Source organism: Antennarius striatus, chromosome 16, assembly GCF_040054535.1.
Source record: "Antennarius striatus isolate MH-2024 chromosome 16, ASM4005453v1, whole genome shotgun sequence".
NCBI classification, from domain to species: Eukaryota; Metazoa; Chordata; class Actinopteri; order Lophiiformes; family Antennariidae; genus Antennarius; species Antennarius striatus.
The window spans coordinates 19,664,381-19,808,559 of NC_090791.1; the positions used below are offsets into that span (position 1 = coordinate 19,664,381).

Here is a 144,179-nt window from a genome sequence, read left to right on the forward strand (position 1 = left end):
TGTGGGGTCCCTGTGTTCGGTGTAATGGTCTTCAAGGTGTTGCTACTGACCCAAAAAGTTATAAAACATTTATAGCCTTTGTGTTACAAAGTCCATCACTCCTTTGTAAAGGGATCTTTTCAGTCCAAGATAGGGGTTAAAGATCTGCATGACCAGCCACTCAGAGAACTTCATGGTAATGGTGGTTGGAGCTATGGGCTGTAAGTCATTATGGCTGCATGGGTGAGGGGTCTTTGGGAATGGGATTGTGGATTTGAAGTTTGTGGGGACAACAGCTTGTTAAAGATATCCATGAGGACTTTGTTGTGTTCATTGTCACAGTCCCTTAAAATTAGGGATTCTTTAGGAGGTAGTGGCAGGTTAGCCTAGAAAGCTAGATTGAAGAGAGATTGTATTTATTTTTTATACTATAGTAATCCCAATAGAGAAATTATTCTTCCACTCTTGTATGGCACATATCTCTCTCTCTCAACCGCCAGGATGGTTACACAGTCGCCAACCACCAACCTGGAGCCACAGAATAACACTCAGCACACGTATAACAGCACAAAGGATGGACAGAGTGATTTGGTGGAGGCTGAGGTGGCCAGAGAGACAGCCGCCAGGATGGTAGAGTTTCAGCTAGAGGAGGAAGAGGATGATATTGTGATAGACAAGGAATTATTAAAGATAACACCTAAAACTCAAAAACACTGACACAATAAAGATAAAAGAAAAGAAAATTGCTGAAGGAACACCTGAGAGACCTACTGATACAAGTAGCTCTGAGAACAAAAATGACAACAATATTATTTGGAAAAGATAAAATTCCTGCAAGACACAAAAGGTTCAAGGGCCCAAGTGGAAGATTTCTTTCCTGACCTCAACATGTTTCTAGATAGCATCCATTGTTATTTAAAAAATCCAGAAAGAGGTGATCAGCCAGTTTTTACGAGCAAAGAGATTTTTAGATTGAAGAAACTAATGAGTAAAACACACAATTGTGGAGAATGATTAGTTGGTTTATGAATTTTGTCTGCTTCTTTAAATCTGTGTTTTAAGCACTTGTTGTTTTTTTAACTCTTTGTGAACATGCATGTTTTAAAACTGGGCACACTGAATGTGAATGGAACAGGGGACATGGAAACGAGCCTGTTTTTGGTTTGATAAATGTTGAAAGGTTAGATGTTTTCTCTGTTCAGAAAGCACATAGTACTGTTGAAAATCCTACCATTGTTTGTTTTTGAGATGTGATTTCCTTTTTGTGTGAATGTCTTTTGGATTTTATGTCAAGGTGAGTATCTTATAATCTGGGTTTTATGAATAAACGTGACTTTAAAAATCAAATCAGTCTTTCTCTCTCTCTCTTCCTTTCCCTCTCTCTCTCTCTCTCTCTCTCTCTCGCTCTCTCGCTCTCTCTCTCATATATATATATATATATATATATATATATATATATATAGCGCTACAGTCCTGATCATGAAAGACCCACAAAAGGGATCCACCCCATCCAACTGCCGATAACCTGTCTCTGTACAACATAGAAGCTCTTGTCAGGCATCATGGCAGCTAAGATGACTAGGTACATGGTTCAATATATGAGGGGGGCACAGAAAGGAATTGGTAGCAACACCAGGGGAACCAAGCATCAGCTACTGGTGGACAGAGCAGTCCAAAGAGACTGTAAGAACAGCCAGGCCGCTACTGTGAAAAACCAAGAGTAGCAACAAGAGAAGCAACTGAATTTGGTGCTTTCTTTCATCCTGGGAGGATTAACAATATAACTCAAAACATGATGGATGAGAGACAGCAAACACACCTCTACTAAGACTGGGAGACAGCGCCAGGCAAGTTATGCCACCATATATGCCTGGATTGTGGATGCTTTGGCTAAGGTATCTGCTTTGACTGTTGTCCGAGCTTTTGCGAAAGATGTCATCATTGCTAAACAACCACCCAGTGACGAGAACCTGGCATGTTTGATGGTGAAATTGCCCAACTGCTGAATTCATATAAAGAAAATGCAGAAAACTTTGATGGATTTGTGAGAAAGGAGTGTGTTTGTGGGAGTGTGTGTGTGTGTGTGTGTGTGTGTGTGTGTGTGTGTGTGTGTGTGTGTGTGTGTGTGTGTGTGTGTGTGTGTGTGTGTGTGTGTGTGTGTGTGTGTGTGTGTAGTATGTACAGATCAAGGGGTTAAGCCATTGAACTTTTTTAAATTGTTAAGAACAAGCCGTGTTTACTGTTAGTAAAAAAAATCTATACCGGTGCATCAATCTGCATTCATCTGTTGTGGAAAAACATGATTGACAATATCTCACAGCTGTTTTATACTGGATGAAAAGCTGCTCTTTTGCTTCATTAATCCCTTGCAGCCACCCGAGGGCAGCAGAACAGATGTGCTCATAAATTTGCAGTCTCTGATTGGAGATGTACTGTGCCAGAGTGCAATGTCATTATTCGAAGTATTTATGCTTCTATTTGAAAGCACTGCAAACATCAAACTACAGTGAAATACCCAAAAGACAACTGGACACACAAAGCTGGTTCAATATATTTGTTTCTATTCTATTGGACAAAGGCTGAAGACCAGCAGTAGCTAAGAGAGGGAGTGTCCCCGGGCCAGCCCAATTTCCCTACTGCCCAACCAATAGAAAGTAAAGAAAAAGGTGTTTTGTTTGTCCAGCTAATGAAAAATTAGTGTAGAATAAACCAATACTATTTCTGTCTTCTGATTGGATAGGCAGCTCATTTCCTGCCTACAAAATCACTCACTCTTATCATGTCTTATACATAGATAGTGTAATGACTATGCTCCGGGGAAAGGGAAGGAACACAAAAATAACCTGATGAATTAAGGGTGACATATATTTATTACAGGTCCTATATTGTGCTTTTTTTAATTCATGTCATTCAGATGCCAGATATCCAGCTACACTGTATTTGAAATTGCCCCAAACTGATCCATGGTTGTAAATATGTTTGACTGAATATTGATCAAATCACTTCTTTCCTGAAATGCTCCATGTTAATGTGCATGTCTCTGAGCTCCCTCTAGCAACACAACCCCCCTTGCGTTCATGTGCATTTTGTTTAAATGCGCCACGTGAACACAGACGCACTACCACATGCCGTAGTCTGGAACTTTTTAACTTTAAGTAACTTCGCTTCCTACGTATTTCACTCTTATTTTATCAGGTTTTTCATTCTTGTTTTCCATGATATAAGGGTTGATTTTTTGGCGCTAAATGTGGAGCTGCTTTCTCAGTCAACTGAATTTGACTCCGTGGCTGATTGTGTTAACACAATGGCTGATAGATCTGAGACCGGGGGAGAATTTATCGAGAAAAACACAAAGTGTTAGCACATGGGATAGAAATCAGTGGAGACAAGGAGACGAGAGATTAAAGATTAAAGCCGTCACGGACAGTGAGAGATCGCTTGCTAACAACACCAGGGAGCGAAGATAACGTAGTCTAAGGTACCGGAAAGGAAAGTCAAAAGTATATGGAACTGAAAAAAAGCGTGCTCTCTCTCTCTCTCTCTCTCTCTCTCTCTCTCTCTCTCTCTCTCTCTCTCTCTCTCTCTCTCTCTCTCTCTCTCTCTCTCTCTCTCTCTCTCTCTCTCTCTCTCTCTCTCTGTGTATGTATCCACCCTTTGTCTCTCAAAGTCTGGAAAGTCTTTGAGAGTCTGGAAATGAGTGATAATTCCACATCTTGTTTTTTGTGAATATCTGTTGCCTGTAAATAAAGGCTGAGACTGTTTGTTAATGAGCGGGATCGCCGCTTTGGATACATGTATCTCTCAAATCACTTACAAGAAATAAAGCTGTTTTCCTTCACCAAAAAACAGACAATTGTTCTGAATTAGCAGTTAATGTGGAACTGGAAATGTGTTCACTATAACACTAGGGATAGCCTTACATGCACACACGCGCACAAACACACACACACACACACACACACACACAAACAATTGAATCGGATCTAACTAGTTAGCCAAATGCTAGGTGACTTCAACAGTTTGTGAGGAAGTTTCAGTGTGTATCTCTGAGCCAGGTCATTACCACACACTGCTACTGTAGCCTGAACAACCTCTCCCTCGGGGATGACCACGCCTATATCCGGGTGGACAATCAAATATGACTCAGGATAGTTCTATCAATCACCCCAGAGGTAAGGTTCAGCGCTGTGATTAATCCAATAGTTTTTGATTCTGTCCAGCAATGAATCCAAAGGAATCCAAATACAGTGGTACCTCTACTTACGAATGTCTCTACTTACGAATTTTATTACTTACGAAATTTCTCAGCAGGAAAATATTGCCTCTACTTACAAAAGATACTGTGTAAAAACACAGTATCGGCAGATACTCGAATCTCCCACAGGTTCCTGAATGCAAAATTGTCATAGCTGCTCTACCATTGGCTATTACCTATTACGTATCTTCCTGGTATCCCATTGGCTAAGAGGGATGCCACTCCACCTCTCTGTAGAGCTAGATCGGTGCTGTGTCTTCCGCATTTGGCACTCGACCCGTGAGGTAGTCTGATAGTTTGCACAAATATAATAACTTTTTGAGTACGTATTCGCTATGGAGCCCAAGAAAGTGATGGAGAAAAGAGGAAAAGACGAAGAAAAGAGTTTTTTTGTCCATACAAACAAAGCAAGAGATCATAGAAAAGTATGAAAAAGGGATGCGTTTGGTTGATCTCGCCAAAGAATATGGCCAAAATGCATCTACCATCGCCACGTTTTTAAAACAAAAGGAAGTTTAAGGAGTTTAAGGCATTGTGTGGGTGGTTGGAGAAGTTCAAAAGGAGGACTGGAATTCACTCTGATTTTCGGAATGGTGAGGCAGGAGTGCATGAACCAAAGAGGGCAAAAAACAATGAGGACAGTATTTAAAAGGTAAATGACCATCATTTTTATTCTTTATTCTTTGTTTTTTACATTATGCACTGCTCTCATTTATTGTGTAATAATCTAATCGTATTACATGTTTTGATGTATTTTTATGCTTTATAAAACATTTATGTTGGAATTTTTGGGGGCATTTTAGGGCATTTGCATGGAAAACACGTCTCTACTTACGTAATTTTCTACTTACGTAATGTCTTCGGAAACCAATTAATTTCATAAGTATAGGTACCACTGTATCTGTTGATGCAGGAAGAGATTGTTTTCCAGATTCTAGGATTTGGTAGGGTTAGAGATTAGAGACCTGAAAAAAATTGCTTTTCATAGTAGGGACCACTTTAACCACCGGGGACATTAAAAACTGGTTAGCAAAGATAAATAAAATAAATAAACAAAAAAAAAAAACAAAAGCAGTGAGAGGTGGGTGCTATGAAACAAAACTCAATAAAACCCAATATGTCGCTATGAGTTACAAATGCCCGACATTGGCTAAGTCAAGACAAAAGGAAACCAATACTCTGACTTGAAAAACACAAAACGGCACCAGGAGCCAGGCCAGGAGTCCAAGCGACTGTGCCAATTGCAGGCCAATGAAGCAAACTGGGCTAATGTGAGTTGAAAATCTGTCACAAAGTACGGTGTGCCATTGGATTTAGTTTTTCCAGAAGACACGGAAAACTCCATTGACAGGATTTGTGCATAGCAAGCACATTTTAGAGGAGATACTCAGCTTTCATTAATTCATGCTTCGTGAGGTTTACAGAGTGAGCATGTTGTTCAATGGGCTGAGCATCATCAATGTCATACTGAATAACAGTCGTGCACAATGGAACATCACTAAAAAAAGACATGCACAGTAATTAGTTATGGTAGTGACCACATCGGACTGCTGCTTAGGCGAAATGTGTGATAACTGACCTGGCAAAACTTTCAACATCCCCGAGTTGAGCATCCACGGACTTGGATGTGTGAAAAAGTGTACTGTCACATCAGGCTGATTGTGGCATTCTCCCACAATAAGTTTACAACTGCAGAGCATCACAGGTGGCAGCACAGAAGTATTTTTGGGTGGTTTTTGGGACTCTCCGGACTGGTGCCACTTTAGTCTATTTATTCGACACCCAGTACGAATGGCATAAATGGTGTCACTGAGACACTCACAGATGTCATGCAGGAGAATTTGGCCAAGAGCATGAAAATGGGTAAAGTTGAAACTTCTTCTTCTACCTCCTACTTGTTGGGAAAAAGTGGAGTGGTCAACATGATGCTTCATGAGCTTTTGTGAGGACAGACACGGCATCGTGTGAATGCTCACCCACCTTACTTACATGGTTTAATGCATTACACTGAGGAGAAGAGGTAGCAGAGATAAACTTCTGCAGAGATTTCCACAGGTCATGGGGCGTGTGTTTAAAGACACAGAAAATTGGATCTTTTACCGAATCATTTTAAACCATCTTCAATGGGGAGTGCAACCACAGCTTCTTGAGTTTTCCCTTGAATTTTACTCTGAACCAAAAAAAGTCCATGTGGCCAGTGCAAACCATTAGCAATGTGCTCTACTGCACCAAAATAGGAATCCACTTCATTCTCATCAAATGCGGGCACCAAAACAGTATTTTTACCAATATGAAAAGCACCTGGTGGGGAAGTGCTGAAAGAGGGAGACAGACCAGCAGATATATGGGGCATATGAGTCAACCTTTGAGACTCATGGTCCAGCTGACGCCACCGCACGGCCTTCTCAGCCTCAATCTCAAGCCTTTTAATCCCCACCTGGTACTGTCTGGTTTTTTCCTTCTGCTGCAATTCCAGTTGAAGTAAACACGGCACACTTTTAACCTGGCCTCTTCTTTGGACCTGGTACTGCTAAGGGTAGTGGAGAATAGGTCTTAACAAGGTAGAGTGACCAATGGCTGTACCAGAGGTAACTCTATTTCACCATTCTCACCATGGGTTTTTCGTCATTCCTATTATCTGAGGTATACCTGGAAGTCTACCAGGTAAATTAACCCTTACAAAAAGTATCTACCAAACTGAGGGAGGGGGAAGCTACGAAGTTCTTTAAATTAAACTGCAACATGGCTAATAGCTGCGCAAACTCCCAAATCAATTATCTCAATTAGCAAAAAAAAAAAAAAAGTAAAATCCAAAATCCAAGCTACTTAATGAATTTCTCCCTGGGAATACTTTAACAGAAAAATAGTCTCAAACAAGCCACCATTTGTGTCATAAACCAGCTCAGGGGAAAAGAAAGAGCTCAGAGTAGAGCCGATGTTCCTCTACCTCAAGCGGAGACAGCTGTGGTGGCTCGAGCATCTGTTCTAGATACCTTCTGGGCACCTCCCTGGGAAGGTGTTCTGGGCATATGATACCTCGGGGAAAACCTAGGGCACACTGGAGGGACTAGCCTGGGAACACCTTGGGATCCCCCCAGAGGAGCTGAAAGAGGTTAGTTAGTTAGTTAGTTAGTTAGTTAGTTAGTTAGTTAGTTAGTTAGTTAGTTAGTTATTCATTTATTTCAGGCAAGGACAAACAAAACAAAAAACACCAAAAAACAACAACAAACAAAATAATTAAATAAGCAAATATTAACCAAAGATCATAACTCAACAATACAATTCTGCCTGAATGGGAGTGAGAAGAAGAAACTTATGTAATCCCACCCCAGTTCCTGATTCAGAGATCGACACACTGGGCTTCACTGCTACTTCAAAGATTCAAGGATAACCACACAATAATTGCATCATGATGGCGTCACCATGGGCAACAATGAAATTATCACATTGCAATTTCAATTCCACACAACAATGTAAGGAAGGCACGATATACCAACAATGGTAATGTACAATATACCAACATTGGTAATGGACAAATGCCAACAACAGTAACTAACAAATACCAACGATGATCAAGAAACACATGTTAACAAACAGAACAGCAGTTTGAGTTAACGACCCTCATCTCTATATTTTGACCAGAGACGGTGTTTATGTAACAGTTTGAATTGATTAGTACTTTGGCATTTCTTGTGTTGTGAGTCCAGATTGTTCCAGAGTTTCACTTCGCACAGACACACATAAAACGTTTACACGTGGTTTGAGCTCTCGGCAATTAAAAATATCCAAAACCTCTCAAGTTATGAGCCCTGACTGGAGTTATAAAAAATCATTAGAGGTTTGTGGGTAATAATAATAATAATAATAATAATAATAATAATAATAATAATAATAATAATAATAGACCTTTATTGTCCCACAGTGGGGAAATTTGTAATAATTTGTTGAATGCTTTATATAAAACTATTGATGTATTATATTGTACAAGATCATGACATTTCAGCAACTTTGACTGCATAAACAGGTTATGAGTATGTTCAAGAAAACTAACCTTGTGAATGATCCGCACTGCTCTTTTCTATAGTATGATCAGAGGATTAATTGTGTTTTGGTATTTCCCCAAACTTCAATACAATATGTAAGGTATGGGAGGACCAAGGTGCAGTATAAAGTATGGAGTGCATTTCCATCAAGGTATAGTTTTGCTTTATTTATAATTGAGAGGGTTTTGGAGATTTTTGTTTTTATGTGTCTGACCCCTGGGGGACACCACAAGCAATGCCAAGTACATCTGATGAATGTTGACCCATTTTTACGAACTGTTCAAACTATGAACTGTTCAAATTTTAACATAAACTGTTAAATAACTTTTTAACCAGTCCCCAGCTAACCCCCTAAATCCATATATTTCCATTTTATTTAGTAATATTACGTGATTAATAGTATCAAATGCTTATTTCAGATCAATGAAGAGACCAACTGCATACTTTTTCTGCTCCAGTGCATTAGTTATTTCTTCAATAGCTTCCCTTATTGCCATTGATGTAGTTCTTTTGGTTCAAAAACCATACTGACCTTCATTAATTATGTGATGATTCTCAAGAAACTTTTCAAGTCGAGTGTTGAAAATTTTCTCTAAAATTTTTGAAAATTGAGGCAAAGTAAGATTGGTCTGTAATTATTAAATGCATGTTTGTTTTCATTTTTGAAGAGTGGAATTACGTCAGCAATTTTCATTTTTGCTTGGAAAACAGCCAGTCTGGAATGACAAGTTACATATATAAGTTGAAGGTTTGACAATATTTAGTATAATTTTTTTAACCAATGACATGCTAATGTCATGACAGTCGGTGGAGGACTTACTTTTACACTTCTGCACGATCTTTGTCACTTCCTGCTCATTTATAGCTGAGAGGAAGAATGAAAAGGTGTTAGATTCAATAGTTGACTTTGCAATTCCACTATCAAGAATATCAGCAGCCAACTTAAGGCCAACATTCACAAAACATTTGTTGAACTTATTTACTACATTATTCATGTTATAATCTTCACCATTTTAATCAATAAAGTAATCAGGGTATGTCAACTTTGAGGATTTTTGTTTGATTAGGCTATTCAAAGCATTCCAAGTTCCTTTTATATTGTTTTTATTTTCATGCAGCTTTTTTTGATAGTATAATCGTTTGCTTGTTCTTATGATATTGGTTAATTTATTTTTGTACTTCTTATATCTTTGTTCCACTTCTTTTGTTTTTATTTTGTGAAAAGATTTGTAGGGATTGTTTTTCTTTTTACAGACATTCATTATTCCTTTGGTAATCCAAGGGCTTTTGTGATGTTTTTCCTTCATAACATATTCTTTCACAGGGCAGCGATTATTATACATGGAAGTGAAGATGTCTAAAAAAGTACAATAAGCACTGTCCACATTAGGGTCACTGCACACTGAAGTCCAATCCTGGAGCGCCAAACTATTGCTTAGGGCTTGGATCATTTCATCAGTTAATATTCATTTGGAAATTTTTGCCATAATGTATTTAGTGTTCTTGAAATTACCATTATACAAAGTAAAAACAGGTAAGTGGTCAGTTACGTCACATATAAATAGGCCACTAGTGATTTGATTTCCCATAATATTAGAAAAGATGTTATCAATGATTGTGGCACTATGTGACGTTATTCTGCTGGCTTTTGTTCTAGTTGGATACAGAGACAAGCTGTACATTGTGTCAGTGAAGTCAACAACTGTTTGGTGCTTGGTTGAGTTTAACAGATCAATGTTAAAATCACCTCAGATAAATATGTTTTTTGCTTGACAGTTGAAAACAGTTTACCAATCCAGTCTGTGAAAGTTTCTATATCTGAACCAGGTGCCCTGTATACACAACTCATGATGATATATGTGTTTTTATCATTTAGAATTTCCACTGTTAAACATTCAAATAATCCCTCCACAGTTATTGTCATATTAGTTAAACATTTGAATTTAACAGATTTGTGAATGTATAAGGCAACCCCCCCCCCCTCCTGTTTTACCTACTCTATATATCTTAATTCATAGCCATCAAGACAAAAATCAATACCTTTGTCATCATTGAACCAGGTTTCAGTTACTGCAATGATGCTAAATGGACGAGGGAAATGTTGCAAGTAATCTTTGATAGGCTCAAAATTCATGTACGTGCTTCGACTATTAAAATGGATTATTGACAGGCTCTCTACTGAATCTACAGTTTTCATAATGTTCTTGGATGAAATAATTGCAGTTTTTAACAATAGCAGAGAGGAAATGATTATCAGGGTCTATTTCAGTATCTGTGGTGGTGTGCTCTTGATACTCACACATTTCCAGTTCTATTTGTTGATGCTGTAGGATCTTCTGTAACATGTCCATGTCCATATTGGTGCTTGGTGTAGTCTGTGTTCTTGGTGTGTTTGGCATTGTGATGATGAGGAGTCACAAGCTCTATCAATATCGATACTGTTCAAGATCTTCTATGCTCTTTACCATCAAGACTTTGACTGCCTCCGGTGACCCATTTAGTTTGATGAAGATCTTACAGTTACGCAGGTTTGTTGAATCTTGCCTTTTTTTTTCAGTTGTCGTGCGATCCTTGCAATGTCAGCATTTGTCTTTGTCAAGTGCTCGTTTATGAATACATTTGTTCCTTTTAGTTTGTTCCACTGTTTCAGCAGTGCCATTTTCTTTTTCCGATTTGTAAACCTTACAATGAGTGCTGGTGGTCTCTTGTTCCCTACTGGTAGTGGGTGACACGCCTCGATGTGCTCCCGGTCCAACTCTATCCCCTTGCTCGTCCACTCGCCTCTCCAGATCCACAATTCGCTTCTCCTTCTCCGCGTTCTGGAGGCATAGTTTCACCTCCTCCAGGAGCCCCAGAAGCTGATCCTGCTGCGTTCTGACCGCAGTCACATCGCCGCACATTGAATTGAGAGAGAGTTTTATCTCCTCGAACTCCTCTGGTGTCTGGCTTTTCCTTGATGGGGGCATTCCGGTAGTTTGTTAACTAGAGCATCCAGTGGCAGGAGATACTCCAGTCTGTTTGTCAGGGGGTTTGCGTTCCCTGGCTCAGGTGCGCTAGCTTGCAGCACCGACCGAGACAAACAAAAGTCCACAGCGAAACACTCGGCAAAAACAGTCAGGCACAGTCAGGACTGTATGTATAAACAAACAAAATTATATTAAGAGTCCATTTACCACACAAAAAAATGTATTCCACGAGTAGCCACCTAAAGCTACAACACTTCCTTCACGACCTACAACACTTCCTTCACGACCTACAACACTTCCTTCACGACCTACAACACTTCCTTCATGACCTACAACACTTGCTTCACGAGCCACCTAAAGCTACAACACTTCCTTCATGACGAGGTGTCTAGGGAGAGGGAAGTACGAGCATTCATCCTGAGACTGTTACATCCACGACCCCGGTGCCAGATAAGCAATTGATGGACGGAAAAGAGGAGTCTGAGTTATGAATACCCAACACTGGCTAAATCAAGACAAAACAGCATCCTTGCACATTACGTTACAGCACTGAATAAATGCATAGGACAAGCCACAACAAGCTTTCCACACAAAGTCCAATTTGTAACCACACTTAGCTGAGAGGCAAGCTTCCACACACTGACAAACTGCCCATCACTGATGACTTGTAGAGGCTTTGAAGTGAGGCAGTCCTGGTGGAATGGAAGGGACTGGCAATGCAGAAAGGTAGGGTACTGTTCCAGGGTACTGTTTGCTCTGTTTCCTTAGCTGTGCAGTGAGGTCATCAAGTAACTGAAAACACCTGACCAGTTTTCCCAGGCCACTCCTCATCTTGTTGTCCTTGAAACCCTGATTTTATGTACAATGACATTTAAACTTAATTTATTAACCCTACCCACCAATTCACCAGGGTGTAGCACTTTTAGTAGCACACACTTGGGTTGTAGATGGAGCCTCTGCCACATTCCTGCCATTCCCTTCTAATCCCATGCTTTTTTATTTTACCGTGTTGGATACATTTTTGTTAACTTTTGGAGCCACCTGGTCTACATCTCCTTCAATTGTTGCAGCCTATGGTTGATTGTAACAGGCTCATAGGGAACAGAGGGAAATCACCTATATGGACCAGACAGATGGTGATTGACCTCAGGAGGAAAAGGTGTCCCTCACCATTCTAGGCGAGGCAGTGAATACAGGTGAAGAATATAAATACCTAGGAATGATCATCGACAGCCAAATCAACTGGAATTCCAACAGCTTGTCAATGTACAAGACAAAGAAGAACAGATTCTTCTGCCTGTGGAAACTCATCTCATTCAATGTTTGAAAAAAGATGTTTGGAGATACAGTAACCCCTTGTTACTCGTGGTTAATGTGTTTCAGGAACCACCGGCAACAAAAAAAATTACGCGGTATAGTGATATAACTATTTATTTTATTATTTACGGTAATTTAAACATGTATGAACCCTCCCCATGTTTATTCATTCATTTTCTGACCGCTTCATTTGCTTGTGCTGGTCACGGGGAGCTGGAGGCTACCCTAGATGTCATAGGGTGTGAGGCAGGGCAAACTTCGGGCACGACGCCAGTGCACATCGGAGCTACAAAGAGACATACAACCACGCACACACACACTCACTCCTATGGGCAATTTGGAACGGCCAATTAACCTGAAGAAGCTCATGTTTCTCGAGGGGGGAGGAAGCCGGAGAACCCGAAGAAAACCCATGCAGACATGGGGAAAACATGCAAACACCAGGACTCTCAGGCTGCTAAGTTTTTTCTTATACTGTAGACCTACACTGTTGGAGACTAAACATCCAGACTTACTGAGTAAGACCATACTGTTCCGCCCCTCATCCGCCCATCCGCTGTGGACCGCCCTCTGTGGACCTTCTCCTCCAAGCCCACCAGTACCACCCCTCATCTATCCATCGGCTGGGGTCCTGCTTCCTTTCTTCCTCCGTGCCGCCATACAGTCATCCATGCAGCTGTAATTGTGCCTTGAGTTACCAACTACTTCATGGGAAACATGTATTAAAGGCAACAATCCCAATCGTCTAACTATAACCATATTAACACTGACTCTATCTGGCCTATCTGTCACTCCCTCCCTGTTTCTCTTTCCCTTACCCTGTTCTTATCTTCCTTTTTTTCTTTTCCACCCACCGGTCAAGGCGGAGGGCCGCCCAAAAGAGTCTGGGTCCTGCCCGGAGTTTCTTCCTCATCGATGGAGTTTTCCCCGCCACTGTCGCTAATGCTCTGGAGGGTTCAGTTGGGTTTGTCTGTCTGTTAAAGCTCTTTGAAATGTGTGTTGCCATGATTAAGCACTATATGAATAAAACTTGATTGATTGATGGATTGATTGATTGACTCAAACCCGGACGTGCCTTGTTGTGCGGCGACAGCGCTACCCACTGTGCCACCGTCCTCCCCACATTTCAATTACCGTAAATTATAAAATAAATGTGGCCATTCCAAATTGCCCGTAGAGTGTGATTGTGAGCGTGCATGGTTGTCTGTCTTTGTGTGGCTCTGCAGAGAACTGCCGTTGCGCCCGGAGTTTGCCCCGTCTCATGCCCTACGACAGATGGGATAGGCTCCAACTCCCCATGACCCACTATGGCAGATAAAACTGTTTGGAAGATGAATTAATTAATTAATTAATGAATGGATGGATGGATGGATGGATGGATGGATGGATGGATGGATGGATGGATGGATGGATGGATGGATGGATGAATGGATGAATGAATGAATGAACCCACACCATACTGATTAGAACACCTTATATGTGCATTACCTTTTTAGACACTCATATAGACTGTTTAAAGCACTTTTGTGTTTCATGAAAGTGCGCTGTGTCAGCGCATAGAATGTGTGTACAGTATCACGTGACTACCTACTAATAATCTGCGATGTAGTGAAGCTGTGCATGTTGATGCACAAATGTGCGAGAGATTACTGTATTGCACAAATCTGGTGTCACCAGTATACTGCTCTTTGCTGTGTTATGCTGTGTAGCATTGGAATCAGGGACACACATAGAATCCATAAACTGATAAAGCTGGCTCCGTCTGTATGAGAGCTACTAAACATGAAGGAACAAAACTAAAACTACATATGCTGGTGTTAGCAGTGATTCCAGCAATTGGAAAGTCACAGGTCCAGGTTCTGGTATGCCATTGACAGATGGGGGACAACAGAAGGGTAGAGAGCAAACAATATGGAGAAGAGAAGCAATTAGTAACGTATTGATGGAATGTGAACAAACAAATGGAGAGGGATGAGCTCAGTGTCATGGGAGGTTCCCCTGGCAGTCTACGCAAATGACAGCATAGCTATTAGATGAATTAACTATAGGCTTTATTGAAAAGGAAGTTCTCCAGTCAACTCTTGAATGTGGAGAGGAAATCTTCCTCACAAGCTGAATCAGGGAGCTGATTCCACAATATAGGAGCCTAATAACTGAAAGGTCTGACCCCAGTCTGCTTGCAAAAAATGTTGGAACCCCTGGCAGACCAGCACTTTCTGACCACTGAGTTCTATTGAGACACTATGGCACAATGACCGTTTCAAGATATGGTGATGCCTGGCTGTTGAGCACTTTAAAAGAGAAAGATTTCAAATTGTATTCATGCTTTATCAAGGAGCCTATGCTGAGATCCCAGCACAGAGGAAATGTGATCAATCTGATTGCTGTTAGAACAGGAGTTGTGTATTGCATGTATCAGATGAAGATGTTTAATAAAGCTGCTGAGGCAACGTAACAGTAATAAATAACAGTAATCCAGCCTGAGTCTACTAATGAGGTGAATGTAGTACTGAGGCAACTGACATCAATGCAGTTGATAAACTTTCCCAATATAAGTACCTGTTCTGTTTTCAGGACTAGACTTGTTAAATTTATAGAAAATCCAGACATAAAATCAGATTATGGGCCGGGGGGTGGAACATTATAGCAGTCAAGACTGGATGGAATTATACCCAAGTTGGGTGTGACAAACTAAAAATATAACTTTCAAATGATGTGCTGTTTAATTAAGTTTTTGGGTTCGGGTTACAGTTACAGTTCTGAGTTCCAGATGAATTCAACCCCACGTCCTCTGCCAGTGTCTGGAGGAACATGATAGTTAGCATTTCTGGAAGGAGTGGATTCTTTCTCTCTGAATCTGGTTTTTCAGGCTAATCCACATGTCTAACCTCTGGGCTACATTACCTATTCTTTGAGTTGCCCCCAATTATCTTGACCAGTAGAGATAACGAGTGTCTCTACCAGTACATATCTTTTACCTAAGCATTACAAGAAATCATCTTTATTAAGTTTTACAATTTAATACAACCACAAACAATATAGGGATTAAGACCAACAATACTGCATACATGGCATAAACAAAATATCAAATAACAGCAATGGTTGGTTATTTTTGACATTGAGACCGCAACCAGTGCCAACCTTCTAACCCTGCCACCATGTATGCACAGTAATCCCTTGTTACTCGCGGTTAATGTGTTCCAGGACTACGTGCAAAAAATGAAATTCCATTATAAAAGACCGAATATTTATTTTATTTTATATGGTAATTTAATCATTTACGAACCAATAACGTGCGGTGAGGTTCACGGCGGTCAGGGATCGATGTTAAAGGTGGTTCTATAAGTCAAACAGAGTGGCGTATTTGCAATCAAATTAGCAGCCTGATATTAAAAACTGGTTGAATGCATTACGAGTGCACCACTCAGTTTGAACAGAGTGGGTTATTTCCTGATCTGGAGCAGCTATTTAAGCTCCCAAGTTTTTCTTCTTTTATTAATTAAATCTTGTTTTGATCTAATGGTAGTCCTATTTGAGGTGAGACTCGACTGATCGCTGCTGCTCTGTGTGTCACTGTCATACTGATATTAAACCACCTTCTATCTGTCTTACCTTTTCCCACAGTCTAATAGACTTTTTTTTAAAACTTGGAATCAAAGAAGTGCTTCTTTAATACACGGAAGTGCGCTGTGTTCCATGAGTCTCGGAACGCAGCACACACACGCATGCTGTCAGTCAATAGCATGCACGTACGGTATTACATGACCACCTACTAAAAATCCGCAGTGTAGTGAAACCGTGCATCTTACACAGCAACTAAGCGAGGGATTACTGTATTGTGATCGCTTTGCTTATACATACATGGTTACTGTACACGGGGTTGAAAAATATTAAATATCAAGCCGACATTTGTTCTAAAATGGTTAAGCCGCACTGCAGAATGACATTATAAATTGTTTAAACAATGCTAAATGTGTATTTTGTCATTTATGAAAACAAACTGCCTAATTGGTTCTCCTAAGTTCATTGGTTAAATTTAAACTTTTTGACGTTTGTGATCATCCCACCCTCAAAACATACTATAATAAAAGAATATCAGAGGCGACTATGTAGGAATATGATGGATTTCTCAACAGCTCAGTATTTACTTTTCTCTAAATTAATCATTGCTTATTAGGTCATGTTAATTGGTCTCAGAAATACTTCAACCTGAAAATGATGAATTTTTCAGCAAATGCTCCATGTTCACAATTGCAGAGGTAGCACTCATCAATAGCCAGCGTAAATTACAACGTCAACCTGAGTAATGTCCCAAACATCTTATTTCAACTAAACACAGGTCACACAGACTAATCAGGGGGCGATCAAGCTCCAAATATTCAGTCTCTACAGACCATCAGTTTCTATGCAAGTGGTCATTACTATATAATTGTGGATTAATTTGGATCCGTTTCTGATTTATGCATTTTATCAAGCCTTTTAAGTATTGGTGGTTCAGTGGTAGAATTCTCACCTGCCACGCGGGAGGCCCGGGTTAGATTCCCAGCCAATGCAGACATCCTTTTGACTCAATCGTGTCAGACTAGAAATAAGCTCAATACGTTGTATTCTGAAGAAATATGTTTGACGTGACCTGTACTAGTACTTCAACCTTTGACTTAGTTTTAGCGCTGTGATCACAATTTTAGACAACCTAACAATCGTATATACCCAAGAGAAACACTGGGTGTGTTTCAATATGCACACTTGAATGTACTGGTGCATCACGTGAAATGCTCCTTTAGAGAAATGGTGTGGTTTTGTGGTGCCATTACGTGATTGTCATCTCTTGCAGCAGAAACCGATGCCGTATGGTGGAACAGTTTGACTTCAGACTGGTGACTTGCATTACGGCTTGAGCATTTACATCGAAATTTACAATTGATGCGTCTTCCTTTGACCTGGGTGAACTCACCATGCAAGTTGCCAGGATGGCCGAGCGGTCTAAGGCGTTGAGTTCAGGTAGCAGTCTCCCCTGGAGGTGTGGGTTCAAATCCCACTTCTGACAACCAAAGCTAGTCAGAGACACATATTTTTGATGTTGTGACTATAGACAATGATGTCCCCAAGGTCTTTGCCACGTTACCATGATAAACAATATGGTTGAACTATTTGCCACTTCAGTCTTCCAATGAGAGCTGAACCTCTACCTGTCTTGATTCTACAAACATTCTGTGTGCCTGGGATGTATTTTGACCCCCAGTCTTGTGATTACAATGTTTTGCATTTAATCTAACTTTGACATAACCAACCACGTGTTTTTATCTTTTCCATGTCATTCACAAGATTTGCCGTTTTTTTATTCCTGTCATGACAGTGGGCTGCGCTACCTGCTAGGCTAGCTATCTCCTACTATGTTATCAGCTCATGCCCCATTTCTGCAATCATCATAAGACATTTTTCAATTTTGTTCCATTGGGTCCAAGGCTCTCACCATCAACAACGCAGCTATTGTGCTGTCAAACTTGTCATTGTTACTTTCCTATTGGTTATGTCACGTGTTCACAGTTGCAGAGGTAGCACTCACCAATAGCCAGCGTAAATTATAACGTCATTGTGAATAGAGTAGAGTAGAGAGAGTAGAGTAGAGAGAATAGAGTAGGACTTTATTCATCCCTTCAGGAGGGAAATTAGTTTCTTCGTCACATTACACACAGCACAGTACGTACACAGAAACAAAAGACACACAGAAAGTAATGCCAACACCAAATAGAAATAGTAATAAATAGTAACCCACCAGACAGAGAGAATAATAAATAACTAAATAACGGAATATACAAATACAAAGACCTAAATGGGCTTAAATCGGTTTAGGAATAAAGGGCATGAATAAATAAACCTGGATAGACATGGGCTGAGTAATATATTGTATTAGTGTGTATATTGTTTACAATGTTTGGTGCAGTCTCCATCATCCCTCTGCTCTCATGTGAACCCCATCTTTCTTCATCTCCCCCAGAGAAGAGTTGAGCAGTTTAGTGGCTTGGGGGTTGAAGGAGTTCTTCAGTCTATTTGTCCTGCATGTTGGGAGTTGCAGCCTCTGGCTAGTCAGGCTTCTCAGGCTTCTCTGGTTGTTGGTAACGGTGTGCAGAGGGTGGCTGACATCATCCATGATGTCCAGCAGTTTGTCCAATGTTCTCTTCTCCGCCACCATTGCCAGAGGGTCCAGCTTCATCCCGACTACTGAACTGGCCCGCCTGATAAGCTTTTCCAGCCTGGTGAGATCTGCTTTTGTCACACTCCCTCCCCAACACACCACAGCAAATGACAGGACGCTGGTGACCACAGCTGGTAGAACATCCACAGGAGCTTCCTGCAGACGTTGAATGCCCTCAGCAATCCTTAGAAAGTACATCCTGCTCTGTGCTTTCTGGTACAGCTGCCTCGTGTTGCTGGTCCAGTCCGGTCCACCTCCTCCGTTCCTATCAGAACTGGTCTAGGTTGGGGTCTGCCCCTCCTGAAGTCGATGACCAGCTCTTTAGTTTTGGAGGTGTTGAGCTGCAGACTGTTGCTGTGACACCAGTCAACAAAGTCCTTCACCACGCATCTATACTCCTCCTCATTGTACCTGATACAGCCCATGATGGCTGTGTCATCTGCGAACTTCTGGATGTGACACAGTTCTGTGTTGTAGCAGAAGTCCACCGTGTACAGGGAGAAGACAAGACAGTCTCCTGTGGCACACCGATGCAGCTGACCACAGTATCAGACGTTGCGTCCTTTAGCCTGATTAACTGTGGTCTGCTGGTGAGGTAGTCTTGATCCAAGCAACCAGGCCTGGGTCCACTCGCATTTTTAAGAGTTTGTCCGGTAGGATGCAGGGCTGGATGGCGTTGAAGGCACTTGAGAAATCCAGAAAAAGGATCCTCACAGTGCCGCTTTCCCTGTCCAGATGCGAGTGGGCTCGGAGTAGCATGTGGAGGATGGCATCCTCTACGCCGACCTTTTCCCGGTATGCAAACTGTAAGGAGTCCCCGGCATGTTTCACCTGAGGCCTGAGGAGATTGCCGGGGACTCCTTATAGTTTAATGTCCTTAATTTCCAAAACATCTTATTCCAAATAAACACAGAGTATTTTACAAAAAACTTTGGGTTCAGGACTAACAGGGAGCGATCAAACTTGAAAAATGTCATTACTAAGAAATTGTGGATTGATTTGGATCCATTTATGATTAGTGCATTTTATAAGGGGAATTAAGCATTGGAGGTTCAGTGGTAGAATTCTCGCCTGCCACGCGGGAGGCCTGGGTTTGATTCCCAGCCAATGCAGACATCCTTTTGACTCAATTGTGTCAGACTAGAAATAAGCTCAATGCGTTGTATTCTGAAGAAATATGTTTGACATGACCCGTACTAGTACTTCAAACTTTGAGTTAGGTTGTCTAGAATTGTGAACACAATGCCCAGTCTTATAAACCCAAGAGAAACACTGGGTGTGTTTTGACTTGGGTGACCTCACCAAGCAAGTTGCCAGGATGGCTGAGAGGTCTAAGGCGCTGCGTCAGGTAACCGTCTACCCTGGAGGCGTGGGTTCAAATCCCACTTCTGATAACCAAAGCTTTTCTTTGCTGGTCAGAGGTCAGAGACACACCCAGTGTTGTGTTGTTAAGCAGAAAAGCTGTCCATTTTCATCCACCTGAGTTTCAGTAAGCCATAGAGCCAACCACTGAGTGAACTTTCCTTGCATTTACATGAGGATAAGAAGAGAGGAGGATGAAGCCATGCACCCATCAAGAGAGGCCCAGGAGACTACAGACAACAGGAGTAGGGCTTTCGCTCTGCTTTTACAAAATATATTTGAGCTCTGGGAGAAGGCAAATGCTAAAAATTTGTGTGTCATGGTAAATTTGCCGTATGTGACAGGATCCTCTTCTAGATGTTGTTTTTGTATCGCTCTGCCAGATTACCACAGACTGTGCTAATGCTGGACTTGTTTTATTTTTTTGTACACATGTGTTTGTCATGTGAACCTTCTTCATACTTGAGTCATTTCCTGCCTTTGTTCATTTTCTCCGTTTACCAGTTATTTTTGTGTTGATAAGTGAACTTTTTTCACCGTGCTGTTTCAGTTCTTGGTCGGATCATCACATTCTGTACTGTTTGCTACCTTCTGCTACGTGAGTGTGAGAATTATAAGTTTATTATTTTTCCAGCTTTTTGACCCTGCCTGTTTCTGATAAAACTTTCTGCCTGTTGGATGTGGACTTACCTGCCTTTACCTGTCTGTCTGTGTCTGTCTGCCTGCCTGTCTATGACCCTTCCTGAACCAGGACTCTGTTTTGCCTACTGGACTGTGTGTGAATAAATCATTATCCTGATCTGCAATTGATTCCCTTTCTCAGTCATGAACGAATGTTTGAAATGGAAGTACTGCTATGATTAGTTTATGACACCGGCGTAACTGTGCAGTGTTCTAACTGGTTTGTAGTTTTGTAATAATCAATTATTTTTGAAAGCATACATTTTTTTGGAATGTGTACATTTGTGCATAACAGAATCATGAAAGCCTGGCCGAAAGCTTTTCCAGAAACATTTGTCATTCTTGCTGTCTTTTTAAAAAGTTCCTGTGTCTCTCTCATTTTGGTCATTATGGATTTGCAGTTTTTGTTCTTTGGGGTTTGTTTTTCTCCTACGTTGATTGACAGTATAGCTCTGTGACGATTATAAAGAGATGATGATGTGTGTCCGCCAGAGAGACATACTTTAACAGAGGAATCTGGCGGTTTTAATGTTTATACTTGTATGCTTCATTTTCACAGTGGTCAGAATGAGAGGGAATGTTTTGACATTTCCACATGTAACAAACTGATAGTTTAACACTCGATAAAAACAAAGGTAAGCACTAGCTTCGCAAAATCTTAACACATGTCAAAAGAACAAAGTTTGTTAAAACTTTTTTTTTCTTCTGAGATTGCTTAACTCCTAAAACTTGTCATGAAATTGTCCAAAGTCTGTCAGACTCAGTACATCTTCTTTCCTCTATTCCATGTTTTTTCCTGGTCTGCCTGGTCTGTTCATTCAACTCATTTTTGCCTCCTCCTTTCCTGATTACCCTCTGCCAATCATTTCATCACATCCATCTGGTCTCTACAGTGCTTCAGCCCTGGCTCTTTACCCAGTATTTATTGAATCGTCCATTAAGTAGTTACAAAGTTGACTTCAGCTCTGGTTTGTGACTGATTTTGTATTTTTTCCTGTTTCGATCCAATTCCTCATCTCTTCTGAGTCAGATCCATTCATCAGCTACCTGCTCCAGTCATTTCCTAGATTCCTGTCTGTCGCTGTAGATTTTTACAGCACCAGACTGTACCTTTCTGTATTGCTTTTTGAAAACTCAGTAAACTGCTCTGCTTCACCTCTTTTTGGATGAACATGCTGCACAAATAAAGCAAAACTTTTATTTTACCTTTTGCCATCAACTGTGTGTCTGGGTACTTTGTTGAGCTCATACTGAAAGAATTGACACACATCACGGTCATCAGACTCACTTCCAGCTTCAAGTTTGATCTGCTACTACTTCTGTAGTTTTGAACACAGATTCAAATATATAAAGTTTTCTTTTCTGGGTGAGTTGTCTATTTGTTTTTTGTTATTTTTTGTTTGTTTCTATTTTTTTAATTCCAATCCAAAGGCCAAAGTTTCCATGAATGCTCATGTTGATCATGGAATGTATAGAAAATTCATCAATGAGAGCAGAGTTATAGAGTCACAAGGATAGACTGAGACTGATTAAAGTAACCATGGCTTGATCCGTTTCTCCTCACATCTCCTTGACTAATTGGGGATGAAGTCAGACATCGATCTTCGAGATCTTCTTTACCTCTGCGCTTTTTCGTGTCTCCTATAATATCACCTACTTCACTTGATATGAACTACACATACAAGTTGGAGGTATCAAAATATTGATGATGAGTACTGCATGAAGTCACTTTATATATTTAAAGAGGAATCAATTCAAAGCAATGCCAGGTCAAAACTTGATGCTGGCAAAATATATTGCCTTATTTAAATAATCAGCTGCGGTTCTGACTACACTGCGGAACTTTTTTAGCATCAAATAGTGTCTTTCTCCACCTGTTCCTCCTTCCTCGGACACATCATCAACCCTATTTCTCTACCCACTCTTCACCACCCACATCTCCTTCATGAACTTGTTTCTGAGCATTGTTGATGACGTAGGAGCTTCAATAACTACAATAACTGTATAAAACATCCAATAGTAAATGTTTAATCTCTCTCTCCCATAACTTGTCCACAGATCGTTGTGCTTTGTTCTGTCCATTTTGGTGCCAGATACCCTTCTACATTCACAGACTTATGGCTCTGAGCCACAATATTTTGCATAAAACACAAGAAACATAAAAGACGGAGCAGAAGGCCCAGCAAGAAAAAGATAGCTTTTGTTGTGATTTGGTGCTTTATGAATAAATTTAATTAAAAAGGTGTTCTTGGGACAGCTCTGTCACTGAAGAAAAATGAGCACACTGCTGTGTGCAAATAGAGAAGAACCAAGACATAACTTCCATGGCAAGACAATAAATCCAACAGCAGCAAAACACATTGAGATGTGATGCCAGTGGTGTCATGTAGAAAGATGTTTGACGTGCCTGAAGGCCGACCACAAAAAAGTCCATATTCGACTAATCCACAAGCAATAGAAAAAAGATGCACAGCTGGAAAAGCGAAAATCCATCAAGCTCCCACTGCCACAATATCCTAAGCATAAAAGCCCTGTTAATGATGTAAAATGCAGTTAGAGTGGTAAAAAGGCCACATGCAAAGCTGGTCATTAGGGAGTATAGGAAAGAGAGTATTAAACTGTTGCAATAGATTATTCAGGATATACTAACCTGGAATTATCCTGTAAAATTCTATAGTTCAGACTGCTGTTATTTTATGTGGAACTGACTGCCTTGAAGGAATACGCATGAAAAGTACTTTCTGCCATCAGAGCAGATCCTCAAAGCATTTGCCAGAACAAAAATGTTCAGCAAAATCTGTGCCAAGATGGGTTCCTGGCAGAGTTCACTTACAAATGAGTACAGAGAATTCATTACTCTTTGGTGGTTCCGCAATAGCTGTTTTCCAGTTGGAATTTCCTCACAGCATGAGCATCTCATGTCATTGTTAGGTTTGGAGCTCGTAATGAATCCATGTGTAGACATTGACACTGAGGCAGGTACTGGATGCAAAAGGAGCTTAATAAAATAGTACTTAAACGAATGAACTACCATTGGGCAGAATGGTTGTTCAGAATGGAGACAGGTTGAGCAGGTGGGTTTGAGCCCCACGACTGGGGCAGGCAGGAACGACGAGCTGATTCCAGAGATCTAGGGAGCTATGCTGAACAGTGGGGTTGGATAAATGCAGAAATACGGGGCAGTCCAGAGCTGTAGACACTGCAGAGGAGAGACAAAGGATCAAAGTTGGTTGACTAAGGCCCCGTCCACACAATGACAGATTTTTTAAAAACGCAACGTTTTTGTTGCGTTTACGCCTTCCGTTCACACGACAACACAGATATCCGGAAAGAAAACGCAACTTTTCGAAAACGCTGGCTGAGGTGGATTTTTTTTAAAACGCTGGGTCTGCGTTGTCGTGTGGATGGCTATCCGCAACTTTTTAAAAACGCTGACGTCTTGCATGCGATGAAAACCTCTATGACGTCATATTTATGGGCCTGTGTGTTGTGACAACAAAACACGGAGGATTCCTGTTGGATAAAATTTGACTCAATACTGCCACCACATGGTTTGGCATGCTTATAGCCGTCTTTTCGAAAACGCACTGCTGGGTTAACGTGTGGACAGAGAATCATTTTCGATGCGTTTTTAAAAAGTTGCATTTTTTTAAAAATCCGTCATCGTGTGGACAGGGCCTTAGACTGACTGTCACAGAGTCTACAATACAGCAAGGAATGGAGGTTGAGGCGGGTTCTTATAGTTGAGATGCATGTCGATAGATTGCAGCTGCAGCCCAACTCCCGCACACCTGAGTGTACTCCTGAAATGAATGACATCCCTATGCCGTCGCTGTAGATCCTGGTGGTGTGGATCAGTGAGTCGATCTCTCATTCATTCCTGGTGGATAGCTTGACGTCATTCATATAGAGCAGGTGGCTGATTGTTGCCCCACTTCAACATCGGTATCCGTAGCCACTTTTTGTGATGATCTGATTGAGGGGGTTCAGGCCTATGCATAACAGCAGTAGTGATAGTGTGTCCCCATTGTTTATGCCACATTTCACAAGATAAGAGGAGGAAATTTGTATGATTTTGGCAGCAGAGGGGAGAGGAGTTCATATATACATGCATACATACATATTAACATGTATAACATATAATATACATATTAACTTATGATATAAATATCAACAATTTATAATTTCCAATTTAATTTTCAGGAGAGCAGTCCAAAAGACCTAGTCCTCCTGAGTAGATAGAGTCTGCTCTGACCCCTTTTGTACAGTGCATTGATGTTGTTGGATCAGTCCGCTTTATTGTTCAGGTGAACACCCAGGTACTTATAAGATGTCACCATCTTGATGTCCATTTCCTGGACGTTCACTGGTGTCACCGGGCAGAGTGCTCACCTGCAGAAATCCAAAACCAGCTCCTTAGTTTTCCCCGTATGGATGTGGAGGCAGTTCCGCTGGCACCAGTCCACAAAGTCCTGGGTCAGTTCTCTGTACTCCCTGTCATTCCCATCTTGATGAGGCCGACGATCGCAGAATCTTCAGAGAACTTCTGCAGGTGACAAGTGGGAGAGTTGTAGGAGAAGTCTGCAGTGTAGAGGGTGAAAAGAATGGGGCCAGAACTGTTCCCTGCGGGGCTCCAGTGCTGCAGACTACCGTGTTTGACACACAGTCCTGGGTCCTCACCAACTGTTGGCGGTTGGTTAAATAATCCATGATTCAGTCTGTGAGGTGATGATCCAGCCTGTCGTGCACTAGCATGTCCCTAGGCAGTGCCAGTTGGATTGTATTGAAAGCAATGGAGAAATCAAAGAACTTGATCCTCACAGGGCTCCTAGGTTTCTTCGTGCGAGAGAGAGCCTGTTGTTGGAGGAAGATGACAGCGTCGTCCACCCCAATGCAAAGCTGGTGAACACATTGGAGTGAATCCTGTGATGGGCTCACCAGGGGGTGGAGATGACAAAGGACCAGCTGTTCCAGGGTCTTCATCTGGTGGGATGTAAATGCCACCGGACTGTAGCTGTTGAGTTCCTTGGGTGTGGAGTCTTGGGCACAGCTGTGGGATGTTTCCCACAGCTGTGGAACCCTCCTCAGCTACAAACTCAGGTTGAACATGTGCCCAACGATCCCACTCAGGCGGTCTGCAGGATTCCAGGAGCCTGGAGCTGATGCCATTTCAGCTTGCAGCCGTCCGCGCCCTGATCCTCCAGAGATAGTTCCTCACCTGAGATTCAGTGTGGGACAGGTTGGAGCAGGAGGACTGTGTGCTGGGAGGTGTTGGTTGAGGGAGGGGTGAGGTTGGTGGGTTGAAGAGTTGAGCAGAAGGGGGCGACTACGTACTGAGAGTCATAGTGAGGGAGGAGGAGGGAATTAATTCTGCAACAGATGAAGTCTGTTGAAGAATTAGTTCAGGTTATCTGCCCACTTTTGCTCCCCAGCCGCCTGGTGGTTTAGTTCTTTAATGCCCAAGTTGGTCTTCAGACCTCTCCATAACAAACTGATGCTGTTCTGCTACAGCTGGCCCTCCATATTCCTCCTGTAGATGGTCTTCCCCTCTCTGATCGTCCTCCTTGGCTCCCTCTGGACAGCCTTCAACTTGTCTTTGTTTCTTGACTCAAAGGCCCTTTTCTTCTCTTTAAGAAGAGCCTTTATATTAGGGGTGATCCACGGTTTGTTGTTGGGATAGCACCGTGCAGTCCTGGTGGGTATGGAGTTATCCATACGGAAGTTGATGTAGTCAGTGATGGTATACATGAGACCGTTCATGTCCTACCCGTGAGAATCACAGAATTCCTCCCACTTTGTTCTGTCGAAACGGTCCTTCAAAGCCTCGTTGGACCATCTCCTCACCATGTGGGATACAGTTGCCTGTGTACAAGAGGTCTGTAGACAGGCAGGAGATGTACCGGAATGTGGTCCTATCTTCCCAGGGTAGGGAGGGGTGATGAGGTCTATGCCTCCCTGGTGTTGGCGTAGCACAAGTCCAGTATTTTATTGCCTCTGCTGCAGCATGTTACATATTGGGTGAAGGTGGGCAGAGTGGAGGATGGAGAGGCATGAATAAAATCCCCAGGGATCAGGATGAGGGCCTTTGGATGGGCTGTCTGTGGCCTGCTTGTGACAGAGTGGAGGACATCGCAGGCTGCATCCGTGTCAGCAGAGTTGTGAACATATGCAACTATTGCGATAACGTGTATGGTAGCAAGGTAGTATGGCTAACAGCATGTTGTCCCCACAGATACTAACAATTCGACAGAATAGTTTTTTGAGGTACGAGCCGTCACCCTGTCCTTGTTTTGTTTGACATAATAGAAAAAAATCTGAGATATGAGCTGTGCTTCGGGACTTTGGTGGATGGATGCAACATCAGTTAGAACCTCATCTTGTTCTCAAGTAAAGGAGTAGCTTGTGTGTTTTTGTGACTTCTGCATTTCTTTTCATAACTCACTTGGAACGATGCTTGGGTGGCGGTTTTTGTTTTTGAAGTTGGATGTGAGAAAATGACTGCTGTCCAGACAATTGGCTTTTTAAAGCAGGGCTCGAAATTAACTTTTTTTCTTGGTAGCACTGGTGCTCCCAAACTTAGAAGTTAGCAGCACCAGCAAAGACTTTAGGAGCACCAACCCAAAAGCAAGGCAGTGATGGAGCGATAGAGACTGCTCCGTCCATCTCCGTTCCGCGCCTCTCTCCCTCGCCCAGGAGAGCAGCCGCAGTTGCACTCTCATTGTTTCCTGGCAGGACCGCTGGACCGTGGTCTCACAAAAAAAAAAAGGCGCACTAGATTTTTTTCCCTACTCGCACCGGTGCTCCCAAATATATTTAATAGTCGCAATGATAAAAATTTGGGCACATATGCGATAAAATGGGCGCAATTTCGAGCCCTGTAAAGAGATGGTAAACTGGCAGATGAGGCACATGCACTTTGAAAATGTCATAGTGACAAAAGTCCTCCTCCCATTACATATGAAAGTGTTAATTTTTTATTTTCTTACTTGATGTAGCTCTGTCATTAATTTTTACACATTTGAATACATACATAAGACAAAAACAAGGCCTAAAAATTGTAGTTAACTTGTTAGCTAACTTCCTGTTGTTGACATTGCTGGCTTAGCATCAAGTCTGCGCATGCGTGGTGACCTAAATTACAGGAATTGTTAGATGTCATCTGATTGGCTGTCCGACACATCAATCAGGTGACGGGATGGCTAATAAGTTGACATCCATTTTAATGCCATACAATCTACCTAATTGCTAAATATGTAGTTAGCATCGCAGGCCGTAGCGCCAGTGGGTTTGCATGCACAGTGACCTAAATTCCTGACAATTATTTTTTTAGTGTCATGCAATCTACCTGACTACCTTTAGGATCTACCAGAGCTACTGTCGTATTCGATCGGTCAATCGCAATACACATATTACGCACCACTGGTCTGAAGTGTCCCACCTTCCCACAGTTAAAGCAGACATTTGAGTCTGCTTGTGACAGAGTGGAGGACACTCCTCGGGGTTTACTTGAATTCGACCTACGTGGGTTCAGAAGGAATAAAAGAAGATTTAAGAAGGAGTAGTTGGCAATGGGGGAGAGCACAGGCTGAACATGGAAAGTGATGATTCCTTTCATGCAGCCTCTGCCTTAAATGGGAATCGATATGACTGGATCAGACAACCCATTCAGAAATGCATCAAACAGAATCTCCTCATTCCAGTCATATAAGACTGCCAATGTGCTAAGCCCAATTGTATAATCAAAAAATAACTGTGAGTCTTGGAGAAGTGCCATCATCTCTCTCGATGCCTGTACACCATAAAATGAGCAGTCAAAAACTTTACATATCTCATTTAGGAAAGTCTTGTAGTTTGAGAAGCATGGGGCCTCTGAATCCCACAAGGTCATTCCCCACTCTCAGGCTGTTCCACTGAAGAGTGTGTTGACATAGGTGACGTGGGATGGTTATTTGGGAACAGCAAGAGATTGAAGCTCCAGAGAGAGACAGCATTGAGAGAGAAAATACCTGCCAGTACTAGGAATACTGTGATACGACTAAGGAGCAGGGAGCATTGGGTCTCTGAAAGAAGAGGAAGAAACTTTAGGAGCAGGACATGGCACCAAGGAAGTAGGTAGCTGTGGCTGAGAGGGGTTGTTTAGGTGTGGCTACATGTTGGCAGAAAGGGTATTTCATTTTACATTAATTAGTGTTGCAAAGTTATACGATTCACATGGTTTACTCCAAGCAACACACTCTGTCCCTCTACAGCAGTCCTCAGCCACTCTGTATCCGCTGTATCAGTGATTCCCAGGTTATTCTGTCAGGGCCTGAGAGGCTGGGAATGATTGTGGACCCAGAAGCACAGACTCAGATGCAGAATGATAGTTGAGAGGTTTTAATTGCACTTAAAAAAAACAAGGACAGTCAACCAGGAGACAGGATGTAAATGATAATTTTAATAAATTATTATTAAATATTAAATCAATCAAGTCAATCAATTTTTATTTATATAGCGCTTAATCATGGCAACAGACTTTTCAAAGCGCTTTAACAGACAGAAAAACCCAACTGAACCCTCCAGAGCATAAGCAAGGGAAAAACTCCCTTGATGAAGAAGTAACTCCGGGCAGGACCCAGACTCTTTTGGGTGGACATCCGCCTTGACCGGTTGGGTGGAAAATAAATCAAAGATAAGAACAGGGAAAGAGAAAGAGAGACAGAGGGAAATGAATTATTTTATTTATTTTATTTCATGTATTGATTTATGGACAACACGGTGGAGCAGTGGGTAGTGCTGTCGCCTCACAGCAAGACGGTTGTGGGTCTGCCCTGTTCCCCGGCTTAATCTCACCTCCAAACACATGTCAGGTGAATTTCAGTCTCAAATTGTATGTAGGTATGATCAATCAGTCAGCTATTATTTGTATAGCCCTTAATCACATCAGTATACATTTCAAAGAGCTTTTACAGGCAGAGAAACCCAACAGAATTCTCCAGACCAAGCTTAAGCGAAGGTGTGAGCGCGTGCATTCGTGATTGTTTGTCTTTCATGTGGTTCTCCGGTGCTGTGGTGTCACGCCTAAAGTATCCTCTGCCCCTCAACAACAACACCACTGGGATAGGATCTAGCAAACCCTGTGACCTGCAAAAGCAGAAATAGCGGTTGAGAAAATGATTGAATGACTGATTTAGTTACTTAAATGACAACTGCACCAGCTTTTTTAAACCTTTTTAGCACAAGCTGTGCAATTTGTGGACAAAAACATATGGGAATTGTGTTTGATTTATATTTTATCAAACAAATCCAGCTCATGCTGTTGCTTTGATTTGTTCAGACTTGCTTGCTTCATGCCTATTTTTCAAAATTAGTCAGCAAGACAGTGGTCTTGCTATATGGCTGGGTGTTACTATATGAGTCCAGAAAATGAGACACTTCGACAGCTAAACCATTAAAACACAGTGTTACACAAATAGACACAGATGATTGCACAAGGACACACACACAAACACAGACACACACACACAGACAAATCTTGACAAGCACGTAAGGGGCGGGACTCATTGACTGAGCCATGGACTTATCAGGAGATTGTTTGGTTGGGCCACTCGCATTAATGCTGAAGAAAATTGAAAAATGTAATCAATGATCAGACGGAATGCTTGGCGGCAATGATATCAGCATTACATAATCCAATAATCACTAAGTTGATGCATTCTCCATTCGTATTCGCCAGCCCTGCCTGTCGCTACAAAGTATGCTTCCCTCTTCTTTGCCCTGGCCAAGCGTGAAAAGCAGTGAGATTTTGTGGAAAATAGGGTACAGCTGCTGTTGTAAGGGGGCTAATGAGTGTTAGGATTTCTCAGCAAAATGCACAGAAACTGTTCCTCACCCTTCATTTAACAATGTTGTTATGACTGAGGTTACCAGAGAATGCAATTTTTTTCAGGAATAGTTTGCAGGATATATTGTGATCCATCTTAAACGATTTCCAAGTTTCATGAGCGAGTTGCAAGTCTTAAATGATTAATCACAAGAAAAATCAATGTACTGCTTCCTCAGACCTACTGGACTTCAGGCAAAAATGAGTAGAATTTATCAGTTGTGATTTGTAAACATAAAATTCAAAGGTGTCTCCTCTCAACAGCTGAATATCACAGTAGTCTCACACCATTAACTGCAGATGCCAGACGACAGCTCATTGTACTGCCTACAGCTCTCAAAGACTGATTGCCAGAAACATCCAGAGCACAACAAAACAATACTATACAGATAGAGGGTAGGGTCTCTGCAGACGCTGGCACTGCCCAACACCTCTAGTGGGTCATACAGTAAGTGATTATTGACAATTCTATTACCTCCAGCCGTGTACTTAGGTAGGGTTATGTGATTACCCATGTCACTTGTCTGTTTCAAAAATGTATTGATGGACTGTGATAAAATGATGAGAGGTAGGTTCAGTACCAAGCAAACGTTGATTAGATTTTTAAACATATTCAGATCTGGATGTGGCTTCAGGCATTTCCATGAATTAATAAAAAAAACTATTGATTGACATGAAAAACGACAGTTCATATTATCAATATTTAACAGTTTTACGATTTTATATTTATGATTGAGAGTGGGTGGCCCGGTGGTGAAGTGGTTAGTGCTATTGCCAGGGTTATAATTGTAACCAATATGGGTAGTATGATCATGTTTATAGTCGAACGTGAAGCGGCATGGATGAGGATCAGCACCCCCAAATCTGAGGCTATGGTTCTTAGCAGGAAACAGGTGGATTATCTTCTTGGAATAAGGGATGGCGTCCTTCCCCAAGTATCTCAGGGTCTTGTTAACACGTGAGGGAACATGAGTATGAGATTGGACGAAAAAATGGGGCAACAGGAGCAGTATTACCACACAGTAATCCATCTAGCTATAATTGTGCCTTGAATTTACCAACTACATGATGGGGAACATGTATTGAAGGCAACAACCCAGGAGTCGGTGAACACAGCCTGACTTTCCAGTCCCCACATCACTGCCTGCATCAAAATCTCCCAACTATAACCGCAAAGACACTGACTCTATCTGGCCTATCTGCCACTCTCTGTCTGTCTCTCTCTTTCTCTTACCCTGTCCGTATCTTCAATTTATTTCTTTTCCGCCCAACAGGTCAAGGCGGATGGTCGCTCAAGAGATTCTGGGACCTGCCTGGAGTTTCTTCCTCAATGAGGGAGTTTTTCCCTGCCACTGTCACTCATGCTTGCTCTAGAGGGTTCAGTTGTTTTTTTCTGTCTGTGTGCTTTGAAATGTCTGTTAAATAAAACTTGATTGATTGATTGATTGATTTACAGTTGCTTTATCGCACTGTTGCAACAAGGAGGGAGCACACGAGAGACAGCCCACCATCTAACATTTGACTTTTGTTCTTACCCTCAACTATGGTCATGAGTGATGGGTCATTACCAAAACAACAAGATCTTAGATAGAAAATGGGTTTTCACAGGCACGTAGCTGGTGTCTTCCAAGAGATAGGGTGACAACCACTGCTATTCGCGACAGTTGAAGTGGTTTGGGCATCTGGTGTGGATGCCACCTGGGTGCGTCGGTAGGGAGGTGTTCCTAGAATGTCCAGCTGGGAGGAGACCTCAGGGCAGACTGTCATGATTGTGTTTGTTGCTCTGGTCATGTTTCTCTGCTCTGCTTTCCCTCTCCCTCTCTGCAGTGCTGGAGCGTGGCACGCCACCTTTCCACCTTTCCCCTGTTGTTCATCGGCAGAAGATGTTCTATGTCATGCAATCTTTGTCTTGCCACGTTGCTGGCCTCGTCTCCTGCCACGTGTTTCCCGCTGCAAGTTTTTTGTTTCCAGCAATTCTCGTTCTTGGTCTTCACGAGTTTCTCCCTGAGTAAGGTGATTTTCCGATGTTACTTTGTTAGCTACAGTTATTTCTTAGAAGATGATTTTCTGTTGTTACTTTATTAGGTTAGCCTTTCTTTAGAAACTGATTTTCTGTTGCTACTTTGTGCTTAATAAACTGTTTGGTCTTGTAGTCTGCATCCAGGGTCCTGGCCTTGCTTTTGCCTCGTGGTGCACAACAGTAGACCTAGGACCAGGTAGAGGGGTTATATCTCAACACTGGCTTGGGAAAGTCTTGGGATCCGACAGTCAGAGCTGGTGGATTTGTCCAAGGATAGGAAATTTTGGGGTTCCCTGTTGAAGCTGCTTCCCCTCGCGACCTGACAGACTCATGGTTTCTGCTGCATGGACATCACTACAGTTAAAGTAATTAACATACTTCATTAATGATGTTTACTTCAACCCACATAACACCAGCTATTTATCAGAATGACCATTTACATGCAGAGTTGTAGATATCAGCTGAACACTGATATTTAACTAAACATTTTAACTGGTTGAGATTAGCATGCCCTAAATGTGCTTGGACTTCAGACCACACACTGGCAGGAATTTCTGTTGACTTTTGTGTTACTCATACATTTTGGTTTTGTTGCACCCTTATTAGTCCACAAAAACATTTTTATTGCTTTCAACATTTCATAATACTGATCATTTTGACAGCAGCAAATTATGGATAAGACTTTTTTGAAACAATTAACACTTTGAAATTGTAACATAGATTGTGCAAAGTGCCGAAATGTCTACAAGAAATAAACAAAAACAGTGCCTGTAGTAATTGAAAATCGGTGGAAGTATTCAGAATCTTCATCCTTCGCCAAGTCCAGTGGTGCAGTACTAATATTTTAATAATATTTTTCTTTTCAATGCCAGGAATGCTTCTGAATGATCATACCCATTGCTAATTATGATTAACTTATTAATTGTTTTGCCAGTAAGACTCCAGAATGTAACCTCAATGTTTAATGAAGAAAGCAATTTATGGAGCTACAGGCAGGGCTTCAGTTAGTATCCATCCTCTTCTTTCCAAAGCCCCACTCCTCTCTCATACTCTCAACCACTCTCCCTCTCTTTTATGAGCTGACTGCCCTGGCTGAAGCACAGTCTCCCACTGGGGACTGCAAGAAGCACTCTTGCTTATTCAGCATCTTCTCACTCATTCTTGCTTTCTGCCCCATCTCTTTTTCCATCCATGCCTCCAAGCCTTTATTCCCAATAGATTTTATAGGGGTGTGCAACATATATTCATAATTTGCCAACACAACCCTTTCCTTTTCTGATATATATACACATGTACAGTATATATAATAAATTTTATAACATATGTGTGTGTGTGTGTGTGTGTGTGTGTGTGTGTGTGTGTGTGTGTGTGTGTGTGTGTGTGTGTGTGTGTGTGTGTGTGTTTATATATACTAGTGGGAACCCGTGGAAATTCCACAATATCAATACTAGACGTTTCTTTTCTGTTTTTCTTCGCTGTCATAAGTAAACAAACCGTTGTGTCTGACAAAGCCATAATGGCTCCGTCTGTGTGGGACAGACGAACGCGAAGACGAAGGCCGCTTCGGCGTTACAGTCCAGCCGTCCGAATACACGCCAGCTTCATGAGTTTGGTCCTGATGAATAAAGCATCGAGGTTCCCCACACGACAACGTGAGGTCCATCACAATCATAGAATATAAACCGCTATGTTTGACGAAGCTAAAACGACTCTGTAAGCAGTCTGAAGAACATTATGAATGAACTCTTTATTTTTTTTCAGACTTGGCCCCTCATGGAATCCTTCTTTTGGGTTCCCCACAGGTTTTCTTGACTTGAACATTCTCCTTTATGTTGAATGTGGCATTTTCAAGGTTACCATTCCAGTGGCATATACAGAATTCTGTAATGTGGTACTAAGTATTATGAGAGGAGTTATGTTCACTTCTGCAAGTATCTCATCAGATAAGACTTTATCAGTGAGCTGAGGGCCATCTCCATAAAATGATCCTCTGTTCATATAATAGAGATGAGAGGAAATTGCCTTGTCTTAACCCACTTATCTGTATCTGGGTCACTGGTTTACGCTAGAGCCTATCCTGAATGGCATTTCCCGACCACATTTTCAATCATGGTTTTTATTTTCCATTGACATGTAAGCATTCAGTTAGTATTAAGATGCAATTCATTCAAAGTGCATTTTAAGATGACTAAGACCAGCACATCTGGAGACCTGATGGTGCCAGTTAATGGTGATAACAGAGGTCACATGTCAATCAGTATCAAGACTGACTTTTTCAGGTTCAGTCATGAGAGTGAGCAGGATGACGCAGCTGTAGAACATTCTGAAGGCGGTTGAGTTAATGTGATGATTTAAAGAAGACACATGCTGCAGATAGTTTCTGGTATGATTCTGGTTCTTCCTTCATATGAGTGATTACATGACTGATCTTCATGGAAGATTTGAAGATTTAGAGTATTAAAATTGTGCCTTTACATGTTCTGGAACAAACCAAAAACATTTGGGTTTCATTAGGAAGTGTATTCCACTCTTCCTTAGGAAAAAGAGCTGTGCTAGTTCACAAAGAATTGAAATGGATCATCATTCCCTTCCTTTCCGATGTGAAGTTTTAAGGACAATCTGAAAGTCTTTTGACTTGCCAGGTAAAAGTAAGAATCTCAAATTCATCTACCTTGACCTTAGTCATTGGTTAACCCAAGCTCTGTATTCTAGTTTTTAAATACTTTCTTCTCCATCCTGCTACATTACAAGTCATTACTGACAGTAATCCCTCATTGTTGCACAGTCCCAAAGAAACTTTCTTCCATGGCATCTCATGATAGCTCTTAAGGTTGATATATTCTCCTTTCTTGTGTCTAAATTCCCTCTCTGGTGACATTTTACCTCAAGAAAGTAGTGCATCCCTGGGATGCGCTTCAAAAAAAAATTTGTGCATCCATTCATGACATTTATGCATCTCAAAAGTAATTACAGAATATACAGTAGTAGCCTTATGCAAGGATTGAGTTTTGACAATAGTACAATGTAAAAACCAAACAGTTCATTTTAATGATTTTATTTATAACGAAATAATTGTTTAAGTAAAAAGAAAAAAAATGACACATTTTTACACAAAAGTTAAAGCCTGGTACATTGGTACCTCTACTAATAAAATTAATTGGTTCTCGAAGAAATTTTGTAAGTAGAAAATATCCTAAGTAGAGACATTTTCCATGCAAATGCCCTAATCCATTCCAAGCCCCCCAAAATTCTGATATAAATGTTTTATAAAGCATAAAAATGCATCAAAACATGTAACAAAAATGTTACAATTACATTATTACACAAAAATGAGAGTTTGCATTGCGTAAAGAATAAAGAATAAAAACGATGGTCATTTACCTTTTAACTGCTGCCCTCATTGTTTTTTGCCCTCTTTGGTTCATGCCCTTTTGCCTCACCATGAACAACAGAGTGAATTCCAGTCCTCCTTCTGAAATTCTCCAACCACCCACGCGATGCTTTAAACTCCTTAAACTTCCTTTTGTTTTAATAACGTGGTGATTGTAGATGCATTACGGCCATATTCTTTGGTGAGATCAACCAAACGCATCCCTTTTTCAGGCTTTTCTATGATCTCTTGCTTTGTTTGTACAGACAAAAAAACTCTTTTCTTTGTCTTTTCTGTTCCTCTTTTCTCCGTCACTTTCTTGGGGTCCATTCAGGAACCTGTGGGAGCTGCGAGTATCAGCCCATACTGTATTTTTACCTTTCGTTACTCAAAATTTCTTTCATAACTCGAGTCAGTATTTTCCTGTTGAGGCATTTCGTAAGTAGAAAATTTCATAGGTAGAGATATTCTTAAGTAGAGGTACCACTGTAGTTGTTAAAGATAACAGTTTTATAAATAAAGAAGGCTGTAATAGTTTTTTATTTCCACTTTTGCTTTTCACTGAATGGTTTTCTTTGCCTTTAATTCAGATATTCTCCTGTGGACAATGCACCAAGCTGAAAGAGCCTTCTCCTTTCACAGATTTTTGTAAGCTGCACCTCATTATTTTGTCTTGGGTGCTGACATTTAGCCATGTTTCACCCATGGAAACAATTGCTTCCATTGTGGTACAAATGTTGGGATGTTTGCTGGTTTTCCCTTGTCTTTTTCTGCATCTTTATGCGTACTATTCACATTAATGTCTGCCTCTTTTTCGTCATTATCTTTTGATTGTTTTTTAGTCAAGAAAGCACTCACTGTCACAACTCATCGCTCTCTCACTACAGCGTGTGAAATGGGCTGAACTCGTGTTGCCGTATGATCAGTTTTGATAAGGCTGAATCACGCAGGTGAGTCTCGTGATGAAAAACTCGTGCAAGATCAAAACATAATTATTAAAGATTAAGAATGTATGTGTGCTTATGTATGTACATATCTATGTATGTCTGTATGTATGTGTGATTGTCTGCATAGATATGTGTTCACGCATTACTCTTCTGGTTTCCACTTGGTCCACCACCCCTGACATGATCTGTTGCTATACCTATATAAATATTTTATTTCCCTATTGCTGTCTCTATGTTAGAGGTTGTTCACATAAAGCCAGAATCCAGATGCAAAGAACAATGAATGCAGATTTATTAACAAAACAAAGCATAGCTATAACTAATAAAAACCACCTTTTGGGTTAAATACAAAAATATGCAAAATAACAAGAGACTTCAACACAAAGGGCAAAGAGACAAATAAACATAAAACCATATCTTGAGGGGATTACTCACAAAAGTTTTAACTGACAATTCCAGACGTTAACTCTAACTGGTATTAAAGACAAAAACAAAAACACTAATTAAGAAATTCAAAACTTGAGACAGGATTATTCGAACAGGAAGCTGTGGGCGAGAACCAAAAGTAATCATCTGGCAACGAGTAAGAGTCGAGATTGGTTTAAATAGCCGGCTGAAGTCAATCCGCCACCGGTGTGTCTCGTGTCCCTGCTGAGGAGGAAAAGAAACAGAATCAAAAAACCTAAACCTCGGCAGGTCAGGACACGCTATCTAACAAATACAGCTAAAAGTCTGCATGTCACTTAACTGTCCTAGTTCATCTAATGGAACTGGGAGTTTTCAATAATTTTAATAACAAATCTGATAGATTGTTAATTTATAAATAGCCAAAACGATTTACTCCAATAAATTTAGCAAAATTTAAGAGAACCCACAAGATTTAGAGTCCCTGACTCAGAGTCCCTTTTGGAGTTTATTTTTTTCACCCATCCTAATAGATACTGACTGTTTTGGAGATCATCCTGTACTTGGAAGATTAGAGTATCGCATCTCTCACCATAATGTATCAAGATAAGACAGTTTAAACATATAAATAATGTTCTCTTTATCCAGATTATATGCCATAAATCAGGATAGTTTTATGCTATTCCATTCATTGAAGATGGATGAAATTTCGGTCACAGTGAGTAATCAACACGGTAAACAAATACACCTCTTGAACAATGATTAAAATTATGGGTTAAAATTTTTCTTGTACCTATATTCATATAGGTACAACACCAGTGACCGTATTCCTCTTTAAAAAGACAAATTATTGTTGGGGAATATATAGATCAACTTGAGTGCATGTAAACATTAAAGAAATGCCAATTTTTTTTTAAACCATTGTTTAACAAATGGCTGTAATAACCTAAAACATAGCAATTGAAATCAAATTAACAGCCTCGCTACAAAATTTGATAATACTACTACCTACTTATAACAGAATAAATGAATTGTCAGTGAATTTTGTTGGTTTGATTTGTTTTTTGTTTTTTCAATAATCACCAATGCTTTCAGCCTTAAACTTCTCAAATACCACAACTCTATTGCTGTTTGCATGCAAGGTCCTTCCTGCCTCCAGTGCTGCACCATAATCCCTCCATTTTGGGATTAAATGAGTACAGACCTGTGGCCCTGGCCTCTTTTTGTAGACTGGTGTTGAGCCACCTGATAGACAAAATAGTACTTCTGCTAACATCCGCAGTTTGCCTGCCTGGAAAACACGTCACTTGACATTGGTTTGCACTCCATGTTGGATTACCTTGACTCCTCAGGGATGTACGCAAGGATCCTGTTTGTGAAACTCAACTTGGCATTCAACAACATTGACTCTGAAATCCTTCAACAGAAGCTCACCCAGCTAAGAGTGCCCACCTGCAACTCTAAAATGCATCACCAGCTTCATGACCAACAGGGATGCTGACTTTCCCTTTGTCCAGGACCTCAACCAATTCAGCATCAGCAATTGGGCAGCTAACATTTCTGCAGATCTTCAAATGATTCCCCTCTTATCAAAGTTACAGAATGTGTCCAATAAAACCAGTCAACACAGGGCAGCTCCTTTCCTCAGGATGAACTGAGGAAAGGATGAACTTCTATAGTCATTGACTGCAACTTTATAACATAAAAATTTGAACTCTCATCAATTGACTTTCGTGCATTTTTCTTGAATTGTCCAACTACGGCCACAGTGTTGTATACCTTTTTTTTTTTTTTTTGTATCTTCATTCCAGGTTTTGGTAAATAAAAATTCCCATTACCTTGTACTTAAGCTGAAGTAAAATTCCCTGTTAATGTGCACAAAGTTATTATCTAAGGCTGATTCTGATTCTCTTCAAAGAATAACAACAACCCAGATGTGCAATACTCAAAGATGTTACTAAGACTTTTGACCTGTTCAATCAGTAAATCCTCATTGACATGTTCTACGCTACTGGCCTTTCAAGACATTCACTGTAATGTTCAACTCATTTCTCTGTCATAGACTCCTGTTGGGTAAGTCATTTTACGATGAACTGAGATTTGATTTTTCCCATGTAATCAATAATGGGTTGCTAATAGGTTTATTCTTTACATGAGACACCAATACATGAAGTGAATGACTTTAATTGTGTAGATCTCCTGTGTGGTTCTCAATTGTCTTTTGAAGCCCAATTTCAAATCAGCAGTAAAGAAAATAATTTGTCGTGTTCCATTTTCATATCATTTAATCTGTTTAAATGCTATGAAAATGGAACACCTCCCCGTTGACACTTCCTATTATCTCATACAGAGAGCTGAAGAAGAGATTTTAATTGGTTGCAATTGATTTTAAATGCATTTATTTGCTGGTTCAGTATAGGCCACCACACAGCATAAGACATTCCAAGTATACTTTTTCCTCACCCTTACCATTTCAAAACATGTGCATTACTATTAAAATGTAAGGCCTATTGTGACTGGAGCAACTTACCCAGTTTCCTGTGATCCATTACCTCCTGTCATTTATTTGTCATCTGTCTACAGTCATCTTCCAGCAACCTGCTCTTGCTTCTATTGAATTATGTGATTTTAAATATAGTGCAGACCAAAAGTTCGGATACACCCTATTCAATGCATTTTCTTTATTTTCATGACTATTTACATTGTAGTTTCTCACAAAAAGCATCTTCTTCTTCTTTGGGTTTTTGAAATCTTATATGTCGTTCTGTTAGTGTCTGGTGGAGGATACAGCTGATGGGGACCGCTGGTTCAAAATACTGTATTAAAACACAAAATAATCTCTTTTTGACAGAACACACTCAAGCAATGAAAATAGTAAATCAAAATAACAAAGTGCACACATAAACAAAACCTCTCTTAGTCCAGTCAGTTTGACACTGAATCGTTGGGGCCCGAATCCAGGTGTGGTTGTGGTATGATACACCAGGTTTACATCCTACTGCAAATGCAAGAATTGATGCTTCTCCCTCCTAGACGTTCTCGGGCTGACTCGCCATCTAGTTCACTGTGCTCTCCAGAATTGCCTCCATCTAATGGATATGTCCTTTTTCAACAGAGCAATAAGTGCTTCTCCGGTCCTGAACCCGGTCCCAATTTCACCCTCTACAAAAAATCTGACCTGCAGACAGGCCATACATACATAATATTACACATAATAAGGTTGACCAAGCCCTAAACAGGAACACACTTGTTTGGATTAATTATAATAATAACTATACACATTGTGATTACTTACAGTGCAATTAGTAGCCACCATGGCTGTTGCGATTCACGTGACCAGCACACCTACCATGGCTAACACGACCAACCTCACTAGCGCGGCTAGCGCGATTAGCATCACTAGCAAGATTAGCTTGGCTAGCATGACTTTCAATTCCCATCTAATCTGTTTGAACTCATATATATGCACATACATGTGTGCCGACAAGGAGTGGACCTCCTCCACTCGCCACTGAATGGCCGCAATGTTGCTGTCCTTTATTAAAAAGAACGTGGAATCCTCCTGGTGCTTTCTGTCTCACAACTTGACACGGTTCGTCAGCGTGCGCTCCAGACAAAAAGGTAGTGCCACGGCTGACGGCAAGGAGTAGGCCTGACCTCAGGTGGCCAGGGATGCCGGGAGTCTTACCTGATTAGTCAGAACTCATGTCACAACCCTCATCACCTGCCCACTGTGCTGCCAACCAAATCCCACTGCTTTCTAAAGATGGGGCTGCAATCACCTAGGACCACACAGCTCATCTGAACCGTCCTAAAAAGTGCCTGACTAAATTTTTAATCACCAAGATAACATCGATAATGTAACAACACATAGGGAATTTACAACAATAAGTTTTGTTTGTAAAGATTTTTAACTATGAGTAGAATATCTGTCTATTTCTTCTAAGTATTTTTTTTTATTCTGTGATTAATTTCCAGGGATCCACAAAAGAGGCGCCAAAGAAACTGCATGAGGCTCCAGAGCCGTGGGTTGCCGACCCCCGCCCCAGATGCCATTAGCTCACTTGAAGGCCAGGTGGGATCCTTTTCGTCCACAGCCACTGGCTCCCCTTCTCAGCAGCTTTAGAGAGGTCCTCGACTGCCTGTGAGCCTTCCCTCACACTATCATCTACCTGAGTAGCCTGAATATTGAGGTGGCTACAAACCCTCTGCAGCCTACCCCCACTGGGTGTACCATCGCTTTCAACCCTTGTTGTTGAGCATATGCAGCTAGGTCAGCATACCTCAGCTTCTTCCACTCATGGGCCTCCTCCACTGCACCCTCCCAGGGCACTGTGAGCTGTATGATGTAGAAGAGCTTAAGTGAGGGTGACCACAGAATAAGGTCCGGATGCAGGTTGGTGGATGCTTTCTCAGGTGGGAAGCAGAGTCTTTTGTCCAGGTTTGCTAGCAGCTTCCAGTCTCTTGCTCTGCCCAACAGTCAAGCATCAACTCTTGTGGTGGCATTGCTAGCCTGTCCCTCTCAGATGAATGGTGTTGGGTGCCAACAGAATGACGGGGGAGGAAGGGCATTCAAAGCTGTGCGTTGACCCTCCAGCACCCCTGCAAGACACCTTAGCACCTGGTTGTGCTGTCCTGGGTGGGGCTGGTCCTGCATCCCACCAAGATGTGCCTCATTGTTGCCAGACTTGGACATAGCGAGCATGTGGAGTCTTCTCCATACCACTGGCTCCGGTTTGCAGGAGAGCCCAACACATCATAGGCAGCTCTGCTGGTAAATCTCGCCCTGAATGTCTCCATTTCCCACAGATCTTTCCAGGAGATCTTTCTCTTCTCTACCCCTTCACAAACCATCCACTGCCCTTGATTTGCCTGCGCTCTAAATGGCTCTAAATCTAGTAGCATCATCTCCAGTCGGACCTTTGCACACTTATACTCCTCTAGTTCACTGCTCACACAGACAAGGTCTGAGTTATATCCTTGTTTCTATCTGGCACTGTGGAAGGATTTCGGCAGTTTGGGGTCATGGATCACTGTCAGATGCTTCGACTCAAGCCAGGTTTCGACTGCATCTTTTCTCCATCTTGGTTGTTTTCTTTATAGCCCCACAATGTGCTATGGGCATTGAAGTCCCTGATGCTGATGTGGAATTTCCTCTTGCACCTCTCTGGTAGTTCTGTGTGGGTGAATGTGCTTTGGCTTATACACTGATCAGACAGAGGGCAACTGTGATGGTTTCAATTTGCCCTTCAGTGGTGTGGGTGCAGACCTCTTGGATTGTGAACTTTAGTCTGCTGAATACAGCTGATCCGTACTGTCTGTGACGGATCTCCGTCACCAGCTTCATTCTAGGCAGGGCAGGTCGGTGTTGATCAGGGTCGATGTCGGTTTCCTGAACGCAGACTATGTCGAATCATTTCACAACTGTCGCTAGTAGGTCTGCCTTGCATCTGGAGAAGTCTTCAATGTTGATTGAAGCAATTGCTAGCGCAGGCCCCAGGTTGTATAATTGTCTCTGCAGCATCTTTGGCATCGTCATGCAATAGATTACTCAGGTAGGTATACAGATATTGGCCTATTGGTGGTGGTAACTAGATAGTGATATCAGATTGTACTACCACGGGGAGGTTTCTGTATCAGCAGCCCATTGAAGGAATCAAAACTTTAAATTAACACATGTGGAGTTATGTACTTAACAAGAAAAGTTCAAATAACTGAAAACATATTTTATATTTTAATCTATTTTCTTCAAAGTAGCCACCGTTTGCTCTCAATACTGCTTTGCGCACTCTTGGCATTCTCTCAATAGGCTTCAAGAAGTAGTCACCTGATATGACTTTCTAACAGTTCCCAGAGGTGTTTAGCACTTTGTCATCACTCTGCGGTCCAGCTCACCCCAAACCATCCCGATTAGCTTCATGTCCGGTGACTGAGGAGGCCACCCCTCTGCACACCTACAGGCCCCCTTGTGTGCTACAGGGGCCTGTACAAACTAACATCTATGCATGCGTTTGAAGTATTCACTAACTAGAGTGTGCTCTTAATTTCCCTTCGGAGATCAGACTACTATATAAAATTCAAAATTAAGTAAAACATGCTTTCAGTTATTTCACCTTTTTTGTTAAGAACGTAACTCCAAATGTGTTCATTCATAGTTTTGATGCCTTCAGTGAGAATCTACAACGTAAATAGTCATGAAACTAAAGAAGACACATTGAATGAGAAGGTGTGTCTAAACTTTTGGCCCTTACTTTAATTTTACAGGTACATGTATTCTGCATACATATTGTATGTACTAATTTCATTTATTTATTACATTTCATTTATTCATTTATTTTGTGATTTAGTTCTTCATGTGGCTGAAAGAGGGATCTGTTTTATCTGCCTGTAAGTTCATGTCTTTGTTTTCTATCTGGAAATGTTGCAGGCATGTCTGCATTCCTTTACTTCTCTTCCTTCTTTAAAGATCTTTTGATATTTTCCCATCTTTACCTCAGATGTCAGTGGGTAAGTGTCTATAAAGTGTTTTGGAATAACTTCATAATGGCATTTAATATTCCCACTGTTTAATCACAGCAGACTCTGCAAATTAGTCCCAGCAGCCTCACAGAGGTCATTGCAGGATGTATGAAGGACTCCAATGACTATTCTGTGCTGGATGCATCGTGCCTGTTCAAAATCCTTTTGATGACAAGTTAAAAATAGGCTATCTATATTTCTCCCCATTGTATCAAAAGGCTTTGTGATCCCGATAGAAGCCTATCTTGGTTCGGATTTGGATCACGGTGCGCTATTTGGCAACTCCTGGCCTACAAAAATAGACAATACCATGATTTTATACAGAACAGGCTTTGAATCTGACATTTTTGGCACATATCCTTTATCTTGGCTTGAATTATTGACATAGTTTGGATGTGATCATAGAGCATTTTACCCACCATCTCAATGAACAAGGCTGTCAGACTGTTCTCTTTTTATTTCCCTAATGCATTGCAGGGCACCAGAATGGAAATGTGCAATATCCCTGTCATTGCTCTGTGCCTCATACTGCACTGAAGTTTAACTCAGATTCAAAAGCAATACTTTTTACCTACAGTATGATGCATTAACAATAGCTGAACAAAATGCATAAATGTAATCATTATGAAGATTTACTTTTTTATGTATATCAGTTAATGAGTTAGAATGGTTATGGGCATAGTTGGTTTTAGGCTCCTTTGATATTACCCCCCCCCCCCCCCACACACACACACACACACACCTACACACACATACACACCTTTAAAATGGTACCGGCAGCCTAAATTCACTTAACAACTTTACTCTCAGGGCTTTACAGTCTGTACAGAGTAATAAACATCCGTTAAACATGCAAAAGATGTTAGAATTTCAGATCACAACAATCAGGAAAGTAACAATCAATGATCAAACTTTATCGAAGTTGAAGTGTCTACTTTAATCGTAGGTATTTAAACACACCACCAGTTCATTTCCATCTGCTGAATTTTGGTCTTTGCTTTGTCTGTTTTATTATAGAGATTGCCGTAACACTTTAAGTGCTACACAAATAATGAGTATGATAAAGATGAGTATGGAATGACACATCCTTTATGTGCAAGAATGATGTCATCACATTTCTCTGACATGTGAAGTCAAGGCAACACAAAAAATCTTTACACACGAATATCTTTCCTTAATGTGAGGGCCCACAAAGGTCCGACTCTAGAACCGCCCCTGGTTTTGAGTTGTGTGTGCAGCATGCTGCAGCTACACTGCTCTAGTGTCACAGATTTGTTTTTGGGTTTTTTTAATTTCATTTTACATATGCATAATATGTGTCTTCAGCTTATATTATTTTAACTCAATAAACAGGAAAGGGTACTGGAGGATTCAGTTTACGTTCCATTCTATATTCCCAGTTTATGTTCCATTCTATATGCATGCATATCTTCTGTGGTTTGGGCTATGTTAAGAATGCAAATGAAAAATAGTAAAAATCACATTAAGTATAATTAGTTGAGTAGAAAATGTGTGGATGGGATTTGACATCACAGAAAAAGTCATTTCTGAAAATCAATAGTGGCATTAGTAATCTGTACAAGTCCCAACCCATACTGATTGTTAAAAGGAGATTAAAATAAAATCAATGACAACTGCAAAATTAATGTTTAGGTTTACACGGTGAGACAAAAAACATGACACGAAGCAAAACAGCAGACATATCATATTTTATCTGACAGCCAGATGAGCAAGAGATCATGACTTTTCACAAGCAATGTTGATTCCACATTTTATAAAATTACTTGTCAGTGTTTACAATTCACACAATTCATGTGGAGTTTTGCATTAATATGAAACAAAAGCTGATCCATTATACCTAGTTACATCGCTTCATGCACTTGTGTAACAAAATAATTTACAAATTTCATGTGCTGTCACATTTTTTTCACATCAAAATTTTAAATGACAGTGCACCTCCTGAGCAGTGAGGAGGTGCCCTTGAGCAAGGCACCGTCCCCCCTACAAGCTGCTCATTGTGTTGCAGCAGGACGAAGCTGTCTGCCACTCTACCTCCCACTGTATATTGCATACCAACAGGCCCTGTGTGTGTGTGTGTGTGTGTGTGTGTGTGTGTGTGTGTGTGTGTGTGTGTGTGTGTGTGTGTGTGTGTGTGTGTGTGTGTGTGTGTGTGTGTGTGTATGTGTGTTTGTTTTTGTGTTTGTGTGTATTCAATCCTTTTTTTTTTTTTTTTTTTAGTTGCAAACTGTGAAGTGGCTAAACAGAAATCTAAGTGAAGTCCAACCTCTCACAGAGTAGCCTGAGTGTCAGGGAGCATGTATGATTTCGTCATTCAATTAAGGGTCCCAATATATATATTTTGTGGAGAAAAACAATGTTTGCAAATGGGAAAGAAATCAGTGGAGAAAATAGATGAGTATGGACAGGATATTAAGGTCTCCTAGACTTTGGGCACCATCCCTACATTGCCTCCGTCTACTAAACCTACGTTAACCCTACTATTTCATTCTTAAATTCTCCTCATTCTGGCATTCTCTATGTTTTTTTTTTTTTTTTTTTGTTTATTTGTTTTAATACAACTATAACAGAAAGCTATTCCCCCCTCAGGGATCAATGAGGTCAGTATCAATGAAGCTTTTTAATCATATTCATAAGCAACTGTAAATAAGATAAAATCATGCCAAGTGTGTAAGTTTGCGTGATCTCTATGATGCTGAGGATACATCGTATATGAACACAAACACACATAGGCAGGCTACACATACACAGAAACAGAACTAACTAGTTAGCCAAATAAAAGCTGACTTCAACAACTGAGGAACTTTCAGTGTCTAACTCTCAGCCAGGATGTTGCCACACATGAACTTCACCTCTGGGATGAACATACCCTAAGTGTTCTAAACGTTGGCCTTGTGATATGTCAATCATTCCTGTCAGTCGCTCTAGTTGTTACGACACAGCGGGCGCTGACCTTAAAGGTCCCATCCATCCTTCCATCTACAACCACTTATCTGTGGCCGGGTTGCAGGCTTTAAAGTCCCATATTTGGCTTTTTTAAATTCATGTCATTCAGCTGCTAGATGTCCAACTACACTGTATTTGAAATGTCTTACCCCAAACTGATCTGTGGTCGTCAATATCTTTGATTGAATATTGATTATATCACTTCTGCCCCAAAATGCTTTCGATTAATGGGCAAGCCTATGAGCTCCCTCTATCAACACTCCCCTCTGGTTCACGTGCATTTTGTTTACATGCGTCACGTGAACGCACACGCTACTGTCCGACCTATCAAAGTCTGGAACTTATTTAACTTTCAATAACTTTGCTACTACGTATTTCACTCTTATTTTTCTCATGTTTTTCACTTTTGTTTTCCATGATATAACTATTATTTTTTCTGCGCTTAGCGTAAAGCTGCTTTCTATGTCAGTTGAACAAGACTCATGGCTCGTTGTGTAAACACGATGGCTGATCAAACTGAGACTGACTGGTGAAGGATATGTGAAGAAAAACCACAGGGTTTGCAAATAATCAGTGGAGTAAACAGATGATTATGGACAGGAGGTAATTAAAGCTGTGGTTCCCGACAATCGTCACAGACAATGAGAGATTGCTGGCTAACAACACCGGGAGCTAAGCTAACGCAGTCTAATGAAACATGAGATGTTACCAAAGAGGTAAGACAAAATGTGGACATTTTTTTCTTCTATCCGTGCAGTATATTGAGCTGGTGGCTGTTGTGCGAAGTCCCTACTTTACCTCTCTCTGCTAACCTGTGTTGCATTGAGGAGGAGGTAAATGGAAGCTAGGACACTAAACACCGTACGCACTTGTATATACATTTTAATGCTGTTATCTATTGTCTATTTAATAAGATTTAATTTAGTTCTTCACTCTTAGTTCTTCACAATTTTCCTTATTCTCTCTCTCTGTGTGTGTGTGTGTGTGTGTGTGTGTGTGTGTGTGTGTGTGTGTGTGTGTGTGTGTGTGTGTGTGTGTGTGTGTGTGTCCATCTGCTATGAAAGTGATTATGTGTTTGCTATGAAATTGAGGATAGCCTTACGTGGACACAAACACACACACACGCACACACACACACACACACACACACACACACACACACACACACACACACACACACACACACTAGACTGAAGTGGAGCTAACTAGTTAGCATAAATACTAGCTGACTTCAACAGAGTGAGGAACTTTCAGTGTGTAGCTCTGAGCCAGGTCCTTGCCACAAACTACTACCTTAGCCTGAACACAACCTCCACCTCAGGGATGGTCACGCCCTTAAGAAGAAGAAGAAGTACACTATAATGATCCCCGTAGGGAAATTATTATGTTTTCACTCGTGGTTACTAATCATGCACATACTGTATACGTTTTTGTACAGGCCTCTGAAACAACCATGCACACACAGGGAGACCGAGTGACGGGCAGCCCCCCCGACTGAGCAGCTTGGGGAGGGGACGGTACCTTGCTCAAAGGCACCTCGGCAGTGCTCAGTAGGTGAGCTGGCACCTCCCACTGCCAGCTCACACTCCAAGAGTGAATGGTCAGGAGCGGAAATCAAACCGGCAATCTTAGATCATTGGACAAACTGCTCTTCCAACTGAGCTACTGCCGCCCATCCCGGAGTGGACATGTCAATCAAATATGGCTCAGGATATGTCAATCATTCCGTCAGTCCCGCTGGAGATGATTTCAGGTTCAGGGCTGTTATGAGAGGCACAAAAAATGCGCTGATGACCTCATCTCCCATCTCTGACAGTAGAGCACATTTTTTAATATTATCATCATCATTGCTTCAAGAGTCCTGTTTCAGATCTCAGTGAATCGTTTCATTGCTCGTGCAATCATTATTGATATGAGTCCTCATCTCCTCTTAATTGTTAGCATGTGCTAATTGTCCGGGCCTGGGACCGGCACAATAAGACACCGGCTTGTGCCCTCTTGCAGCTACATCAACGTTTAATTGACCGTAAATATATAAATAAATAGTTAATCGCTATACTGCAGAACTTCATTTTTGCGGGTGGTTCCTGGAGCGTATTAACCGCGAGTAACGAGGGATCACTATTCATCTCTGTATAGTTAACAAGGTCAATTATTTAATTTGGAAAGATTGCCTTATTTTAGCAAACAGAAAGCAAGTCAAGATACATGTAGAATAAAACATTCTTTTTTTTTGGTTTTAACTGCTACTCAATATTTTCTAACTTCACCATCTTTTTTTCCCCCCAGAGAACGATAGCTCAGACACGATCTGACAGACCTACTCAAACAGACAAATTTTGACTGTTTAATCAGGATTTCAGTAGCCGATCCATTCATCAGTTTGCTTCTCTGTCATCTGTGACCATTCATCAATAAATCCAAAAAGCTTAGAAGTGAGTGGTGGTGTGTTTTCAGAGTTCACAGAGCATAATGGTTGGCAAGCTGCTTCCACCAGTGTTTCTACCTTGTTCATTCCAGAAGCTGTATGTTCTTTATCTGTGATTCTTGGTCATCGATTTATATTAGTCACTGAGTGGTTCACATCCTCATTCACTGATATACTTTTTCATTTGATGAAGTCTTCCTGACCTGTGTCAGTCATTTTCTGTTCATTGATGGCAGGAAAAGGAATGCTGTTGTTTTCCTCGGGCAACAGATGTCCATGTAATATATATCCCCAAAAAAACAAGGTAGACTATATAAATGTGAAAAGACAATACAAAATCAATGCTTTGATGACCTATACATATTTTACTACAAAACCTTTTGTAGCTTTCAGATGTCACTGCAGCAGCAGGACAGAGGAAAGTTTTCAGTTGTGATATTCCTTAGATTAATGATTGCCCTCAGTGTAAATATAATCGTATCACTCAGTTGTTTTGAACCTCAGCTTGATAGGGACCTATTATGAAATACATGTTTTTTTTCTACATATACCTAGTGGTCCTCCCTAACCCTATTAACTCCTAAAATCTGGAAAATAAATTATTCCTGTATATATATATATATATATATATATATATATATATATATATATATATATATATATATATATATATATCGTGAAAAACATAAGAGCAAAAGCTTCCTGCATCAATACACATATGAAACAATGCAAAATCCACAGAAAACACTCCGATTCACCCTTGAATTCAAAATTTTATCCTGTAATACTTTCATAATGGTCGCAGCAATAAATTCTGAATTGTACTATTGAATATTTGGCTTTTCATATCATATTTGTAAGTTAGGCTGTGTGAGGAGCAGCTGGTCAGCTGACCTGAGAGATCTGCTGGGCGTGTACGGGTGAAGTAGCTCAGAGAGGTAGGGTGGGGCGAGGCCATTTATGGCTTTAAAAGCAAATAAAACAATTTTAAAATGAATCCTAAAATGTATGGGCAGCCATTACTCAGGCATCTTCTCACTATCTAAGATCCTGTTGAACAACCCATTCAGAAACTCTACTGCCACCTCTCCTAGACACTTGTCAATACACTTCAATGCCTATCCTTAATCACCCTAACCTGCTGCATGTCCTTCCCATCTCTGTCTCTGTCTTACCACTTGAATAGATCAGTCTCTCCCTCCTTACTGTCCAACCTAGCATACAAGTCATTATAAGTCCCTTGTTTGGCCTTGGCTACCTCTACTGCATACCTTACATTCTACGTTACGCTGCATCTCCCTGTACTCCTGTCTACTCTCCTCAGTCCTCTCAGTGTCCCACTTCTTCTTAGCTAACCTCTTTCTCTGTATACACTCCTGTACCTCCTCATTCCACCACCAAGTCTCCTTATCTACTTTCCTTCCAGATGACACACCAAGTACTCTCCTACCTGTCTCCCTGATCACATTAGCTGTAGTTCTCCAGTCATCTGGAAGCACCTCCTGACCACCCAGAGCCTGTCTTAACGCCTTCCTAAAAGCCATGCAACACTCTTCCTTTTTCAGCTTCCACCATTTTGTCCTCTGCTCTGTCTTTGCCCTCTTCATCTTCCTCACCACCAGAGTCATCCTACACACCACCATCCTATGCTGTTTGGCTACACTCTCGCCTACCACTACTTTGCAGTCACTGATGTCCTTCAGATTACACCATCTACACAAGATGTAGTCTAACTGTGTGCTCTTACCTCCACTGTCATAGGTCACCCTATGTTCCTGCCTCTTCTGGAAGAAAGTACTCACTATACCTATTTCCATCCTTTTTGCAAAGTCAATCACCATCTGTCCTTCTGCGTTCCTCTCCTGGATACCAAACCCATCACCTTCTCATCACCTCTGTTTCCTGCACCAACATGTCCATTGAAGTCTGCTCCAATGACAACTCTCTCACTTCTAGGTATGCTCTGCATTACTTCATCGAAGTCCAACCAGAATTTCTCCTTCTCCTCTAGCTCACATCCTACCTGTGGAGCATACCAACTAACAATGTTGAACATCACACCTTCTATTTCTAGCTTCAGACTCATCACTCTATTTGACTTTTTTTTTTCCTCCAGGACATTCCTAACAAACTCCTCCTTCAAGATAACTCCATTTCTCTTCCCATCTACACCATGATAGAACAACTTGAACCCTGCTCCTAAACTTCTAGCCTTGCTACCTTTCCACCTGGTCTCCTGGACACACAGTATGTCTACCTTCCTCCTCTGCATCATGTCAACCAACTCTCTACCTTTTCCTGTCATAGTTCCAACATTCAACGTCCGTACTCGCAGTCCTATACTCTTGGTGTTCCTCTTCTCACTCTTCCTACGAACACATTTTCCTCCTCTCCCTCTTTGACCAATAGTAGTCCAGTTTCCACCGGCCCCCTGTAGGTGAACAGCGCTGATGGCGGTTGTTGTTAACCCGGGCCTCGACACATCTGGTATGGCAGCCATAGGTTTGATTCGCATGTCTGAATTGGGAAAATGTTTACGTCGGATGCCCTTCCTGACACAATCCTCTGTATTTATCCGGGCTTGGGACCAGCACAATAAGACACTGGTTTGTGCCCTCTTGCAGCTACATTAACAACTGTTATAACAATATTATACCATAATAACTCTTACGACTGTATGAATGTTGCCCTATGGTGTTGACGATTGACGATGGCAAATATCATGCTGGGAAAAGCTGCTGAAGAAAAGTTATCCCAAGTTCCTTTTTCAAAATACACACTCAGAATCCTGAGTGATGACATCCTGGCTCAAGTAGTTTCAGATCTGATTTCAAGCCCAGAGTCATCTCCCAAGTTGACAAGATGACTGACATTTCCAATTGAAGTCAGCTTGTTGCATTCAGATAATACAATGATAAAGGAGAATTTTAAACCAAGGCAGTCGAGACTCATGGGGGCAGGGTGGGGTGGGGGAGTAATTGGAGCACTGTTGAGTTGCTTTTCCAATGTCCACATATGTAGATTCAAGCTGCAGGCACATTAGTCTCCACCACAAATTGGTAAATTTAATATCTGCAACTTTTTCCCGGAGTTTGCAGAGGCATGTGGCCTATTCACTGCCCCTTAATTGTGGCTGCAACATACCCTGCTACATAATTCCTGGCTGATTTCTCTGGAATCATTACCTGCTGCTTTTATGCAGCATTTTATTGCTCTCTTGTGTTTATTTTCACTTCTTTGCCTTAATTCATTTAAATTTTTCAATGTTGATTTTTTTATTCTTTACAGACCACTGTGTGGTCACATTACAGACCCTGGAGAAGTTCTGTGCCACTTGACCACCCTCCAGGAGTGTTTTAATTATTTTTCTTGGCTTATTCTTTTTTGTTTGTATTACAAAATAAATTGGTTTCTTTGCTTTTAGAGTAATTTCATCACCATGACATTTTAGTGTGTTTTGATTTTATCTTCACCACCAGGGTTTCAGTATTGTTTTTTCTGATAACTTGAGTAAATTTTCCTTTCTGTCCTTTGACAGTGATAGTTTTCTTGCACCCATCAGTTGCATTTGGTTTGCAGTGGCAGGGGTGATTTTTTTTTTTTTTTGTGGAAACTCATTTCATTTCCTACTGGTGTGGTAAGCCTCAGCCCTGTCAACATTCCCTCGCGTTTTCCTTGATGGAAATGTTAGTTTGTGCAAGTCCTTGCTGGGTGATATTTTAGGTGACATTATTTCTTCCGTTGTTAATTCTTCTTGAACAAATTATTTGAACCTGTGATGTTCTCTGGCCTTGTGGCGTCCTCTCTGAACCTGTGTCCTTGAGATAAATACAATGTTTGTATATACAGCATAGCTTATAGAATTATGATTCCATAAATTTAAGAATTTCCTGGGGGTGAAACTCCCATGCGTGATATTGTTGCTGGCATTGTCACAGCTCATTATCCCATCATCATGCCACGTAAAGTTGTCATCTTAGGTGGTTAACGTCAGAGAGCTGGACAGACCTTTCCTAAAAAACCATGAGAAAGAAGGAAAATGCTGAAGAAGTGACATTGAAGAAGCAGCGGAGGAAGCACTGACTGATGCTGTACTCCTCTGCGAATCAGAAAATCCTTATTTATGTCAAAGATTCTCAAATGTGGAGACTAATTAGCAAAACACATCATTTTAGTTTGCATTCTGATGATACAGAGTTCACAACTGTTCTCAATGTGTAAAATTCACACCAGCTGGCTACTGTCCAAAAGGCATTCAAGGTCAGCTGAGAATGTTGTGTTGGAAAGTTTACATAATGAATGAAGGTGTCCAGGCTGTGCCAGCCATGTGTGCAGTTACACAGGCTCGTAGGTGTTTGTGACATTGCATTGGTTTGAGAAAGGAAGAAGTGTCACAACAGAATATTCTAGTTTGAAATGGGGGGTGTAATTTGTATGTAAATCTCAGAAGTTTCACTTGTCTATTACATATGTTAGTGAACGGCTGTGTACCTAGTTTACTTAACAGCATCTGCTCAGACCACATTTGATCAGGCCTCTATCAGGTCAGGAATCAAGTGTCAGATCAGGGAGGACATACCATTGATTTGGAGATAATTGCAGTTAACAGGTCACTTCCAGTCCTGAACATTACAGCATGATGGTAAATAGAAAGTCACGTGACTTTGGTGAAAATGAACCCATTTTACAAACTTCTCATCAATCAATCAATCAATCAATCAATCTTTATCTATAAAGTGCTTAATCATGGCAACAGACATTTCAAAACACTTTAACAGACAAAAAAAACCCAACAGTACCCTCCAGAGTCAGCATAAGCGACAGCGGTGGGGGAAAACTCCCTCATTGAGGAAAAAACTCCGGCAGGATCCAGACCCTTTTGGGCGGCCATCTGTATTTACCAGTTGGGTGGAAGCTGGAAGCGAAATACAATGAAGATAAGGACAGGGTAAGAGACAATAGAGAGACAGAGAGAGAGAGTGCCAGATAGGCCAGATAGAGTCAGTGTCTTTATGGTTATAGTGAGGAAATTTCATGTAGGTGGTGATGTGGGGACGGGAAAGTCAGGTTGTGTTCAACGACTCCTGAGTTGTTGTTGTACATGTTCCTCATCATGTAGTTGGTTAATTCAAAGCACAATTACAGCTGTATGGATGACTTCATGATGGCATGGAGGAAGAAAGGAAGCAGGACCCCAGCGGATGGATAGATGAGGGGTGATACTGGTGGTAAAAGAGGAGCCAGGTCCAAAGGGGATGGAAGGATGGGGGGGGGACCTGAGAAAAACCTGTGAGAACATAGAGCACAGAAACATGAGGATAGAAGTTGAGTTAGCATAGGTGTGAATGGAGAGTAGGCAAGACAGGTTGGACAGGAGGACGAGTAAGAGAGAGGGTCAGAGAGAAGAAGGAGGAGAGAGGAGCTCAGTGTGTCTTGAAGTTGAGTCTCCAGTAGTGTAATTCTAACAAAAATAACTTAGCACCTAAGCCACCTTAACATTTTTGAAAAAGAAATGTTTTAAGTCTAGTCTTAAATAATGACAGGGTGTCTGACTCCCAAACTGAGGGAGGGGGGTGGTTCCACAACAGAGGGGCTTGATAGCTAAAAGCTTTAGCCCCTGTCCTACTTTGTAGTTTCTAGGAACCACCAGTAGGCCAGTATGTTGAGAGCATAATGCTCTAGATGGATTATATGGAACTAAATGTTACTTCAGATAGGTCGGTGCCTGGCCATGATGGGCTTTGTAAGTGAGGAGAAGTATTTTAAAATTTATCCTAGCTTTCGCAGGAAGCCAGTGCAGAAAAGCCAACATAGAAGAAACATGGTCTCTGGTCCTGGTCCTGGTCAGAACACGGAAAGCAGCATTCTGGATTAGTTGAAGTGTCTTCAGTGACTTTTTGGGGCAGCCTAAAAAAGTGAGTTACAGTAATTTAGTCTGGAACTGATGAAACCATATATTAATTTCTCCGCATCATTCCGTTTTAAAATATGTCTGATTTTAGCAATTATTTGGAGATGGAAAAAGGCTGTTCTAGAAACCTGTTTTATGTGTGAGTTAAACAACAGATCCTGATCAAAGATGACACCTAGGTTCCTCGCAGTGATTTTGGCTTCAAAAGTGATGCCATCCAAGGCAATTACTGGGCACTAGATCTCTAACAGTTTTTGGGCCAAGCACAATGACCTCAGTTTTACCAGAATTCAGGAGCAAAAAGTTATTGGTCATCCAATCTTTAATCTCTTCAATCTGTCTGGTTGGAAGACGTCCACTCTACCACTGAGCCAAAGGTAATTTGTCCCGTCCTTTGTGGCTTCCAACCATACATTGCCCAGACATCGGCGTTTCGATTCCCGATCCCACCGGACATTCGACATCCTCGGGGTGTGAGCTGACTGTGGGAGGTTTCAGCTCATCTCCCAGCCACTGCCGAGGCACCCTTGAGCAAGGCACCATCCCCTTACAAGTTGCTCAATTAGGACGCTACCAGAAGTGGCTGCCCTTCTCTCTGCCTAACCATGTGCTGTTGTGTGTTCACTAACTGCATGCTCGCAGGCCCCTTGTATGTTGTGTGTTTCAGGGGCCTTCACAAATACTGTATATCATGTATCTAACACAAAAAAGTCATGTATACAGAGTAAAAAGAGTAATTTCCCTGTTAACGGGATTAATAAAGTTGATCTTCTTTTCTTCTTCCAAAGGAGGCATGTATAACATAAACCATATCAGTCCCCGAACTGAATCTTGTGGAGCTCAATAGCTAACTGTAATGAACTTGGAAGAGTCATTATTACTATTAAACTGGAAATGATTAGTTAGATAGGACTTAAACCACATCAGACCTGATCTCTTAATACCAATTGTTTTCTCCGGTCATGCCAATAGAATATTGTGGTCAAGTGTGTCAAAAGCTGCACTAAGATCTAAGAGAACCTGACCGGAAATTCTCATATAAACTGTGGGATTCAAGGAAATCACGTAACTGATTAGCTACTGTTTTCTCCAAGATCTTAGGTAAGAATGGGAGATTGGATATGGGTCGATAATTATTTAGAACAGCAGGGTCCAGGTTAGGTTTTTTGAAAAGTGGCTTGATTTCAGCTACTTCAAAGAACAATCATACATATCCTGTTGATAATGACCGGTTAATTATTTTAAGGGAGTGGCTGCTAAGTAAGGGAAAGGTTTCTTTGATGAGCTTTGATGGAATTGGATCCAACAGACAAGAGGATGGTTTAGCTGAGGAGTCTATTTTAATCAGCTGACTGATCTGTATTGGAGAAAAGACATCCATAGAAACAAAAGGTTCAAGAGTCAGATGGGTGTTTTCCAGATCTAAGGGACCTAAAGAAGGACTAGAGGTGGTGGAGGACAGGACACCATTAATTTTGTCTCTGATGAGGAAAATCTTATCATTGAAGAAATTCATAAAATCCTTGCTGTGGAGACCAGATGGAATACTAGGCTCATATGCATTGTGGTTCTTTGTCAGTCTGGACACAGTACTGAACAACAATCTGTGATTGTTTTTATTGTCTTCTATTAAAGACGAATAATAGGCTGATGTAGCGGAACAAAGTGCCTTCCTGTTTTTATGTAAAATATCTTGCCACATAGAGTGGTGTTCTCTTTAGTAGAACGCCATTTTTTCTCAAGTTTTCTGGAATGCTGTTTTAATTGGTGGGTATGAGAATTAAATCAGGGAGCTCAAACTCCCTGTTTTTTAGTCTTACTTATTAGTGGAGCAATTAAATCTCAGGTTTTTTGCAGAGTCTGTTGTATTGTCAACAAACCCGTCAATTTGAGATGGACTAACATTAACTAAGCTAGGGAAATGCCCCGCTTTGTATTTCAACTGCGGGGCTAAATTAAGCATATTTGGGACTTCTTCCTTGAATTTCAAAAAAGCTTGATCTGATAAACATCTAATGTAAAAAAACTTTTGCAGGAAGGGGATTACACAAGAATATCAAAATGAAAGGGATTACACCCGAATATAAAAAGTTATCAGGCAGTGATCAGAGAGGAGAGGATTTAGTGGAAAGACTAGTAGCTCTTCAGTTTCAATCCCATGAATCAGGACTAAATCCAGAGTATGCTTAAACTGGTGAGTAGATTCCTGTACACACTGACTAAAGCCTATGGAGTCTAGTAACAACATGATTCCGCTACTGAGGCTAGCATTACTGACGTCCACGTGAATATTGAAATCACCAACACAATAATGACCTTAATGAACTTATCAGTTTTAAGAATTAAACTAGTTAAGATGTCGGCAAATTCCAAACACTGTATGGACCAGGAGAACGATAAATTATGACCAACAATAGAGGCTGGAGTAATTTCTGGATTAGGTTTGACACGGTTTCAAATGTATCAAAGATCATTTTCAGTTTAGCGCTCAGTTGTAGCGAAGAATTAAAAATAGATGCAATTCTTCTTCCTTTGCCTGAGACTCATTTAGGGAAAAATACTCATCCCCACTTAGCCAGGTTTCCGTTAAACGAAATACATCTATATGATAGTCTGGTATAATGTCATAGTGTCAATGATTAAATCAGCTTTTGAAGAAAGGGATCTAATATTCAGGAGACCACATTTTATTTTCTTGTACTCAGGAGCTGTTGGAGTCTTGGTTTCATTTTTATTAGGTTTTGATGTCCAGTTGCTTTCGTGTGGACTTGAAATGAATTCATTTTACATGAATTAACTTTAAACGGTCCGGGGACAGAGACAGTGTATACTGTGTACAGTAGGTGACAGTACAGTAGGAGACAGTATAGTGGATGACCGTTCTAGGAGCACAGAGATGTGTGTAAGACACTAGATCCCGGTCTTAACTCTGCATCAGGGTTTTGGTTTGGAAATAAATGTTGTCAGATTTTTGGACAGGAGAGCAGTGCCATTCCAAGTGGGATGTATGCTGTCTCTCCCAATGAGACTGGGTTTTCCCCAAAAAGTCCACCAATTATCAACAAAGTGGACACCAGGACACCACCTAGACAGCCAATGGTTGAGTGAAGACATACGGCTAAATGTGTCACTGGTCAGATTAGGAAGTTGACCAGAGAACACTAAGGAGTCCAACATTGTTTTAGCATAGCTGCAAACCGACTCAATGTTGACTTTAGTGACCTCCAATTGGCGTAACCAGGTGTCATTACCACTGACATGACTTACAATCTTACTACATTTATGGTTATTTTTAGACACCAATTGTAAAAATGATTCGATGTCGCCCGCTCTAGCACCAGGAATACATTTCACTATGTTTGCTCGTGTCATTAGCCTTACATTCTGCACCACAGAGCTACGAATTACCAGTGTTTCTTTCTCAGGGTGTGTCGCTGAGCAGGGAAAAATTGTTCGAGAAATGAAGTGGTTGCGGTGATTAATCTGAAGCTTTCACCTGCCACTATGTTTCCGTCGAATACTCCTGGTTTCCTGGATGCTCGGGAGCTGCTGAGGACGGCTAACCTGAGCTAGGGAGTGGCTAACTTGAGCTGGTGGGTCTGCTCTGGCTAAAGCTACCTGGCTAGGTGGCACAGCTAAATTTTTGGTCATGGAGTGGACCAAAGCCTCCAACTGGCTAAGCCTTGCTTCCACCAGTGCAAAAGCACTTCATGCAGATGCTTTTGTCGCTGAAGGAAGAGAGAGAAAATCTAAACATCGGACGGACTGAGCAACATAGAGAGGGAAAGGGTGGAGAGTGGAAAGAAAGGAAGCACATTATCGGCAGCTAAGGTAGCTCTAAACTACGGCAGATTAACCTAATAATAAACAACTCATAAGAGATTAACCAAAATACATGATAACTTTGGCTATCAAGAACAAACAACTAGCTTCCAGTTCTGAAAAGTTCTTACCATCTTCTGAGAGATGGGACCATGACAAAGATTTGTGACATCGCAAATACTCAGTATTCCAGAATCCCTTTTGCTACTTAAGTATGTTATGGAAGCTGAATCCTTCAGTGCATAGACTCTACAGTGACATAGGAGGCAGTTTCACCTCATAAATAATTAATATTTCTGGATTTCTTGATGAGGAAGAAGGAATTGGTGTCCTTGTGAAAAATGTACTGCTCTCAATATGTTCACTTTTGCTCAATAATCTCAACAAAACGAGATGACCCACCCCCCCATGTATGGGTGCAGTAATTATTGCATATTACTGTGTTTGCATGTGATATTCTGTGCATGTTCAGTTCTTTAGTGGAATGTTCTTGGAGGGAGATGAAGAGAAATCCAGCAGCACAACTTCAGCCTGTCCACATCTTCATCTCTCTAATCATTTGAAGAGTCTTTAATCAACACATTTCTCTGTTAGGCTTTAAAGCAGGAATAGGAGAAACACTGTGATCTTACAGTAGGATGACGATGTTGGATGTTAGATGGTGAACTAATGGTTGTGTTTCCTCCTTTTTTCACATTTCTTACAAACTGGTATCGGTCCACCAGGTTTGATCCTAGGTTTTTCTTCATTCCACAGCTATCCATCTGTCCATCCATTCGTTCGTCCGTCCGCCCATCCATCCATTACCTGTCTTATTTCTCTGTGTAGTATATATCAGTGATGCCGATTGCATTGACAGGCAGTGGAGGAGTAATGGGCATGCTCAGTTTATTTTGTTCATGTTGTTGTTAAAGAATTAATAAGAAAATATTTATGGTATAACAAACATCCTGTGTTATACTTTAGTCTACTGTGAATGCAGTAACTGTTAAAACCCTAACCTGGAGGTGATACTGTATGTACCCCGAGCTAAACGAGGCAGCAGATTTGTTTGTTTTTTTCCCCCTCAGCTAACGCCTGGGAATCTTCTAAAATATGTTCTTAAAGCTCAATCATTTAATATTTTCCTTCCTTCTTTTAGATCTTTCTCATTCACTCTTTCTAAGCAACATTTTCTAGCTCTCTGTTTCTTTTTCCTGCTCTAACTCATGCTGTCCACTTCTTTTCTTTAGTACATCAATATACCATTGTGTAGCAGCTGCCATTTTCTGACGCAAATTATCTTCCCAAATGGGGATGTGAGGCGCTCTGCCTCCCTGCCCAATCCTTTATTGATCGTTCAGTCTCATAAAAGCAGAATGAGCGAAGGCTGAAAGTAATGAAAGAAGGAGAGAGAGAGAGAGAGAGAGAGAGAGACAAAAGGAATGCCATCTGTGCTGACAAGGAGTTATTTTTCATGACTCAGGTTAACTTTTACTGAGTGTGTGGTAATGTGATTCAACAAACACTTGTTTGATATTGGCTTAGAGGTGACTGCTTTTTGGAAAATAGTTACTTCTACTTATAAATTTTAAAAGTAGGTCTTATTTTCATAATGCTGTTGTCATAAAAATTACGGAGCTTTATTTGTCATCATACAATGGTACAACAAAATTTCAGGGTTAGAATGGAAAATTTCTTCATTAATTCTAATAACCAACTACTGAATTATTTTCATTGATTTTTTATTTGAAAAAGTGGTCTGTTAAGGTGAGATATGACACTGAAAACTGAGTGCATCCATGTGTCTGTGTTGGAAGTAATGCTTGAAATTCCGGGAGGGGTTGTTTTTGTTGTTCTTTCATCTGTACACTATATATGTTATGAAGACATCAACACTACTGGCCATCCTCATTTTTCTTCTTGAAGTGTATGACATCATCTAAAGGCTGACAGTTTGTACATTAGAAAATTACATCAAACCTGTTCAGGATCTGAACCACACCTCAGGACAGACCCTAATGCAATAGCTGCTTGACATGATTACTGTTACAGGAATATTGTGTTTACATGAAAATTGTGGTAAAAGTTGTGTTATTATAATTTTAATAATGAGAATTAATGGTTGGGAACCACTAATCTAGGGGTAACGGGAGACAATGACATCTGAAGTGTTTTCTCGATGTCTGGTCGACTCCGTAGTTTGGTGTTGTTTACAGTCACTGCAGAAAATCCCGCTTCAGAAAAACAGGAGGTTTGACATGGAAGCAGGGTTTAGGATATATATATATATCCTATATATATATATATAGGATTAGTAATATATTAGTAATATTAGTAATATAATGTTATATATATATATATATATATATATATATATATATATATATATATATATAATTTGTGTGTGTGTGTGTACAGGACCCATAACACACACACTCACACACACACACACACCCCTTGGGATGAGGGGAGGTAGTGCAGCAGGCAGCTCCCAATAAGCGCCTCAATAAGCAGCTTATAAAGGGGACGGCGCCTTGCTCAAGGGCGCCTTGGCAGTGCTCGGCAGGTGAGCTGACACCTCCCACTGTCAGCTTACGCTCTGAGGTAGCTGAGTGGGAGCACGAATCGAACTACCGATCTTGTGATAATTGGACAACTTGCTCTACCAACTGAGCCACTGTTACCCAGGAACACATGGTCACATTTCCACCAAATACCAGGTCACGTCCCTGACAACAGGAAGCTGGTCAAATGTAAGACAGAGCAACTCCAAGGAAGAAAATCCCTGGGGTGAAATTATTGATCCAGAAACTGAGTAATGACAAAGTAAGGGAGTTAGAAGCAGAGGTAAAATTAAGCAGAAGAGCAGAGGGACTCAGTGTGTCATAAGAAGTCCCCCAGCAGTCCTGCTTATATAAGCACAAGTATTTGATAGCTGAAGGCTCTACCTCCCAGATTGCTTTTGGAAATTTCGGGAACTGCGAGTATGGCTGCATTTTTGCGAGTGTAGCATTCTGGTAGGGTGATATGGCACTAATATTTCCTTCAGATACAATGGTACCAGGCCATTTGCTGTTTTTGTTGTTTTATTTTGTTTTGTAATGGTTTATGCTTCTTTGATATTTTAATCTGTATGTTATTGGGTGCTCTGTTTGCTTGGTTTGTGTTGAATTGATTTGAATAAACATTGAGTTTGCAGTAGCAATCTGTTGGAGTTGTTCCCCCCGTTTTTCAAACATACGCTTTAATGGCCTTACTTTATCTGAGCACACTTATCACATTCATCAACATACCTGACAAGTATACACCCATGAATGTATATTGTAATATAGTGCATATGTTTTTGTACTCTCAGAATATGAGATTTGAAACACAAATGTAGTGTTATTCTTTTACATGTTATGTGAAACCATGCAGACCTGGAGAGTACGTACAAACATGGAAAGCCTCGAGTAGAATTTAACCCGGGGGGCTTTGTGCTGTGACTCAGCAGTGCTCCCACTGTGCCACCATGCTGCCCTTAAAATTTCAATAATTATTGCTCTTTTTCTCAATATTAAGCATGTTGCAAAGAAACTTCAAAGAAGCATCTGATTTCACACTATTTCTAATTTATTACACAAATTTTACAATACATAAATTACTAAAACAGCACTTTATCACTAAGAACACAACACAATCCCTTTATCAATCAATTTATCAACTTTTATTTATATAGTGCTTAATCACGTCTGAAGACATTTCAAAGCACTTTACAGATAGAAAGCCAATAATGCCCTCCCTCATGGAGGGACAAACTCGGGCAGGACTGAGGCTCTGGAGGGCGGTCATCCGCCTTGACCTGTTGATTGGGAAAGAGAAATGCACTGGGGAGAAAGATAGGTCAAGTAAAAGAGACAGAGGGAGACAGAGAGAGAGTGACAGATAGGCCAGTTTGAGTTTAATGTCCATAGTGCTCTGTCGCTGAATTGGGGGCGGGATTTCCAGGCCTTTGGATATCCTGTCTTCCATCCGCATTCTCCACCTGTGGAACAGAGGCACAAAGACAGCGGCAGCATCGTGCAGACAAAAAGCGTGATTTGACAGTAATAATAAATTTTGGGAGCATAAAAAGATAAGGAAAGAAGTGACAGAAGCTCCAGAGTATCTCCCTTTAACGGGAGAGACGTAGAAAAATACCCTCAGCATCCTAGGCCTATAGCAGCATATCTAGTGTAGTGTGTGTTATTCAGTTGTAGGCTCTATCAAAAAGGAGGGTTCTTAGTTTACCGTATTTTCCGCACTATAAGGCGCACCTAAAAGCCTAAAATGTTCTCATAAACCCGTAGTGCGCCTTATAATCCGGTGCGTCTTATATATGGATTAATATTCATATTAATATTGGTTAAAAAACATGATTGCTGAAAAAAAGCCGTCAGTCTGGCCGCCAGTCATGCCGCACTCCGCCACCAGAGGAGCCCCCTCACAAGGCACTCGGGCCCACGCCCCCTAACAACAGTAGTCAAGGGGCGTCACCGAAGTCCCGGCTCTGACTGAGCTGCTCTCAGACGGTAGAGCACCGTAGGAGCACCGGTGGTTACGTAGCAAAACATAAGGAACTTTTAACAATTCTATTAATAAAGTCTGACTGACTGACTGACCTCAGTATTTCTAACTATTTGGCGTCGGAAATAACCCACTTTAAACTGAATTGGTCTAAAAATGCCATTGTGCTGTCATCTGGAATCTAGTGACGGTCCATTCTATTAGTCTGTGGAAACACACGGAGAAACTGGCATAAAGGTTAATGAAAGACCCTCAAAGATGAACTTCCAGCCTTTTCTGAAATTTCAGGAGTCACTGCTGGACAAAGGTGCCAACGGGTGTGCTCCATTGATTTACAAATGTAGTTGATAGCTCTGGGGGGGCGGAAGGGCGCATTCAGGCTTGTGTATTCTGTCTGCAGCGACGTGCTGTGAGATTCACGGCGGTGAGACACCGACGTTAAAGTCAGTTCTAGGAGTAAAACAGCGTCATATTTGACAGTAAATTAGCAGCCTGACATTAAAAACTAGTTAAAAATTGTTTAGGACACACAGCAGCAAATAGCTGCACCTCACCTCCGACTGGACTACTGATCGATCGAAACAATAATTAATAAACGAAGACCAACGTCGGAGCTTCAATATCTGCTTCGAACTTCAGATCAGGAAATAATCCGCTCTGTTCGCACTGACTGCACTCGTAATGAATTTAACCAGTTCTTAATGTCAGGTTTTTTAACATGCGTGTTTCCTTCTTTCTAAGATGGCAAAGTGATCAAGTGATCAGGTTTCCTTGATGAGGCTCAGAATGGATTGCTGACATAACAACAGGGGCCATTCAGAGGTAGTCAGGAAGTCATGAATGCAATCATGACTGCCTGAGCAGCGTGGCTCTATCTAGTGGACGGATTGCGCAACTACAGCTGCTGCAGTTTATCAAATACATTTTATTTATTTTTTATTGTGTGCGCCTTATAATCCGGTGCGCCTTTTATATGAGATAAATTATTAAACAAACAAATTATTGAGGGTGCACCTTATAGTCCAGCGCGCCTTATAGTGCGGAAAGTACTGTACTCTTAAATAAGCTGAGAGAGTCTGCCCCCTTAACCAACATGAGAATGTCCAGTATAGATATGAATAAAAGTAATTGAGTCTGGTGTGCCAGCCATTTAGTAGCCTAAAAACCTTTTTGCTTGTTATCCAAAGCTGTTTAAATCAATCCATGAACTTTAATCAAGTTTCTTGAAGACGTTTCGCCTGTCATCCAAGAGGCTTCTTTAGTTCTGAACTGAAACTGAAGAAGTGAACTGAAGAAGTCTCTTGGATGAAACGTTCTTAGTCTTCAAGAAACTTTCTTAAAGTCCAGTGGATTGATTTAAACAGCTTTGGCCTGAGCCATGACCTGGATAACTGAGAACCTACACAGACATTTTGGCTTGTTCAGGTATTGGCTGTCGAAGAGTTTCTGAACAGAGTATGGAGAGACCCCGTTAGATCTTCTAAACTCCTCTAACACCTGCTTTAATTTTCTGTCAGCATCATTGCAGCTGGACTGCCAGATGGTTATAGACGATGAACACTCTTCCAGCTATGACCCTGTGGAACGTTGTCAGAATGTTAGTGGTTTTTCTTGTTTTTGCACATTGTTGGTGTTCTCCACTCTCTCCACTGTGGAGCTGTTGATGCTGCGGGGCGTGTGCTCAAACTGTATTCTGAAGTCGACAATCATCTCATCATCAATCATCCGTTTTTGGAGGCATTGAAAATAACATTGTCACGCATCAAGCCCGAGGTATTTGCCTGCTTACTGGTACAATGATGAATCATTTCTGACGATGAGTCTACCCTCCAGGTCGTGTGATGGATGTTGTATCCTTAGTAGAAGGGTTGGGGGTTGGCTGTGATGTGAAGCTTAAAAAGGTGTCCGATCATTATTAACGGTATAATTTATTGCTATATATTGCTTCATGACCTTTGTATAATGAGACATATCATACCATCAGATTCTTTGCAATGCACACCATTAAAATGTATCCACTATGTGTTGTTGCCTCTATTTCACTCAAATTAATTAAAGTAATCTCTGGTATCAGATGTTTCTCAGAGGTAGACGTTAGAAGATAGTACTGCCTCAGTGAACTGGCTATCATAGGAGACATTGTAGAAAACTACTATAGCATAATCTTTGACATGACAGATATCTTTCATATACCTCTAATCAACTATTAAAGACAGAAAAATTGGAACTGTACTTGAGGTGAAACTAAAAAGTAGCACCAGTAACCAAATAAAAGGCCTAATGTTATGTTTTATCAATGGTAGTGAGAAATTAACCTTTGGAAAATTGCAACATATTCAGCTAATCAATATATGAATTGAAACCACGGGGCTGGAACAATCTATGCCTGGCTTCAGTAACAGATAGATCTTAATAGCAGGTCTGAATGTCACTTTCACATCACAGCACCATACAAATTTTCCTTTGACTTGAAAATTTTCAACAAAAAATCTGGGTCATTTGGGTCAATTTACTTCATTGTAAATTTGCCTCTGACTCTTATGTCATCCTTCTGTAAATAAAATGGCTTACATACAGTCAACCATAAAACAAGGAGCAGGAGAGCAAGAAGCATACAAAAGCCAAGTTAAAAAATGCTCAGTGAAATGTTTTTCAAACCAAGCTATTGAGCTGCAATCGAGAACCTCTGTTCCAGAATACCTGGAACAGAGATGCTCAATACATCGATCACAATCGACTGGTCTATCCAGACAGTAGTTCTGGTAGATTGTATGACATTTAAATAATAGAAGTCTTGAATTTAGGTCACAGACTTCTATTTGTGGCCATGAATTTAGGGACCACTTCATGGGACCACGAACAGTGGTCCCATGGCCAGCAAAGCTAACACGATAGCTAGCGATTGGGTAGATGATGTTAAAAGAGACTATCATCCATCACATCACCTGACTGACACAGAAGATAGCCAATTAGACAATGTTTCCAAGAATTTAGGTCACCACACATGTGTAGACATGGTGCTAAGCCAGCAAGAATAATAAACAAGTTGCCTACTATTTTTTGTGTGTTAAACTTACGTAAAAAGTAAAAATGAGTGGGGGAGCTGGATCAAGAAAAAAAACTAAAGCTTAACATTTTAATACGGAATGGAGAGATGACTTTTATTTTCACTATACATTTTCAAAGTGCATTTGGCCCATCTGCCAGTCTAGCATCTCAATACCAAAGAAGGGAAACTACGATGAAAAATTTCCGCAGAAAAATTAGATGAGAAAAAAAGGTTAAAAAGCCAGTTGTCTGGATAGCACTCATTTTTCTCGCAGCACACTTCAAAAGCAAATGCAGCTACCAAAGTTGTTCCGAGTGAGTGATGGATGATATCAAAAACTCCTTCTACGACAGAGACGGTAAAAGAGGAATTTGTTAAAGCAGCTGACTCAACTAATTAATAAATAGTTATTAATAGTTACTATTCTCTCAAAAGCAAGATGCAACATCTCAAAGCTGCAGCACCATGATTTGGCAAACTTCCACAACCTGGCATCAGAGCTGGAGATGCAAGAGAAGGTCTGTGTGATACTTGACAGCGATGCTACACAGAGCAGATTGACCATTGTCGCTCAGAGTTTGAAAACGTTTCTAGATTTTTCTTTGCTCAAGCCAGTCACTACATTCATGTTTTATCCTTTTCAGGAAAATGCTGATGTTGATTCACTCACGTCAAAAATTGCAGCACTGTTTCACCTGAACTCTCCTGGAGTGGAAATTAGATTTTGACACTACAAGTTGACATTCGGCTGAAAACTGGAGCTCATGGACAATTCTGGAAATTATTTATAGAGGAAAAGTAAGCCATCCATCCATCTATCTTCAACCACTTATCCGGGGCTGGGCCTCTACCCACAGGGCCCGCCCCAAAAGGACGGCTTGGGCCAAACCTCTGGTGGACTCAACACTTGCCAAGACAACCGTAGGGGACGGGTGCAGTGTGGATTGGGTGGCAGTTGTCAGCATGGGGCTCAACGACCCAGTCCTCAGACAGAGTCCAGCTCTAGGGACATGGAAAAGTAACCCAACATTAGGAAATGTGATGCCTCCTTGACTCTATTATTCAGCTCCACTTATTTATATTTGTCAGCCTTTTCCCACATTAAGTCCGAGTGATGTTCTTCTGTGACTGACGATCATTTGGAAGTGTACTTGTTGTCTGTCAGCAGCTCCTGTCCAAACTATGTATCCCTGGCTTGCTCCTAGAAGTCATCAGAGTAAACTCAGGACATGTAAAAAAATGTACATAGTTGATTGTGTTATGTTGTGCAATATGGGCTAGTAAGGTTATGCAAGGTATATTAACATAGATATTTACAGTACATATGTATATATGTATGCATATACATGTGTATACATATGTACTGTATATATTTGTACATATACATATGTATATGTATACATCTACACATATGTATATATGTATATACTGTATATATATTTTTTCAATAGGTATTCACGTGACACCGTACATGCATTGCTGTGGCTGATGGCATCCAGAAGTGTGCTGCGTTCAGTGAGTGTCAGAACGCAAAAGGGCTTAAAACAGTCTATCAGAGTGTGGGAAAAGGTAATACAGATATAAGGTGGTTTAATATAAATAGGGGGAGGGTTCATAAATGTTTAAATTACCGTAAATAATAAAATAAATAGCTTGTTGCTACACCACAGAATTTTGGTTTTGTGGGTGGTTCCTGGAAAGCATTAACCGGGCGTAACGAGTGATAGCTATATATACATCATTAAACTCCACATCATCATTCACTAGAACTGCCCTCCATTACTAAAAACCTGAAAGTGATGAACAGAAGAGAGAATGAGCCAAACCATTGTTTAAGGTTGTATCTGACTTCACAGATCACTTCTTATCTCTGACAGAGAAAATTCTTTATAGCATGACAGTAAAAAAAAGAAAAACAAAAACCTAATCCAAACCACTCCTGTCTCACCACCCTCTGGCTGCCAATTGATAAGATTAGCCTGATATTGTGATCCTTTTTTAAACCGTATGATGTATTTTGCAAACTCACAACAATATATATTTCACATATGATACAACAAAGACAAAGCGTCTGCTAACATTAAAAGACAATATGAGCTTTGTGTGAAAAATGAAAAATAATGAAAGAGACTGTGAGCTGGAAGGGAACGAGGACAGAGGCAGAAATGGAGTCAGTGAGAATAAAAGTGAGAGGAGAGTACAAGACCTTCCTTCTCTAATTCCACAGACCATTAAATTGTAATTTCAAAGCCTGATATATTTATGCATTAAAACATTATGGCCGCCTACCCATCCAATTACTATGCAGTCGGGTCTATTGCTGTCTACAAACCCTGCATCATACCTGGATGGGAAAGATCATATATATTCAATATAAAGGCACCTATTCACAATAACACACCAGGCTGGTGGAGATGATGTTACTGAAGGGGAAAAAATTCCAGACTGTATTGTATTAAAATATTCATAGAGCAAAATTCAAATAATCTTATACAAAAATTAACAGAACATTAACTCAGGTTTCTCAAATTATATCTTTGGAACTAAAACCAGTAATCCATTAACAGGTCAATCCTCATCATGTGATTTCCAGATCATGAAAAAAATACCTGTAGAATCTGGATCACAGTGGCTGTGTTATTAGTTCAAATGTTTAGTCCTTAAAACCTACTGTATATTTTACCAATGCTGACGTTTTTTATTATCTGGATTTTTTTTAACTTTAGTAGATAAATTTCACTCCTAACGGAATCATTTTCATCTCCAAGCTGATCTCAGGTTATTCTGGATCATTGTTTGTTATCTCAGAGTAGTGACTTTTTCATGAGCATAAAATTTTAAACATTATAATCTACCAGATACAGAATATGACCTGGATCCAGATCAGACTGATGTGTTCTATATCTGATGGTGAGGTCGTTGTATATTTTTTATCCAATTACTGTTGACATTATTCTGGAAGTTAGAAGATAACAGCCACAAATTTCTCCGGGCTCTTCAGAAAGAAAATACAAAATATTGTCTAGATAAACAAAGAGAAACCTGTTTAAAAAGTTACAATGTACAATATTTACAAGGGACTGAAAAGCAGCTATGACTTTTTCAGTACCAAACAATATGACTTGATATTTAAGTGGTCTGTGAATGTTTCTAACAGCGATGCTATTTAGCCTGCAACAGTCTTTGCAAAAAGACAAACCCTGCACCACAAGTGATGAACATGAGTGAACATGGCCTCTCTTTCTACATGTGTCTGTTTATATACAGTGGATATAAAAAGTCTACACACCCCTGTTCAAATGCTATGTTTTCATGATGTAAAAAAACTATATCAAGACAAATGATTTCACAACTTTTTCCACTGTTAATATGACCTTTAAGCTGTACTTAGCAAATGAAATACAAACTGAAATAAGAAAGAAAACATATATAAGAAAAAACATTTAAATATAAAACTTAAAATAACCTGGTTGCATAAATGTGCGCACCCTCAAACTAATACTTTCTTGCAGCACCTTTGGCTTTTATTACAGCACTCAGTCTTTTTGGGTAGGAGTCTATCAGCATGGCACTTCTTGAGGTAGCAATATCTGCCCACTCTTCTTTGCATAACTGCTCCAAAATCTTTCAGATTCCGAGAGCACCTCTTTGCACAGCCCTTTCCAGATCACCCCACAGATTTTTGATAGGATTCAGGTCTGGACTCTGGCTGGGCCATTCCAAAACTTTAATCTCATTCCGGTGAAGCCATTCTCTTGTGGCTTTGGACGTGTACTTTGGGTCATTGTCGTGCTGAAACATGAAATTCCTCTTCATCTTCAGCGTTCTAACAGAGGCCCGAAAGTTTTGTGCCAACACTGACTGGTATTTGGAACTGTTCATAATTCTCTCCAGTCTGACTAAGGCCACAGTTCCAGCAGAAGAAAAACAGCCCCAAAGCATGATGCTGCCAAAACCATGCCTAAATGAAGGTGTAGTGTTAGTTTGGTGATGTGCTGTGTTTTGGACAGACGTCCTGTTCATGGCAATGACACTGTTGTGCCATACTTTCCCCACTTGATGATGATGGTCTTCACCGTGTTCCATGGTATATTAAATTCTTTGGAAATTCTTTTTTAGTCTTCCCTGAGTGATGTCTTTGAATAATAAGATCCTCTGACACTTTGGAAGCTCTCTGTGGACCATGGTTTGTGCTGGAGGATGTGGCTACAAATGTGTCAGCAAAAACCTAGTAGAACAGCTGAACTTTATTTAGGGTTGATCAGAGGAACCTTCATTGGTGACAGGTGAGTGCTGACACCAGTCAAACATGATTTTAATGTTACTGATGCAATCTGAACACAGCCACATCCCCAGTTATGACAGGGTGTGCACACTTATGCAAACACATAATCTCAGTTGCATAGTTTTACTTCACCTGCCTGAAAGATTTTGGTATGTTTTTCAGTTGTGTTCTTTTCATGTTACAGTTATAGTACTTTAGGTTATAGGTCACAATAAAGTCAGAAAAAGTTGTGGAAATATATGTCTTGATGTCATTTTTTACATCATGAAAACCTGGCATTTGAACAGAGGTGTGTAGACTTTTTAAATCCACTACAGAGAACTCGAAGGCATTGCAGCTCCAGGCAGCAGATCTATGGAGCGGTTATAGAGACTATGGGGATCATGACAGTGACTTTACTAAACATCTTAGCAAGGTCATGATAGTTGGCATAGAAAACAGATCTGGTAGGGTATGTTTCTAAGAGTTTTCCAAACACAACAAAACTGATTGCAAGGATTTAGGCCTGATTAGCTTTAGCAAAGGGTGGCCTCATTCCAGACCAGAGGAGCACAAGAAGAGGAGATGATGGATAGAAGCAAACTGGTTCAAGTGAGTAATCAAACCATCTTAAATTTTCCAAATTTTCTGGTGAAGCTACAGAGACCAACAATCAGGCGGTGAGTCAAATAACCAGTCATGCAAATGAAATAGTACACTGACTAGCTTGATCAGGACCTAGAAAATTGTCTTCAGAATTAATAAGGGACTGGGCAGCATGGTGGTGCAGTGGGTATCACTGTCACCTCACAGTAAGATGGTTCCGGTTCGAGTCCTGTCTGTGCTGAGTTTGAATGTTTTCCCTGTCTGTGTGGGTTCTCTCCAGGTTCTCTGGCTTCATTCCACCCCCAAAAACATGCACTTCAAGTCAGTTCCAAATTATCCCAAGGTCTGCATGAGTGGTTGTTTGTCTTTCAAGTAGCTCCGCAGTGCAACGGTGTTGTGCCCGGAGTGTACCCCATCTCTCGCCCAAAAGTCCACTGAGATAGGTGCCAGTAACCCTGTGACCTGCAGAAGTACAAACAACAGTTAAGAAGATAAATGAATGAATGAATTGTTGGGGTTTTGATCTTGACACAACCCCCTTCGGTTCTTTAACTTAGTTGAGAGGTGTATGCAATGATGAGACAAATTGTGTTTCAAAAAAGGTTTACCAAAGAAGTTCAACAGTTTACAAGTTGGTGAGGATACAGCGCTGGGCTCTTCAACAGGCGCAGCAACAAACCTCTGGAGAAGAGCCCCGAATGTTCGTTGAACATGATCTTATAGTGTTTGAGTCAGACTCTGTGACGTTTTTTGTGGTTATTTCCATGATTAAATGGAAATTCCCAACAGAATGAATCACCAAGGTTTGTAAGGGAAGAGACAGAGGGAAAAATTAACATAACCAGCATCACCACAGTTATTGGTGAGTCCTCCCTTTGGCCACACAGGTAGGTGGCCAGCCTTACCACAATACAGACAGCTCACTGCTCACAACCAACTGAAACGCTCTTCTAGATGGAGCCGGCCCTGTTTTGGCATTCCACTTAGAATTTTACAAATGTTTATCCCGTAAAAGCCAAGTGTATCTTATTGAAACACTTGGCTTTCCAGGATTTTGTGATTTCTAAATCATGAATGTATTTATCTTTTTCTCAAAAAAACCTGTTGCTACAATCAGATGCCTGCATTTGCATTTTGCGTGTGAAAAAAATTCTGGATTTTGAAATGAATTGTACTAATTAAACCTCATATGTATAATTTTACCAAAGTTCATTGGCGTAACGCCTGAAGTTTCCCCCACCACATACCCACAGTCAGATGGGATAGCCTCCAGGTCCCCATGACCTGCGACAGTGGATGAAGCGGTTTGAAGATGAGTGAATGAATGAATGAATGAATGAATGAATGAATGAATAAAAAATGTATGTGAAAAACCGTATTTCCCAAAAAAATGGTTTTCCCGCCAATTATTCAATAGTTCAGGCTTTATTGGGTTATTGAAATTCAACAGAGTGACACACATTTTATCCCATGTCTTGACTTTAGAGTGTATTCCCCACCTGGTCAAGATGATCAAATACAGTCTTACATTTTTAGAGCCCAGAGATGAATGGGATTGTGTGAGTGGAGAGTCTTTGCCCAGATTGAAGGTCTTCCCAGTTCCAATTTAATTTTAGCGGTATCTGATGAAAAATGAATCAGAACATCGTATCACATTGTAAAAGAAAACATCAGCACTTGCCAAGTGGTCTTGCAGATGGTTCGGTAGCATAAAAAAAATGGTTCAGTAACATGTGATTCAGTAATGGGAGAGGATGGACTGGAAGCAGCAGAGGGCAAAGAATGTTCTGCAGGAGCCATTGTTAATGTAAAGGAGACAGACTCAATGACTTGATGACCAATTTGAGCTACCTGATCCAACTGAGTTTGATTTTGAATACTGCATTAAGAGCTTGTCCATGCTGCCGTTAAAGCGTGAAGATATAAAAGACTTGATGTTTTGATTTTCAAAAAAACACGTTTATTCTTGGAAAAAACAAATTAACAAATTAATCACAAACATACAAAAACTAACAAGAACGATTCACATAAAAAGGAATTCACATACAAAAATAAATAAATAAATAAATAAATAAATAAATAAATAAGGACAGCAGCCGCAGCTGAGCTCTTATTGGTTCCTGGCAGGACCGCAGTGCTGCTCAGACTGTTTCTCACATTCTCCGGCAGGTCCACACTCACCCGTCCGCATCAAACAAACTGTCGGTAGTGCGTTCGAGGGTGCACACTCAGCGCCTACGCGTTTTCACCACACCCACACAAAACTGTATGAGAGACGCTCACCTGAGGATGCTGCGTTGGTCTGCCTCCGGGTCAGGGGGTTATTATTGTATTGTTTTGTATTTTAAAACATCACTAGATGTTTTATGTTGCCCCCATCCCCACCATGCCTTTAGTGAACATTCGTTTACATTTTTCTGGGTCATTTTGCCCTCAGCTTGGACTTCGGGGGATAATTCAGCGCAAAAGATCTGTGCTGTTTCATAGTGGCGCTTCATGTTACCACTTTTAATTAATGCTACGTGTTCAGACCAAATGAGGTAAAATGGTTTTTAACTGCCTGACAGAGGAATAAACATAAATTTGGTCCACTCTGTGTTAATCAGCGGTTTTCCTCGTTAACCTCCCTTCGTTTGGAGCGATGCTGTCTCCCTTCTGTGTTCCTGTAGCGGTAAACTCACAGTGGTAGAGAGCTGTCTCACTTCCTGGTACGCTGACAGAGCAGGGTAGACAAACGATCTGATTGGCTGAACTGAGGGGCGCTATTACCGTATTAACTGGAGGAGCAGCGCCCCCCGTCTGTAGCCACGAACTGCAAGTAAATGTGCCAAGAAAATCTACTCTCGTGAATTTATCATGGAGCCGTCACGGGTCCGGACAGAACCATCCCGCGGTCTGCCATTTGGTGACCCCTGCTCTACGGAGAGAGAGAAAGAGCGAGAAAGAGGAAAAAAAAAGGTGCACCAGATTTTTTTCCCTAGTCGGACCGGTGCTCCCAAATATATTTAATAGTTGCACTGATAAAAATTTGGGCGCATACGCGACCAAAATGGTCGCAGTTTCGAGCATGAATTGAATTAACCAATGACCGAACACAAGCTTCTCACTGAAAATTCTCCATTGGACATCCCCAACTTTTTTGGTTAATGGTGACTTATACAGAGACTCCCATGAAGAGCTTATTCCAGTTATTAAGCCTCCCTTCCACTTTTTCAAAAATATTTCCCCAGCTCTTTTCTAAAATGTCATGATCTCCGAGATAAACTCCGAGGTATTTAAACCCTTTTTTTTTCCCATTGGAGTCTATCTGAGAACCTGATCTCCTTCAGCCCACCTCCCACCATTAGAGCCTCGCTCTTCACCCAGTTTACACTGGTGGAAAAGATATCACATAAAAGTTTTACAGTTTGTTCTAAAATGTCTAAATCATTCTGTTTCTTAATTGCAACGACAAAATCATCAGCATATGCAGACATTTTAAAACCAGAAATAAAATTGGTAATATTAAAACCAGAAGTCTGCCCTCAGGTGGTTTAAAAAAGGCTCCAGGCCAGAGAGTAGAGGATCCCTGAGAGGGAGCAGCCCCGTTTCACACCTCTCTGGACTTAAAAAGGAACACTTAAGCAATTGTTAACCTTAAGTACACTCTCAATGTCTCCATACAGGGTATCCAAAGCTGTTTAAATCAATTTACTGGCCTTTAAGAAAGTTCTTCTTCAGTTCTTCAGAACTGAAGAAACCTCTTGGATGAGAGGCGAAATGTCTTCAAGAAACTTTTTTAAGTCCAGTGGATTAATTTAAACAGCTTTGGATAACCATGACCTGTGTAACTGAGAACCTACACAGATATCTCCATACAGGGTCTGGATCTTGGCAATGAAGTTAGAGCTGAAACCGAAACATTTTAAGGTGTCACAAGTATGTGTGCTCAACTCTATCAAAAGCCTTTTCTTGGTCTACGGCAGGGATTCCCAAAGTGTGGTGCGCGCACCCCCTATGGTGCGCAAGCTGCCGCTAGGGTGTGCGCGAGTGTAATGGCAGCTGAGCACCTTGAAATATATAAATAATTAAATAAATAATTTAAACACTTTTTAATGGAGGATTAAGAGTTTAAATATTTAAGTTCATTCATGGAAATCATTTGTAATTTTCAATTAAAAAACGTTTTGGGAAAATTTTAAATAAAAAAAAAAATACCCAAAATGCACTTGGCTTTCTGCTAGCTACGTGCTAGCTTGTTGTGAGAGCAACAACAATAATATGCCGAAATGCATAACTGGTTGAAAACAGGCAGTCTGTCCGGTATTAAATCTGGGAGAAATGAAAGAGGACAGGACACACTGGCCCAACTGAGAGCTGTGCAGTCTGCCAGGCTGAAGAAATCCAGCAGGAAAAAGAGAGTCATGATGACGAGACAGGGGAAACTGAAAACGAGGAGCACAGGACACAGAAACCTCACCTGGACACTTCATCGGGAGGTGGGGGTAAAGAACACAATGAGACAACGTGAACAACGTGTTCCATCACTTTTCTTAGCCTGTTGAACCAGACCTTGGAGAGGATCTTATAACCTGTGCAGAGGAGGGACACCAGCCGCCAGTTCCTGATATCCTGCAAGTCTCCTTTTTTTTGGCAAAAGTGCCAGGACTGCCCTCCTACAGCTTCGGGGCGGCCAATTTGTCATCAAGCTTTCCCTGAGCACGGAGTGCAGGTCCTCGCCAATCACTGCCCAAAATTCTTTATATAATTCGATGGGCAGGCCATCGAGGCCTGGAGACTTGCCAGATTTCATCCCCAGAGACAGCTCCTGCAGGTTGATGTCAGCATCTAGGCTGTTGTTACTGTCTGCTGACACCTTTGGCAAACCGGAGAGAAATGTTGTCAACGTTTCAGGTTTCTCAATGTACTCAGAATGAAACAGTTCTTCATAGAAACCTGCAGTGTATCCACAGATTTCTGCACCATTCTCAGCACCGTACCATCTGTGTAGACCAACCTCCTCTGTCCATTTTTCCTCTCCTGCCAAAAGAAAGACTGAGAGGGAGCATCCATCTTACTGCGTACCATGGCACTTCTTGTGGCCACCCGTAGCAGCCTAGCTAAGGCCCGCTTTTGGTCTTTGAGGGCTGTAATGTCCCCTCTACCTCCTGTGGACTCTGCTAAAGTCTGCAGTTCTGCCAGTCTGCAGTTCACGTGTCTCACCATATTTCTGATAGACCTGACCAAGTCACCAGAGACTTTCTGAGTGTACAGTATACACAGATTCTTGATCTGGCATTTCCCTACATCCCACCATTGCTGAAGAGAACTAAAATCATTTTTTGGTTTTTAAAACTATTCCAAAAAGCAATAACAGCTGTTTTAAAACATCCATAAGATAAAAGCATTGTATTAAAATGCCAGAAAGCACTTCTAGCTTTTTTGTTACTAATAAAAATACAACAATGCACAAGAGCTTGATCTGTAAAACCAGCTGGCAATATGGAAGTTCTTAAAAACACTAAAATGGTGGGTAAAACAATAAAATCTGTCTAGTCATGACTTGGATGGTGTGTTCTTTCTGCAGCCTAACCATGTGTACTGTCGATGTGTGCCATTAAAATGTTGCCACACATCAGTCAGATCATTCAATTTTATAAAATCATTCCGTTTTTTGTTCGCTGCAGTATGAGACTCTTGGTAATTCCTCTCTAAAATTTGGTTTTCTGTGCAGTTAAAATCCCCTCCTAAAAACAGTCGCTCACCTCTGCTGCATTTCTGAACTTCCTGATTTAAAATAGCCAATCTATCTCTGTCTACAGTTGCAGCATACACACAGATAAAAACCAAGGTTGTTCTTTCAACTCATACTTTTAAAATGTGCCCCGACATGATGTTTTCTACTAAAACAGAGCAAACCTTAAAAGCACAAGAAAATTAAATCTCCATTCCACCCCTGGTGCTGTTTTTGTGGCTAAAACAAGCCATTTTGTCATGATTACTCAAATGATCAGAATTTGAAGATAAAGCACAATCACATAAACATGAACACAATATTACGTGCAGGGAAGGATGTGCTATTCAAACTGCTCACTCAAACATTCATACAACACGGAAGGTGAAGTTGGATTTAAAATTCAAGGCCTGAACCCACAAGGCAGGAAAATACATACAGGATTAACAGGAGCCGGAGGAGCAGACAAGCAGGCAGAGGAGGTTTTAGAAAATCTTTCTGGTATCATGGATTTACTTCAAGAGGAAACTGACAGTTCAATAAATTGGGGCAGCTGTGGTTTAGATGGTAAACTAGGTTGTCCAATAACCTAAAGGTTGGTGGTTCCAATCCCACTCCATCACAGTAATTTTCTCCCACCTTGCCTCCAGTATGAATGTGATGAATGAATTTCTTGTTGTCATTGTTGATGAGAGCTGGTTTTCAACTGACCTACCAGGTCAAATAAGGGTTAAAAAAAACCCCGAACAATGATCATTTTCTTTACCCTGCTGGAGATGTGTCATCTCGATGACCTGACTGCATGCAAGTTTGCATTGGAGGAGAAGGAGGCAGGGATGATCAAAGTAAGATAGAGTGGCCAGCCACAACATGCAGCAGGAGATGCACAAAGACAAGAAAGAGAAACAAGAGAACGCAAGAGGGAAGAGAGAAGAACAGCTGAATTCCAACAATAGTATATAATTCCTTTAAAAACACTGTATTGCTTTTATATTCTGCTGAAAATTCATGTTTAGGAGATGCATATAGTATAGAAATAACTGGAATATGGCATGGGTGTGTTACAGTGAATTTTGATGGTGTAATCAAAGATATGCAAGTATATGCAAGTGTACATTCTCCACTAAAGGGTAATGGCCATGTTAAGATATATATCATTGAACATGAAGGGCTGTAGCATAAAAACTGAAACACACACACACATGTGCACGCACACACGCACAGACGCACACCAATAGAGCTCTATTGTCATCAGCAGGTCAGATGATTCTCTTCTTCTTCTTCTTCTAGAAGAAGAGATTATTATTATTATTCCTTCCCTTTCCCCAGACACCTCTTCCAGCTATTCTGGGGGGGAATCCCAAGGTATTTCCAGGACAGCAGAGAGACATAGTCCCTCTTAAGGTGTGTCAAGCCACTCTACGGTGGAAACTCATTTCATCTGCTTGTATTCAGGATATTTCAATGGTCATCAGCTTTGGTCAATACCCAAAGCTGACGACCATAGGTGAGACTAGGAACGTAGATTGACCGGTAAATCGAGAGCTGTGTCTTAATACCCAGCTCTGTCTTTACTAAACCAGACCTATAAAATAACTACATCACTGCTGAACAGCACTCCTGTTGAAGCATGTGTCAAACTCAAGGCCCGGGGGCCCGCCACAGCATTTATGTGGCTCACGAGTCAGAGTGTTTAATAACAAATTGGTCAAAAGTGTGCTTTGACCAAAAACTACATTTCCCACAATGCAGTAATCAAGCCCGTTTTAACTCTAAGAAAAACTTTGTTAATGTCCTAACTTGTGTTTTATGTTATTTTTCTTTAATCAGTTTGATAGTTTGATTGATGGAGTTCTGTGTGTTTCATAACCTGACAAACTAAAAGGATTTACCGGTATGTCATAACAGAGTTTTTCTCTGTTATGACATTTTTTTTCTGTGCAACTATAATGTTTGTAACTTGAATAAGTAATAAATTCAGAGTTATCGACATTTATGTTTGCATTTATGTTATATTATGTTACATTTGCACCAGAAGGTGCACCTTTAGGTGCACCTTCTCCCAGCAGAGGAAAACCTTCAGCGACACACTGCTGTCACACACACCTCCACAGAGAGGCTGAGGTCCTCCTTCGTGCCCCGTGCCATCAGGGGGTACAATGACTCTCTCAGAAGGAGCGGGGGGGAGGTGGCGAGGTCAGCACGTGGTTAAATGGATTTGGATTTAATTTAATTTTATAATGTTTATACTTTAATTTTATACTGTTTATATTTTAATTTTATACTGTTTATACTTTAATTTTATACTGTTTATATTTTAATTTTATACTGTTTATACTTTAATTTTATACTGTTTATATTTTAATTATTTTAAGAATACGTCCTGTTAATGCTACATGTGTCTGTTAGTGTAGTGTATGTCTTGTGGTATGTCCTGTTTTGTTTTTGTTTTTTCCTGGAGTTTGGCTGAGCAGTGGATATGTGCAATTTCCTCCGGGATTATTATAGTGTCCATCTATCTATATCTATCCATCTATCTATTTATTAGTTACATCCGGCCCTGTGAGGACAGCCGTTAGGCTGATATGGCCCTCGGTCAAAATGAGTTTGACACTGTGTTAAAGGAGCTACACTACTTAATTTAGGAGCTTCTGTTACTTCTCTTTCTTTGCTTTTCTTGCTCATAATACATTGACCCTTCAAATGCTTGCAAGATACAGCCACTATCTATGTGCTTCTGCTCAACAGGTGGGGAATAAGTACAGAGGGCAGGAAATCCAAAAGCCTGGAAATCCCACCCCCATTTCAGCAGCTAAAGCACAACTATAACTGTAAATTCTATCTGGCCTATCTGACACCCTCTCTGTCTCTCTCTATTTTTCTTGCCCTGTCTCTATCCCCATTGTATTTCCTTTCCCACCCAACCAGTCAGGGCGGATGACCTCCCTCCAGAGTCCAGGTCCTGCCCAGAGTTTCTTCCTCGTTGAGTTTCAAGTTTATCTAATGTTATATCGGCCAAATCACAGAAAATGTCTCAAAGGGCTTTACAATCTGCACATGGACATCCCTCTGACCTTTGTGTACTGCAACCAGTTTGACCCTCACATCGGATAAGGAAAAACTTCCCCCAAAACCCTTTTAACAGGGAAAAAAAATGGATGGGAGAAACCCCAAGGACACTACAAAGGAGGAACCCCTCTTCCAGGAGTGGAGAGACAAAGCAATAGATTCCGCTTGTACAGATTAACAACTCAAAAATAATAATAACAGTAACAATAACAATAATAAATGGATGACAGAAGCATGCTGATCCATCCAGTAGAGTGTGACACCCCCAGCCGATGTTCCACCACTCTGAGGACAGACCAAATAACCAAAGATATTGTTCTTAGAAAAAAAGTGTATGATCACCCTTACCAAAACCCAAACCATAAATGAAACCCAATTAAATGGGACTCCCTTCGTAGATGGAGATGCTGAGCCATCGTTTAGCTTGAGAACAGTAACTTGAGGGGTTTTTATTTTGCTTTTGGGGGTTCTGTTTGGTTTCTCGGTCTGTTAAAGTGCTTTGAAATGTCTGGTGATGTGATTAAGTGCCATACAAATAAAGGTTGATTAATTAATTGACTGATTGATTGATTGATTGATTGATTGATTGATTGATTGATTGATTGATTGATTGATTGATTGATTGATTGATTGATTGATTGATTGATCCACTCGCGTCACACTCACCGGCAAACTGCCCCAGTGTGCACTGAAGGTCCAGGTTTGATGATACCAATAGGGCAACATCATCTGAAAACCGGATTCACTCCGGCCCCTGGCATCACCAAGAAATTCTGTCCATACAGATTTGAAGACAAGAAGATGATGAAAACTTCAGGCCATAACACATGCACACACAAGGGGCCTGTAGGTGTGCAGGTGAGGGGGAGGTTGTGTGGCAGGCAGCTCCTTCATGGTGCACCTCCAGGGAGAAACTTGAAGTGCCCTTGCTCAAGGGCGCTTCAGCAGTGCTCGGTAGGTGAGCTGACACATCCCCCTGTCAGCTCAAACTCTGAAGTGACTGAGCGGGAGCAAGAATCGAACCGCCATTCTTGAAACTGTGGACAACCCCCTCTACCGCCGGCTCTACCACTGAGCCACTGCCATCCCGACACCACCCCGATGCCTCCCCAACATGATGGATCCTCCACCAAATTTTACTGTAGGTATCAAGTCTTTGTCTTTGAATGCTATCTTCTAAATCTGCCATGCATACCACCCCTTGCTATGACCAAATAACTTAATTTTAGTTTCATCAGTCCACACCACTTTATTCCAAAATGAAGCTGACTCATCCAAATGTGCTTTAGCTTTAGCTTGTGATGTGTGTGCAGGAAAGCTTTCTTCTGCATCACTCTGCCATATATCTTCTGCCGTACATCTTGTGCAAAGTGTGCTGAATTGTTGAACGGTGCACAGTGACACCATCTGAAGCAAGATAATTGGAGTTCTTTAGTGGTAGTTTGTGGGCTGTCTTTGACCAAAATTCTTCACCTTTGCCTATCTGATATTTTTCTTTGCCTGCCACATTTGCCCTTAACTACCACTGTTCCCGCGGTTTTTCATTTCCTCACTATGTTCCTGACAGTGGAAACTGACAGCTGAAATTTCTGAGATAGCTTTCTGCAGCCTTCCCATAAACCAGGATATTGAACAAGATTTTCTTTCAGGTCATTTGAGAGTTGTTTTGAGGCTCCCATTTTTCCACTCTTCATAGGAGATTCAAAGAAAAGCACAACATACAATTGACCACTTTAAATACCTTTTGACATGACTGGTTGCACCATGAGGTTCAAGGGTTGAGCTCACCAAGCCAATTTTGTGTTCCAATTAACCAGCGCTAAGAAGTTGTAGGTATTCAAATCAACAAAATGACAAGTGTGTCCAAATGTCTTGCACCTGTGTAATTTTGTAGTGTTGCATGTTGTACATAAACCCAGTTTCACTACTGAAATAGGGGTGCCCACACTTTTTCATACTACAGTATACTGGACGTGTAGCACAAAACAAGGCACATTCATGCTGTGTAAATATCTCATAAATTCTCTTTTATGTATAGGAATGTTCTATAATATATTGGTGATTGGTCACAATGTAACATACCCAGATCACGAAACAAGTGCCTTCCAGACAAAATTAGAGCACTATATCACTGATGAATAAATCTGCATTTAAAGAAGTAATGACTCGGATGTTGGAGAGATTCCCAAACTCACCGAGAAGGTGCGGTAAACAACAGACAGAAATGGTTCGATGCAAAAACATGAAAGTAATATTTTTAAAAGAAATTAAATTTCACTCTTACATGAAAGTAAGAAGAAGAAGAAGAAGTATACTTTATTTATCCCCGCAGGGAAATTACAGTCACTCAATACATGCTGTTGTGTTAGTTCTTTTTAACAATCAATGTATACACTGGCCCCCTGAACACAGCACACAAAGGGGCCTGCAAGCATGCAGTTAGTACACATCAAGCAACACACATCAGGGAGGCAGAGTGACGGGCAGCGGCTTCTGGAACGCGCCCCAATTGAGCAGCTTGTAGGTTTACATATTAAACAGCTGCATTTTTACCTATGTGCTCATTGTTACTGTACTGTTGTGATCAAATAACAGAAAATAAAACACATGACATTCATCAACCAATCAACATTTTAGTATCTAGATTCCAGTTGTTTCTATGAACAAGAACGTGTTACGGTTTCCAGAGGAACCAGTCAAGAGAGTCAAAAAATCAGAAGCCCTTAATCAGTCCGTTTCAATGCCAGAAAAACACAGGGATTGCAGCACCAGAGGGATAACCAAAGCTTGTACGACACACAGGAGGCAGGCAAAACCGTAATCCAAAAGACAGGCCAGAGGTCATAGACAGGGCTGCAAGAGACAAAAATCTTGGTCAGAACAGCAAGGGTCAGAATCCAGAAAAATACAAAATAGGGCTAGGCAATCTTGTGGTCGTATGGAAACGGTCAAGGAAGCAACAATAACCAAAGGCATACACGGGTCTCTGCACAAACAAATACTGATCAACACTGCAACAAGGCTACACTGCGTTGAAGCTGGGTAAATACACAGACCAGGAGGTAACCAGCTAAAGGTGGACCCAGTGATCTGCTAATTAACTAGGAGTGAGCAATGGGGAAGAACTAAACACAGATTGGCTAAAGACCAAACTAAACAATCAGGGGTAACAAAACCAGGAAGGTCAGGAAGGTATTGATGGCACAAACCCTGAAGCGCCTTGCTGTGCGGCAACAGCTCTACCCACTACGCGACCGTGCCGCCCCCGATTAGTTCATATCTCTATCAAAACTCACCGCAAACTCTGTTCTTGAGTCAGTCACGTGGTATCAGCCACGTGGTATCAGCCACGTAGCGAGGCTTCGGCCGTCATCATTTTTAGCTCCTCCCCTAAATGAAGCAAGGCTCAATACGTGCTTTGAGGAAACGCCCCCTCCCCTACTAGGCACACGCTTAGAAGCCTCAATATGGAACGTCACATCACCACAGGAATGAATGAGACAATAGGCACGGCAGACGCAAATCATTTCACAGCGACAGAGCGGTAGAGCGGTCGTTCGCACACCTACTACTCATGTTATCAGTGGTTTTGCTGCATTTGAGCTGAACACCAGTGACTACGGCGCCTCGTCACCTGCGCTTCCTACACACAATAGGTCATGTGTGGTCACCTGCATCCACAGACAGTGAATCTCTTAATAAAACTACCTACTGACTAACCAACCGATCTACCTACCTACCCACTTACCTACCTACCTACCATGGTTAGGTATCATTAGTATCATATGGCATGGTTAGCGATATGAAACTGCTGACTTGACTCTGTGGTTAACACTGCAGTGTGGTCAGTGCCCTGGACATGTAGAAATGTTCTGTGTTCAATAATGACTAACTAAATAATTAAATGCTTTCAATCCAGCTAACATCACTATTGGCAGCTATTCTTCATTTCCTCCAGATGTCATCAGATCCAATCAAATTAAAGCTTGGATTTTGTGTGTGTGTGTGTGTGTGTGTGTGTGTGTGTGTGTGTGTGTGTGTGTGTGTGTGTGTGTGTGTGTGTGTGTGTGTGTGTGTGTGTGTGTGTGTGTGTGCGTGTTGTATAGGAGAGGGAGAGATGGAGAGAGGCTGTGCTTTCAGTTCATGTCACACTATCCATCACTGGCAGCTCTTCTTGCGGGTGGATCACTGCAGGTTACGGTTGCGCTCCCTAAGCATTGTGGGAGCTTGATGTATGTGCTGTCGACTGGCAGTTAATGAAACAGCAGCTACAGCAGCCAGCCTCTCCTCCGCTGATACTCCCTTTTCTCGCCTCCTTTTTTGCTTCTGCCATCTCCACCTCTGTCTCCTCTCTGTCTAGTTTGTCTCCTCTCATTCTCTTTCTCTTCTACCAATCTCTTTCTCTTTATCTGCACACACCCGACAAACTGTGGAGAAACTGAAAAAGGTCAGACTGATCCAAATATTTATTTTCTCATGTTTAACTTTGTTCCAGCATACTGACTGACTCAGGACTAATATTTTTTCTCTTTTATAAATGGCCATCTGCATGACCTACACTCTTGTTTCCTTTTCCTGCTTGAACCATTTTTTTCCCGCACAGGCTTAATTTAAATTATCTAAAGAATCACAACACCACTTCACTGAGGTCTGAGTACGTACATGAACACATTTGATATTACTGGACGTGCTGTTTCATATCATCAGACTCCTTTGAAAAAATACAGTTTCTTACAGTCACTGAGTGAAGGGAAAGTTAACATCTTGTATGGAATTTCTGTGTCATTTGTGTCTTGCTGTGACTTCTTCTTTTCCTTTCAGCTTTTCCCTTCAGGGTTCGCCACAGCGAATCAATTGCCTCCATCTAACCCTGTCTTCTGCATCCTCTTCTCTCACACCAACTACCTTCATGTCCTCTTTCACTACATCCATAAACCTCCTCTTCGGTCTTCCTCTAGGCCTCCTGCCTGGCAGTTCAAAACTCAGCATCCTTCTACCAATATATTCACTATCTCTCCTCTGGACATGTCCAAACCATCTCAGTCTGGCCTCTCTGACTTTATCTCCAAAACCTCTAACATGTGCTGTCCCTCTGATGTACTCATTCCTGATCCTATCCATCCTGGTCACTCCCAGAGAGAACCTCAGCATCTTCATCTCTGCTACCTCCAGCTCTGTCTCCTGTCTTTTCCTCAGGGACACTGTCTCTAGACCAAACAACATCGCTGGTCTCACCACAGTTTTGTACACCTTTCCTTTCATTTTAGCTGAAACTCTTCTATCACACATCACACCTGACACTTTCCTCCACCCGTTCCATCCTGCCTGGACACGCTTCTTCACCTCTTTTCCACACTCTCCATTGCTCTGGACTGTTGACCCTAAGTACTTAAAATCCTCCACCTTCTTGATCTCTTCTCCCTGTAACCTCACTCTTCCACTTGGGTCCCTCTCATTCACACACATGTACTCTGTCTTACTGCGGCTAACCTTCATTCCTCTCCTTTCTGGGACAAACCTCCACCTCTCTAGCTTCTCCTCCACCTGTTCCCTGCTCTCACTACAGATCACAATGTCATCTGCAAACATCATAGTCCATGGAGATTCCTGTCTAACCGGGTCTGTCAGCCTGTCCATCACCATAGCAACAAGAAGGGGCTCAGAGCTGATCCCTGATGCAGTCCCACCTCCACCTTGAACTCCTCTGTCACACCTACAGCACACCTCACCACTGTCTTACAGTCCTCATACATGTCCTGCACCGCTCTAACATACTTCTCTGCCACTCCAGACTTCCTCATACAATACCACAGTTCCTCTCTGGGCACCCTGTCATCAGCTTTCTCCAGATCTACAAAAACACAATGCAGCTCCCTCTGGCCTTCTCTGTACTTCTCTATCAACATCCTCAAAGCAAATACTGCATCTGTAGTACTCTTTTTTGGCATGAAACCATACTGCTGCTCACAAATGTTCACTTCTGCCCTTAGTCTAGCTCCCACTACTCTCTCCCATAACTTCATTGTATGGCTCATCAGCTTTATTCCTCTGTAGTTGCCACAACTCTGCACATCTCCCTTGTTCTTAAAAATGGGCACCAGCACACTTCTCCTCCATTCCTCAGGCATCTTCTCACTATCTAAGATCCTGTTGAACAACCCAGTCAGAAACTCTACCGCCACCTGTCCTAGACACTTCCAAACCTCTACAGGTATATCATCAGGATCGACTGCCTTTCCACTCTTCATCCTCTTCAATGCCCTCCTCACTTCATCCTGACTAATCTTTGCTACTTCCTGGTCCACAACAGTCACCTCTTCTAGTCTTTGTTCTCTCTCATTTTCCACGTTCATCAACTCTTCAAAGTACTCTTTCCATCTTCCCATCACACTACTGGCACCTGTCAATAGACTTCCATCCCTATCCTTAATCACCCTAACCTGCTGCACGTCCTTCCCATCTCTGTCTCTCTGTCTTGCCAACCGGTATAGATCAGTCTCTCCCTCCTTACTGTCCAACCTAGCATACAAGTCATCATAAGCTTCTTGTTTGGCCTTTGCTACCTCTACTTTCACCTTACGCTGCATCTCTCTGTACTCCTGTCTACTCTCCTCGGTCCTCTCAGTGTCCCACTTCTTCTTAGCTAACCTCTTTCTCTGTATACACTCCTGTACCTCCTCATTCCACCACCAAGTCTCCTTATCTACTTTCCTTCCAGATGACACACCAAGTACTCTCCTACCTGTCTCCCTGATCACATTAGCTGTAGTTGTCCAGTCATCTGGAAGCACCTCCTGACCACCCAGAGCCTGTCTTAACGCCTTCCTAAAAGCCATGCAACACTCTTCCTTTTTTAGCTTCCACCATTTCATCTTCTGCTCTGCCTTTGTCCTCTTCATCTTCCTCACCACCAGAGTCATCCTACACACCACCATCCAATGCTAGTTTGGCTACACTCACACCTACCAGAATTTCTCCTTCTCCTCCAGCTCACATCCTACCTGTGGAGCATACCCACTAACAACATTGAACATCACACCTTCTATTTCTAGCTTCAGACTCATCACTCTATCTGACACTCTTTTTACCTCCAGGACATTCCTAACAAACTCCTCCTTCAAGATAACTCCTACTCCATTTCTCTTCCCATCTACACCATGATAGAACAACTTGAACCCTGCTCCTAAACTTCTAGCCTTGCTACCTTTCCACCTGGTCTCCTGGACACACAGTATGTCTACCTTCCCCCTCTGCATCATGTCAACCAACTCTCTACCTTTTCCTGTCATAGTTCCAACATTCAACGTCCCTACTCTCAGTTCTATACTCTTGGCACTCCTCTTCTCTTTCTTTGTGCGAACGCGCATTCCTCCTCTCCTTCTTCGACCAACAGTAATCCAATTTCTACCGGCGCCCTGTAGCTCAACAGCGCTGATGGCGGTTGTTGTTAACCCAGGCCTCGACCAATCCGGTATGGAAGTCATAGGTTTGATTCACATGTTTGATTTGGCAAAAGTTTTACGCCGGATGCCCTTCCTGACGCAACCCTTTGTATATATCCGGGCTTGGGACCGGCACAATAAGACACTGGCTTGTGTCCTCTTGCGGCTACATTTCCCTCTTGCGGCTACATTTCCTACTGTGACTGTTGACATGAAATAAAATACAACGAATGTTTTCTTGTAGTTTAAGAAAACTACAAGAAAACAGGCATCATATAGACAGGCACACACACACACACACACACACACACACACACACACACACACACACACACACACACACACACACACACATAAACACAGGCCCTTCAGGCATGCTGCTAATGGGAGATAGAGTGACGGGCAACTCAGGATGCGCATGGGGAGCTTCATGAGCAACTTGTGGGGGTGTTGCCTTGCTCAGGGGCACCTCGACAGTGCTCATTAGGAGAACTGGCACTTCCCACTGCTAGTTCACAATCCACATATCTTTGGCCCACCCGGGTCTTGAATTGGTGACCCTCTAGTCCCCGGCCCAAGACTAAGTGGACTGAGCTACTGCTGCCCCCACTGCAGTTTAAATACATTTAAGCGCATTGTTGTCTAGAACATTGTAATTCAAACCTCTGTGTTTCCTGACACATTTTTGTTTTTGGTTTTCTTAAATTGAGCTTCTTGAATTTTTTGATGATCTGTTCAGCACATCAACTGCTGCACTCATGTTGTGGTGTAGAGTATTACCTCTAACACCGTCCAACGGACAACCACACTGTAATTTGTCCACTTGATGGGCCACTTATCTTTGGTTTCACCTCCATAATTAAAAGGTTACTTTTTTCACTTCAAATCAGGTATAATACGATAAATGTTCCTGTTTTTTAAAAAGGCAGTACTAAGCATTTGGTCGGTTAGGATAAACACGCCTCAGCTACTGAAGTATCTGTTTTTTGTTGTTGTTTTTTTATGGGGGGGGGGGTGCTGTTGTTTTGTTTTGTTTTTGTCCACCAGCCTTGGTTCTACTCTGGAACTAGAACTCGTTGGAAAGAAGATTTCTTCTGTGGTAGAAACACAAAGAACAGGTTTCTTATTAGGTTCTGTACTGGAACCAGCCCTGAAACTGTCACAGTTACATTTACATTGCACGCAAACCTGCTATAAGCTTCCATCATATCCTCCTATTAATGTGCTCCATTCACACTTGTACGGGTATGTAAATATGTGAAGTTGATTTTTTTAATACTGAGTTTGTCCTCAATGTAAAAACTCATTATCAGCAAGTGGCATAGTTGCATTTCTTGCCTCAGCCTGTCCACAAAATCAACCAATGTATATTTTTTAACAATTATTTGTATTGATTTTGGAATGTGTCAATAGATGATTATGTCTGGAGTCATTGACTGATGTTGCACTGCAGTTAACCTGATACAATATTTTTTTTACCCAGCAAAGTTTCAGCCAGCTGACAATCCCATGTATAATGCTCCGCTGAGGAATGTCTTAGATGTCTTGGCTTTATTATCCTAGTCCTTTTCTGCACTACACAAACTGGGATTCATCAGACCTATTACACTTTAGTCACCAATCACCATGTTAATGGTCATGTTAATGTATTTTATACCAAAACAGATAATTTATGAAATAATATCAGTACCATAATGATGTTTCCAGTGTAAACTTGGTCCCTGACTCAACATCAATTCATTTAAAGCAGAAGAAAGCAAAAAGGGTAAAAACAAACAAAACTATGTTTGGTATATTTGAAATATATTTCTGCCTCTGGAAACAATTAGATCTCTTAAGACTACAATCCTAAGAAGTGTCCCTCCCTCTCTCTCTATGCTTCTTATTCTAGTGGTGGTGTGCTGGAGGAGTGTGTGAGGGATTATCTTGCTCAGTACATTCATCAAGCTACTCAGGGGTAAAGCAAAGGAGTGACAGACAAATATATTACAGTGTCATACACATTGCAGATGGCATGCATAACAAGACTGGACACCTATTTAAGACAAAGCAGAGCAGGTGGTGTTCAGCAGGACCAAAGGGTTTCTGGAGAAGCTCTCTTCATCACGGTCACCCCATTCCCCCTCAATAAGGGTGAGAATCTTATTAATGTACTCTTGTGTGATTGTAGCACCGCATGTACCTCCATCTATCCATTTTCTGTCACCGCTTTATCCGCTGTTGCGGGTCACGGGGAGCTGGAGCATATCCCAGCTGGCTTCTGGCATGAGACCGGCCAATTAACCTGAAGCACACATTTTCGGAGGTGGGAGAGAGCCGGAGAACCCGGATAGAAGCCACGCAGACACGGGAAGAACACGCCCACTCCACACAGAACGGGATGTGAACCTGGAACCGCCTTGCTGTGGGCGAAAGCACTACCCACCACTTTGCCGCCCCACTGCCTCTACTTGAAACAGCAAATTTAAGTTATCAGACATCTTTACTGTAAGTGATTTTTTTTTTGAGTTGGGGTTGGGGTTAGGGTTAGGGTTGGAGGTCACGTTTTTTTAATCATCAATTTTCAAGTTATGATAACACAATTGGACATTACAAATCAAAATCAAGGAAGACTCTCACCTTCCCACCCACCCATTCCCCTCACCATTCCATTCCCTTGAAACAACAAGCTGACAAATACATCACACATACACACATCATATGCATAGTAAAGGTGATCCTATAACATAAAAAAATCAAAAAATCAGTTAACCGGCACTCATAGATAAATACTTAAATAATTTATTATGGGCAAAATCATTTGCCCATAATAAATTATTTAAGTATTTATCTGTGAGTGCCGGTTAACTGATTTTTTTAATCTTTGCCACTACCGTGCACCCATTACACTATAGTTTTGGAGCTGTGCGGGCCGTCTCCTTCACCTGATCCTATAACATACACACATATACCCACAAAAAAAAAAAAGATTAATGAAAATTATTATGAAAGTCAAAAAATAGTATGAATAAAAATCTGTGATGTAGTGAAGCCGTACATTTTGAATAAGCGAGGGGTTACCGTATGTCCTATTAGTGTTGGCCATGTAGGATAAGAAATTTTTCTGTAAAATACTGTATGAAAGGACGCTAGTGCTTAAAAAATCTACTTTTGTCCCCAAATAGAGTGAATTTCACTTACTCTCATTGCAAATAAAGTTAAACATGGCAAAAATAGAGGGATACATTAAAAGATATAGAAGTTTTAATTTCTATATCATTTAACGAATAGAGATAGAAATTTTTGGTAGAAAACTTATCTTAAGGACGGCATGTTCGTGCAGTGGGTATCACTGTCGCCACACAGCTAGAAAGTTCTGGGTTCTAGTCCCGCCGTGTGTGCAGAAAGAGAATGTTCATCTCAACTGTATTAACTTTGTCAAGTATTGACAGAGGCAGATTATACCATCTCTGAAAGACTAGCCTTATGTATCTGAGGAGAGAGGTCAAATTAGCATCTAATAAAGCAGACAGTGCACAAGTAATGGTTAGTCTCACGTACTTGGTGCTACATGTACGTGAGGCTGAGAAAGCACTAAAGCCTTTGAGTTAATAGGGAAATATTCACTCTTTTGTAGATTAAGTTTGTAACGAGAAAAAGAACCAAGGTTTTGCAATAATGACAGAATGTTAGGTACACAGCTGAAACTGGAGTGTTGAAATTTAGGAGTTAAAATTTTCTGAGTTGATTTCAACACTGAAATTTTGATGTTAACACACTCTGAGTCAAATGGTTGTCAGTGCTATCTGACAGAGTTGATCACCACTGTATTGATTTTCGGTAGAGTTGCCAGTGTTACTTTAACTCTGCAGAGAGTTGACTTAAGAATTTAGCCCCACAGTCGCCCGAGCGTCTTACTTTTCTGTTTGAGATTCAGTGGGAGATTCTACAGATTTCCTCCTGGTTTGCAGTGCTACACGGTAATTAAGTCAAATTTGCTGAAACAGTTTAGAACTGGTATGAACTGTGAAATGTGAAATTAAATAACTGCTGTGAATATACAGCATAGAGAGCGGTTGTTTGTTGCCTGGACTGAACAGTGCATGTGTCGTAAATTAACTAGCTAATGTCAGCTAGTTAGCTAACATCTTAGCTATATAGCTTTAAATAAATAGTTACTTGCTGTGAGGCAATAGTTAACACCAACTTCAAAAATACTCTCAGTTCTATCTACTCCAGTTATTGAGAGATTTAGTCTACCACCTGATGCTAAAGTATATTACAAGAATGCAATAGGGGCAGAAGTCCTCATTGGACAAGGCAGCCTGGTTTTGACAGTGTTCTCCGATGATGGTGAGACGCGCAGGCAGGTTTAATCAAGTACTTTACACACTCACAAATAAAATAATTGACATTTTTCATTTCCTTCAGATTTCCCTGGTTTGTCTTCCCCCTCTGAGACTTCTGAATCAATCTTCAGCTCCAGTTTTCAACTATAAAATTAGATGAGGTCTCCTGCAAGAAACTAAGAATTGAGAATGAAAGAGATGTAGTATCTATTAAACAGGTAATAACAAAGCTCAAATCTAGTTTTGTTTTTTTTCAATTTTGACTCTTTTCCACTCAAGTCTTGAGAGGCTTTTACATTCTCTGTATGTTTGTTTGTTTTCTCTTTTTGTTTCTTATCAGTTAGTTGAAACTGTCCTAAGAAGCAAGTCTGGTGGTGAGGAAATACAACAGGAGTACCAAGCAACAGAAACCTTGACAGATTCTACAAGAAGACAAATGGTTAACATACTGGTGACTCACATGATCGATAGTCATGGGTGTGTGTGTTTCATGTCCTTAATATTTGTGCCAAATGACTGTATGGCAATTGCATAAATTTAGATTACCAATACTGGATCTCCTCTTAGACACCTCCCTGCCAAAGCAATCCAAGAGGAGTATGCTCTTGGGAGTATGCTGTTTCCTTCCCTCAAGGATCCATGTGCCAAGAAAGGATATTTAATCATCATTAATATAAAGCTTTATTTGTGCAATTCAAATGTCAACATTATGCATACAATTTTTTGTGCATAATACTGATATTTTAATTCTCCCAAATTTCTTTTGAGCTTAATTTGACAACACATTTTTTTTTTTTTAAATTTCAGGAACACTTCAATGATTCTGCAAGCAGCACAGGATACATTTCCTGGCGTCTGAAAACTGTCCAACGGAAGATGCATCGTGGGTCTCCACTGCCACCAATTAGCTCCATGGACGTTTCTTTAGGGGGCCCAAATCTTTGAAGGACTGTTAATGTCGCAAGGCAGATGGATGGGGATGCTTGTCACGAAGCCATGTCTTTGCTCAACCATTAAACCATTGTACGTATTGCCTTCATTCATAATGTTTTGATGTTCAGTAAAAGGACAAAAAATAAATGTCAGATTTTGAAAGAAATTGTATTAATGCCATTCATTCTTACAATAATTTTAACACTTTTAAGTGTAGATAGCCTGACACTGAAGTTAGTAAAAGGTGTAAAAAAGCATCTCAGCAGTGTTACTTGTCTAATCATATAGTCTTAATTTAACTGTTCAACAAGTTAGAGGAGTAACTCTCACACAGTGTTAAATGTTTAACTATTTACAAAGTGTTGGTTTTAACTCCAGAGAGTGTGGAGCTATATAAATCCTGAAAAGTGTTGAAATCAACTCTGGGAGTTAATTCAACACTGGACTTTTGCCATGTAGTTGAGAAAGAGGGTCAGTCATAAAAAAAACAAATCATCTGCATACAACGCAAGCCTGTGTACAACGCCCCTATAGGTTTTCCGCAGGAATGAGGCTGAATTCCTAACAGCTATGGAGAGCGGTTCTATTGCAATGGCAAAGAGCAAGGGAGAAAGTGGACAACCCTGACGAGTACCTCAAAATAAATTAAATTATTCATACCTGAAATTATTGTTGTTGACAGAGGATCAAGGTGTACAGAGGGTTTATCCAGGACATTGATGTGTCCCCAAAGGTAAACTTTTTTCGGAAGTGAAAAGGCATTCCAACTCAACTTTGTCAATAGCCTTTTCAGCATCCAGAGAAAGGACTACTTACAGTAGTTCATGTCTTTTGAATAGATAAAATTAACAGGGTTCTAACATTGAAAAATTAATGTCTGCCTTTTATGAAACTAGCTGCTATTGAGATATTATATAGGAAAAAACCTTTTCAACATGGGTAGCTATCAGCTTAGCTAAGACCTTGACATCAGCATTGAGGAGACTAAGGAGCCTATACTGTAAGTGCCACACCGATCATGGTCTTCCCCTCCCTTTAACAGACAAGAAACTGAAGCCTGTCTAAGAGTGTGGGGGAGAGAACCGTGTTTTATTGAGTCCTCAAACACAGAAAGAAACAACGGGGCCAATTAAATGTGAAATTTCTTAGAGAAAGCACGCGGAAATCATCCGGACCAGGGGCTTTGCCTGATTACATGATAGAACACACAACCTCATCCAATTTTATAGGGCCATCAAGTTGAGCAGATAGAGTGAAGTCTATATTTAGGATATCCAGGTTATTGAGAAAATGGATCATGTTATCAAAGTTGGGTGGGATTATAGAGGAATAAAGAGAAGAGTAGTACAATTTGAAAACAGTGTTTGTCTCAACAGGTTCAGTAGTTAATGTACCGGACCGACTGACCTAGCAACCAGGCACTATAAAGAAACGAGATAAACAGTTACTTATGGAAACCAGGCAGCTGAACAAATGTGTTATTACAATTTTTTACAATTCTTTCTTCTTTTTTTTCAAACAAGAGGAGTATGCCCTGCTGCATGGCGGTTTAGTTGATGCACTAGAAGACGAATGGCTTGATCACCATATTCATAGTAAGAACCGTGACATTTTAGCAAGTACCTCTCTGCTGCCCCTTTTGGCAGGAGGTCAAACTGTGCATGAAGGTTCAGGGGTGTATAACGCTCAGGCGATGGGTTATGTATACTGACGATCAATGCCAAGAACGGCATTGGAAAGGACTGTCCATTTAGTTTTTCCTTACTTTATTTTGATACACATGTAATATAATGTATCCTCTAAGGTGAGCTTTAAAGGCATCCCATAGAGAAGAGTAAGATGTGTCAGGAATTTTTGTTTATCCTGAAAAATGTGTCAGTGGATGAATGAATTAGTTCACTGAAAGAGGAGTCAGTAACAGTAAGGGTTTCAGTCTCTATGGAGGTCAACGAAAAAGTAGTCTATGTAAGAGAAGGTATGGTGGATGTGAGAAAAGAATGAATATCCCTAGCAAGACGATTGTTAACTCTCCAAGGATCACTATATTTATGTTATAGCTTGGCTTCCTGTCTTCTTTTCAGCAGCGCTGTCTCTAATCTGCTTATCGTGGCTGTCCTCAACACTGTCTCATAAACGTCCCCTTCATTCTAGCAGAGACTGTTCTGTCACATAAGACACTTGACACTTTCCTCTACCCTTTCCAGCTTTCATTCATCCATTTTTTCATCTCCTTATCACACTCACCGTTGATCTGGACTGGGTTTAGGTCAGGACTCTGTGCGGGCCAGTCAAGTTTTTTGACAAAAAACTTTCTTAACCACTTCTTCGTGGACCTTGCTTTGTGCAGTCAAATTACTCCCACAAAGTTGGGAGTATGAAATGGTCCAAAATGTCTTGTTCCATTGGTACTAATGGGGCCAAGCCCAACTCCCAAAAATCAACCCCAGACCATAATCCCCCTCCACCAAACTTTATACAACGAAGTTAGACAAGTATCCTTCTCCTGCCACCCAACACACCCAGGCTCGTCCATCAGATTGCCAGATTTGGAACCGTGATTCTCACTCCAGAGAACACATCTCCACTGTACTCTAGTCCAGTGGCATAGTGCACTGCATCTCAGACTTTGCATTGCACTTGATAATGCTAGACTAGGTTTCAGCTGCTCATCCATGGAAATCTATTCTATGAAGCTCTCTTCTCAGTGTTCCTGAGCTAATCTGAGGGCCACATGAAATCTAGAGGTTTGTAGCTATTGACTGCAGAAAGTTGCCAACCTCTGACATCTACGTATATACCTCAGCATCCACTGACCCCGTAATGTGATTTTACGTGGCCTACCACATAGTGGCTTAGATGCTGTTGTTCACAATCACTTCCACTGTTTCATAGTACTACTAACAGTTGGTTGTGGAATATTTAGTAGTGAGGACATTTCGCAGCTGGACTTATTACTCAGGTGACATTCCACACTGGAATTCACTGACCTCCTGACATTGATCCATGCTTTCGCAAACGTTTATAGTTGTTTGCATGCCTTGCTGCTTGGTTTAATACACCTGTGGCTATGGAAGTGCCTGGAACACCTGAATTCAATGATTTGGGTAGCTGAGCAAATACTTCTGGCAATATAGTGTATGTTACAAATAATCATAACATACTATAATCAAAGCTCACAAGAACAAGAACTGGTTACATTGATAATTCAGATTTCAAAAAGTGGGGACAGATGATCTGAAAGTCTCTGTTGTCTCTACAGCTTTCTCTCCAACCACTCTCCTTGTCTGGGAGAATAGCAGACGCTTGAATTGGATGGACGGACCTCAGTCACTGTGGCAGGCACATCTACTGTATGTGCAGCCAGTATTCAGTCAGAAAGAGGCAGTCATGATTATGATCATAAATCAGTTAATATATATAAAAAGCTTTATTTCTTGATGCCCTAGCATTAAGAAATAATGATCACTGTTATCTATAGATTCGTGGAAAATTCATTTAAATTTATGGTATGTTGCTGGAGGCTTAGTTATTTGCAATAGGTGGTAAAAATGACAAAAGAAATGTTTGCAACTTTAGGGAAAACTATGTATACACCCAGAACACAATAAAAATGATAAGTTACAACTTGTGTAAGGAGCCCTTTGACTGCAGAGACACATTCCAAGCCTCAACACAAAGCGTAGGCTTGAAGACAAAAACATTTTTTTGCAGACCTTATATTTGAAAGTCTCTTAAAAATAAGTCTCAGTACAATATGTGGATGATCATGCATAAAAGACATAAAAGGAGAAATGTGTTGAATTATGTCCAAAATTCTGTCACTGGGGCAGCAGTAAACCTTGGTTTGTTTCTGTTGTTTCCTGTTTGCCTCTTTGCCTCTTCCTCTTGCAGAATTCATGTTCAGCTTTGTTATTATAAATCCTTCCTTTGTCCCTCTTCGATCTTGCCCTGCTTATAGTTGCTCCTGTTTTCTGCAGCTGTCAGCATTATATCAGGATTTCCACTTAATACATCCAGTAAACGGAAGCCCCAAAGGAAATGAGACAAATCAGATTTTTTCATAGGGTTCTACATCATCAGTGTTTGAATCCTACCTCATCACAAGCATAAGCATCTGGCAGATGCATGCACCTCTCTAAATGTGTACAGAAAATGTAGATTGTATGGTATAGTTCAATGGAAACAAAAACAAATGTTTTATTCTGGTAAATACTGTATATGTGTTTGAGACGTACGCTGGATATGAAACCAGATTTTTTTAACATGTTTTTTCTTGGGATAAAGAAGCAGCAAGTGAAGTGATGATGTCATAGGACCGGGATTGTGATATATCGATGTTTTTCTGTTGGAAGATGGTAGAAAACGTTTTCAGTCTCACCCTGAAAGTACAGTGTGCCCTCGTTCCTTGCAGTTAATTCCCGCGATTAACGAATTCCGCGATCAAGCGGCGAACTATTTCTCTTATTATTTACGGTAAATTTAAAAGTTTATGACTCTCCCTATACTGATATTAAAGCACCTTCTATCTGTATTACCTTTAAAGCACTTTTATTTCTCACTTATGTCCGAGACACACAAAACAGAACGCACTTCCGGACGCCGTCAGCTAATAGAATGTGCATACCGTACTGCATGACTGTCTACCAAAAATCTGCGATGAGGTGAAGTCGGGAGCGTTAATGCGCAAGTGCGCACTATATACAATGTCATAATACATACATTATCTCTATTTATTGTTTGATTCGACAACATTACATTACAATTAATTTGTGAGAAAGTTGTTCCCAAAGACAGGTTTTTCTGTACTGATCCAATATTATAACTTGAATCCCACAAAGGAACAGTTGAGGGTTTTTGTTTTTTTTTATTCTGTACTGTATTTGTTTAGATATTGGTACATATTCTGAGACCACATTGTACATAAAAAGCAGTGTTTCAAATAAGTTGGAGTAACTCATCCCAGTGTGTAAGTGTGTGTGTGTGTGTGTGTGTGTGTGTGTGTGTGTGTGTGTGTGTGTGTGTGTGTGTGTGTGTGTGTGTGTGTGTGTGTGTGTGTGTGCGTGCGTGCGTGTGCGTGCGTGTGTGTGTGTGCGTGTGTGTGTGTTTGTGTTTATGTTTGTCCGTTTGAATATTATGCCATCACTGGCCATGTCACAACCTCAGTGATAACAAGCACCTAAAAGTGACATAAGTCGACATAGATCTGATGACAGAATGGCACTGCCTCTCTCTCTCTCTCTCTCTCTCTCTCTCTCTCTCTCTCTCTCTCTCTCTCTCTCTCTCTCTCTCTCTCTCTCTCTCTCTCTCACATGTATTGCACATACACACACACACACACACACACACACACACACACACACACACACACACACACACACACACAACACTGGAGCTGCAGTCTAATGGAGTAGGTTTGGACCTTCATTCCAGTACCGGTGCTTCATCCCCACCTCCCCAGCCACCATAACAGCCAGCATTCACCTTTGATCAGGACCTGAAATGGCAGTGCTGGCTCAGCTGACATGTCAGACAGCTGCCAATTAGATCAGTTCAGCCTCAGGCAACTGGATTCCAGCCTAGCAGCTACCCAGCTTGTTTTCCATAAAGGCAATGGCTGTGCAGAAGCTTTCCTGCCCACTCTAATCACATTTTCCTCCTTTTGGAAGAGTAGGTTTTTTTCACAAAACTTCACGAGAATTAATGTTGGTCATTTCAGTGGGCTGCTACTGGCACATGCAAGCCTGAACACTTTTAAGTCCGTTTAAAGCCCTACAAGGGTCATAACTTATTTCATTTGAACAGATTTTCACATGGTGGACTGTATCAGGTTGCTAAAGAACACAGAGTGCTGTCACTTTCATATGAGTCCTTTCAGCAGCAAGCCACACAAAATTGCTCCATATGAAGAGGAAGAGAGGGTGCCATATCCTCTATTGACATGGGACACATATCACCATGCATAGTGAAATGTGAGCTATGTATCTATTTTAATTTGGTACTGTCGCCAGTGTGTATTAGTATAGACAATGTTACAAATGAGATCAGGGATAAACAGCAGTATTTAGTACTGAATATAATTACTACAAGTATTACAGTGTGATAAAAATCATGGATACCATATATAATCATCAATACTATAGCAGTAGTTTTAACTCTGTCATGTTGGGATAAATAGTGGGGCATTCAAAAATAGAGGTTTATAAGAAAATGATAGGTTGGTTAAGGATCTAGACATGACTCCTGCACTGTATCAAGAGTAGTGGCATATTATGTACTTGTTGAATCACATTATATGTATCAAAACTAAAGAAAACATAGTTTCAAAGCTCTAGACTTAATGAAAATGGAGGGCTTTACGTAAGGGGTGTTCTCCTCATGTCTGAAGCCAGAGTTTGCATTTTAGACTTGTTAACTTGACCTTTAGGTTAGCTTGCGGTTAAATCATCCTTTGGTATGAGCGATGGTTGCTGAAGTAGCAGAATGTGCATTACGTTACTTATGCATCAGCAGAATACCTTAATCCTAGTGGAGATACGTTGCTATGAAAGATTGAGTAGAATACTGTGTCTAGGTTCTGTGTGGATGGATATTGATAAAATGTTTGACATATGCAAGTCAAGATTCTGTAAAGAAACTGAGAGAAGCCTTTTTCTTCTCTAGGCAAAAGAACTACATTCACAGAGACTTTATCAGCGCCCAAATAACATATCAGGTTGACCTTTCTAAGCCATTTTTGGCTAGAGAGCCTAAAGGTACAGCAGTGAAGTGAGTCTCAGGCAGGAACATTATAAAGTCTTTTAATATCCTTGTCAGAGTTAATGTCTTTCCCTTGCCCTGTCCAACATCTTTGTTTGGCTTGACTCAAAAATGATACTTCAAGCTGAACTGAAAAGGAACAATCTGCCAGAATGATGAAGTGATGCCTAAAGATTCATATTTCTAGGCGATGTCTTGACATACTGTATCACGGTACCTTTGTCCAAGGACTATCTTTATAAACAGCCAGTGTGGGGATCAGACATTGAGCTGAATATAAAGTTCATTTAGGCTTAATTAGCCACTTATTGGTTAATGTGTTCACCTTGTCTCAAATGTCATGTAATTTTTTTCTCAGTGTGGACAGACTCTCAGAAACATAGCTAGATACTACACGCTGCTCTTAGACTTCCACCAGGCACTTAACAATCAATGCAAAAACCCTCAGCCTCATGAATCTGCAGCGTGATCCTCTGTCAGCTCTATGGGATGGCCAGTCAGACCATTATCTTCATCATCCAGTGGTAGGTCAGCAGAGAAGGTAGTAGAAATGGCAGTAACTGGTCACATGGGTTCGTCTCTACCTGGATCCATTGTGTCCTCTCCCTGTGTCTCTGGTATGTGGTATGAAATCATCAGTCTATGTGAATATTCATCATAAATGTTTAAGATAGAAAATTATCATCATTAGCTACAAGGACATGGGTATTTTACTTACTGGTCCATCAACAAGCATAACAAAAGCTGAAATGAGCAAAAATGTCAGCCTGGGTTAGGGCAGAAAGGGGAACTAGTTGCGTGTGGTCCGTGGTTCAAAATGTGAACTTGAAAATGCAATATGTCATTTTATGAACATTTACATATCAGTTGGTGGTTGTTTGTGTATCTGGGAGCTGGCATGTCAGTCAGAATCATCATACTTTATTGATGCCCCAAGGAGAACTAAAAATAAATCGTAATCAGTAAAGATTTGAGAATAAAGTATATACAGGTATGTACGGTTTTCAGTATCTTACTTTACATTTGTTTTCCTCCTCACTCTGACATAGAGTTAGCAGATGGAACAGCTAACAGTTCAATTTAGTTCACAAGAACAGGAAAACCACGTTTCTTCTTACCACTCTGGCATGTTCATGTATAGCCAATAACTGGATACTCTCTGATTCCAGACAAGTCCTCGTAGCTTCATCCATCCATTCAGTCCATCTTGTAAGCCAGTGATCTCTCATTGTCCATGATAACTGTCTGGAGACAAGCCTTTTATTTTCTCCTGTCCAGCACGTTGTGTTTGTCAGTTTGATCAGATGATCTCATGTGTATGCAGTAACCCACGGAGTAGTTTCGGTAAGCCGGCAGAGAGTGAAAGTACCTCCATAATTACTGTAGAAAATTAAGTAAGAAAAATGCACATGTGCAGCACATCAACAGGGGCATTGGTATAGCAGCCCAGACAAACAGTGTTTCTCCGCTGAGCTCATTTCATCAACTTTATGACAGCTGTAGTTCAGGATCAGTTTGAGGCAATACATTTTAAATACATTGTAGTAGGACATCTGGCAGCTGTGTAAAATTAATTAAAAAAGAGTATAATATGGGACCTAGAAAAGTGTCACCAACAAACATTTGTTTATATTGATTTTATGTCTGTTCAAAGTGGAGCTGAATTTCACTCATTTATGGGCTGCTTGACAGCTACTGCATCATGTTATGTTTGTCAAATATGTACCTCTTGTGTAAAATTTGAATCTGCAAAGAAGTGTGTCACAAGCTCTTTCATTGTGTCCTTGCCTGGATGGAGTGCAGCTGGCTTTGTCATGTTAGAGCTGAAATACAGTAGATTCACCATCAGCAAGGAGTGGTGAAGTCTTTAATTAATCTGTTTCACAAAGGACACTAACACAACAACAATGAAAGGCATGTTTCATGTCTAAATGTCACAATAAATCTCCTTGTTTGGGGATAGTGGTTGCCTGCCTCGCCTAAATATAAATTTTGTTGCTTAAAAAAAGACACAAAGCAAGTGGTGAGGCTTTGTATGCTTCAAGTTCACCTACTTGATATGCAAACTCTGCCACTGCCTATGTGCTCCTTCCCACTCAGAGATCAATATATGACTGTGAGCAGAAGGCAAACTTTACTCTAGGCAAGTATATAATCAATATCCATGTGGGTTCTCGCTAATTAAACTGCCACATTAATATATTTCTCACTGAAAGCTACCTCCGGACAAGAAAGGTGGAGAGTAGGTTGGATGAGGAGATGATTAGAGCAGGTGGGAAAGAGAAAAAATGAGAAATAACTGAGGAGAAAGATGTGGGGTAAAGGTGAAAGAAGACTGTTTCTTAATGAATGAGTACTGGGTCGTATCTGCAACCCTGATAGCTAAACAATTAAATACTGTAACTCATCAAGTAATGTGATATTTTTAATCATTCTTTTTGACATAGACTTACTTACTTACTTAAAAAGAAGACCAGGACCTCATCACGAATAACTCAATATTTACAGAGATATTACAATAGTCAATTACTGTGGTATGTGACAACGATGACACAACAAACAGGTAGGCAGCTTTCTTTATTAGTCAGGGAAGAGTATGTGCACTGCTGACATTCGTCTTCTTCACATTAGTCCATGGTGAATAGTATTCATCTAGTCATCCCTTCATCAATCAATCATATCAATCTTATTCAGTCAGGTTGTGGAGGCAGCAGGTTAAGAATAGCATCCCAGACATCCCTCTCTCCAACAACCCATTCAATCTCCTCCTTGGGAATCTTGAGGTTCCTCTCCACTACACTCTTGCCTCATAATCTCTTCATTGTTCATCAACTTCATGTCCTGTTCAATGCTAATGAGTCTTGGAATTTGTCAGATTGTCAGTTATTCTTTGTGTTATCGCACTGACTCCTTTCCTGCTTTCTTGTGAGAAGTGGGGGGGGGTTTCATCCTCTTTGTTGATTGAACCTTTCTGCTGTATTCTGTCTAACCCTAGAAGTCTGTCAGTTTTCAGATCTTTAGCATTCTGTTTTTGGAAGAAGATTCCATCCTGCCAATCTTGCTGTCATCCCAGTCTGCAGTTCATCACTTTCATTTGTGAACTTTCTGTTTCTGTGACAATCTCTGAGTTTTTGCATTTTGGGGTCAGTTGTTCTGATACATGCTTAACATCCCCCTTTGTAAGGCTAGATGTAGGCACTCTAAGGAGAATAAGATCTCATGATACATAAACTACTTCATTTTGTACAATTTTCCCGCAGAACAGAGAGAATGAATCACCATTTCCAGGAAAAGACTATTACCTGAGATTACCCTTCTTTTGTACATGCTGTAAATGAGCTGCAAGAGTTTCCTGTTGTCCATGAGCCAATAGTCCTCTCAAACTACTGCTCCAGACCGTTCCACAAGGATCGCCACAGGAATCCCCATGAAGGTTTTCTCCAGAGGTACTCACTATAGTGCTCAGACAGTACTCCAATGGGCCTCTTCACATTACTCTCATGCTATTTTCAACAATAGTGACAATAGATCTCCCACAGTATTCCACCACTACTTCACACAAGTCTCCTAAAAGAGGTATAACCAGTTCTCCTTACAGTTCTTCAACAAGACTCCCTCAGGACTCCCCACAGCATACTGTGCAAGAATGCCCACATTACTTCAACAGAGCTCCTTATAGTAAGCCCAGACTTCGTCCAGGGCACTCCCCATTGGAATCACCACAGATAGATAGATAGATAGATAGATAGATAGATAGATAGATAGATAGATAGATAGATAGATAGATAGATAGATAGATAGATAGATAGATAGATAGATAGATAGATAGATAGATAGATAGATAGATAGATAGATAGATAGATAGATAGATAGATAGATAGATACTGTAATGATCCCAAGGGACATTCAGGAACGTTCCGGAAGACATCCAGGACTCCCCACAGGACCTGCATATGAATTTCATCAGTACTTCCAACAGGACTCCCCATTCCTCCATGTAGATCTCACCAGAGCATTCTTACAGAATTATCCGTTGGAATATTTGGACTTTGCACAGTGCTCCCCCCAGGACTCCATATTTCGCTCCCCACAGCAGTCCCACAGGATATTCCACAGTACTCTCCATGGGACACCCAGCAAGATTCGGTACAGTACTCCCCAAGACTAACCCCAAGGCCCATCATAGTATTCCTACCGGAATTCTCTCAGTACCCTCTGCAAGAAACCCAGTAGTAATCATAGATTACTCCACAGTATTACACACGACTCCTCACATGACTCTTCATAGAAGTAATTTATTATGAAGAGTGCAGCTAATGCTTTTCCTTGTGGCTTCAAAAATCCATGATATCCTGTCTGTCTTCTCATAATGGACATTATTTCTACGGGCTTTTATAATAAATGTCATGTGACTCCGTAATATCACTCCTCCACTGGGGTGGCAGTAGGTCAGTCCATTTGTTCTTGGAATAGGGACCAGACGGTGGCTGGTTCAAGGCCCGTGTGGACCAAAGAGATTCAGTGTGAGCTGGCAGTGCACCTTCTGAGCAGTGAGGAGGTGCCCTTGAGCAAGGCACCGTCCCCCCTACAAGCTGCTCATTGTGTTGCAGCAGGACGAAGCTCTCTGCCACTCTACCTCCCACTGTATATTCCATACCAACAGGCCCTGTGTGTGTGAATGTGTGTGTGTGTGTGTGTGTGTGTGTGTGTGTGTGTGTGTGTGTGTGTGTGTGTGTGTGTGTGTGTGTGTGTGTGTGTGTGTGTGTGTGTGTGTGTGTGTTGTGTGTGTGTATGTGTGTGTGTGTGTGTGTGTGTGTGTGTGTGTGTGTGTGTTTCAGGGGCCTGTACACTCACATACGCTTGTTAAAAATATATGTAGTAATCATGGAAAAGCAATTTAACTGAGGATATTAATAAAGTACATTCCCTCTTATTCCACCCTGAACAACCACAACTCTCTCATTCCATTCTGTCCTCATATCTCTTTCCAGTACCACTTAGCTTGTATCCAAGAGATAACAGATGTTTCCACCCTCATCTTGACATTACCTTACTTTAAGCAAAATGTGCTGTTGCATTGCTTTTCAAATGACAGTTTCATGATGCATGTCAGTCAGCAATTCAAAGATGATGCTAATTTCCATCAAATCATTAAGGTCTAACTTTATGAATTGTTCTTTAATGAAATTATGGTATAATGTACGCAATGAGAATGAATTGGAGGTAAGTTGTCGGAAGAAGAAAGAACAAAGGAGACTCAAAGAATTGTACCGATGGGATCAGAGGGAGCCACAGCCTCGTTAACCAGGAGAGGAGGATGCTGTTAGCCTTGTAAGAGCTGCATGGGAGAGACATAAGGAAGGCAGGAGTGGGGGGAAAGAGTGGAAGGAGTAGGGCTGGTGGATTGTGTACAGGGGGGTGGAGGGGTGGCATTAATATGTAATTTATTGATGAGGGATAGAATATGCGGACGGAGTAGAGTGTAGGTGAGGCGAAGCCTGGTTGTTCTGGAAGTCCCTGACGCTAGCAGTATGCACCATTCCACTTCTGCACTTCATACATACTAATACTCTCTCTCTCCCTCTCTGTCTCTCTCTCTCTCTCTCTCTCTCTTTGTCTCACACACACACACACACACACACACACACACACACACACACACACACACACACACACACACACACACACACACAATCCTCCATTTCTTCCAGGCGTTCCTCTCTTCCTCTGCTTACCTCTTCCTTCCACACAAGGAGCTGATTGTGGTCTCCCAGAGCATGAGCATGTGGTAGTTATACGGAAGTGTGGCCTCCTTAATGCAGCAGTTTGTCATGAGAAGATGATCAGTCAGTGTTTCAACAATCTAGTTCTTGGCTACTCTTTTCAGTGCTTCAAATGTCTTCTGTCATTTATGACAAAATAAGAATTGCATAATAAAACCAACTGATATCATTTTGTTCAACATAGCGTGGGCAGTTTGAAAATGTGTTCTCCTGTCATGTCATATAATAGTCTACTTATAAGAACCTGAAATTTTGGAGTTCAAAGTCTATTGCATATGAAGGAAGGATATATGGCTTCAATATTCAAGGCAGAGTGATATATCATACACTTCTATTGCATGCATAATGTGGACACAATGTTCTGCTAGTGCCAACAGAATATTTATGTTGCAGCTTATACCAATATATACCAATTTGCATGATGAATGACAAGCCTTCTAGATGGACGATAATCAACATCAGAATAACTTATTTGTGAATGCACAAAAGTTTTTCAATTCACAAGTCATCCACAAGTCTTCACCAGCCTCAGATCACTACTGAAGGTGGTGATTGGGCTGGCCTTCTGTGAGTGAAGAGGCTTGACATGTAACACAACATAAATATTGTACCTATGTGGTATTTATGTTCACTCTCTTATTAAGTCACACTGATGAATAGGACATTAATTGTAGTCAAAAGAACATTTTTAGGGAAATATGTCTATTTTATGATAATTGGAGCTCTTCAATAAGAACCATGTGTTTTGTTGTCTCCTTGGCGACGGTTATTATGTCCTGTAATCTGTTGCTTTTTGTGTCATGAACCACTTGTGTACCAAATTCTGCCTGTTTGCTGAGTGTCTTTCTGTGCTTGTTCCTCAGCTAATTTATTCCTGTCATGATCATCTGATTCCCGATGTTTTAAGTTTATTATATTCAGGTTTGTTTAGAGACGGCTGATCAACATAGCCACAGAGGTATCTTTAATATCTGCCTTTGAATAAAACCACCGCCTTGTAGTCGATGATGATCACTGTCCTACTAGCCTGACAACATGATAGCAATGCTGCTGGTGTGTTTAGTTGTGCTCTTTGTTTGTTTATCAATTATACATGATGTTTTGATGCAGTGATCTTGCACACCTACATATGATGCGTTCAAGACTTGTCAGAAATTGGGAAAAGGTCAGACTTGGACAAATTGATGTGAACCCAGAAATCACATTCTAATGGATGTGATGCAGAATGTTTGTGTTCTTCATACATTAGTGGAGCTGTCAGAGCTACAGGTTTCATTGAGACGTCTCACCAGTCTTCTCCAGCTTTGATAGAACATAGCTGAATACTGGTGGGATCAATCATCAGGTCAGCCATATTGTTGTCTTCTCAGCATGTAAACACACATTTTTCAGAGGTGGTAAATTTCCAGAACACGATCACTGCTGCCTTCAGTGCACCAGTGTCACACACTGTGTCACACTCAACAAAAGGAAATTGATTGGTTTGTTCAGTGAGTGTCAAACTTGATAGTGACTGTTGTTGTTGTTGTTGTTTTTGTTGTTGTTGTTGTTGATAGTGACTAAGATATCATTGCAGACATGTTTTTCGACTTTTACTGCTCTCTCAGAGTTGAAACAAGGTCTGGCGGAATAAAAGTACACCTGTGACAGGTGTGTTTAAGGAGCGATAGGACCCATATGCAGCAGAAAATGCTACGCATATTTATTAACAAAAGTTTACCCTTTTTTTTTTTCTTCGGGAATACATAGTATATACAGTAATCCCTCATTACCTGTGGTTAATATGTTCCAGGACCACCCGCGGACAAGGGAATCCCACGATTTAGTGACAAACTATTAATTTTATTATTTACAGTAATTTAAACTTTTATGAACCCTCCCCATACTGATATTAAACCACCTTATATCTGTATTACCTTTTCCCACACTATGATAGACTGTTTGAAACACTTTTGTATGAAAGAAAAGTGTTTATTTAATACACAGAAGTGTGATGCATTCCATGACTCTCAGAATGCAGCACACACACGGATGCTCTCAGCCAATAGACAGTATCAGCCAATATCACATGACTACCCCTACTAAAAATCTGCAATGTAGTGAATGTGTGCATCCTGATGCGCAAAATCTGTGAGAGATTACTGCACATACAACTGAAAACAACACGAGGGACAAAGTCATAAATAAACACAAACATACTGGAACATAGTAAAATACTAATAAACTAGCAACCAAAAATCCAGATGTGTACTGAAAACTGGACAAATAAACTAAGAAACATGAGCAATACCATCTACAAGAAACTAGAAGCAGAGAACATCGGAGATCAACTCAACCAGATACATGCAGGAAGCAAAAGGTATCTTCTGGCAAGCCAGCTTAAAAGACCACAGGCTTGTCAACCTGTTGGGGCAGAGGTCAACCAATCAATCAAGTCTTATTTATAAAGCGCTTAATCATGGCAACAGACATTTCAAAATGCTTTAACAGACAGAGAAACCCAACTGAACCCTCCAGAGCATAAGCGACAGAGACGGGGAAAAACTCCCTCATTGAGGAAGAAACTTCGGGCAGGACCCAGACTCTTTTGGGAGGATAATAAAAAGAGAGAGGCAAGGAGAGAGAATGGCAGATAGGCCAGATAGAGTCAGTGTCTTTATCGTTACAGTTAGGAGATTTGATGCTGGCACTGAAGCGGGAACGGGAAAGTGATGCTACGTTCACTGACCTGGATTGTTGTCTTCAATACATGTTCCCCATAATGTAATTTAAGTTAATTCAAAGCACAGTTATAGATGCATGGATGACTTTATGGTGGCACAGAGGAGGAAAGGCAGCAGGACTCCAGTCAATGGATAGATGAGGGGTGGTACTGCTGGGATTAGAGGAGCAGGTCCACAGCGGATGGGCAGATGATGGGTGAATCTGAGAAAAACCCATGAGGACATAGAGCACAGAAACTCCAGGAAAGAAGTTGAGTAAGTAGGGTGTGAATGGAGACTAAGAGAGAGAGGTCGGAGAGGAGGAAGTGTAACAAAGAGGGTAAGACAGAAGGAGGAGGAGATAGGAGCAGTGTGTCTTGAAGTTGAGTCTCTAACAGTGTAGAACTATAAGAAAAAGAACTAAGCAGCATAACTCACCTTAATTGTAAAATTTTTGAAGAAGAAATGTTTTAAATCTAGTCTTAAATAGTGAGAGTGTCTGCCTCCCGAACCGAGATAGGGAGGTGGTTCCACAACAGAGGGGCTTGATCGTTAAAGACTCAAGCCCCTGTCCTACTTTTGTAGATTCTAGGAACCACCAGTAGGCCTGTATGTTGAGAGCGTAATGCTCTAGAGTCTAGATGGATTATAAGGAACTGAAAGTTCCTTCAGATGTGTCGGTGCCTGGCTATAAAGGGCTTTGTTTAAGTGAGGAAGAGTATTTTAAAATCTATCCTAGCTTTCACAGGAAGCCAGTGCAGAGAGGCTAAAGTCTGGCAATGAGGCATGGGTGTAGAGACGAGGCTCTCTCCACAGGTTCGTCCCTCGTGCGGCACTGAACCTGTGGGCAGAACCACGACAACACCAGTCCCACCTTTAAAATGCTGAGGAAGAGGAAGATGGTCCATCATGAGAACAGCCAACCTAGCAACATTCAAACCTCAAAAGTACAGAGCATGTGCGTGTCCCAAAATGTCGAACTGTTCATTATCAGTTTGTTTTGTTTAATGAAAAGTAAATGCAGCTTTGCAACTCTTTTGCAACGTAACCCTAAAAAAAAAGCACTTAAATTGTTAAGTCTAAATTGTCTGTATGTGTGAGTCTGTGCATAAGGGGCTGTTTGTCTTCCTTATGGCTCCACGATGTGCTTGTGACGTGTCTGGAGTGTACCCTGCGTCTCACCTGTAGACAGCTGGAATAGGCTCCATCAACACCTATGACCCACAACATGGAAAACACAATGTTGAAGATGAGACAATTTTTTTGTCTCCAAGAAAATGGATGGACTGAAAAACTCAAATTACTAGTAAGAGATTGGGCTGAATGTGAATGTATAAAGCTGAGACTGATATGGGATTGACAGGGATGAATCCACAGTGAATGACACGGTAGACAATACAAAACCAGTCTAAGTGAGCTCTATAGTAGGTAGTCTCTGACACCATGGACATATATAATTCATTCAGTTGGTCAGTTCCCATCAGATCCAACCTTTCTAAAGAAATAGCTAATTTGAAGAAGTAAGCAGTAAGTGTGTGTGTGTGTGTGTGTGTGTGTGTGTGTGTGTGTGTGTGTGTGTGTGTGTGTGTGTGTGTGTGTGTGTGTGTGTGTGTGTGTGTGTGTGTGTGTGTGTGTGTGTGTGTGTGATGGACCTGTACATAGATATACAGTATATGTATGTAATTTACAGATTGATTTACACTAGAGTGGACAAATAGTTTCCCCTTGGGGATCGTTAAACTTGATTTTATTTAATTCCATTTTTCAACTTGTGTACATAAGAAAGGGACCTCACAACAAATAACACTTGAAAAGGTGAAAGTGTTAAAGGCTATTTGAAAGCAGAATACTGCTCTGTCAAATAAAATAATACATACATAAATCATTATTGTATGTACAACATGTTTCTTGTCTATATGACTATATGTAATGCCATGCCCATGATAAAGTAGTTAGAAAAATAGCGTGCCAGGGGGATTGCTTACCAATGACTGTTAATTTAATTTTCTCCTGTCATGTTTGTGATGATCTTTTGCATGCTGCCCCTCTATAAAGTTCCCCTGTCACACCCAAGTCTGCTGATATCCCAAAAAAACATGTCAATTCACGTTAAAGATATCTGGATTTGTTTAGTTTTTTATTGATTTTTTTGTTGTTTTTGGTGCTGATGAGATTATTTTTTTCATTTTCTTTTTTTAATCTAGCCCTCACACCAATGTTTTCAGTGCTTGTATTCTGTCCCACCATCATGTTTTTACCAGTGTCATGCCGATTCTTGTCCTCGGGAAAGGCATGTTCCTGAAGACTAGTCCGGGGGACGGCACATGTCAAAATTGTTACGGGTTGTTTGCGTCTGGATCCAAAGGAGCAGAGAATGACTCAAGTGAAAAATTAACAGTTTTATTACTCAGGGTGTACATGTGGGTGAGCAACGAAAACCAAAAGCAGCAGAGCAAAAAATGACAAAAATCCACAAACATGGAAAAGGACAGGAAGCTGAGAGAATAACTAAGAACACTTGAATCACTGAAACAGGACGGACTTATGTGACACCCTCTACGGAGAGGACCCGGCCTTTTGAGAAGGGGCTGATGAGCAGAGTGGGAACTGGTGTGCCTCATCAGCCGCTGGGAGCCAGCCACGCCCCCTGTCACAGCTTGACCTGTCAGGAGAATGAGCTCAACACCAAAACAGACCTGCTGAGAATACAAAAAGAACAGAACCATGATAAAAATATTGTGCTACAGAAAAAGTCCCATCAGGGTTGGCTGAGTTCCTATCAGTCCTGCGTTCTTCTTTCTGCAGCTTGGAGAGTACATCAGGTAGTACACACCACAACAGGCCAAATCAAAGGGTGTGACCCTTGTCTTTTCTATTGTCTTTTCTATATTGTCTTGACTTCTTATCCTGTTTAGTCTAACAAGGGGTTGGAGCCTACACCAGCTGACATCGCTTGGGAAACAGAGTTCACCCCAGATGAGTCAGATTTATTACAGGGCCATGTGAAACAACCAGTCCCATTGACATCAACGACTATGGGAAATTTAGATTCATCAGTTTACATGTTGATGGTGGGAGGAAGTTACAGAACCTATTGAGAACCTGTGCAAACACAGAGAGAACGTGCCAACATAGAAAAGTCTCAGGTAGGTTAGAACCCCCCCCCCCCAACACACACGCACACACACACACACACACACCTCCACAAAAACCGATTAGAAACCAGAACCTTGTTGCTGTGAGGCAACAGCTTTACCCATTACACAACCATGATACCCATTTTTTTAATACGTGCGCCCTCGTTACTTGCAGTTAATGCGTTCCAGGAACTACACGCGAATAATGGATTCTGCGATAGAGCGACAAACTATTTATCTTATTATTTACGGTAATTTAAATGTTTCTGAACCCTCCCCATACTGATATTAAACCACCTCCTGTCTGTATTACCTTTTCCCACACTCTGATAGACTGTTTAAAGCACTTTTGTGTCTCACAAAAGGTGAAGGCAAGCATGTTGAGAGACGAATATGCGAGGGATTACTGTACTGTATATAAAAAACTCGTAATTCATGGAAGTATCATGATGGCAAATTAAAGGATCTTATGCAGGAAATTATGATTGATGTAACTGAGGTCATTGTAACGTTTGGGTGCCGGTCCTGTATGCATGTCACATTGCCATTAGGACCTTGGCCCACAGAAATTTCTAATCCTAGAATCGCCCCAGATGGCGGCTTATCTCTCTCTTCCAGACCATACTGTAAAGCGAAGTGTCAGAAAAGCACAGACACTGTAATCATGATCATGTTTGATTAAACGCTCTGAATGGAAGACAAAAAAGGCAGAGAAAGGAAGAAGGAGTGGAGGGGGGGGCGGACAAGAGAGGGGAAAGCAACTAATTGATTAGCTACAGAGAGAAAGTCAGAAGCTTAATTTGCCAAAGTGCTGCTGGGGATGAAACCCCCCACAACAACCCCCCCACCTCCTCCTGCACAAAGGGATAGAGGCAAGACACGGGCAATTGATACACTGTTAGGTCTTATCAGGACCGCTGTGATCAGCTGCACCTCCAGGCCTAATCTCTGCAGTTTAACACCACTGCAGACGCTGCTAATGTGAGTGTGCACTCTAAGTCATTTGCACAATAACCGTGTAAAGTGCAAGCAATGTGTGCTGTATATTAAAAACTAACAATGGAGGAAATTCAGAGGAGGAATAAATCTACTTATAGTATATTTCCATATGCATTGTAAATATATTATATATAGTAAGTGTATTAGTTGATTAACATCCGCTCAGATTGTGTGTGTGTGTGTGTGTGTGTGTGTGTGTGTGTGTGTGTGTGTGTGTGTGTGTGTGTGTGTGGTGTGTGTGTGTGTGTGTGTGTGTCTGTCTGTGCGTGCATGTGTTTGGCTCCCTTTACACCTCAGTGACAGAAGTGTCATTATCATTGCCACCCACACACGTTCCTCACAATAGCAACGTTAATATTAACAACTTATGTAATGTTGGCTTTGAGCTTCATTTCCCTGCCATAGCACGCAGCAGTTTTATTTTTATGTCCCTTAAATGGGACACAGAACAAGAAGATGAGCACAACGATGCTGAGCCTGGAAGCTGTTACTCGTGTGACCTCAGAAAACTAAGCAACATTTGGGTGAAAATCGTACTTTCCACTTGTCTGACTGCAAACTGAGAAGTCACATCATTTATATTCAGCTTCTTCGTGCACCTCAAGTACATCAGGATTTGTATGATTTGTGTGTCCCACGGAGCCACACACACAAACACTCACACACACACACTCACTCCTACAGTCAATTTGAGGCCGGCCAATTAACCTGAAGTGCATGTTTTTGGAGGTGGCAGGAAGCCGGAGAACCCGGAGAAAACCCAAGAATATTAGTGTAGTGTGTGTTCTAAACATGTCTAAGTATGTGAAGGTTATATCATATCCCAAATCTCTCTTATCATCTTAACCAGGGTGTGATTTGTTGGGTGATGAGGGGGGAAACACCCCCCGCCTCTCTGATTTTTTTCATGTCTCTGTTGAATGAATTTTATCCTCAGCAAGGTAGAGGCTAAACCAAGCTTTAATCCGCTCAGGGATTCCACCACACTGACGTGAATGACGCGCTGATGCACTTCCTGTTATTCAAAAGACAAACACAACACTTGGTTTGATTACTCTGTTTTATTTCCATTAAATGTCATCAGTTAGCTCAACCAATAGTTAACATTACACAGCAAAACAGAGTTCAGCGGTCAAAAAACTGTTAATGCTTCTGGACAGAAACCTAAACCAGCCAACATTGGTTGATAATTAAACCTGAGCACTAATTATCCCCCGAGAACCCAACACATCATCCACTGTAGTTCCTACAGGGGAACAACTCCATGAATAATTAAAAAAAAAAAAGGAAATAACATTCGGATGTGACAGAGTTTTCTGACGGGTAGTCCATAGTCTACATTGAGAGTACTACAGATGCAGTATTTGCTTTGAGGATGTTGATAGAGAAGTACAGAGAAGGCCAGAGGGAGCTGCATTGTGTTTTTGTAGATCTGGAGAAAGCTGATGACAGGGTGTCCAGAGAGGAACTGTGGTATTGTATGAGGAAGTCTGGAGTGGCAGAGAAGTATGTTAGAACGGTGCAGGACATGTATGAGGACTGTAAGACAGTGGTGAGGTGTGTGTAGGTGTGACAGAGGAGTTCAAGGTGGAGGTGGGACTGCATCAGGGATCAGCTCTGAGCCCCTTCTTGTTGCTATGGTGATGGACAGGCTGACAGACGAGGTTAGACAGGAATCTCCATGGACTATGATGTTTACAGATGACATTGTGATCTGCAGTGAGAGCAGGGAACAGGTGGAGGAGAAGCTAGAGAGGTGGAGGTTTGTCCTGGAAAGGAGAGGAATGAAGGTTAGCCGCAGTAAGACAGAGTACATGTGTGTGAATGAGAGGGACCCAAGTGGAAGAGTGAGGTTACAGGGAGAAGAGATCAAGAAGGGGGAGGATTTGAAGTACTTAGGGTCAACAGTCCAGAGCAATGGAGAGTGTGGAAAAGAGGTGAAGAAGCGTGTCCAGGCAGGATGGAACGGGTGGAGGAAAGTGTCAGGTGTGATGTGTGATAGAAGAGTTTCAGCTAAAATGAAAGGAAAGGTGTACAAAACTGTGGTGAGACCAGCGATGTTGTTTGGTCTAGAGACAGTGTCCCTGAGGAAAAGACAGGAGACAGAGCTGGAGGTAGCAGAGATGAAGATGCTGAGGTTCTCTCTGGTAGTGACCAGGAAGGATAGGATCAGGAATGAGTACATCAGAGGGACAGCACATGTTAGAGGTTTTGGAGATAAAGTCAGAGAGACCAGACTGAGATGGTTTGGACATGTCCAGAGGAGAGATAGTGAATATATTGGTAGAAGGATGCTGAGTTTTGAACTGCCAGGCAGGAGGCCTAGAGGAAGACCAAAGAGGAGGTTTATGGATGTAGTGAAAGAGGACATGAAGGTAGTTGGTGTGAGAGAAGAGGATGCAGAAGACAGGGTTAGAAGGAGAACACTGATTCGATGTGGTGACCCCCGGAGGGAAAAGAAGAAGTCTATAGTCTACATTGCTAGTTCTAACTTTCAAACTGACCTGAATTGTCTTCAGTCTCCATGTTGGTGAACGTCTCCATGAACAAAAATGCATTGTGGGTTTGTTTCCTGCTCAGAAGTTCACAGAGATGTGGAGAAAAGAAGGAGGAAACACTGCAGATGATGCAGGAAAGAAGAAAAGACCACATGAAGTCTGACATCAGACATCACAGCAAACTGTTCACTTTGTCTGAGATATGGTGGATCATTTTAACATGATGTGAACTCTGAATTTACCTTTTACAGACCATTAGCATTACACTAAATCCTCTGGACATGTTGGTGTGATCGGCCTTTAGCCATTGTCCTAAAGCCCTAATTAGACCATCTCCATAATCTTCATCTTCCACATCATGGCCGGTACAGAAAATGAAATGTGTCATGTCTTTTTAAGTTTGTGTTAAATATGAATGTTCAGCTGTTTGGAATTTAAGCTCATAGGGTCTACCGTTGGCCTAAAAAAGAGTTAAGCCTGGTGATTGCTTCTTTTTTCATGATTAAACTGCCCCCTCCCCATCTGATTTTATGACAATCAAACCCTGACCGTAACAACCATCATATATTATCCCGTTTGTTCACGGGAGTGTATCTGTAGTGCTGGCTATAACAGGTATACGCGGAACAACTCATCCTTGACTGAATCTCTCCCCAGACACTGTTTCACCTTGGTGCCTCTTAAGTCACATCCACCAGGCACTCAACGGCATCTTGGATGCAGACTTAGTTTTAAATCTAAATATTCTACATGATCTGGGTACTGAGCCATTGCAACTCTGGTTGACGTCCTCTGAAACCAGCAAGTAGTCTGAAGAGCAAGGCGTGTCCAACAAAGTGGTGTGTGTGTGTGTGTGTGTGTGTGTGTGTGTGTGTGTGTGTGTGTGTGTGTGTGTGTGTGTGTGTGTGTGTGTGTGTGTTTTCATATCTCACAGAAGAGTTGAGCTTAGGCCTTGTTCAGACTTGTCGCCTATATCCGATTTTTAGCCCATCCAAATTGATATTGCATATTTCGTTTGTAGTCTGAACAGTCCAATACCACATTAAAACTGATTTTTGCGGGACCGATTGAAACCATATTCCTGAGGTAGTTTCGTGCCGTATATGGACAGGTGCGTCTCAGTCTGAACAGCTCCAAACACTCGGATCGGATATGGCGGACTGTGACATCATATCCATGACGCCAGAGCAAAGCGCCAAGAGTGTCAAGCATTAGAGAGCGGTAAAAAACAGAAGAAGAAATTGACGATGTCTGGTGTGTGTGACAATTTCTCCACCTTTACCAGACAGTGATATCGTCAGAACGCTAAGGTAACAAAACTTCATGTTCGTCGTTGTTGTCATTGTTGCCGCCGTCGCAATTATATGACCTCACACATTACTTGCACTGAGTGACGACTCGACCCTGACGTTGTTACTATGGCAACCTGTCAGATCGGCTAATATTGTGGCCCAGACAGAACAGAGCAAGATCGCATTTGGACACTTGCTAAAAACAGTGTGAACAGTAATCCCTAGAAATCAGATATGGATTAAAATCTATAATGCCTGCAGTCGCTATATCCGCGGCAGCGGGTCACAGGAGCCTATCTCGGTGGCATAGGGCGTGAGACACTTCGGGCACGACGCCAGTGCACCGCGGAGCCACACACAAAGACACATGACCATGCACACACACACTCATTCCTACGGGCAATTTGGAACGGCCAATCAACCTGAGGCGCATGTTTTTGGAGGTGGGAGGAAGCTGGAGAACCTGGAGAGAACCCACGCAGACACGGGGAGAGCATGCGAACTCCGCACAGAGTGGGACTCGAACCCGGGTCTGCCGGCAGCGCTAACCACTGCGCCACCGTGCCGCCCAGTCCTGGGGCAATAGTGAACAATACGTTTTTGACTACCTGTCGCCTTCTTGCCCATAAGCATTGTTGGATACACATTTTGTTTCATTCATGACCTCTGCTTGACTCTGTAAATTGAAAATTCCTTCACATAATTACGGCAACATATGTTACAGTATGTGGATTTATGGGATGGATTAGTCGGACACTATGGTGGTCATGTCACATGAACGGAATGGGGAGAAGGGCGGATCTCTTTAATCGCAAACAATCAAAGCAACCTGCTAGCAAATTCTTGCCCTCATGACTTGGTGGAGGCTCTGGGGACCAGGCTTGGCTACTCCTGTGTAATCCAGAAGGCAACCACTCATCTGACTAATCTGGGTCAGGCTCGCTGTCAGGCTGGCCTGTCAGTTGAGCTGGGCTGTGGGGACGCGCACCACAAGTTACTCTGTTTCCCACTGCTTGGCCTGAGCTGATCTACGGTGGGGTGTTTAGTAGCACTCGTCTTCGAAGCTCCATCCATTCATCCTCTCCATGAATTGCCTTCATCTTTTTTTTTTATCATTACGGCACTCAATCTACCGCGACACATACTCTGCGAGAGTGTAGGCTGCCAAGAATTGTCCAATGTTAAGCATTTTGCCATTTTCTTTCTCATATTTGCTGATCAGTAATCCAACAACAGCATTACTCCCACCTACAGGGGAGTAATTACATTATTATTATTACAGTAGTGTAGAAGTATGGTATTGATAGGGGAGCTCTGCAAGACCATCCCCTAGAACTCCATGAAAAACTTTAAACTCAGAATAATGGCTATAAATCTAGTGATTTGTAAGAGTACAAGAAGCCACAGTCAGCACTCCAGGGGGAGCTATTGTAAAGTTAAGAGACAGTAACAGTACAGATGGGAGTGTTACTTTCAGGTCTCAATCTCCAAGAACAAAATGGGCAGGACTAAAAAACATCAAAGACAGGAAAAGGAAAATGACCAGAAGTACCAGCTGAACAGACGTGGAACGTTAATGCCAACGTGGCTCCCATGCTTGCGGGGCACTTGGGGTAGTGACTACCGAACTGGGAAAATGGTTCCAGCAGATCCTTTACATACTATCTGAAACCTCATCCCTCAAGTAAACAGTCCTGAGAAAAACAAAGAACCCTCAAAATCCCAATACTTCACTGAGGCATACTGTTGAACTTCTACTGCAAAATCAAGAACATTCTAACCCAATATGTTGTTGTGTAGAAAGTGATGAAAAACACCCAGCGAATTGCGTCTTGCTGTTGTCTCAGGAGAATAGTGGACATCTCAAAAGAGCCGAAGGAACCAGCACACAGACTGTTTGCACTCCTGCCCACAGAGAGGGCGATACAGCAGCCTGCAGATGAAAATCACTACGTTGAGGATAAGCTTTTTACCTACAGCTGTCTCTATGCTGAGCTCTGCCCCCGATGTCCCATCCCCCTCCACCATCAGATGCACCACGGACATTTTCACCAACCCCCATCCTTTTCCTCTCATATAGGTACTTGCTTAGTACATGCTCACATTACCATGTATTGTATTATGTATGGTATTATACACCAGTGGGAGTATTGGTCTTATACTATGGAAGTCAGGCATATCCTCATTGAATTATCAATGCACCAAATAGCCATTCATGAACAAAAATCAAGTCCAAAGTCAATGCCTCACAGCGTATTGGCTATTTAAAGTTTCATCTGTGCATGTACATTTAGAATGACACAGATATCTATTTATACGTCTATATGTCTATTTTCATGGACTCATTACATGTAAACTAATAATTATGGCCAACAGCAAAAATAAGAGAAAAAAGACAAAAAAACACAAAATGTGCCTCAAAATGTTTATACTCAAAATGTAATACTTTGACTTTGATATTGATTCAAGTTTATTTGTCATTATTTATGTAGTATCAATACTATAATCGTTTAATAGGTTCTGGTACTCACTACTGCAGTCATAAGGAAGACCACTGATTTGAGAGTTATCCAGAAGACACTGATTGACTCCCTCAACAAGGAGGTGAAGCCCTCACAAGATAACTGCTGAAAAGGCTGGCTGTTCACAGAGAGCTGCATCAAAGCATATTATTGGATGACAAGGTGTGTGTGTGGGCGGGGGGGTACACAAGCTGCATGAATGACTGCAGCCTTGAGTAATTGTCATGCATGCAAAACCACTGTCAAGCCACTTTTGAACCAGAGGTAGTGTCAGAAGCATCTAAGTAGAACAAATAAAGAACCTTTGCTCCGTGGCCCAGAGTCATTTATTCAGATCAATTTAAATTTTGTATTTCTTTTCGAAATCCAGGTCCCATAGACTGAAGATTTAGTGGCGATCCACAAAATCCAGGTGGGAATGTTTGAAGCCTAGTGTTAAGTGTCAACAGTCAGTGATGATTTGAGGTCCAATCTATTATTTCAAGTCCAAAGTCAGTGCAGCCATGTACTTGGTAACTTTAAAGAACTTCATGGAAAACGCTAATTTCCTTCTTCTGAATTAGTGAATTCTGAATTATTGAATTCTAAATTATGTGCAACATATGAAGTATCACTGGAATAAATTATAGAACAAATTTAAAAAAAATTTTAAAATTGTTTAAGGAGAAGCACCTGCATATTAGTGATGTTGTCTGCCGAGAGGAAATTGTGGGCCTCCCTGCTCTGACTATTCTCTCTGCAACCCAGCCCTGGATAATGGACGGACGGACAGACGGACGGATGGATGGATGGATGCTTTGACAATATCTGAATCCAGTTTAGAATTTCCATCCACCCACCATCAACCTGAACAAATTATATTCTAGGATTGAGGACATGAACTTCTCTGGACAATTGTCTTCACCTCCCCTGGTGATCCATGATTAACCAGAATGATAGGTATTTTACTTCCAACTATTTCACTGCACGACCTGGACTGTTTCATTGTATAAACAGTACAGACAGTCAAGCAGGGTAGTGAAACCAGTGTGGCACATCAGACAATCTTTCATTCAGATTTGTAGACCTTGTAGGTGAAGGTGTTGGGTCATGTTTGCTGTACATCCAGCTGGTTTGTTTTGCTCCATGGCAGGAGTCAGCTTCAAGTACCGATTCCACATGCAGCGCTGAAACTATGGACAGAGCAAACCACAGTCACAGAAAATAAAAGTTAACACAAGCACAAATGTAACACTTTGTTTTTAAAAATTCCTTAATGATTGCAATGAAACTGGGTTTTCGATGCTCAACTCAAGAAGACTGGACAGAGGATTGGGAGGAGAGAGAGGCTACATGGCCAAGGACCACAGGCCTGTCCCTCAGTGAAGATGAAAAACACTTTATGGAACTATTATCCATGTTGGATGCAACACACTTTTCCAGGAAATGGGAAATGTGTTTTTTTTATCCATAATGCTCAAAACACACCAGTGGATACAACAGAGATGTAATACAACTTCTATTTACTGGAAGCAGGACAAGCATTCCTGCAGGATGGACTTCACCCTATGTGCTTCATTTGCTTTAGAGGCTATCACATTTGACATAAGAAAACTAAAACACTAATGTATCAAGAGATGCAATTTTAAATGCACACAATCAATTTAATGCCATACTGTAAGACGATGTACCTCGTAGCCTGGTTGAGCCAAAAGTCTAAATCCGTTCACTTGCAAGGTTTTCTCCATAGTCATGGAAAAAAATGAAAGTTTCTTTAATCATGTATCCTCCCAATAATCTCCTTGTCTCAGTTCGACAACTTGAGCATCCATTACCAGCTCATTTTGAGGGGAGTAGGCTTATGGATGGGAAAAAAGAAAAGAATAGAGTGAGGGAAAGAAAGTGGCAGAGTGGAGAACAAAAAAGGCCAAAGAGTGGTGGAGAATGAGGAAGATACAAGGAGGAGGGAGTATTACAAAAAAAGCATTTCCCTGTGGTATAATTTGCTGATACGAGACAGACAGAGAGAGAGAGAGAGAGAGAGAGAGAGAGAGAGAGAGAGAGAGAGAGAGAGAGAGAGAGAGAGAGAGAGAGAGAGAGCTCCCCAATGGAAAGACCATGAGTACAAATAAGGGAGAAAAACTAATTAACTGATGGAGCCATTGCTGCACATGCACATGTACACACACAATATCCTATAAACTGGAAACCTCCTGCCCCCTGCTGGTCACTCTGTTTCCTACCACCCACAGTTCTTCAGTCATTCAGTTGGGCAGGACAGTGATGTAGGACACTGACAACAGACGGACTTTGTTGAAGCAGTCGGTGGAAATCAATGGAACTCACATCAACCCGCATGAAAACAGTAGTGAATACAGAGGTAACAACTTTGACAGGATGAAGGACGTGGTTGTTTAGGTTCTCAGTCATCCATGTTGAGGTATAGGAAGAATAGCAAAAAGAAAGAATCAACTGGACTTACTTAAGGTTGGTTGAATGAGTAGATGCATCAAATATTGCCATGTCTGAGAAGCTTGCATTATTCACAAGACCAGGGCATCATTCCTGTGGATACCGTTCCCAGCTTACCTATATGCATCGTAATACATGCAAACAGACACATACAGAGAGAGAGAGAGAGAGAGAGACAGGGAGTTCCACTTTATTTCGCTCCTCTTCAGTGAAATACTTCATTTTTCCAATAAAATAAATAGTCCCAAGATAAAAAGAGCATGTCAAACATAGTCATGCACACATGACAAAAAGACTCATGTGTGCACAGCTCTGGTTCTTCTACATCTGCCGGAGGTTTTTCAAATGAAATAAACACATCAACAGACAGGACACACAGCTGAATATTAAAACGTGGTCCAAAGAATTTTACTGCAGAAATCATCAATCAAATCCTGCTTTTACTTCCTGCTACAAGGAATGGATCAAATCTTATGGTCAACAGTTTTTTGAAGCAAAACAAGGAAACGTTTGAATGAGGGGTGAGTCTGGCAGCAGGTGTGTGTTCAGTCTGAAGGGCTCTGGATGATGATCAAGAAATAGTCCTTATCTGGGATGATCATGATCTCGTTCTTCTTGGAGCGCATGCGCAGGAACATGAGGTTGTTCTTGGGGTCGAGGTCTCTGACGGTACTCCTGTCCTTCATCACCAGCTGGTGGATCAGGCCAGCATACCGAACCGTGCTGCTGTTGTCCAGCGTGCTCTTTATGGGGTTCCCTCTGAACTGACAATGATGGCCCCCTGAACCCCCTTCTGGCTCTGGATCCTCTTCAAAGTCTCTTCGACTTCAGCCATTTTAATTATAGGGTGAAAACTTTTCCAGAAATACGTCTCCAAGCACAGCAAGCTAGCAGCGAAGAGAGAGAGAGAGTCCTCTTAATATTTTTCCAAGAGAGAATAGCAGTGTTGACTAATGAGCTACTCCAGTCTACCTACCTTCACTCGGTTGTGCATGAGTCACATTGCATGTACTTTTCCAGGAGTCTGAAGTGGAGCCTTCTCAGAAAGATCATCTCTCTCCTTAATTAATATGATCGTCTTCATCTTTATTGATCATTCCATCAACTTTCTCACTGCCGTCCATTGATTTACTGGAATCTGAGTTACTTCCAAGTCTGAGTGTGTTTCTTTTCCCCGAGCTGATTTGCTGCTATTTCACAAAGTTGAGTAATGTTTTTTTTTTTTTAAAGCAAAAAACAATTCTCTGCATTGAGTCCTTCCTGTATGGAGCACAGCGAGGTTGTGCTGAGGACACAACACTGAGGTGAGTTTGTTTAGGCAATCAGAGCCAATGGCTTCTGGTCAGCCGCAAATAATCTGAAGTTCAGCAATCTCCCCGGGCAGCATTCATTATAAGGCAGCGCAAAAGACCTTTTCTACACCAGGCCCCCTGAAGGCTGCATCTATAATGGGTCATTTGAACAAAATGTTTCCCATTTGAAGTGGTTTTTGTTGTTTCTGTGCAACATTTATTGGCTGTGAGTCTTTTCTTCTCCACACATATTTTGGTTTTATTTATGTGTGCTGGATAGCAGGCTCTTAAAGCAGTGGTTCATTGCTCCTCTCTCTGCGCACTAGCAACTCCAAAAGTAGCTTGTCATGTTTCGCTCTGCAACCAACTCATACTAATTAAATAAGAGTAAAACCGTGTTAATACACTGCACATTTTAAAAATATTTGCCTGAGGCTGTTACTGTGATAAAATTTGGAATCATAATTGTGGGATAAAGAAAGAAAACTGATTCCTTGCAATAACGTGTCATATTACTGCCACAGTGCATCAACATCTATGCCACAGCATGGATGTTGATGCACTGTGGCGGTGGTGTAAGTGGCAGTCTCATTCCCTCTGGTGGAAAGAATCCGTTATTACACATTTACGCAGCATGGCAGGAGCGTTCCAGAAACATGCTGACATACCACCTGGAAACAAATTGGCTGTCTTCAGTCTTTATCGCTCCTCTTGTTTCCTGAGCAGTTAAAAACAAACAACTTTTGTGTCAGTTAGAAAATGAAATTCATTAATAAGATTAAGTGTAAAATATTGTGCTTTTTTTAATTAATGTCATTCAGCTGCCATTTGACCAACTACACTGTACTGTATTTGAATTTTTTTTTTTTACATACAGTATATATACACTGATTTTGCTCCTTGAAGGGAAATTAAGAATGTGCACTGTAGTTAGTGGTTCAAACACATGCATACATAGATAGATAGATAGATAGATAGATAGATAGATAGATAGATAGATAGATAGATAGATAGATAGATAGATAGATAGATAGATAGATAGATAGATAGATAGATAGATAGATAGATAGATAGATAGATAGATAGATAGATAGATAGATACTTTATTAATCCCGGAGGAAATTGTACATATCCACTGCTCAGGCATTACATAACGGATAAATACTGGATGAACACCAGGAGAAAAAGAAACACTGACATCACAGGACATACCACAGGACATAAACTACACTAACAGACAGATGCAGCACTAACAGGACTTATACACTAAACTATAACTAAAATATAAACACTATAAAATTAAATTAAATCCATTCAACCACATGCTGACCTCGCCACCTCCCCCCCGCTCCTCCTGAGAGAGTCATTGTACCCCCTGATGGCACGAAGGAGGACCTCAGCCTCTCTGTGGAGGCGCTGTGTGACAGCAGTCTGCCACTGAAGGTGCTCCTCTGCTGGGAGAAGGTGGTGTGTAGGGGGGGGCTGGTGTTGTTCATGATAGCCTTAACTTTAGACATGGTCCTGCTCTCCAGAAGCGTCTCCACAGAGTCCAGGCTCAGCCAGACCACTGAGCCTGCTCTGCGGATGAGTCTGTTCAGACGGTCCATATCTCTTTTCCTGGCCCCCCCACCCCAACACACAATGGCGTATGACAGCACACTGGAGACTACGGACTGATAGAACATGAGAAGGAGCTTAGGACAGATGTTGAAGGAGGCCAGCCTCCTCAGGAAGTACATCCTGCTCTGCCCCTTCTTGTACACACAGTTGGAGTTGAGTGACCAGTCCAGTCTGCTGTCTAGCTGCAGTCCCAGGTACTGATAGTTTTCTACCACCTCCACCTCACTGCCCTCGATGATCACTGGCTGTGGAGAGGGAGGTGCCCACTGGAAATCCAGCACCATCTCCTTTGTCTTGGAGACGTTGAGCTGGGCACCCAAATGAGCAGCTTGTAAAGGGGATGGCTCCTTGCTCAAGGGCGTCTCGGCAGTGTTCCGGAGGTGAGCTGACAAATCCCACTGTCAGCTCACACTCCGGGTGTTTTTGGGTGGGAGCTTGAATCGAACCACCGATCTTGAATCATAGGACGACCCGCTCTACCGCACGCTCTACCACTGAGTCACTGCAACCCCACTTGTCTTGAATTGTCTTGCCCCAAAGTGATCCTTGGTCCTCAATAACTTTGATCGAACATGGTTAAAATCACTTTCGTTGTGAAATGCTTTGTGTAAATGAGCATGGCTCTGAGCTCCCTCCATCAACACCCCCCTCGCGTTGTGCGTTTTATTTATATGCGCCACATTAACGCATGCTCCAAATACCAATCATCCATTGTCTGGAACTTTTTTAACTCACAGTATTTTGCTCTTATTCTTCTCGTATTTTTATATAACTATTGATTTTTCTGCGCTAACTCGTGGCTCATTGTGTAAACATGATGAGACCGGCCAGTGATCGCGGAGATTTTTTTGTGTTACCACATGGGATAGAAAACAGCGGAGAGGAGAATTTATTACAAACAGGATGTCATAAAACCTATCTTTCCCAACAATAGTCATGGACATTGAGAGACCCCTTGCTAACAACACCAGAGAGCTAAAGTGAATGCAGTCTAGGTAGGTGGAGCATATTGAACTATTCCCTACCTTATTGCCATCCACAAACCTATGTTGCAGTGACGAGGAGGAATGTATCAATATAGCACTTTACTCATACTCATTAGCTACTGTAAATAAGATAAAAAAATATGCTCTCTCTCACTTTATCTCTCTCTCTGTAGAAGAGGTGATTGTGGAGGATTGATATTTGTTTTTTTCTTAATTTTGGCTGGTTTTTTTTATTTGATAAATGCTAAAATGTTAGATGGTTCTTTTTGTTCAGAAAACACAGTACTATTGAAAATCCTCTTCACGTGAATCTCTTTTAGATTGTGTGTCAACGTGATTATTTTGTAATTTGACTTTTATAAATAAACGTTCAAAATCTCTCTCTCTCTCTCTGTCTCTCTCTCTCTCTCTCTCTCTCTCTCTCTCTCTCTCTCTCTCTCTCTCTCTCTCTCTCTGTCTCTCTCTCTCTCTCTGTGTGTGTGTGTCTGTGTACATGTGTGTTCGTTCATATCTGCCTCCACCCTTTGTGTCTCACAAAGCTGGGAAATTATCACTAATTATTAGTGATAACGATGAATGATTTCTGCCTGGATTATTTCACATGAAGGGTTTAGGTCAGTTGAACATAACCCTTGACTGGTGACAGTGAATGTCTATTAGGCTGTAAATGAAGGCTGAGACTGTTTTTTTTATGGATACACACAGTTGCGTTCATTATGACGATGAGGATACACCTTTAGCGGACACACACACATGACTGACCCATATCAGGGTGGACAATCAAATATGACCCAGGATAGGTCAATTTCTCTATCAATTACCCCAGAAACGATGTAATATTCGGTGCTGTGATTGTTTTTGATTCTGTACAGCAATGAATCCAAAAGACATCAAATATCTATTGATGCAGGAAGCCTTTGTTTTCCAGTTTCTAGGATTTGGTAGGGTTAGGGAGACCCACTATGTACATGATGTAGAGACCTGAAAAAATGGGTTTTTCATAATAGGATCCCTTTAAATATGTGTGTAACAGCTTACAGTCACAGCGAACTGTTCCAGTGGTTTATTATGGGCTACCTGATACAGCTACTGGAGGTCCTGAAGTTTATATTTCAATCATCAATCAATCAATCAATCAATCAATCAATCAATCAATCAATCAATCAATCAACTTTTATTTGTAGAGCCTTTAACAGACATTTCAAAGGGCTGCAGACAGAAAAACTCAAAACAAGCACAAGCAACAGCGGTGGGGAAAAAACTCCTTCATTGAGGAAGAAACCCTGGGCATAATCCCGACTCTGGAGGGCGCACCCAGAATCTGAAGGGCGGACCCAGACTTTGAAGGGTGGACCCAGACCCTGGAGGGCGGGCCCAGACTCTGGAGGGCGGGCCCGGACTCTGCATTGGCTGTACGTACCAAGCTGCTCCTCTTGAGGCTGCAATTGCCGTTCTCTGTAGAAAATACCATGAAGCACTCACACAATCTAACACACTAATAACTATTACTTGACACAGTCAGCATTGCAGTGGTTTAATAGGGTGTTCACACCACACTGAACCATGTGACACTCAGTATAAGTCCCATTTAAACAACCTGTTCCACACAGGACTGTTGCTCCTTTATGGCCTCTCACATTTGTATGACAGTACGCAGCCTTAATGGGGATCACTGCTGTTTCTCCTCTGAGCTGACAGGTCTGCATAAACACAAGAGCCAGCCCCGCATGTATGTGACCCACAGCCAGCTTAAAAGCAATTAGCAATTACCAGCTAACTACTGAGGGAGAGGAAATCATTCAAAGGGTCCAGAAAAATTGTGAAAGTACAGCACTTAATGATTTAGATCAGTCTCTTTTGGTCCAATCACTTTCTGCAGCCTCCACAAAGTAAAGCTCCTACAAAGTGGCTGACCACACCTCACTAACACCAACACTGATTGGCGGTACAAGTGGTTCTGACAGAACATAGACTCTCCTGTTTCTTCGCAGGAAGGAACCCACGCAGACAAGGGAAAATATGCAAACTCTGCATCTAAAAGCACCAGGGACCCCGGTCGATCTGAACCCAGGTCCTTCTCGCTGTGAGACGACAGAAACACACATACAAGACAACAACGACTGTTATAATGACAGACATACGCAAATATACAGCAACCACAGCTACAAAGATGGTTCAGACACCTGTTATTTCATCAGTCTTGTCTAAAGAACCCAGTTATGTAGAGACAGACAGACAGACAGACAGACAGACAGACAGACAGACACACACACACACATACACACACACACACACACACACACACACACACACACACACACACACACACAGGTAAACAGATCCCCACCATCTGCTACTGTTCACACAATGCTTATTCGCCTCCATAGACACCCACACATTAGGGCTTGGCAGAATACAGCATGTTTGCATGTTCAGTTAGATGTGGTGTGTGTGTGTGTGTGTGTGTGTGTGTGTGTGTGTGTGTGTGTGTGTGTGTGTGTGTGTGTGTGTGTGTGTGTGTGTGTGTGTGTGTGTGTGTGTGTGTGTGTGTGTGTGTGTGTGTGTGTGTGTGTGTGCCCATCTGCCAGCAGACTCTCCTTGAATCTGCTGTCCCTGAGTTTCACACACATGCAAACACATGGAGTCAGCCCAGAGACCAATCTGTCATACTGGCACCAGAGGGCGCCCTGGCTTAGTGGTTAGTTTCTATGTGTGTGTTAGGCAAAGAAAACAGCTTCAGCTAAACTAGAAACTCGCATTTTATGTCAGATTGACTTACCAGAAAGGTATTTTCAGATGTTTAACTCTAAAATGAGACAGCATGACAGACATACACAGATAGGTGGGAGAACAGATGGGTGGGTCTGGACATTCATCAAGATACATGATGGTACCTTAACCTCTATGATGTACGGTTAATGTAATGAATTTCATTGCTCTGGTCAATTTAAAACACATTTTTTGTTGAGTAAGCAACCTTTCACAATAAACCATGATATTTTATAGAAAAGCTATATTTTTCGAGGTGAAACCTTCAGCTACATCATCATTTACTCTATTTTCCAATTCCTGTCAACGTACAGACTCAGTCTGAGGTGTTTATAACATCAGACACCTAACTGCTCCCTCGTTTATAATCCATCTTCTCTGTGGATGGTCTGGCAACAAAGTTTCCTTGTTTGAAAGTCATACAAGGAGACGTTTGTTAGTGTGAAAAATCCTTTGTAGATTTTTTTTTTTCTATTTTGGCAGTTGTTTGTGTGTGAACCACTTCACTTCAGCTTGCTTTAGCAATGAGGGTCAGTACAAATGTGGCTTTACCTCAACACTGATCCTCATTAGAGGATCACTCCCAACAGGACAGGGACTAGTAACTGTACCCGGGCCACAGGTTAGTGCCACCATGTTTTAATATTATTTACAGTTGCTTATGAGTATGGTGTGTGTGTGTGTGTGTGTGTGTGTGTGTGTGTGTGTGTGTGTGTGTGTGTGTGTGTGTGTGTGTGTGTGTGTGTGTGTGTGTGTGTGTGTGTGTGTGTGTGTGTGTGTGTGTGTGTGTGAATTCTCATCCCATGTGTCAAACGAACTGGGCGAGATGAGGGAGATGTGTTGGACTGCTGGTGTATGGAGCGGTGATGCTCAGTGTGGGTTGCTGCAGAAAAGGGAACTGGTAGGATGTGGTGCACAGTTCAAAACACAAACATGCGAAAGCAATAGGGCATTTTTATGTATGTATGTTTTTATGTATGTATTTTATGTACATCCAGTGTAAACATTAGCCCATGCTACCATTAGCCACACACTCACCATAGGCGTGACCCAAAGTCAGCAGGAATAGGCTCCAAATACGTGAAAGCAGAGGAAGTGTCCGTAAACAAGATGATTACGGTCATCTCATCGAAAAGAAAATGAATGAATGGAGAATATTAGCTGAATGAAACACAGGCTTACCCCGGTACACTGGTGCATTGATTGACAATTAAATAAAATTGAACATCTGCACAGCCAGTTTATTGCCGGTGCATCAACACTGGTTAAATAAATGATGCAGTAGACTCATAAATGCCTTACATGACAGCACCCTCTGTTTAGGAATACAAATTCTGACAAACAAGTTTTTTTAAGGGCATCATTAAAATCCCTTGACAGGTGGGGAAATAGTTGGAATGTATGGATATGTCTAAAACACTTGTTAATTAACCACATGATGCTGCTAAGGATGGTGATGATGTTTCCTTTAAAGCTCCAGAGGGTACGTTTTATGAAAATAACTATACTGTAATGTCCATAATGAACACAAAGCTGATGTTTTCACAAATTACATTACATCTACTGAGAGGATAGACACATTTTATACTGCAGGTATAAAAGTCTGTAGAAGAAGAAGGGTCTAGCTGTGTATGAGTGAAGGCAGCTCTGACTGTAGACATGCTAGTACTGAGTTGGAGTTAAAGTAGGTGTGTCCTCTGTGGATAAAATTCACCATGACCATGAAACATGACAGCATGACTGAGAGAAGGCCCTGTGAACCCCTCCCATCTCGGCTTTGTGCTGAGGAAGCATATTGTGGAAGGACTGTGTTTGTTTCCTGGATATTTCCTCATATTGGAATCAACACCCTACCGTTGTGCCATCTGTCAGACCCAAATAGGATGTCAAGCCAGTAACTCAGTCAGTAGGGCTCTTGCGAGGGGGGGTGTCCCATCCCTGTGGATTGAGCCAACCAGATGAGCCAATTTTTTCGAGCGTTGGCGGTCTTGTGCCAGCTGCTCTGCACCCTCCACAGTGACTCCCTGTTATCGGAGGTCGCCCTCAATGACGACGAACCATCGGGTGCGAGGGTTGCCTCAAGGTCGTTTCCAGCCTGTGGCCTTCGGGTCAAACTAGAGAATGGCTCTTGTTGGGTGAAGGTGGAAGAGAGAGGACATCACGAAACCAGCGGAAACGACGTTGCGAAGCGTGGCAAGATGGTCTGGGCTGGCACATGCAGGCCCTAAGCACTTTGATGGAAACCCGCTTGGGCCACCTGATGTTTTTGATGGTTCTCAGAGCCCTGAGAGGATGGAGAGTACGGCAAAGTTGTAAATTCCGAGTGTACTTCTCTCACTCGTAACCAGCTCTGTTTCCCGATCGATCCGTACTGACGAGCTGAGAATCAAATTAAAGAATTCTTGTTTTGCCTGCCAACCATTCTCTGCTGTACCTGTGCTTTATTTCTATCACGGGGTGCGAACAGGACCCAAGTGCAGCACAAAAAGACAAGACAGGAGTTAAGTTCAACAGTGTTTATTTTCAGGCCGGGCAGAGTGGGAATTGAACCGGGGTCTCCCAGGCAGCAGGCAGGTAACCGCTAGACCAGCGGACCACGCTGGAGACACAATGGATCACTCCAGAGAAAGGGAGCAGGCATGAGACGAGGTCAAGGGACGGAAGGCTAGTCAATTTACCGGGGCTGGAACAGGAGGCAGAGTCATTGGACAGGCAAGGGTCAGGTTTACCGGCACAGAGAGACAAGGCAGAATCCGTGGACGAAGGGCGGGTAGGTTAGCTGGGAGGCAGACGAGAGGCAGAGTCCAGGGACGAAACGGGTCGTGATCGGGCAGGCAATCCGGAGTAGAATTCCGGAGAGTAGGACATGGGTCGATTACAATCTGTGAGACGTGGGTTTAAATACCGGACTGATTTCAGATGGGCTGTAGGTGTGGGTGATCAGCGGGAGGTGTGGTCAGGCTGGGAGGTGGGACAGTGGAAACTTTGGAGCAGACTGCAGGAACGGGGTGATCATGACAATTTCAGTTTTTTTCTGAAATGTAAAACTTACAGCCACCAGAGTGGCTTCCAGAGAGACTGCGGAGCTGATGCTGCCAGAGCTCTTCTGCAGAGAATCTGATACACCATATACACAAACAGGCTCTCCTCTTCTTTTCCTTTGGGCTTTTCCCTTCAGGAGTCGCCACAGCAAATCAGTTGCCTCCATCTAACCCTGTCTTCTGCATCCTCTTCTCTCACACCAACTACCTTCATGTCCTCTTTCACTACATCCATAAACCTCCTCTTTGGTCTTCCTCTAGGCCTCCTGCCTGGCAGTTAAAAACTCAGTATCCTTCTACCAATATATTCACTATCTCTCCTCTGGACATGTCCAAACCATCTCAGTCTGGCCTCTCTGACTTTATCTCCAGAACCTCTAACATGTGCTGTCCCTCTGATGTACTCATTCCTGATCCTATCCATCCTGGTCACTCCCAGAGAGAACCTCAGCATCTTCATCTCTGCTACCTCCAGCTCTGTCTCCTGTCTTTTCCTCAGTGACACTGTCTCTAGACCAAACAACATCTCTGGTCTCACCACAGTTTTGTACACCTTTCCTTTCATTTTAGCTGAAACTCTTCTGTCACACATCACACCTGACACTTTCCTCCACCCGTTCCATCCTGCCTGTACACGCTTCTTCACCTCTTTTCCACACTCTCCATTGCTCTGGACTGTTGAGCCTAAGTACTTCAAATCCTCCACCTTCTTGAGCTCTTCTCCCTGTAGCCTCACTCTTCCACTTGGGTCCCTCTCATTCACACACATGTACTCTGTCTTACTGCGGCTAACCTTCATTCCTCTCCTTTCCTGGACAAACCTCCACCTCTCTAGCTTCTCCTCCACCTGTTCCCTGCTCTCACTGCAGATCACAATGTCATCTGCAAACATCATAGTCCATGGAGATTCCTGTCTAACCTCGTCTGTCAGCCTGTCCATCACCATAGCAACAAGAAGGGGCTCAGAGCTGATCCCTGATGCAGTCCCACCTCCACCTTGAACTCCTCTGTCACACCTACAGCACACCTCACCACTGTCTTACAGTCCTCATACATGTCCTGCACTGCTCTAACATACTTCTCTGCCACTCCAGACTTCCTCATACAATACCACAGTTCCTCTCTGGACACCCTGTCATCAGCTTTCTCCAGATCTACAAAAACACAATGCAGCTCTGTTTGGCCTTCTCTGTACTTCTCTATCAACATCCTCAAAGCAAATACTGCATCTGTAGTACTCTTTTTTGGCATGAAACCATACTGCTGCTTACAGATGCTCACTTCTGTCCTTAGTCTAGCTTCCACTACTCTTTCCCATAACTTCATTGTATGGCTCATCAGCTTTATTCCTCTGTAGTTGCCACAAGTCTGCACATCTCCGTTGTTCTTAAAAATGGGCACCAGCACACTTCTCCTCCATTCCTCAGGCATCCCCGGGAACTTCCTTACAGACCCCGGACATCAGATTGTCAACGATGCAGTTAAAAGGTCAGGAGTGGCTGTGCAGCCCTGACAAACGCCATTGGAGATGGAAAACCAGTCGGAGTTCTGCCGTTGCTGCGGACACAGCTCTGTGTGTTGATGTAGAGCAGCTTGAGCGGAGCCGTGATCTTGGTTGGTGCTCCAAGGGTATGTCGGATGCTCCAGAGTGAAGCATGGCAGACGGTATCAAAAGCAGCCTTCAGATCAATGAACCTGATGTATAGATGGCGATCTTTGTGGAATTCATGACCTCCTCAATGAGCAGGCGAACGGCAGAGATGTGATCTGTAATGGAGCAGTTAGGCATGAAGCCAGCCTGCTGGAGACGGCAGCGACTTCTAATGGCTGGGAGAGAATGGGTGAGCAAGATCTTGGTGAAGAGCTTTCCGGGGATGGAGAGAAGTGTAATGCCTTTTTGGTTCCTGCAGACTAGCCTGTCACCCTAACGTTTCTAGAAGAGTAGGATGACTCCTCTGGTCCAGTCACTGGGAAGCCTGCTGTCTCCCACACATGGTTGAAGGTGTGGGTGAGCCACTCAACAATACTATCACCATCAGATTTTAGCATCTCAGTGGTTACTGCACAGATGCCAGGGGCTTTCATGTTAAGTTTTTTCAGAGAGGTTCTGACTTCCTCGGATGACAGGATCTGTACTGCAGGCGTCGTTAGGGACTGTGGTGTTTGATGCCGCGAGAATGGTGGGATCAGCCGGGGTGGAGTTGTGCTGCAAAACGAGGCTGAAGTGCTGTTTCCAGCACGCGAGGCAGTCTGCTTCTGTTGTTATGATGTTGCCATCAGAGTCTTTCACCAGGGATGTCTTGATGCGTGGGCCATTGCAGACTTTGCGCAGCAGAGTGAAGACATGGCTCATGAACTTCCCTCTGTCCTCAGCTATGGCCACATTATGCTGGTGGTTAAGTCGTCGGTACTCCGCGAGGTTGCTTTGGAGCTTTCCCTGGCGCCGTCAGTCGATGATGTGGAGTGTCCTCTCCGAGGACAGAAGAGGCAGAAGAGAGCAGTGGTGATAGATGTGGCAATTCCAGCTGACGCAAACATCAGGAAGAAGGAACACGGAAAGACTGAGAAGTATCAAGGGCTGAAAAAACAGCTGGAACATATGTGGAAGGTCAAGGCTAACATGGTCCCTGTAGTGTCTTCAAAGTCGGCACCCTTTGCTCTGATTATTGCTTTGCACACTCTTGGCATTCTCCCGATGATCTTCGAGCAGTCGTAACCTGAAATAGTTTTCCAACAGTCTTGAAGGACTTCCCAAAGGTGTTTAGCACTTGTTGGCCCCTTTGCCTTTCACTCTGCGGTCCAGTTCACCCCAAACCATCTCGATTGAGTTCAGGTTTGGAGACTGTGGAGTCCACGTCATCTGCCGTAGCACTCCACAACTCTCCTTCTTGGTCAAATAGCCCTCACATAGCCTAGAGGTGTGTTTGGGGGTCACTGCTCGGTTAAAAAATAATCATCCAACTAAACACAATCTGGATTGGATGGCATGTTGCCGAAGAATGCTATACTAGCCATACTGGTTTAGTGTTCCTTTATTTTGAATAATTCCCCAACAGTGTCAGCAGCAAAACACCCCCACACCTCCTCCTCCATGCTACACAGTGGGTTAGGGTTAGGGTTAAGCTGACAGGAAAAGCCGAAATGAGAAGATATATATACAGTATATATACTGTATATATATAATTATAAATTATATATTTCAGTGTTGAAACACAACCCAAAACTAAACAGAAGGTGACTCAGCCGTTTACTGGGCGTATTTCATGTTGTCAGCCTTCAGTCTAGCTGAATAGCAAGAAGATCAGGCACTCACTCACACACACACACACACACACACACACACACACACACACACTATCAATTAAGCTGGGCATCCAGTAAAAGGATTTGACGTGCCTTTTGAAGTTATATCCTCGCTGGTGCGTGATTTGGATTTGGTTCTGTCCAGATGGCGACTGGCAGGAAATCATGGACAGAACACATAGATGAGTTGGACAGTACTGCATGATCTCCCTCTCTTTCTCTTTCTCTCTTTTTCTCTCTCTTTCTCTGTGTTAAAAAGCATTATGCAAAACGCAGCTCCACATCAAAACGCTCAGCTGTTAGAAGCTCAGTGTCTGTACCACTGATAATATGGCTGTGTTTGTGTGTGTGTGTGTGTGTGTGTGTGTGTGTGTGTGTGTGTGTGTGTGTGTGTGTGTGTGTGTGTGCGTGCATGCGTGTGTGTGTGAAAAATTTTACAAAGGCGTATTTTGAAAATTATTATTTTGACAGAAAAAGTTGAATAAAGCGCCTCATGCTGGGGAGAGGTAACCAAGTCTCCCAGTGTGAGACCTTACCGAGTAACAAATTCAGAAGAAATCTATTAGAATATGGCCAAAACATAAGCCTTAAATAAATGGCCATCAGAGGCATGTAAAGGACTATAAAAACAACCATAAATATGTAGTCACATAAAACCAAAACTCATGATATTTAAACATTAACCAAAACAAGAATATAATCCATTTATTTCAAATTAATGGGAATGAGTCTGGTGATTTTCAATGTCCAAACTATATGAATGTAGTATCCTTCTAGTGTACAAGCCAGCGTCTTATTGCGCTGGTCCCAAGCCCAGATAAATACAGAGGGTTGTGTCAGGAAGGGCATTGGATCTAAAACTTTTGCCAAATCAAACATGCAAATCAAATCTATGACTTACATACTTACATACGTAGGTTCTCTCTGGGAGTGACCAGGATGAATAGGATCAGGAATGAGTACATCAGAGGGACAGCACATGTTAGAGGTTCTGGAGATAAAGTCAGAGAGGCCAGACTGAGATGGTTTGGACATGTCCAGAGGAGAGATAGTGAATATATTGGTAGAAGGATGCTGAGTTCTGAACTGCCAGGCAGGAGGCCTAGAGGAAGACCAAAGAGGAGGTTTATGGATGTAGTGAAAGAGGACATGAAGGTAGTTGGTGTGAGGAAAGAGGATGCAGAAGACATGGTTAGATGGAGGCCCTACTGTCCTCAGGCCCACCTCATCCCCAGCTCTGAAGGTTGCATTACGTTCCCTCAGGAGCCCGTGGACTTCCCCCTCAGCCATGGCTTCTGGTTTGCCCAAATGGAGATGGTCCTGGTGACCGTGACATCATCCATGCATTTCCTCATGTCTCTGTGTACACCTGTTGTGTGTGGTTGCATCTTTGAATATGCCATCTGTGGTGGAGAAGCAGTCCCGAATTGCCCCTGAAGACCCCTCAGGCCACACTCGTATCTGCCTTTTTGCAGGTCTGACGACTTTAACAAGTGGTCTGTATGCCGGCATTAGTATAACTGGTGTGGTCTGACACTCCAAGGTGGGGGGGGGGCTTGTAGGCATCTTTATGTGTCGTGTAGACATTGTCCAGGATGTTAGTTCCTCTGGTGACAAAGTTGATATGACCATGTAATCTGGGTAATACATTCATGAGGTTTGCATGGTTAAAGTCCCTGACCAGAATGAGGAAGGCATCTGGGTGGGCTGTCTGCTGCTCACTGATGTGATGGTAGGGTTTATTCAGTGCCTCACTCCTGTTGTTGCTGGAGGTGGGAGGGATGTATGCTGCTATCAGCAATATGACAGAAAACTCCCTAGGGAGGTAGAATGGCCGGCATCTGATGATCATAAGCTCCATCAGGAGAGAGCAGTGTGTGCACACAACAGCAGCGTCGCGGAACCAAGCATCTTTGATGTAAACAGAGTCCCCCACCGCGGGTCTTCCCCCCTCGACGAGTGCTCGGTCTGCCCAGTAGCATGTTAGCCGGGCTAGCTGAATGTCACAGTCCAGGATGCTGTTGGTGAGCCATGTTTCCACTAAGGAGGACATTTGCATGATCTCCAGCCACTAACAAACTGCTGCTGCTGCCACATCATCATTATCGGTTCCTCCTGCTTGTGCTCCTGTGGATAAATGAGAGAGTCTTGTCAGATACATGAAAAATCTGTGTCAGTATGTGTGCTGGACAATTATCTGCATTTTTTACTTGTGTGTGTGACTTATCCTCAGTTGGACATTTTCTTTCTTTCTTCTCTTTTTTGTGTTTTGTTTGTTTTGCACGAGTTATTCTCAGTGGCTGGACATTTTTTTACTGGAGAGTATAGTTCTTTTTTTTGTACGAGTCATCCTTGACTGAACATTTTCTTGCTGGAGGTCATTTTCTTTTTCTTATGCCAGTCATCTGCTGCAGGACTTTTCCCCACTTTAGGGCATTTTTGTGTGTGACACGTCCACTTCTTCCCTTGTTTTTCTCTGTCTCTCTTACCTTCACAAATCCCTGTTCCTCCTGGTCAGCCTTGCGTCTCTCTGACCCAATGCAACATCGCTCCGTTCCTTACCTTTTTCATTTTTCTCTCTGTCTCTTTATCTCCCTCCCCTCGTCCGTCTCTACGACCCGGTGACAGACGTACAGATGAGTCCTGACAAACTGCTACATGAAGGACATTTCTGAGCTCACAAATAGGATTTGAGAAGATCCAAAGATGAGATACCCCTGATGAGCATGTCTTTCTCTGTCTGTCTTTCTTCCCCAGATAACCCAGTTCCTCCTCGTCATTATGCCCGGGTCTCTTCAACTTTGGTGATGAGAAGCATAGTCCTCCCTAGTAGCAGATTATGTACTTGTTGAATCAAATTATATGTATGAAAAATAAAGAAAAATATTTTTTCAAAGCTAATAACTAAATCAATATATAGAACCAAAATAGGGCTTTAAGTAAGGTGTGTTCTCTCCATGCCTGAAGCCAGAGTTTGCATTTTAGACTTGTTAACCTGACCTTTAGGTTAGCTTACGGCTAAGTTATTCTTTGTTATGAGCGATGGTTGCTGAAGTAGCAGAATGTGCATTACGTTACTTGTGCATCAGCAGAATACCTTAATCCTAGTGGAGATACGTTGCTATGAAAGATTGAGTAGAATACTGTGTCTAGGTTCTGTGCGGATGGATATTGATAAAATGTTTGACATATGCAAGTCAAGATTCTGTAAAGAAACTGAGAGAAGCCTTTTTCTTCTCTAGGCAAAAGAACTACATTCACAGAGACTTTATCAGCGCCCAAATGTCATGTTAGCTTGACCTTTCTAAGCCATTATTGGCTAAAGAGCCTAAAGCTACAGTGTGAAGCGAGTCTCAGGCAGGAACATTATAAAGTCTTTTAATATCCTTGTCAGAGTTAATGTCTTTCCCTTGCCTCGTCCAACGACTTTGTTTGGCTTGACTCAAAAAATACCTCAAGCTGAACTGCAAAGGAACAATCTGCCAGAATGATGAAGTGATGCCTTAAAGATTCATATTTCTAGGCGATGTCTTGACATACTGTATCACGGTACCTTTGTCCAAGGACTATCTTTATAAACAGACAGTGTGGGGATTCAGACATTGAGCTGAATATAAAGTTCATTTAGGCTTAATTAGCCTCTTATTGGTTAATGTGTTCACCTTGTCTCAAATGACATGTAATTTTTTTTCTCTGCTCTGTCAGTGTGGACAGACTCTCAGAAACATAGCTAGTGAAGCAAAGTCTTTTCACAGCTTCTTTATTCCGTGGGTTCTTGTTACTGAGGTAAAGTAGGAGACTTAGCCGATCATCATAAGTTTAAAAAGTTTATTCCTGACAACAAGTCTAATACAGATATCCGGGCTCTCCACAGTCCCTGACTGCAGGTACTACACAGGTCTTACATCAGACGCAGCTGAAGAAGAGCAAATTCTATCTTGGCCTGGTCAGATTTAAACAATTCAGATTAAGAACATGCATGAGGGGATGTGGTGTCTTCTGGACCAATCCGTGACAGGCTTCCGGCCGCATCTTCTCGACGTAGTGTCCGTCTCCGGTCTCATCCTGTAAACAATCCTGGTCACCCCATAACTGTGAAGACTTCCATAAATGGAACGGTTACCTTGGATGTGTGGGGGTGTGGAGGTTTGTGTGTGTGTGTGTGTGTGTGTGTGTGTGTGTGTGTGTGTGTGTGTGCGTGCGTGCGTGCGTGTGTGTGTGTGTGTGATTGTTCAAATGTGTACAGACTTCAGGGATGAGAAAAGATTAGATGAGTTCTGTGAGCTCTGTCTGCACTGGGATAGGGTTCAACTGTCTGCAAAGATTAAATGAGTGTGTGATTAAAGTTTACTACTGTGAAGCTAGCAAAAATAGCAAATAGCATTAGCAAATTACATGTGTATAATGTCTAAATCTCTTCACTAGATACTACCTGCTGCTCTTAGACCTCCACCAGGCACTTAACAATCAATGCAAAAACCCTCAGCCTCATGAATCTGCAGCGTGATCCTCTGTCAGCTCTATGGGATGGCCAGTCAGACCATTATCTTCATCATCCAGTTGTAGGTCAGAAGAAAAGGTAGTCGACTCCCAAAGCTCTTTCTTCTCCTCTTCTCCCATGTGCCTATGCTTCCTTCCTTTTATTTTAGGCTATTCTTTTTCCTGTTGTTATAATTATGTAACAGCATGTATATAATGTTACTTATACTTTCTGTCATGTGTGTATTTATTGTATTTATTTATTGTATCTCTTGCGAGCAGATGTCACCTGAATTTCCCTTGGGATCATTAAAGTATATATCTATCTATCTATCTATCTAGAAATGGCAGTAACTGGTCACATGGGTTCGTCTCTACCTGGATCCATTGTGTCCTCTCCCTATGTCTCTGGTATGTGGTATGAAATCATCAGTCTATGTGAATATTCGTCATAAATGTTTAAGATTTAAATTATCATCATTAGCTACAAGGATGTGGGTAACTTGCTTACTGGTCCAACAACAAGCATAATAAAAGATGAAATGAGCAAAAATGTCAGTCTGGAAAAGAAAGTGATTTGGGAGCAACTGGTGGAGTTCAGGGAAGAACTTCCCTGTTTCACATCAAAAATAAAATATTAGGCAAGCGCTCACACATTTTTTTAGGCCTTTACATGTACATAGTGGTTCTCACTAACCCTACCAACCCCTAGTATCTGGAAATCAAATGGGTATTGTATCGACTGTAATGTCCAGAAGAATGTCCAAGACTCTAAAAGTGGCCCAGAGCAGTGCCCATCACAACAGTTCTGGAACTTAGTCACAGAGGAAAAGAACGTCGACACGAGGAAATGTGGTACCACCTTAACTGCATTATTCAGCTCCACGTATTTGTGTGAGTTAGCCTTTTCTCACATGAAGATCATTAAATCCAAATACTGCTCCACCATGGGTATTTAAAAATAAATATATATGTTTTGCATTTTTGTACCAGGTAGATCATTTTGACTTGGTCATTTAATAAGTAGCTTGCATGCTAAAAAAACTGTGAGCACCCCAAGCTTAGAGCATCCTAGACAGAGCAAATCCCTACTGGATAACTCAGTGTAGCTTGAAAGTTGCACACAAATTGCCAATGAACTTCATCATACTCTCAATGTCACTGTGGAAAAACAACGGAATCTTGGCATTGAAATCAGTGCTGAATCCAAACTGAATCTAAAGTGAGGTCAACAGAAGACATGACGGCATCTGAGTGGCCCGCCAACCAACCAAAACCTGGCCGGCAGTAAAAACATAAAACTAAAACTGTCAAGAAACAACACTAAACACTCAGAACAAATCCAACTGACAATATATCAAAGTCTAACGACAAAAAGAAATAAAAAATACATTTATGCTTTACAGTCACCTCTTTCACTCCTCATGTAAGAAGAAGAGGAGGAAAAAGAAGTAGAAATAATAATGGGAGGATGAAGAGAACACAAATAAATCCCTCTTGTTGCATGTGAGATGTCCTTGTCAAGAAATGGGAAAAATGATTTGGTCCTCTACACCGTACAACCCTTGTTGTATTATAATGTAGATGAGATGATAACAATCTTTCTCGTCTCCAGAACCGCATTGGGGGTCATGGGTCTGCGAGATCCCATCCCAGCAGGAGTAGTCCATTAACCACCAACCTAACAGTGAAGCCTTCCAATCAGATACTCTGATATTTTGCTTGTCAAATGCAAAATATGGTTTGTAAATATGGAGAGGTTTCCAGAGACAAAGAATTAAGGTTGTATTCATATTTGCCTGGAAATGGAAATAAGATGCACCCATATGTCCTGTTGTATTGATGGTCTTTACTTAAAGAAGTACTTTGTGTGCTCCGCTGTGTGCACTTTATGTTCTACGTGAGTTTATTCATGAGAACTGGACATGTTAAATTGTCCAATTCCAAGTGTTTGTTTAATTTTGTGTGACCTTGTGATAAACTGGTGATCTGTTGGTGCATCGTGGGTCCCAAAATTTTGTTAGCAGGACAAATACATTTTTAACATTAACATTTTAGCATGAACTAATTAGATGAAATCATGAACTCAATTAAAAATATATACTGTGAAAATTTACTGAAATATTATTGAATATTTCTCTCATAAAGTGATGTAAATACAGACAGCTGTAGGAACAGTGGCAAAGACTATAGCAAGCTAAAAAAAAATGCCAACAGAAACACATCAAGTAATCACAAGCTGATAGTTACTTGTATGTTGTATTTCTGTCACAAATTCTTGTTAGAACAAATAATTGGAAAATACACTGCATATGAAATAAATTCTTCAATTATTATAATATTATATCTTAAGATGCTGTTGGTGTGGATTCACATCCACCATCCATCAATTCATCCATTCTCTTCCGCTTATCCGGGGTCGGGTCGCGGGGGCAGCAGCTTAAGCAGGAAGCCCAGACTTCCCTCTCCCTAGCCACTTCGTCCAGCTCCTCCGGGAGAATCCCAAGGCGTTCCCAGGCCAGCCAGGAGACATAGTCTCTCCAGCGTCTCCTGGGTCGTCCCCGGGGCCTCGTCCCGGTAGGACGTGCCCGGAACACCTCACCAGGGAGGCGTCCAGGAGGCCTCCTGACCAGATGCCCGAGCCACCTCATCTGGCTCCTCTCGATGTGGAGGAGCAGCGGCTCTACTCCCTCCCGGATGACCGAACTTCTCACCCTATCTCTAAGGGAGAGCCCGGACACCCTGCGGAGGAAACTCATTTCGGCCACTTGTATCCGGGATCTCGTTCTTTCGGTCATGACCCACAGCTCGTGACCATAGGTGAGGGCAGGAACGTAGATCGACCGGTAAATCGAAAGCTTTGCCTTTCGGCTCAGCTCCTTCTTCACCACGACGGACAGATACAGAGTCCGCAACACTGCAGACGCTGCACCGATCCGCCTGTCGATCTCCCGTTCCATTGTACCCTCACTCGTAAACGAGACCCCAACATACTTGAACTCCTCCACTTGGGGCTGGTTCTCATCCCCAACCTGGAGAGGGCACTCCACCCTTTTCCGACTGAGGACCATGGTCTCAGATTTGGAGGTGCTGATTCTCATCACAACCGCTTCACACTCGGCTGCGAACCGCTCCAGTGAGAGTTGGAGATCACGGCTTGATGAAGCCAACAGCACCACGTCATCTGCAAAAAGCAGAGACGCAATACTGAGGCCACCAAACCGGACACCCTCAACGCCTTGGCTGCGCCTAGAAATTCTGTCCATAAAAGTTATGAACAGAATCAGTGACAAAGGGCAGCCTTGGTGGAGTCCAACCCTCACTGGAAACAAATCCGATTTACTGCCGGCAATGCAGACCAAACTCTGACATCGGTCGTACAGGGACCGAACAGCCCTTATCAAGGTGTCCGGTCCCCATAGTCCCTAAGCACCCCCCACAGAACCCCCCGAGGAACACGGTGGAACGCCTTCTCCAAGTCCACAAAACACATGTAGACTGGTTGGGTGAACTCCCATTGCCCCTCAAGGACCCTGCGGAGGGTGTAGAGCTGGTCCACTGTTCCATGGGAAGGACGAAAACCACACTGCTCCTCCTGAATCCGAGATTCGACTTCCCGACGGACCCTCCTCTCCAGAACCCCTGAATAGACCTTGCCAGGGAGGCTGAGAAGTGTGATCCCCCTGTAGTTGGAGCACACCCTCCTGTCCCCCTTCTTAAAAAGGGGGACCACCACCCCAGTCTGCCAATCCAGACGCACTGTCCCTGATGTCCACGCGATGTTGCAGAGGCGTGTCAACCAGGACAGCCCCACAACATCCAGAGCCTTAAGGAACTCCGGGCGGATCTCATCCACCCCTGGGGCCCTGCCACCGAGGAGCTTTTTAACCACCTCGGTGACCTCAACCCCAGAGATAGGAGAGCCCGCCTCAGAGAACCCAGACTCTGCTTCCTCATGGGAAGGCGTGTCTGCGGGATTGAGGAGGTCTTCGAAGTATTCTCCCCACCGAGTCACAACGTCCCGAGTTGAGATCAGCAGTGCCCCAACTATATACAGTGTGGATGCTGCACTGCTTCCCCCTCCTGAGACACCTGATGGTGGACCAGAATTTCTTCGAAGCCGTCTGGAAGTCGTCCTCCAAGGCCTCACTGAACTCCTCCCACGCCTGGGTTTTTGCCTCAGCAACCACCAAAGCTGCATTCCGCTTGGCCAGCCGGTACCTATCAGCTGCTTCAGGAGTCCCACAGGCCAAAAAGGCCCGATAGGACTCCTTCTTCAGCTTAACGGTATCCCTTACCGCCGTCCACCAACGGGTTCTGGGGTTGCCGCCACGACAGGCACCGACCACCTTACGGCCGCAGCTGCGGTCGGCCGCCTCGACAATGGAGGCGCAGAACATGGTCCACTCAGACTCAATGTCCCCCGCCTCCCCCACAACGTCGGGTCGGACCGGCATCTACCCCCACCATCGGAGCCAACACACCACCAGGTGGTGATCGGTTGACAGCCAAGTGCACATATGGACACCCTTATGTCTTAACATGGTGTTCGTTATGGACAGTCCGTGACAAGCACAGAAGTCCAATAACTGAACACCACTCGGGTTCTGATCGGGGGGGCCGTTCCTCCCAATCACACCCTTCCAGGTCTCACTGTCATTGCCCACGTGAGCATTGAAGTCCCTCAGCAGAACGATGGAGTCCCCAGTGGGAGCGCTCTCCAGCACCCCCTCCAAGGACTCCAAAAAGGGTGGGTACTCTGAACTGCTGTTTGATGCATACGCACAAACAACAGTTAGGACCCGTCCCCCCACCCGAAGACGGAGGGAGGCTACCCTCTTGTCCACCGGGGTGAACCCCAATGTACAGGCTCCAAGCCGGGGGGCTATAAGTATACCCACACCTGCTCGGGGTCTCTCACCATGGGCAACTCCAGAGTGGAAGAGAGTCCAACCCCTCTGGAGAGGACTGGTACCAGAGCCCAATCTGTGTGTGGAGGTGAGCCCAACTATATCTAGTCGGTACTTCTCGACCTCACACACCAGCTCAGGCTCCTTCCCTGCTAGGGAGGTGACATTCCACGTCCCAAGAGCCAGCTTCTGTAGCCGGGGATCGGATCGCCAAGGTCCTGCCTTCAGCCACCGCCCAGCTCACAATGCACCCGACCCCTATGGCCACTCCCACAGGTGGTGAGCCCATGGGAAGGGGGACCCATGTTGTCCTTTCGGGCTGCACCCGACCAGGCCCCATGGGTGCAGGCCCGGCCACCAGGCGCTCGCCTTCGAGAGCCACCTCCAGGCCTGGCTCCAGAGGGGGGCCCCGGTGACCCGCATCTGGGCAAGGGAAAACGTGTTCCAATGTTCCAATTCACATCCACCACCTTATGCTAATCCTTGAAGGTGGAATCTGAAGTAAGTAAACTTCTGTTTGCCGTCCCACCTGAGTGCATTGGGTGTTTATAGTCAGTGAAAACACCAGTGGTTGAAGGCTGAAGCCCCCCCGATACTAATATTAATATAAATAAGACTTCTTTACCTTTCCAACAATGTAATCTAAACTGAAGTAGATATA

At 41.9% G+C, this 144,179-nt stretch overlaps 1 pseudogene; it reads right to left on the reverse strand.

Annotated features, from left to right (window-relative positions):
- Nucleotides 1–121,663: 121,663 nt before the first annotated feature.
- On the reverse strand, nucleotides 121,664–121,953 carry LOC137610096 (dynein light chain roadblock-type 1 pseudogene; annotated as a pseudogene).
- Between the last annotated feature and the right edge of the window lie 22,226 nt (nucleotides 121,954–144,179).